At 43.4% G+C, this 117,500-nt stretch overlaps 8 protein-coding genes across 10 annotated transcripts in view; 6 read left to right on the top strand and 2 right to left on the bottom strand.

Moving 5' to 3' along the window:
• The window catches only part of wt1b (WT1 transcription factor b), a gene marked incomplete at its 3' end in the record, with an annotated part of 9,359 nt that extends 3,204 nt beyond the window's left edge, over positions 1-6,155 (bottom strand). The window contains exons 1-5 of the mRNA XM_084475891.1: positions 5,288-6,155; positions 3,569-3,691; positions 2,725-2,821; positions 504-563; positions 22-133 (exon numbers count right to left, since the gene is read on the bottom strand). Coding sequence (XP_084332017.1) covers positions 22-133; positions 504-563; positions 2,725-2,821; positions 3,569-3,691; positions 5,288-5,714 — 819 coding nt within the window. The 5' untranslated portion in view covers positions 5,715-6,155. The remainder of the gene's footprint in view (positions 1-21; positions 134-503; positions 564-2,724; positions 2,822-3,568; positions 3,692-5,287) is intronic.
• A 7,398-nt stretch (positions 6,156-13,553) lies between these two features.
• eif3m (eukaryotic translation initiation factor 3, subunit M) lies at positions 13,554-17,997 on the top strand. Its single transcript, XM_084476624.1, has 11 exons — positions 13,554-13,674; positions 14,047-14,182; positions 14,318-14,456; positions 14,565-14,688; positions 14,897-14,991; positions 15,098-15,181; positions 15,649-15,748; positions 16,246-16,327; positions 17,126-17,269; positions 17,492-17,552; positions 17,747-17,997. The coding sequence occupies exons 1-11, from the start codon at positions 13,633-13,635 to the stop codon at positions 17,868-17,870; spliced, it is 1,131 nt and encodes a 376-aa protein (XP_084332750.1). The 5' UTR covers positions 13,554-13,632; the 3' UTR covers positions 17,871-17,997.
• A 2,241-nt stretch (positions 17,998-20,238) lies between these two features.
• On the top strand, positions 20,239-23,116 carry prrg4 (proline rich Gla (G-carboxyglutamic acid) 4 (transmembrane)). Its single transcript, XM_084476628.1, has 6 exons — positions 20,239-20,740; positions 20,828-20,991; positions 21,091-21,118; positions 21,282-21,423; positions 21,547-21,738; positions 22,320-23,116. Exons 1-6 carry the CDS (start codon positions 20,626-20,628, stop codon positions 22,345-22,347), a joined length of 669 nt encoding a protein of 222 aa, XP_084332754.1. The 5' UTR covers positions 20,239-20,625; the 3' UTR covers positions 22,348-23,116.
• A 768-nt stretch (positions 23,117-23,884) lies between these two features.
• qser1 (glutamine and serine rich 1) lies at positions 23,885-37,259 on the top strand. Its single transcript, XM_084476223.1, has 13 exons — positions 23,885-24,199; positions 25,650-25,753; positions 25,972-26,118; positions 26,346-29,651; positions 30,033-30,343; positions 31,740-31,856; positions 32,459-32,592; positions 32,696-32,880; positions 33,151-33,288; positions 33,384-33,481; positions 34,206-34,352; positions 34,532-34,627; positions 35,711-37,259. Exons 1-13 carry the CDS (start codon positions 24,090-24,092, stop codon positions 35,849-35,851), a joined length of 5,034 nt encoding a protein of 1,677 aa, XP_084332349.1. The 5' UTR covers positions 23,885-24,089; the 3' UTR covers positions 35,852-37,259.
• Positions 37,260-40,825: 3,566 nt separating this feature from the next.
• Positions 40,826-49,378, top strand: depdc7a (DEP domain containing 7, paralog a). Its single transcript, XM_084476422.1, has 9 exons — positions 40,826-40,900; positions 43,373-43,841; positions 44,720-44,850; positions 45,313-45,505; positions 47,546-47,766; positions 48,092-48,234; positions 48,351-48,476; positions 48,837-48,918; positions 49,034-49,378. Exons 1-9 carry the CDS (start codon positions 40,885-40,887, stop codon positions 49,246-49,248), a joined length of 1,596 nt encoding a protein of 531 aa, XP_084332548.1. The 5' UTR covers positions 40,826-40,884; the 3' UTR covers positions 49,249-49,378.
• A 2,135-nt stretch (positions 49,379-51,513) lies between these two features.
• On the bottom strand, positions 51,514-63,141 carry cstf3 (cleavage stimulation factor, 3' pre-RNA, subunit 3). Its single transcript, XM_084476421.1, has 20 exons — positions 62,990-63,141; positions 61,970-62,074; positions 61,701-61,796; positions 58,437-58,469; positions 57,501-57,598; positions 57,325-57,391; positions 57,042-57,076; positions 56,792-56,918; positions 56,569-56,646; positions 56,277-56,439; positions 55,844-55,953; positions 55,526-55,642; positions 55,004-55,222; positions 54,733-54,835; positions 54,535-54,604; positions 54,229-54,424; positions 53,960-54,110; positions 53,286-53,380; positions 52,259-52,319; positions 51,514-52,137 (listed from the first exon to the last, which is right to left on the bottom strand). The coding sequence occupies exons 1-20, from the start codon at positions 63,014-63,016 to the stop codon at positions 51,932-51,934; spliced, it is 2,157 nt and encodes a 718-aa protein (XP_084332547.1). The 5' UTR covers positions 63,017-63,141; the 3' UTR covers positions 51,514-51,931.
• Positions 63,142-64,972: 1,831 nt separating this feature from the next.
• LOC311356631 (homeodomain-interacting protein kinase 3-like) lies at positions 64,973-102,339 on the top strand. Of its 3 annotated transcripts, XM_084476419.1 has the most exons (17): positions 64,973-65,315; positions 69,874-69,922; positions 70,138-71,443; positions 83,212-83,335; positions 88,586-88,705; positions 89,163-89,249; positions 89,617-89,801; positions 89,977-90,133; positions 91,096-91,219; positions 91,355-91,476; positions 91,738-91,865; positions 92,251-92,418; positions 92,731-93,027; positions 93,191-93,337; positions 94,779-95,038; positions 96,653-96,792; positions 97,326-102,339. In XM_084476419.1, the coding sequence occupies exons 3-17, from the start codon at positions 70,140-70,142 to the stop codon at positions 97,818-97,820; spliced, it is 3,858 nt and encodes a 1,285-aa protein (XP_084332545.1). In that variant the 5' UTR covers positions 64,973-65,315; positions 69,874-69,922; positions 70,138-70,139; the 3' UTR covers positions 97,821-102,339. The 3 variants fall into 3 exon arrangements, with proteins under 3 accessions (XP_084332545.1, XP_084332544.1, XP_084332546.1); XM_084476418.1 differs by lacking the exon at positions 69,874-69,922; XM_084476420.1 differs by lacking the exons at positions 69,874-69,922; positions 93,191-93,337.
• Positions 102,340-117,483: 15,144 nt separating this feature from the next.
• The window catches only part of LOC311356121 (UPF0606 protein KIAA1549L-like), a gene marked incomplete at both ends in the record, with an annotated part of 41,513 nt that continues 41,496 nt past the window's right edge, over positions 117,484-117,500 (top strand). Inside the window, one exon of the mRNA XM_084475892.1 lies at positions 117,484-117,500. This exon is cut by the window's right edge and continues 6 nt beyond it. Within this exon, the coding sequence (XP_084332018.1) occupies positions 117,484-117,500 (17 nt within the window).

Consider the following 117,500-nt stretch of genomic DNA (forward strand, 5'->3'; position numbering starts at 1 on the left):
GTCGGACTCGGAGGGTCCTACCTGCAGGCCCCGGAAGACCCCGTGCGTGTGTATGTGGTACTGGGCGCTGCAGCTCATGACCACGGGCGCAGGGGTGGGCGCGGGGGGGTCGTTCTCGTAGCTGGGTGCGTGGCTGGAGGCGGGGGGGGTGGGGGACAGGGGTGGGGAAGGGTGGAGGAGGGGTCATAGGGTGGAGCATAGACAAAGGTTTGTTAAACGTTAACAATAATCTGAAATGAGCTGCATTTTTTGATACGATTGGGAATTTTATCAATAACAATAAAAATACAAATTGAGTGTTGATTGCACATAATTGATTTTCATATCAATGATTGATGATCAATGATTTTCATATTGCAACATCAAAATATATATATTTACACATATACCTGTTGACGTTAAAATTTAACAAATGCACACCTAGAGACACATGCACACACACTTCATTTTAATTGTCTCTATGTCATCAGAAAAGCTTGAGCATATTACGGGACGAAAGCCACCTTTTCATGGTGGATGCCAGAGTGTTCATTGGGTTCCACGCCATTTGGTACAGGTTGTCACTAAGCAACACACACAGTAGATGGGGTCAGACTTCAGTGTCATGCTCAATCAACCAGCTTCTGTTTTTTTGCATACTAACAGAAAGAAAACATTGCTTTAACGACTGTATAAACATCTGTTTGTGTATTAAATGCTTACAAGCATAAAAAACCCAAAGTTAGTTCTGCCTCACAGGTCCGACAAATGAAAGGGTCAGGGGAGAGGTGATTGTTGGCATGTTTTAGTGTGTGTGTGTGTGTGGGGGTGTTTGTGAGTTTGTGTGTGTGTGTGTGTGTGTGTGTGTGTGTGTATGTGCGTGTGTGTGTGTGTGTGTGTGTGTGTGTGTGTGTGCGTGTGTGTGTGTATGTGAATGTGTGAGAGAGAGAAAGAGAGAGAGAGAGAGAGAGAGAGAGAGAGAGTGTAGTGCGGCTATTAAATCAGGGGAAGTCCAGATAGCCAGGTTATTAACACATCCTGTCCACACAATACTGAGTTACACACACACACACACACACACACACACACTAGCTGAGTGCGCCCGTGCCTAGTACACCGTGGAGCGGTGCATGACATCACTCCACCCACCAATCATTAAAGGAGGGAGAATAGTTGCAGGGGGAATTTTTGGAAGCCGTTCCTGAATGTGTCCTTGAGTGGAAGTATGGAGGAGCACTGACGGCTCCCTAATCAGCCCTGAGCCACGGTGAACTAGAGGCTCGCTGACGACTTGCATGCGCTGCTCGGTGTGTGTGTGTGTGTGTGTGTGTGTGTATGTGTGTGTGTATGTGTGTGTGTTGATGTGTGTGTTGGGATGTGTGTACGTGCATGTCTGGGTGTGTGTTGGGGTGTGGTTATGTGTTGGAGTGTGTGTATGTGTGTTGGGATGTGTGTATGCGTGTGGAGATGTGTGTGGAGATGTGTGTGTGTGTGTGTGTGTGTGTGTGTGTGTGTGTGTGTGTGTGTGTGTGTGTGTGTGTGTTTGGATGTGTGTATGTGTTTGTTGGGGTGTGTGTGTGTTGGGGTGTGTGTGTGCGTGTTGGTGTGTGTGTGTGTGTGTGTGTGTGTGTGTGTGTGTGTGTGTGTGTGTGTGTGTGTGTGTGTGTGTGTGTGTGTGAGTGTGTGTGTGTGTGTGTGGGGGTGTGTGTGGGGGTGTGTGTTTGAAGTTCTTTATTATGAGGCCTACAAACGGGGATCTTTCCCTCTCTTATCAAGTGTTGTTTCGCTGTTTGGGTTCCTCTTGTTCTCTGTGGTTAATAACAAATCAGGACAACATTCTAGGAATTTAACCTTTTTTTGCCCCATAACATGTTTTGCATCCAGTAAAGAAATCCCCCCAAAATAAACCTGTTTAAATCATGTCAACAATGACTGAAACTCTTCCCAGTCTTGAGTATATGGAGAATATTTCCCAGTAATCCCTCATTTGTTTTTATTTTCAACCAGCACTTACTTCAGTTTCATTGAACTTTGACCCGTCTCCATCCATCTATTTTATTTATTTTCTACTCAAGATGGATACAGGGCAGATCAACCCTCCCCCCCCCCCCCCCCCCCCCCCCCCCCCACCACTGTTTGTTTTTCGCCTGCTGAGCACCTGTGGGCAGCACTTAAAACAGCCAGCCCCACAAATTACCACAGAGCAGGCTGACATAGGGCTTAAGCCTGGCTCAGGGCAAAATTTACGCATGTGCCGAAATGACCAAAGGTGTAGCGAGTCAAAGCTCTGCAGGCGGTTTGTGTGACGTGTAAGTGCTTTGCGTTGATTCCTTACTTGGCAGACTGATAAGTTAAAGAGGACCTGTCCGCCCGAAATCAAACCACAGCGATAGCGCCTCCTTCAGTGAAACACTGGTTACTGCAAGTACTGTTTTTGTGAATAGTGATGGTCGTCACTCAGGTTTAGCATTTAGTTTACCGTGTCAAGGAATACACCACCCATCAAATCTCAGTATGGTAATGAACCACATTATAATCTGTGTAGCATTGACTCAACATTCATAGAATTCCACAAATCTCCTGTAAATTCAATGTAAATCCGAAAATTCTGACAATTCACAAACCATACCACAAATCAATATACCACACGACAAGCCTTTTTCATGACCTATATTATTCGACCTGGAAAGGCCGGTACAGTGAGGAGATGCAGACAGAAGCTGTACGTGACTAGAACCGTCGTACCTGTTGTAGTTCCTCAGCAGCAGCGGGTTGTTGGGACAGCTCTCGGCCGGGTTGTGACAGCCAAACATGGGAGGCGGTGTCGCGTACTGCTGCTCTGCTGAAGCACAACACCCGCCAAGGTCACGAAAATCCCTCATAATAATGCTGTTTTTGCCGCACACAATATACAGCACTCCTACAGAAGCCCTTAACACATTTCACATATATGACCATAAATAGGCCTATTGCTTTCCACACCACACAGATGTGTCCACTCCGTACGCACGTGTATGCAGGGCGGTGCAAAGTAGTGGTCCAACATGAACAGTGCGGCACAATGCTCCTTTCAGCTCCATAAAGTATATTGGACCCCGGAGAGGCTCTGACATCGCAAAGAGACACATCAAACTATTTCCTAAAGCCATTACTTCTGCAGCTAGCAGCAATGCACTCTGAGAGCAAGAGTTATTTTTGTGTGTGTGTGTGTGTGTGTGTGTGTGTGTGTGTGTGTGTGTGTGTGTGTGTGTGTGTGTGTGTGTGTGCGGGTGTGTGCACACACACCCACACACATACACACAAATAACAAGAGTTATTTGTGTGTACGTGCGTGCATGCTTGCATGCGCGCGCGCGCACGCGCGCGCGTGTGTGGGTGGGTGTGCATGCCTGCGTGTGTGTGTGTGTGTGTATGTGTTTGTGTTTGTGTTTTGATTTGCATACATCCCTGGGAGACAGAAATACAGAAAGCAAATACAAATACTCAACTATTAATAACATTTTAATATTCCTAAAAGTACTTTGACCCAATGAGGGCCTACCACAGCCTACCTGTCCCATAGCCAGTTAGGTGCGTTCTGAATAGTTACCCATGTTGCTCTGGGCGGGGAATGGGTCCTCGTGTTTGAAGGACAGGCCGGAGAACTGGGGACTGTGATGAGACGCAGTGTGGCCGTAACTAGAGGGTCCGTCCAGGCTCACCCCTCCATAACCTGTGGAGCAGTCAGGGGGGATATTTAGATTAACCTGGACTGAGAAAACGACCAATATTAGTAGTTTCTACTCTACGGAGATTTCTGGTCAGTGACTTGAATTCCAAGGTAGCTGCTCAATAGAGCTGCTCCTCCATTCCTCCATCCCTCCCTCCCTCCACGTTTCTTTTTTCAACATGATGATCGATGATGAATACTACTGTAACCATCCCTTTTGGATAATAATAATGCTGCTAATGGTGGTAACAATGACAATAATAAAGGAATAATAATTATTATAATAATAATACACATGAAAGACACATGCACTTAAATATTTCCGCTATCTATTTTTGTTTTATAATTGCTATCAATTATTTTATAAATTAATAAGAAGTATCTCATTTATTTTTCATTAAACGCTGAGCTCCTACTTCCTTACGGTACATAACAAAGCCAACACAATCAAAACTAGATATGATTCACAGCTTATTGCAGAGTGATCTTGTTTGGCAAACAACTCTAAAATTGTCCCGCTTTGTGTTGGGATTTACAGATCGAGCTGAATAAAGTTATGGACCTCATGCATATTTTTTATCTTTTTATTTTGCTGACGTCGCTGCATTCTTTACTCAGCTTTGCAACTGCGGTTCCAATCTGCATTGTAATGGAAATCTAATTTTTTAATCGCTAAGCTAGCATAGGGGTAAGTGTGTGGTCATCTTATTGACCTGGAAAGGTTATCTTACTTTTTTTATAAAATGTACTGCAGGCCACTGAAATAATCTACTTGTCTAATTTACTTGTCCCTTCTATTTAATTTAAATGAGCAATTAAATAGTTGTCTCAGAAGCAATTGATTAACAACATCTCCTATTATTTTTTTGCCTCATCATATTAGTTGTTTGCCTCATCATTTACAATCAACATCAAAAGTTCTTAAAAAAGCAATAACCCAAAACTAAAATAAACTTAAATGAATTCAAACTTTGATTGCTCATTTTACTATTTTAATTAGCCTAAATATTAACGTCCCTATAACACAGTAGTCAAAAACAACTCACAACTCCCATGCCTGTCTAACCCTAACCCTATTAAAATTAAATTTAGTAATCAAACAATATTTTAAGTTTCAACAAATATTCGTATTAATAATAACAATTGCTACCATCTGCAAACAATGCATTTATATATAAATACATACTTCCTTGAGTTTTCCTAGGAAAACAGAAGTGCACAGCTCTGATTTGGCTCTCTGCAAGACCTGTACCAGTAAATGGTGTCAGGATTCCTGACACAGGACACGTTGACCCAGTACGGTACCATTCCACTCAGACAGTCAGTCACAATACCTCATAGACCCCACACACAAAGTAAGACCTGATGCAAAACACACACTTTCTCCTATACGATGAAAATAGAGTCATAGCCAAATTCCTGTAGCGCAAACAGTGATAGGGATGTTAGTGGCAACGCTCACTTAAATTAAAATGCATGTTACACACATGATACTTTTGATATTAATTTATTTTTCCATTGAAATATTCCAGATCTACAGTGCCCAGTGATCTAATGTGTACAATGATCTAATGTGTCCAACGCAAGTCTCAGACTTACCCTGGTTCCTGGGAGCTGGGGGGTTGTCCAGACAGTTTGGCAGGTAGGCTCCGTTAGGAAACACTCTGGCTTGGCCCGTGGCGGGCTCCCCAAACGTCCCCACCCGACAGGGGCCCGCTCCGGTGAACTGTCCGGAGAAGTGCACCGTGAAGGCCCCCAGGCCGCAGTGGGGGTCCTCCAGGGGGTCCGGGCCGCCCCAGCCCGGCTCCTGCTTAATGAGGGAGTGGTGGGGGGGCAGGGAGCCGTACGGAGACCCCGGGTGGAGGTCCAGAAGCTGCGTCCACTGGCCACCCCCGACAGACACCCCGCAGCCTCCGGCGGCCCCCGGTATGGGCTGTATGGGTGGAGGGGGGCCCTGGGGCAAGAGGGCCAAGTCCCTGACGTCGGCCCCCATAGCACCCATGGCCCCGCACGGCTCAGTCAGCATGGTGGAAGACGTCTTACGCCGGTCCACAGAGAGAGGAAGTCCAATGATTGGTTTACTGGTCAAGGTGCATTCAACTCTGGTCGGAGCTTCTGTTCAAGTACAGAGCGAAGAGCAATGAACCCCCCAAAAAAACGTGGAATGGAATCCCCCAAAAAAGTGTGTCCGCTAAGATGACATCGTCTCCTCCTTGGTAGTGGTCTCCGTCTCAGCCTGGTGCTTATAGCGATGGGAGCTGTGGTGTGAACTGGTCAGAACCTGTATGACAAACCTAAAGACACGCGTGTGTGTGTGTGTGTGTGTGTGTGTGTGTGGAAGATCAGCTCATTTCTTGGTCCACAGTGGGCTGTTGCCTAGAGTGGGAGTGGCAGTGTGTGAGTGTGTATGGGTGTGTGTATGAGGGTGAAGGCGTCTTGTACGTCTATAGCTAATGTCTGGCTTTTCTTACTGGTCTAAAGAGCTCAAATACTGCCTAACTTACTGGGCAGTGGGAGGAGTGAAGTTATCTAGCATGACTCCATTTCTTCTCTCCCAGCAGACTAGCTTCTTCTCAGTATATTCTGACTAATGTCACATTTGTGCTTGTGGGTGTTAACAAAACTATTTTTTCAACATTTCGCAAGGTCATGTGTTGTGTGAAGTGTGCATGTGGGTGTGTGGGCGTTTGTGAGTATGTGTGTGTGTGTGTGTGTGTGTGTGTGTGTGTGTGTGTGTGTGTGTGTGTGTGTGTGTGTGTGTGTGTGTGTGTCATAATGAATGTATACTCAAACTCAAAAAAGCAAAAGCTCATGTCTTATGCTTATGAAAAGGAATTTAAACCTATCACTTTCTGAATACATCTATTTTTATATTCATAGTTCAATTAATCAACATATTTGACATAGCATTAACCATTTCACGTTCAAATGGACGAAAATTGTGTGGTCCTAATTGTATTTATCTGCGGTAACACACATTCTGTATGTATATTTAAATCAAAACCATAACAATTGAACACATTACAGACTGGAAGTACAAATAATGAAATACACAAATCAAACAAAATAATGAAAAAAAATATAATGTCAAACGAAATGAAGGAAAAGAGAAAAAAAAAGATATAAATGCTACTGAAGCTATAGTTTAACTGTCCTGGGTCGCTGGCCTGATTTACTCCCAGTTATTATTTAGGGTCCTTTCCCCTGCTCCCCTTTGTGTGTCACCTAGCGGCTGAGATGCAAATCTATGAGCGGAGTGGGGGTTAGTCTGTGTCCGTGCCCCATGTCCACCGACTCCTGTCACCACCATCTGGAATACTAGTCTGAGCTTCCAGTGAAAGTCACTGACCTCCCATTCAACTTTAACGTTGGGGGTGTGGGGGGGGGGCTGGAGAAGCCTGGGTGGGGGGGGAGCTCGGCGTAGATATAAAGATGAAGGAATGTAAAAGAAGGGAAAAGAAGACATATTGAAGTCAGACAGATTTTGCAAGCGATGGTGATGATGATGATGAAATCAGTGGGCTTGTTACTTGTTGCTGGGAAGGCCTTAAAACTAGCTGCTCCTTCCGTCTGGTTGCTCACTTATTGTGAAACATGTAAATATGGCTATTTAGGACACTGTACTATCCTTATTTCACCATCACAGCTACTGGAGAACACACTTTTATTTTGTATTTTTTTCTGACGTAATCCTACTTTAACACTTTCCCAAATCAAAAGCCATTGTATTCCCCTATGCCAAAAACTTCTTTACTGATCACAGTTTAATTTGCATATACGGAGCTTATACAGATCAATATAATATATCAAAACGAAATTAAAAGAGGGAGGTACCTAACGGTAAACTCCTTCAAAGGACTTTGGTCTACTAAGGAAGCCGCCTAGGCTATTATTGTTGCACGACAGCCCCTGTCCTTCGACTGATTCCCGTAAGCAGCACAACATGTTAAAGGCAAGACCGCAAACTCTCTGGGTGATTTTGTGTCATCTAAATGTGCTCTTTGACATTTTTCGGAACAAATAAATAGTGCAAAGGCAGCTCTCTGTCCCAGAGGAGCTCAGAGCCTTTCCAAAGACATTCAAGTAGCCCGTGTTTTTGGGGGAGGGAAAATAAAAGCGGTCCAAAAACAATGAGAAATTTGTCCGCCCGCTATAAAAAATAAACACCAACATATAAAGAAAAGAAAAATCGAAAATGATACAACGCTTGCATGGAAGATACTGGACAAATAAAATATATCCTTAAAAAACACAAGCAGAAATTGCTGACCCAAGGCAGTCTCTGACTGTGGGCCTTCCCCAGTGGGGTCTTTTAACTGGGATTCATCAGGGGTGACAGAGCTCAGGAGAAAACAACCCCTTTTCAGTGCCTATGACGGATGGGAGCCCCCAAATACTCTTTGGTTCCTCAGATCAATCTCCGGCTAACTCTGGGTTTAAAACAACATCACTGCAGGGAGGAGGAAGGGAAACAGCCAATATACTGGCTCTGGGTCTGACCCCTGAACAGAAAGCCTTACAGACCGGTGAGGGAGACTATAGCACTTTGAGGCGGGCAAGTCTGTGAGGAAGACCTTGTGGCCCGACTGAGCGTGACACGGTAGGTATAGGTATACTCAAGCCCGTTGATCGACGTTGGTGTAGGTGCCGCTGCTCTTTGCAAGTGTGATTATTTTTATTTTGGTTACCCGCGATTTACACATAATGAACTGTGGAATAAAAAAAAGCGTCCGTTAAATCATCGAGACTGTAAAAACATCAGACTGTAATTGTTTTAGTGCACAGAGGCACTAAAACCAGTGGATAACAAATCTCCAGAAACATGTCCTAATATTTCACCAGTTGCCTTCTTTTTTTCAGTCTGCGGCCTCTACAGAAAGAGCAGTCGTTGCAAAACGAATGGCTGCCATGAAAGAAGTGAGTCTCTAAGCCCTGTGGTGTCTTCTATCTATAATTCATTACTTTTGTGACAATTCAGCAAAAAAAAGTCTGTTGAATAGTGGAGGGGGGGGAGGTTTCTACTCACAGTTCAGACTACCTCTGCTCCCCCATTTTAATCACCACAGATGTATGCCTACATTTGGGGTTTTCATTTTCTTTCCTATCAACTGTGAAGACACTTCAAAGTGCAGGGTATCAGAACGAAGATAAGCAGCAACGGAAAGCGAGCAGGGGGTTCTATGGTGTGTGTGTGTGTGTGTGTGTGTGTGTGTGTGTGTGTGTGTGTGTGTGTGTGTGTGTGTGTGTGTGTGTGTGTGTGTGTGTGTGTGTGTGTGCATGCGTGCATGCGTGCATGCGTGTGTGTGTGTGTGTGTGTGTGTGTAAGACATCAGACTGGTTTATTGTCTATGCAGTGTCCAACAATGTTTCATACACATCCACTCCTTTATGTTGCCCTATTACACATCTCCCCTCTATCAATCCTTACATTTATCTTCCCATGCATGATCCTCTATCAATCCACACCCTCTACCAACCCTGATGTTATCCTCTATAACTCTTATGCGTATGTGTGTGTTTGGGTTTGTGTCTGTGTGTGCGTGTCTGCCCTTGGGGTTGTTTTTTTTCACTTGTGGTCGAAATTCCAATGAATGCATGTGTCATTTTCGTAAAAACATCATGAAAAAAACAGAAGTGGTATGATCATGTCTGCGATGCTCCATCCCACAGCCTCTAGTTCATCCCAGCAGGTGGCTGGTTAGTCATGAATGAGGCCACGTTTTATCAGACGCTTTACAGTAAACCTCAGCCTTTTCCTGGCCTGTCACACCCAGGCAGCTGTGGATAAGTAAGTCAGTCAACATCCTCGATATTGTGAGCGGTTGTTGCGTTTTGCCGCAACCTTGAAGGTCATCGTGCGTCTTTGTTAAACCGGATGACTCTGGCGACGTTGTAACTATCTATGGGAAACGCCAGGCCACAGCAGTGTACATTGTAAAAGTGAAACCATGGCGACAGATTGCAAGGAAAAACCAAGATTGAGTCTTAGTTTAATGGTAACATTTCTGCTTATTTTTTGTGTTTAAAACGTGCAAGACTTAATCACAAAGACGTTTTTTATTTATTGTAGGGTTGATGTAGAAAACACCTGATGTTTCCCAAGATAGTTTTACTGATAGTGTTTCCAGGGTTTTGAAACTTCCAATATAAATAAACACTTTTAACACCGACCAGCATAACTTTTCCTTAGAAGAATTATGCAACTTTATCTTGAAGTTAAACATGAGGTTTACTGTTACAAGTTGGATTGGACAGAAATGATTGCATCACAATAGTGTATCTGTGTTCACTGTATAAATCATCATCAATAGGGAAGCTGTATAAAGCAATCTTATCTGTATTTTCTACTGCTATCCAGGCTAACGCACATTTTCAAATCTCTTGCAGTCTATCTGCAACGTTAGATCCTTTATTTAAAGTGTTCACCTTTTATAAAAAAAAAAAATTGTACTCTGGATACTTTTGTCCTTGATATGACTGCACTGTTTACAATTCCTTTGGCTCTCTCCACGTCAGCTCAACGTGGATAACGCAAACGACGAGAGGCCCATCCGTCATGTATAAAGCCACAAGTCAACCAATCCAGACTGAAATATCCAGATTCCTGGAGAAAAAGAAAAAAAATGGAGCCTTTTCTCTTCTTCTCTTCCCATTAGGAGCAGCAACAAAGTGCACACATTCCAGATAGTGGAATTAATGACCTCAGATAGCTCACCAGCACTACTGTGAACCCCTCCGTGATGGATGGCGGCGCTCTGACGGCGTGATATGAAGACGGTGTGCTGTGCTCATTAAGTGATATGGATAGATAACGGCGGGGTTTTACATACCACAGCTTCTTTTCAAGTCTTACCAAATGTGCTTTCGCCACCCAGTGAACCGTTTTCTTGGAGGGGGTTGGAGGGGCGTTAATTAAACAGGGCCTGCAAACAAACACGAAGTTCAAATAAGCAATGTTTGATTTATTGTATGAAGAGGGGAGGATATTGGACTGTAGCTTTGTGGGAGTCTATCTCTGTGTTCCCTTTTTTGTGTGCATAACAGCAGAAAATAGTGTAGTGCAGTGATGACGGACCAGCGGTTTACAGTTGACAATACTAAGCTTGCTTACAGTATGACAATGCAGTCCTACTACGAAGATGAATACATGCGATGGAGGTCAACGCACTTATGCTGTCATCTGGGTGTACATTTAAGCATCGATGTTGTGGAAAATGTACCAAAACAATGTGTGTGTCCATGTTGAATGTGAACACGTCTCATTACATGTTTCACCCGAAGGGAACACAAAGCAAACAAAAGCAAACATCAGGAGTTGGGTCAGCATGTAAAATTGTTTAGCCATTGACTCCACCTAGGGAAGTTACTCAAGTGATGCATCCCGACAAGGTCACTGGCTGACGGATGAGCCAAACGAGGGGGATTTCTCAGAGGTTGCGAAGGTGAGAGGAACTGTGGGAACCAGACAATTAGTGGGTGAGAGGCAGGCAGCCATGTTGGAGGATAACCGTGAGATTGATTTACATGGATACTAACCATTTGCAAAACGAAAGATACAAAAGAAAAGAAACTTGGCTTGCTGACCTGAAAGAAAGAAACACCTGGGATTAGCTAACACACTTAACTCATAGCTGACACTCAACGTATAGCCATTCATCTTTCAGCATGCTAAGCAAGCAATTTTCCAGCAGCTAAAGAAGACCTCACAGTAATGATTTTCAGCAAAAAATTGCATTAATATGCGCTTAGCACACACGTGACTAACGGTAATTATAATTGCACCTGTACAAACAATCTCCAGAAGTATACATACATATATGTAAATACAATTATTGCCCTGTTTGCTACATTATTTTGCCTGAATTACTTACGATTTGTTAGATGAAATGGTATATGTTAGAATTATACATTGAAATCCAATTAGTTGGATAAAATCCTACACATACCTTCCATTTTCTACATGGAATCTTGGAATCCTTTCTACAAGAACTCACAAGTTTGACTTTATGCCTAATAGTAGAATGGTCAGCGCTCTTCCCCTGAAATCTGGACACATACACTACCCAGTTACATCCTATCAGAGGCTTACTATAAACACACTCTGCCGCCAACACATTCATGTGGCTAATGGGGAGACTACAGTGTCAGGGAAAGGCAGTTCTTTAAAATGATAGAAAACAGACTAGTAGCCAAATACATTACACTTGTGCCAGGTACAGTGTCATTGTAAGTGTACGCCTTATCTCTGTGTGAAGCTACAGTACGTGATCTTTTGAATTGTGAATATTGTATCACACCAACTTTAATCTCGGACGAAACTTTGGTTCACGTGCAACTGGAAGCATCAAAGTGCACCCCAAAAACGATGTTTTGGACTTGAAACTTACCAGGCACTTGACACCAGTTGTTAGTCAGCTAAACCTCAACATTGCACAAGCAGACATATGGAGAAGTAGACATAAATTCCTTGCAGTGACAGCTTACCAGGGCAGTGAGAGAGAGAGAGAGAGAGAGAGAGAGATAAAGAAAGAGCGGGGGGGGAGGGAGAGAGAAAGAGAAAGAGAAATCTTCTTGTACCAGGCATTTGCCTTCCGAACAGTATGACACATTCGGTGAATGTTATGGTAAAATGCTGCTCCAACCATTTTCATCCACAACACTCTTCTATGGGCTTTGTCGTGCTGAAAACGATACAACACGCTAAATGCTCCCCATGCAGTGGCAACTGCTTTGCGCAATTTTGGCACTTTATTATGATGATGCCAATATACCAACCCAGTATCATGCTAGTCAGTTTGTGCTTGCGGTCACGGAAAACGTATCTATTGAATCATGGGCATAAGGGTTGCAATGACAGCATAATAATTTGAGTGATTCATTTGTGTTTCATGGTCAGCTGGTCAGACATTAACAACTGCCAACATTGTTCTATAATAAACTGTCAATTAAAATGCTGTTGGAATTCACCCCAAAATTAATTGATTTGTGAATTTGAAGTATTGAGTTGTGTTAATCGTGTTAATCAGCTTTTATGTCTTGCTTTATTCAGTAAACACAAATAAAGGGCATTGTCCCCCCCCCCCCCCCCAGACGGCTGTAGACTACCACCTTCATGGCACAATGCACCACTGATGGAGGAGCCCAAACTCCACAATGGAGGACAGCCTGCTTGACACTTTAACTGTTGTTGGTAACCTGAGTGGAGGGTTTCAGGGTGAACCAGAGGTCCACTTACACTCTTAACCTTACCCACCTCAATCACCCTGTGGCCTGCCACAGTCACTATACACAGAATCTCTACTTGATAGATGGGTCGAGGAAGCCCCCATATCGGCATCTATCTAGTGAGTGGGAGTGTTGTTGTAGAAGTGTGTTCCCCTCTGATGCTTGTATTGTTCCAGTTGGTGAGCTTTCTGGAGTCTGCCATGGTGGTCCACGTAAATCCATTGTAATTCCATCTGATAAGCTTTCCTGAATGACACCTTCACCCCTGTAACTCTCGTCAAGCCCGTCAGAAGAAGATTGATACCTAGATAAGAGAAAGTCAATGATCGAGCCATTATGGTTGAGCAATTTTGGAACTTGTACAATTAAGGAGGTCAACTGATCCTATCAAAGAAAAAGAGATGTTACAGCAGTTTTCAGACCAAACTGGCCATAGGAAAACATATCCAAGCTATTTGGTTGGTCAAATTAGTCAACAACATGACATATGGCTCGTTTTAAGTAACAAGAAACGGTGGGGAAGAAGCAAGATAGGTTTTTTCTGTTGCTTGATTTTCATCAAGTACCACACTAATGCCCACAAGCAGTTGCTTAAAACAGTTCTGTCACTTTAAGAGATTCACCCGGAAGTCCAAATACTACGCCGGCAATCTTTCCTTTACCCTGGGTAAGCAGTGGTGAGAGCGTGGATTTAAGCTAAGATCGCAAAATCATCCACGATGAGCGTCCCAGCATTTATTGACATCACCGAGGAAGACCAGGTACGGCATTTGTGCATTGCAAACATAGTTCAATGTCTGCCTAAACTCTCAGACACGTTATATAGGCCTAAACAATAATTAGCATAATAGTTAGCTTAGCATGTTGTGCTGCTAGCAAGAATGTACCACAGCAAGCAGTGTAGCTAGCTACCAGATGCTACTCTTGTCTATTGTGGTATAGCAGCTTAATACACCAGTGAAAGTCCGACATGGCACACCATCGCTCATCTCTGCATCATGTCCTCTATTACCAACCCGTTCACCATGTAGACCTGCTGCCTTATAAACAAAAATGGAATAATAAGATCGTTGCCTGTTTTTATGTGTTCCCTACTCTGGTGTATACAATAATTCCGCACGTCTTGTTGACAGGCCTCGGAACTCAGAGCCTACTTGAAGTCCAAAGGAGCCGAGATCTCTGAGGAGAACTCCACTGAAGGCGGACTCCATGTGGATCTGGCCCAGATCATCGAGGCGTGTGACGTCTGCCTCAAGGATGACGACAAAGGTGTTGTGGCACAGACATTTAAATTAAACATCACTTAATTAAAGTGTGGCTTATTACACAATCCTAAATGTAAGTATATATATTTAGACCTCCATGTGTACTTATCCAAAAAGAATTTGTTCTCTATCTCTGCAGAGGTGGAGAGTGTGATGAATAGTATTGTGTCGCTATTGTTGATCCTCGAGACAGAGAAGCAGGAGGCACTCATTGAGAGTCTCTGTGAGAAGCTGGTGAAATTTCGCGAAGGAGAGAGACCCTCCCTCAGGATGCAGCTGTGAGTCCCATAACCATGTTACTACTACTACACTATGACATATTTGGTAAAATTCTGTTAAACAGAAGTACCTTCCATAATAATCATATTTTTGTCATTGTTTCTCAGGCTAAGTAACTTGTTCCATGGCATGGATGAGACTACCCCAGTGAGGTACTCTGTCTTCTGTGGTCTCATCAAGGTGGCGGCAACTTGTAATGCCATTGCCTTCATCCCAACTGACCTGGACCAGGTAAGAATCTGTTACCATGCCAACAGAGTGCTATGGCTACAGGGCAACCTAACTTTGTCTATTCAAAGACATTTTCTCTTTACTAGAAAGGTATTTGAGTCTAGTTTCAGTTTTTCTCAATTGCAATGGAGCTGGATTGAACCGATTTCAAAGGTCCTATGAATGGAAGATGACATGAAATGTTTTGGTGATGTGTGTGCGTGTTCAGGTTCGTAAGTGGATCATTGACTGGAACCTCAACACAGAGAAGAAGCACACACTCCTCAGGCTGGTGTATGAGGCATTGGTGGACTGTAAAAAAGGGTAAGTGTCGAATCATGTCTGCCTGGCCCTGTGTGTGCATGTGGTCAACAGGAGCCAGTGATTGGCACAGGTTTTCATGACTGGTCTGGTTTGTGTTGTGTGACAGTGAGGCGGCAGCCAAGGTGATGGTGGAGTTGCTGGGAAGTTACACAGAAGACAATGCTTCACAAGCTCGCGTTGATGCCCACAGGTAGGAGGAGAGCATTGCTTTTTTTCTCAATACTCATTGAGAGTAGGTATTGGCAATAAAACAATAAATTATTGTATCATGATAGACTTTTGATCAATATCAATATAAAACATGTTCAATATATATCAATAAGAGACTGGACCACCGAATCTAGCAGCTGGGTTTGTTACACAAACACGGTTCCATACTTATTTACAGAGTGTTTTTCATTGTTGTATTGACACTGGGTTATTTATCAATGAAGAACAGTGGAAGGTCATATTAAGTGTTAAACAGAAGTATTTAATCCAACATGGTAAATCCTAGTCTTTTTAGGTCATTAAAATTATCGATATCGATCAATATGATCGATTCCATATATCGTGAAATGTCTTTCAGCCATATCGCCCAGGCCTAATTGAGAGTCCTATGAATTACATGGTCATAAACGCACATCTACTTCTTCTCTCTATGACTATCCTTTTTAGATGTATTGTCCGTGCTCTGAAAGACCCCAACACTTTCCTGTTTGACCATCTGCTGGCCCTGAAACCAGTCCGCTTTCTGGAGGGCGAGCTTATCCACGATGTGAGTACCAACACGGTAGTACTAGTTCTGCAATAAATATTGCTGGTATTTGCTAGGTTTTTTTTCTTATTCGTCATGGGCATGGTCAGTTATGTATACGGTTATTTGTTATAATCACAAACCAACAATTTTTTGGGGGGTTTTGTATTACCCATTCTGTGGAGTTTATAAATTGGATAAAATAATGTGCTTAAAGTAGTAACTTTTGTAGCTGTAAAACGGAAAAAGTATGATAAATGTATTTTATTGTATTTTGTATTATTCTGTATTTTCTTCTGTTTCTGTTTTTAGATTGTATTGTTTTCAGGTCTTGTATTCAAAATGATTAGTTTACTCCTACAAAAAAAAAGTTGGGCTGCTTACCCTATTTATACATCCAATTATTAATTTAAGTCAAACTATAATTCAGAATGTATCCCTCTTTCGAAATTAATTAGTTGAATGGTGAGTCATTTGTCATACATTTTTGTGAAATCTCTTCCCATCCTCTTTCCTAGCTTTTAACCATCTTTGTGAGTGCAAAGCTTGCGGCATACGTTAAGTTTTATCAGAGCAACAAAGACTTCATTGACTCCCTTGGTGAGTAGCCTTGACATAAGATAACAGATGCATGAATTCCACATTCAAAGCCTGCGCCTTTTATGAGTCTTTAATGACAGATTGAGGCTACTTTGAAGTAATGGATTGCATGACCATTTGTATAGTTGCTAGTTCTGTATTCTTTTTGTCAATAACACAGGACAAATGTAACATTTGTGAACAGGTGCATTTCCACTAAATGTTTTTTTGTCTGCATGCCTGGCAGATACTGCTTTTTAAATCTGATTAGTGTAGGAATTCTACATATTGTGTTTTGAGCAGTCCGAAATGTATGTGTAACTGGGAACGTTTATACTAGGAGTGATTGAGATGGTTTATTAACTGCTGCTTGATGCTTTTTTTTTTAAGATTAGTTGGAAGCATTATTATTTTATTTTTTCTTCAGGAAACATGTTCCATGACTCAAACTATTACACCTGAATACTTTTGACTACATTTATTTTTGACCAATGGCACAACATAATGATATTACATAGGTCCACATGATAATAACCCCACCCTGAGACCATGAGATCCATCATGCACTGTTTACAGAGTAGGAATGCGTGTGTCAGCAGCAGTCTTGGTGTCCCAACGCTGTAAGCTGAGGGGTAATTACTAGTGTGTAGGGTGCCCACTAAAAACAGACGACGTGAGGTAGTGTTTATATTAATGAGTAGATTCCCTGACTGCGTGCTCCTGAATGGAGATCCAATTAACACAGGGGAAACTCCCAGAGTAAAGTGTAATTGAGCGTGTCTGTGTTGTGGTTAATGATCCTTGTGTGTTGCTTCACAGGCCTGTCCCACGAGCAGAACATGGCCAAGATGCGTCTGCTGACGTTCATGGGCATGGCGGTGGAATTCAAGGAGATCTCCTTCGACACCCTGCAGCAGGAGCTCCAGACGGACGCTGAGGATGTCGAGGCCTTCGTTATCGACGGTATTGGCAAACGCTACTCATACTCATTTTTATTTTGTGGTGCTATGCAACCGTAGAGCACAGACTATGTCAAGAAAAAGAAAAATTCTTAGTTGGTCATTCTTCCTGGCCTTCTTCACTATATATTGTATACTTTTCGGTTGATGCTTAATCGTTGGCTTGTCTGTTTGCCTAAATTCTTTAACCAAGCGCTTCTCCGTCCATTTGCTTTCGACTCTGCAGCTGTCCGGACCAAGATGGTGTACTGCAAAATTGATCAGACCCAGCGAAAAGTTGTCGTGAGGTAAACCGAAGTCCAAGATTGGTTGTTTAGTTTGATATTTTGGCTCAAGATTCAAAGCAACTGTAGTTCTTTCCAAAAATGCACCTGTGTACTATATTTCCTCATAAACGTGTGACATGGTTCTCAGTGGCTGCTTTGTTGTTCATTCAGAGTTATTTTCATCTGTATTCCCTCTCTGATTTCCACCTCATCAGCCACAGCACTCATCGTACCTTTGGCAAGCAGCAATGGCAGCAGCTTCACGACAACCTGACCTCCTGGAAGGCTAACCTAGCCACCGTAAAGACCAGCCTGCAGACTCTATCACCCTCCGCTTGATTCTCATCCCTTCACTCAACTGCCCAGGTTACCATCTCGGCCTGCTATTCCCATTTATTCCTGAACTCTCGGGCGAATCTGATCACCATTTGTTTTATATTGACCAAAAAATAAAAAATAATGGAGATCCCCTTTTGTTGCATTTCAATCATTTTATTCTTGAAGATGGTTGTGTATAGTTATAAAATAGTTATGTTTTTACATTAGTTATTTAGGTTGCATTAGTAATGAAATTATTCTATACGTGTCTGGATTTTCTGAATTAATATTAAAAATATATATTTGTAAAACTAGAACTGGAGTAGAAGTATAACTTTTTCTCAAATCTGGAATTATCTTTATGAAGTACTGTTGGCGATACTTCTGGAAAGTGTGAGTTGAGTGGCACTGGATAAGGTGAGACTAGGGTGAGAAAGAGGTGGCCAATGTTGTGGCATCACCAGAGATACACCCTTATGATGACTCCCCTGTGAACTGAAGTTGTAATTTAACTTACCATTCGCATCATCATCCAAGGCTTATTCAGTGTCTCTTGAATGTGGACACAGCAGAGTGGGTTGTGGTTGAGCTTCTCTTCCTGTGAATCACCATGACTCGATCTTGTGACCTCCTTTTCATGACTGGCCGTGGTTAATATTCTAAACTTTGTTTTAACCTGGAAGTGAAGTGTTCCCTTAAAGTCTCCCTTAAACCTGGCGCCTGTCCAGAGGGATATCTGGTGATATATATGAACAGCATTAAGTGCAAGAGGAGTCTGGGAAGGCCTCGCTGGGCCTGGAAGTAAATCAGCACGGACCGACATAGCACTCAAGCATCGTTTCAGCAGACGCATACAATAAAAAAGACCAAAAAATATGTGAGGGAATATTGCTAAAAGGATTAGTTTCACTTTATTCAGGAGTACCAATAGGCCATGAAGCTATACCTTCACATTTCTGCCATTTCCTTTTTGTGGGAGTCCCAATTAACCAGCACGGAAAAAAGGCTTCCCCCCCCCAGCCCCCCCACATTCAACAACTCCACTAGGCCATCTCCAGCCAGCCGATTTGTTTGGTGATGTCATTACTCACCCCCCCCCCCCCCCCCCGAGTCTGCAGAATCTCAATGCTCACTCTTGTGCAGTAGGTCCACGAGGGAGCAGCATCTTATCAGGAGGAATAAATCACACAACACGTTCACCGGAGCACCACCTCATCACCAGCACCCACCAGGTGGTGGAGCACCCGAAGGAGAAAACCGCCACGGCAAACACAAAGCCTCGCATTGAGAATGGCCTCAATGTGTTTGATTGTCTATTCTTCTTTCCAACCTTTTTTTTTGTGTGGGGGGGGGGGGTCTTCCTTTTTGGGTCACAGCAGCAGCAGGCTTGATGTGAGATCTGCCAGATGTGTCTGGTTTTATCTCCTCCTTATCGAAGTCGGATACAACTAGTTCCAAGTTGTTCTGAGGTGTAAAATAAAATGTGCAACATTCCAGGGGTGAGGCTAGATTTCCAAATGACCACTTTCGCACAAACAGCTCAGATGATCCCACATTGACTGATTATGTTCACAAATGAATATCCAATCTTAGTAGTTGGGGCTTTTTACTGCTGCAAAGATAATTTGACACAACATATCTTGCAGTGTACTCGGTGTAGTATTGTACATTCACTTTACCCTGCTTCTTTCCACCAACATTCTTCATGTTAAATCTGAGACTGACAATATCCAGATACTCAGCCACTGAGACAAGAGAGGGACCTCAGTGGCTATTAATGAACTCCATAGAGTAGTCTACTGATGCTTGAATGCATCATATCCCTCCTTTCCATAAACACTGGCCCCAAACTTAAAACAGATAAGTGTTTCAACATAGCCATCCAGCTTTTTCAGCTATTTTTTTACTTTCAATTGATGTTGCATTGATCCTGTTGGGTTATGAAATTAAGTGTGGATGTAAAATGGATGGTTGGTCTAACTATTAACAGTGACCAAACTTCAGGAATGTATAATATTGTCTGTTTACTCTATTCAGAGTATAGCCCAGGCTAAATTCATATTATAACAGTGGATGTTCTTAAATTGTAACTTATAAGAGACAATGTCCTTTTACCGTTTGATTATATAAATAATGGCAAAAATAAAAATGTCCCTTCGATGAAAAGGATATTATTCATGTAAGTTTATGGACATAGGAAACATTTTAAACCACCCCACCTCACCCCTTTCACGTCAACTCAGCTGTTTTAGTTTCGATGGTGTCAAGTGCCACCTAGTGTCCATTTGCTTGTCATACAAAATTATAAACAGCCAAGTGATACCTCGAAGCTCGATTGGTTTGGTCTGCACAGGTAGTTTTTGAGCAGGTGACGTCACAGTAATTTGGAGTAAACAGAAAGTTGTAGTGCGAAGGATCAGTAAGTAGTAAGGGTTTGCTTCTTTAGCACTGTATAGCTGAAGTACAGAAAATGTACAGCAATACACTTTTAAATATGAGGGTTTTTTCCAATAACACAGCTGTTTTGTTCGATCGCTGAATGTAGATACATTTTCTGATTCAATAAGCGTCGAAGTCAGGAGACCACTGAAGATCACTCGGAGTTGTGAAAAATAACAATACGACACGGGCTTCGACTCAGTGGGAAACAGATATTCTTTCAACGCTGCCATTTTTCCTTATATATTGAAAAAGTATAAAGTAGGGGAGTCTACTAGATAATAATTATCAGATTAATCCCCTCGCCTGGCCAGTACAGGTGGATACCTTTTTGGCAATGGCCGCTCTTCTCTTTCTATGTACACTTTTTACAATACTGGCCTTTGGAGACTTTGCTTGTACTAGAAATGTAATACCAATTGATGGAGGACCAGAGGACAAGTTGAAGGAAGGTAACTTATTTTCTTATTGGATGACAATTTGATCCTAATTTGCCTACATTGTGAGTGACACCGTTTTTCTCTGGTTTATTTAAATAGTTTTCGTAGAAGAGGAGCAGGCAAATAGATTCTTGGGACGCCATCTACTGTTCAACAGGTTTGACTTTGAGATCTTCACTCCGGGAAATTTGGAAAGAGAGTGTTATGAAGAAGTGTGTAACTACGAGGAGGCACGGGAGGTCTTCGAGAATGACATGGATACAGTTAAGTGATTAACGTGCACTGAGTTCAACATGATTCAAATAGCAGCAGAAGCTTTTAATCAAAGCCCATGTAACTGATTATAGTACTTTATTTTGTAGGCTGCTTTTTGGAGAAAGTATAAAGAAGGTAAGATACAAGTGCTGATGAGTATTTTTGATAATTTACTTCTTTCTTCCCTTGGAGTCAGATACTTTTGACAATGGTATCATGTTTATGCCTGTATACTGTATGAAGAATTCAAATAGTTACCATGCTGTTAATTTTACAATTTCTGTGTGTGGCTGTCCAGATGAAGCAACACGGCCAGGACGGCTAGATGTTACATCTCTCCTGGTGGGGTTGATATCTGCTGGGGTGTCTCTGGTTGTCATAGGCCTTCTCTCCTGGTACTTTTGTCATGGCAGATGTAAAGAAGGCCTCTCCCATACCAGGTACCTCAGTACTATTTAGATTCTTAGCTCAAAATCTGATGCCTCAATAAGCCATTCACTTTTAAAGGGGGATGACTACACCTGTTGGTGTGCAATAAAAATCAAAACACTTTCTGTTATTAGCTCAGTCAGGGTGCGTCGCCGGCGCAGTAACGCATCTGTGATCCTGCGGAGGCTGGAGGAGGTCTCCCTACAGCCCATGCCACCATTAGACAATCCACCCATAGAGGGCCTCCCCCTCCCGGACCTGCCCACCTATGAGCAGGCCATAGCAAAGGCCGGCCCTCACGATGCTCCACCACCTCCTTATCCTGGGTACTTGTATTTGCCTGCTTGTTGTTTATTCTTAAAGGCGCTGTAAGCGATGTGGCCTTTTTGGCTAGCTTCCTGACCGTTTTTTAAGTTAGCCCTCCCCTCCTATCTCCCCACCTCTTGCATGAGTCCTAGCTCTTTTTCCTGGCAGCTTTCTTTTCCTTTTTTTCTCCAGACCTTTTTTCCTTGCTTGGCCTTTTTGGTTGTGTAAGAGCACTGGAATTGGTACCTGAAATGGTACTGAATTTCTGCTGCCTGTCTGTCAAGGCGCCGCGAGGAAAGCCTCTTTGGGGAGTTCTCTCTCCTGATTTGATTTTTAAAAAAAAGGAATGGGATGCCATTAAAATAAAATATATTTACTGCAGATCAAAGGTACTAGGAGACCCATGTAACTGACCACACACTCACTATCCATCTAGCCAACACTATCACTGATGGCAATTGGAATATTAAGCTGTAACACTTATTCTATCACTCGATTACAGCGCCTTTAATCAAATACTATGTTAAGTTAACACATGATCCACAAAGTTGCCACAGACTGTATTCTGTCAATGATAATCTTTTCTTTTGTATCCTGTCAGCTCAAGACCTGGGAGTATTCGTCGATAATGTTTTGGAGGCAAAATACTTCACCTGACAACATTAAGCACAACTTTACAGTTTTCATTCATATTTATATGTGCCCCTGACACAGAACTACCTTTTATCAGACATCGTCAACAAGGCCAGTTGTGGTTTTGATTAATTTAGGATGTTTTGTGAATCATTTTATTTGCTTCTTATTACACTGGTCTGTTCAAGCACTGTTCATGTAGTTTAGTTATACAAATATAAGTAGTTATATAAATATAAGAAATTAAGTGAAGTAGACCTGAAGGCTGAGAAATGTAGAACTGAACTGCAATAATGATTATGATTGTTCTGTATTACAATACACGTATTACATTAAATGAAGGGATGGATGTAAGCTTGTGGGTGAACTCCAGAGAAGGAAAAGCATTGTATGAATGTAATTACATTCCTTAATATACCTTTTTAAATTGAGATGCTATGGTTACGGTAATGTTTTCTATTTTTTTATCTAATTGTCAAAAGGATTTCTTGGTGTGGGTTATATATGAAGCTGTTCTTGGGCATATTTTACCATTAGGTAACATTAATTCCACTGCAAACAAAAAACATGTGTAGGCCAAAGCACAAAAAACGACATGCTTTGAATAATTGGATGCTGCTGTTTTGGGGGATAGTATTGCTGTAATTTATAACAATGTCATTTTTAAATCATACCCATTACTTTGCTGTGAGAAAATGTCTGATGTTAGTTCTGATGGTTTTCAAATGTCGTTGGATCTTTTGCCTAATAAAAGTGAGAAATTTTTATTTTGATATATATCTAGTGCAAAGATGGAACATAGTACATTATTTAAGATTTTCCTGTTTAAAATGTGATCTCTGCAACTTGGGAAACCAAGGTTAACTGCATCACATCCCCAGAGAAAGCTAGATTTGTTATCCTCCAACCGAATGATTGAAAGTTAAATTACTTGACTTTTCAATACATTTTAATTTATATTGTTTGTTTGACAGAGAGAGAAACAAAAAATGCACATTGTGCAATAGTTGATATTGAGTCAGCAAGGAAACGCCTATTGAACTCTTAAGCGGTGCTTATCAAATGCTTTGTGTATATTGCAGGCAAGATAAGATAGATTTGTCTGTAAATGAAATGTTATGAAATGCCAATCAAACAAGAAGGCTGCAAATGCTCAATCATTTGTTGGTTTTTCTGTTAATTTACCATGTAGACTGAATGTACCTGGATGTGAAAGCTATTTTACACTGTGTCTGCTAATAGTACTTTAATAGTACCTTAATATTAATCCTGTCTGCCCTTTCTTAACTAAGCACAGCAATATTATAACAATTTTGTAAGGATACAAACCGGTTTTCATGAATGGAAATGTTGGATTTAATATTAATTTGTATGTTAGTGTAGTCTAATGGGATGTAATATTGTAATATTTGACACACTTAATTGCATAATGTTCAGGTGAGAGCAGAAGTAACTTTCAACCTATGCTTTCAACCAGCTTTCAACTAAGGTTTGCGGTGCATCTTGGGAAAATAACCAACATGGGGTCTTGAAACCATGCAGTGCCTCCACAGTTCTCGAAGGGACATGAACAATAACTAACAAATTAGCCGAGAACGACTGCTTTATCTGGGATATCGTAATTCAACACGGAGGTGTATGGGCTGTGCATCCCTACAATGTGACTGTCTGGTTTGTCTGCTACAATGTGTGCCTGCTGCTCTAAAAAGCTCCATCGGGGAAGGGAAGCTTTCACCGGATGATGGACAGGAATTATCCGACGTCAAGCTTTGTGGACCCGCTGGTTCCACCAGCACAGACCGTGGCTTCTTGGGCCTATGAACGCAGTACATCGAGTATCAAGTCAAGGTAAAAGATGAAGGAGAGGGCGCGTCACCTTCTAAAGAAAATGTCGGTGTTAGGCGGCCTGGCAACGAGCGAAGAAAGGGTTTCATTATTAGGACAATATTCGGCAGTTATTACGAATTTAAAGTTCAAATTAATTAACGAGTGGATGTGTCGGTCCTTTATAAAAACTGGACATATCGGTAATCACCTTTTTATGGCTACCTTTCCCAGACGTTAGCTCATGCGGCTAGCGTACTGCTAATACGCGTAAAGTTAGTAAAGCTAATATCAACGGAGACTAAACGTTCATTAACCACTTTGTAAACAAGTTGGGACCATACTTGGCAGTTGCCCGGGTAGAATATCGCCCCGGCCTTTTCGGTGCATCTTGTTAAATCTGTTTTGCTACCTGGTAGTAGTGGTAGTTTGGCAGATTGATGCAGTTCTGTTTATACTTCTCATGGACATATAGGCGTTTTGGTCAGCTATATTTAGACTTATTTTTAAAGTGTAGTTTTTTATTGCATACCAGTGTAGGCTGTTGGGTTACACTATTTTTACATTTCAACACACTTGAATGTTGCGAGTAACGGGAGCACACCAACTTTGTTTAACTGTGTGGCTCACCAGATCTTTTTTGTGGCCTAATGTTATTTTGGTTTTATTCCCGTAACCTGTTGTGGATATTCTGCTAAATTAAAATGGCCCACTGTTAATTATTTCCTTTAAGTCTGCCATACGAGATTCTTAACATCACTAGCAAAACAACAAATCTTAAATGGCAATTTGGGAGCCCACATGTCCATTTATATTTTTTGTTTTGTTATTTAATTGTGTGTGTGTGTGTGTGTGTGTGTGTTAGGGGTCGAATTTAATCTAGATAACTCAAGCATTTCGCATGCCTCCTGGCATGAAGGGCACACCGTATTATTTATTTGTTGCCCTCTGAAACCACATCTTGATGAATGCAGTACACATATTAGGAAGAAAATAGGCCATCAAGTACGTTTGTATACCTTGTTTCAAACTTGGACTCTTCTCCGTTACATTGTAGTTGTAATAAGCTACGTGTTGCACTATGACAGATGTTTACCGTCATGGGTACTGTAGCATCACATTAATTAATTAATCCAACATGCTTAATATTAGTCCTTAATATGTATCGATATTCTTTACCTAATAAGATGTACATTTTTCCATAAAAGGTAGACTTATCTCAGCCTAGGGCTGCTGGGGCTGATTCAATATTACTTTTTTTTGACAATGAACATTAAATGAAGATATTTGTAGTGTAATTTGTAGTAGTACAGTTTTGCTGATGCATCAAACATATTAAAAGATGTGCAGAAAAAGGAATTAGTGTTTGGAACATGTCAAGCAGCATCGAATCAGCAACTGTCTTTCTATCATAGAAGGAGAGATAAGCAGAACTGTAACTTCTTTTTATTCTTCCGTATGTTTCTATTTTCAGTTCCAGTTATGGGGCAGCACACCTTGACACAGATCTCCTCCAGAGACCAAGCTATGTCTCCTCCCACCAGCTCCCCACGTACACCACTTCTCCCCACCCCACAGGTGCAACATCTCCATCCTCTTCACAGTAGCAACAGTTTCTCCATCCTCTTCATAGTAGCAACCTTGTCTTCATCCTGTTTATAGTAGCAACATCTCCTCCATCTGGTTTTTAGTAGCAACAGCTCTTTGCTTAATTGGCAATATTTACATCAATGACTGTTGTGCCCATCACAGTAATGACATATCCGTGTTGATACATCTGATTATTTTTGCTTCAGGTCTCCCTGGAGTATTTGACTCAAGTGGTCATACCTCTGAAACTTCCATCATGAGCTTCCTGTCCGCCATGGAGTCCAGAAGCCTTCAGGCTGGTCCTGTTAGTGCCTCACTGCTCCCCCCCTTCAGGACACCTTCATGGCCCGCCGGTGAGCAAAAAAACCTGATGAATCAAATTAGTTTATGAATATCTGATAAAGTATCACACAAGGAATGTTGTATTGGTTGATCCCTATTTAAAACGGTGACCATCGTTTAATTTACACTTTTGGGAGTCTGCGACGTAAACCCTTGCAGAATAAAACCATTTGTTTCGCTTACTTGATAGTTGCACTTTCCAGGCCTCATCCAGTCTTTTTCCTTTTCTTTCATACAGGCACCAACTCTTCAACAACAGAACTGTACTTGACCGGTGCCCTGCCTTCACCTGCCACTTTCCCCTCACCGGCCACCCTCTCTTATCAGCACACTGGTGCCTTCCCTTCGAGGAGCTATGCTTCCACCCCGTCTCTGGCCCTCCAGGATCCGGCCTCCTTCAGCACTTCTACCAATGGCCTCTTCTCTCACCACGATCCCCTCCTCCACCTTAAATCCAGCCAGACCGTCCTCCCCACGGCCCTGGCCTTCAACCATCTCTCTGCTCCCACGCTAGGCACTGCTCTGCCCATTCAGTCCTCCACCTATCGTTCTGCCCAGGAATCCGCCCCCCATCTTCTACAGCCCCAGTTTAGCCTACTTTCCTCTCCCCTGCCGGTGTCCCACAGCACCTCTCAACCGTATGCGGCCCCAGTCTTCTCAGGCTCTATCGAGAGAGCACTTCAGCGAGAATGTAGTGTGATCAAACACCTCCAGAGGCCTTCCAGTAGCCACACGGTTGCAGACCAACTCACTAGCTCTCAGCACTCGTTAGAGGGGTATTTGGGCGCAGCCAGTGGAACGGAGATGTCCTACCAACAGGACCCCTCCCATCATACTCCAGTTTCCTGCAGCCCCCCCACAGTGGAAGCCTCTTCCCAGGGTGCCAGTAGTGCCCAGCAGAGCAAAGCGGAGTCAGGAACGCAAGCCTATTCAGCCTCTTTGGCAGCCAAGGCAAAAGACTGTTCTTCCAAGCTAACCTTGCATCCTCCTGCAGGCGGAGAGGGACATGGACACACCCAGAGCCTGCCAGGACGATCTCCCGAGAGCTATACCTCCCCTGGGCAAAAGCAGAACTCTGTCATAGCCAACCAACAGCCGGTGGATCTGCCCAGCCTCCTCTCCACCAGTCTCCCTCAATCCTATGTTGCATCCCGCAGCCAGCCCCAAACCGTCTCATCCAACTCAGACAAGCTGCCTTCCCTTTACACAACTCTGCCTACATTCTCCAGCCATTCTGCTTCTATTAATCAGACACTTCTCTACTCCTCCAGTCCTGGGCTCAGCCAGGAGCAAGTGGTTCAGTATGGAACCCACGTCCATGCCTTGTGTCAGGGCAATCTGTCAGAGAGCTACCCCTCCTCCCACGCCCAGGGTGCTAGCGTAACGTACTCGTCTCAGTCGCAGGGGCAAGTTCCCCTCCCTCAGTCACAGAGTTATGTCCCGGGACAGTCTTTGAACTCACCGTACCCGTCCACGGTTACCCACAGTCTGCCCACGTCTAATTCTACGCAGGGCTACACCCTGATGCAGTCACCAGTGGGAGGGAAAACTGATGACAATCAGCCTCAACCACAAACCCAGTCCCAGAAATACCTGATGTCTGCTCCGTTGGCCAGTTACCCTTCAGCTGCTCACTCACAGTCCTTACAGAACAATATCAGGCCTTCAGTACAGGAACTAAAGGTCATCTATGGCAAGCACAAATTGGAAGAGCTTCCCATACAGGACTTGCAGGTTTCCATGGAGACCAATTCTCACAGCAATATGTCAGCCCACAACAATGTTGTTTATGTTGTCTCAAAAATGGAGGATCGATACAAAACGCAGAGTGTCATCCGGAGCAATTCACGTGAGGATCATCTCATGGGACTGGAGCCTACCAACATGGTCCAGGTGAAGGAAGAACGGCTTGACTCTTACCACCAACAGCATATCCAGCTAGGCAGTAGCCAGGGATCAACGGACCCCAAAACGACACACTCGACTATTATCTCTTCACATTTGGCCCTAAACGCAGAGCAACTCAAACAACATTCTGTCCTCCTCAAATCCCCTGAAACACATCAGCAAAACCACCAGAACCAGAGTATGGACCAGGGCCAGAACCCTGAACCCCAGACCCAGTTCATCAGAGTTCCTAACTCTCAGGTTACCCTTGAACACAACCAGATGATTATGCTGCAGCAGCCTCTGGCCCACCACACTCAGAACCCCTCAAAGGTAGTTTCACCACACATGCAATCCACACAGGCATCAGGCTCCGTACAGTACCCCCACATGGACGGAGAAATGCTAAACTCTGGCATCAGTGATGCCCAGAGTCGGCAGGGTGCCGTGCTGTCTGAACAGGGCTCGGGGGGCACCGACTCCTCTAAACTCATCCAGCCATCGAAAGATCACTACAGCCAATCTGTGAATCACCAGTCGCACGATGCCAAAAACCAATTCACCCTGAACTCCATTTGCTTCCCTGACTCCATGCTGTTGGTGGACGACAGGAACATTCTGTCCAATGTTGATGACATTTTGGCAGCCACAGTGGTGGCCTGTGGTGTCACACCACAGGACTTTGTCAAAGCCACATCCGCCATGGAAAGGGAAATGGCAGTGATGGCAAACCCAATAGACTCCAAGGGTCACTTCCAGTCGCTGGATGTGAGGCATATGTCCCCTAGCTTCTCCACAGCACAACAGCCTATCATGGCCAACACTAACTCCCAGACCATGGCCATGACACTAAACGGAGGTCACTCGACCACAGACTGCCAGGGGCATTCTGTTCACACCAACAGCGGTTGTGACCTGAACCCCAACGTAGACCGAGGTATATCGGAGAGAGATTACCATCTGGCAAGCCAGGTCTTTGACCCCTCAGGTCTCCAAAACAGTGGCCCGGATAAAGGTATCAAAAGGGAAGACGGCCTGATTGAGTGTCAGGGCCCGGAGGGCTTGCCTAAAAAAAAGGCTCGCAGCAAGTCCATGGCCCTGGAGGAGGAGAATGGACCGTGCCGGTTGGTCAAGCGTGGTGGGCCCGCCAAGCGGCAGAACTCTCGCGGCAGCGATACCGGCTCCTCGACCTCCTCCACGCCGAGCGTGCCGTACGACGGCTATCAGCAGCAGGAACGCATCCGGCAGAAGATTCGGGAGGTGGAAGAGAAACAGCCCGAGGTCAAAACGGGCTTCATCGGCTCCTTCCTGGACTTCCTGAAATCGGGCCCCAAGCAGCAGTACTCGCCCAGCCCCACACGGACAATCAGTCGCCCCAGAAAGCCCTCCAGCTCTTCCAAGCCACCGGCCTGCCCTCTGCCCTCGCTGAACAGCAGGCCCCAGCTTCCCCCGGGGGGGCCCCTGATGTCCCCGGAGGGCCTCGGCGGCAGCGTGCATCACAAACGCCTGGACGAGGACCTCCACAAGAACCTGGAGACCCTGCCGTCGTTCAGCTCGGACGAGGAGGACAGCACGGGGAAGAACCAAGCCCTGCGGAACAGCATCAGCTCGGCTCTGTCGGCCCTGGACGAGGTGTCCGACCGGAGACCCAGGCCAGGTAATAAACACCGTGGCTAAACACTGGCTAATAATAATAACAAACAGAATGTTTGTTATTAAATTTTGTGTAACCTTAAGATCAGAACCCTGTTTAAAAGCTGATATGAATTTAAGGGTCAGACTCATCATTTAAATTAAGTTGTCATCATTTGAACAGATGAATTTACACAAACAGAACTTCTGTCACAGAAGGGCACTTTTTATCCATCTTGCGTCATATTTAGGCCTGCACGACATAAAGCTTCCTCAATCAATACGCTATGAGGCATTGAATCAAGGTGCAACTGCATTACTGTGCTACTATGTATGGATCTAACTGGTCATTCATTTGCCAGTAGACAGCAGAAACATTAACCAATCACGACTTGTCCTTCTCCAGACATCAGAGTCCCTTGTTCCATGATGAAACAAGACCAAGCTCCCAGCATGCCACAGGCCATCTCAGAGGCCCGTGTGGTGCAGGCGGCTGCTCCTCCCAAACCCGTCACGACCAACTCCTCATCAGGGGGGAAGCGCTCTCCGGTGTCGGACGGCTTGAAGGACTCCCTCCCGGGCCAGCTGGCCCTCCAGTTGTCCAGTGTGGCCATCGAGGGGCTGACGGACGAGGAGCTCTCCGACAGCGGGGGAGAGGGAATGTATCGGGAGAGGGACGAGTTTGTGGTCCGGAACGAGGATATAGAGAACCTGAAGGTATGACAAGGGAAATGTCGTTTTTTTAGTTACTTGCAAGGACACACAATGTGCAAATGCACAAGTAGGGATGTCACAATACCAGAAATTTAGTAGTCGATACCAATACCAGTGAAATTCCACGATTCTCGATACCCAATTCGATACCACGGTCAAAAACAAAACAATAAATCCCATGTACTTTATTTATTAAAAACATTCCAAAAAACAGTGGCACTGGCATGTAGCCTTCAAGTAATGAATAAAAATAAACCACTATTAACAATACAAAAAAAGAACAGTGGCATGTAGCGTTCAAGTAATAATAATTTAAAAATAATAATACGCGCTGAAAGCAGGCAGTCATGCAGCTATGCGGCTGGCGTTTACACTTGCGTGCATGGCGGGGTTTAAAACATAACTTCCAACCTAATATTAAGTAATATAACGCAGGTGCGCAAGGCAGCCACAGGAGACGCCAACATTGTTTTCAACTGCTCGGTACCGCGCCGTATTAATTACCAAGTTTTGATTGTTACTAATTTTGACAAATTTTGGATGCATGCATCGGCTTTGAGTTGGTTTGTTTACTTTGAAATTGCATACGCTCGCAACACACAAGCACACGCGCACACGCACGCACACATTCACCGCCGCACCTACTACAACCTGCCGATCAAAACAACATCAAGTAAGTGATGCCGAACGCAGTCGTACCATGCGTGTTTAGAAGCGCAACATTGAAACGGGTCCCGTCTGAAACAGTCGCGCGGCGCAGCGTTCCAAACGCAAAGTACTTCCAGACGCGACTCTTGTTATTCTTTTTATCGACGAGTTGAGGCGGAGCCGTCGCACTCGCTGCAGCTGCCGTCTTCCATGTTCCCGTGTAGGTGTATATGCTGCCCATGTGACGTCCAGAGGAATTGCATCCTCGGTACCTACGGTACTAAGAAAAACGAGTACCGTCACGTTTTTTGAATTTTGGTATCGACTTGGTACCGAAGTATCGGTTCTCGTGACATCCCTATGCACAAGTACAGTGCATTTCTTGATGACGGTACCATGATCACATAATCCTTTCTTAAGACTTATTTTGCAATAGCATTCATTCTACTTTCAGTATAGCGACTATCCATAAGGCAACATATTCTATCAGTAAGGGAATGACTATCCACAGGAGATGAGCTAGATCAATCACACAAGTGGATCATCATAGTTATAACTTTAATGTAAACAATTAAAGGGTTTGGTGCTTAATGCAAGCCTGATTCAATGGGAGGGTGAGGTGAACAAATAAAAATACCGGGAACTGAATTTTCAAGCTCCCTGAGGTAAAGCCATCTATGAGACGTGAGGCTACGTATATCCTGTGAATGCAGGTTGATGTGTGTGTGTGTTTGTGCCCTTGTGTATGCAGTTGACCATGAGAGCAGGTCGGGAGCCTCCATCCATCTGGAAGGTTCAGAAGGCGTTGCTGCAGAAGTTTGTACCGGAGTTGAGAGACCGGAAGCGGGTGTTCTCCGCCACCAACAGTGTAGGTTCAAACCCACGCATACATCTCCCTCTCTGCCCAGGTGAACATTACGCTCACAGTGGAGAGAAGGACTTTGTGGATTGAGAGTATTTTATACATTGGTTTTTTAATTTGCTTCCTTCATTTTATTGCATAAAATATATATTTAAAGCCAGGGTAGCCCTTTTGGAGCTACATTTTGAAAGTATCCCACCCTCCCCTCAGGTCTCCCTCTAAAACCACTCCCCAAACACTTGTCTAGCTTGCTAGCTTTAGCAATAGGTATACTCTGCCTAACCTAACCTTGTGAAAGGCCTTCTCGCGTGCTTCTCCTTGAAGAAGCACGGGAGAGAGCCTGTAGGCAGCTAGGCCATCCATTTAAATCTGGCCAAAGGAAATTACTGGAGAGGCTTGTTTCACGCCTATGTCAGCCACAAGTACCAGATTTGTTTTGTCAGAGCTTTTGATTTATTGGCCGCTGTCAGGTATGAAAAGAATTTCAACAAATCCAAAAACCAAAAAATGCTTCTAAAATAAATTGGCTACCTTGGATTTCAATGAAGATAGTTCAATTGAGTCATTATCAACCTCTAACTGTCTGTCGATCATTTCCTTGCTTGCAGTACCTTGGATATTTCGGTGACGCAAAGACCATGTACCAGCGGGTGTACGTGAAGTTCCTCGACACAGTCAACAAGCGGGAGTATGTGCGGGTGTGCAGCCGCAAGCCACGCTGCAAGCCCATGAGCTCGCTACGGTAACCTGCGCACAGAGTGCTACATTCCTGTATTCTAACCTCCGTCTTCCCCAAGGTATAAGACCCTAGAACTGGTCTCATCCTCTTCTGTTCTGTCACCCAGGGGAGCTCAGGTGAAGACCCTGCTGGGCTTGTCGATAGCGCCTTGCGCAGTGGCCCTGGGCCAGAAGCCCCGGGCCAAACAGCCCAAGCCCAGAGCGGAGCCCCCGCCCAAGAAGAGGAGGAAGTGGAAGGAGTTTTCCTCCACCCTTTCTGGCTCCTCTGCTGAAGACGGTGGGGACGACGACGGTGGGAAAGGCTTCAACTTCTTGGTTTTATTTTAGAAGCAATGTAAACATAGAGAGATGGATGGATGGATCCCCTTTGGTGGATGCTTTTTCCAAAACTTGTTATAAAACACCACTTTAATGTCAACTTTGTACATGATTTGGGCGTCGTACCCTAGTAAAGAGTGGGCAAACAACCATACATTCCACTTTGAGGCCATTTAAGATGAACTTGACTACTTATGACTCCTGCTTGGCATTATGATGACCCATTTCTCCCCCCCCCCCACAGAGTTCACGCCCCCGCTGCCCTTCTCCTCGAGGCTCCTCAACACGCGGACCATGAAGGAGACGTTCAGGAGCTTTGTGGAGCTGCTGGTCGGTGTGGCGATGGACGAAGACGTTCTGGCGGCCCTGGAGAGGGAGAACGGTCAGTCCACATGCAGTGGGTCCTAGCGGCGTCCACCCTGTGTCCGTTGTGTTTTTAGAAGGCAATGGGTGATGGTGACCGATGAATGCTTTCAGATGAGCTGCTTCTGCCCCACATGAAGAGGGTGGACGGGATGATCACGGACAACCGGAAGCACCTGCTTCACAAGCTGCACATTGGACAGCTGCTCAAGGTGACCGCCGCCGCTTCAGTCTACTGGTTTTGCTCGCATGACTTTCAGCGCCTCAATGTGCCGGCACATTCCGGGAAAGGTGCTTAAAGGTCTCATATTATACCACCAGGTGTGATTGACGGATAGAGGAGAAACCTTTGCTACAGTCCACTGGGTAGGGTGGTAGACTGATCTATCAAGCACACATCTAGGTGGACACGCCCACTTGTGATGTCAGAAGAGGCAGATTTTCAAAACGGCTTGTAATGGCTGATCACACTCACACATGGTGGTAATATGGGACCTTTAATGCTGGGGGGAGAAGGCAATAGGTGGAGAAATGCATTCCCATATTATTTTTGACTTAACAATCACAATGATCTAAATCAAATAAGAAGTTTAGGTGGCAAGTATAAGCAGTCCAATTCCTATTGAAAAGATGAGTGTAAATGGCTCGTCCGCATCTGTCCACCTAAACCCTTATTGAGAATGTATGCCACTTGGCCCTCCTCTTGCATAACAAATTCCTTGTGGAGCTCAATGTACTAGGGACCTCATAAACGGTGGTCCTACGTGCATGTTATCCATTATGTTTGTATTGAAAAAAGAAAGATTAACATGTGAAGAATCGTAATAATTCTATAATAGAGGCTCGGCTTCCATTGGCATTACTTGGTAACGAGACTGGATCATCCTGGTTCCTTAGCCTAGCACAGTCGTTAACTCCTGTGATGTGTTTCTACAGACGGCTCTGGACAGCTTCCCTGAGATCTCAGTGGTTACTGAGCTAAAGAAGGATGGGGAAACGCCAGCGTTCAAGGTGCGCCTCAGTGGGAAGGCCTACAACAGGAAGACCATGAAGCCCTATAAGATGCCCAACAAAGTACCCCTGGTGAGCCACAAAGGACTTTTATTTATTTATATATATATATATATATGGTTTTACATCGGTATTCATATTTCTATTGTTATTCATTGTTTGAAAAGTAAAAGGCGGTGATGTACATTCAATGCGTGTCCACTAGATGGCTCAACTGAGACCTTGTAACACCACGCTCTTGTTGTGTCTAGGAGTACACGGTGGACCAGCAGAAGACCCAGTGGTTCTCCCTCTACCACTCGTTGCAGCATTACAAGTACCACACTTACCTCATGTGTAAAGATGAGGTAAGAGGTTCATGCACTCTCCTATCCATGCTAATCTATTCATTCATCCATACTTTTCACTCGTTCAGCCATAGGCTTGATATTTCTATTGTTGATGTACCGTGATAACACCCTGCAGCTTAATGTGGAAAAAACAGAAACACTGGTTATTGCCCCTGATGATTCCATTCCAGGGATCAACCAGTACTTGGGTGACTTGGGCCAGTCTGTCAAACCGAGCCTAAGAAACCTGGGTGTTGTGTTTGACAAAGGCATGTCATTAGCGCAGCACTGTAAACAGTTGACCAAAAATTGCTTTTTTCAACTGAGGAAAATTTCGAAACTCGAAAATGGTGTCACAAAACGACTTGGAGCTGATCACTCATGCATTTGTGTCTTCGCGTTTAGACTATTGTAATAGTTTGTTTTCTTGTCTAAACAAAAAGGAGCTGTCTCGCCTGCAGTTAGTGCAAAACTCTGCAGCGAGAATTCTGACTCGCACCAATAGGAGGACTCATATAACCCCTATTCTTAAAGCTCTTCATTGGCTGCCAGTTTCGTCCAGGATCAATTTTAAAATTCTGGTTTTAACATTCAGAGCTTTGCATGGCCAGGCTCCGCCTTACATCAGCGATCTGATCCAGCCTTACACCCCAACTCGGGCTCTGAGGTCTGTGGATCAGAATCTGCTGATGGTGCCACGCACTCGTTTCCGGACCAGAGGAGACAGATCCTTCCAGGCTGTCGCTCCCAGGCTCTGGAACGATCTTCCGCTCTCTCTGCGTTCAATGGAGTCTGTTGACTCTTTTAAAAAGCAACTAAAGACCTATTTATTTGCTCATGCTTTTGCTTAACTGTCTTTGGGCTGCTATGATTGCCACCTAGTTGTCTTGGCCTTTTAAACTTAAATTTGTATGTACTTCTTGACTGTGTATTGTTACTGTTTTTTGTTTTAACTGTGAAGCGCTTTGTGACCCTGGTCTGTGAAAGGCGCTGTACAAATAAAGCTTACTTACTTACTTACTTACTTGATTGTACCGAGGTGCGTTTTTAAAGTGTTCTCCTTATTCATCTGGTGCACCCCTGTCTTTTGGCCCCCTGCAGATAGCAGCTCTGAGGATGCAAGCAGGCCAGATGGGCCAGGATGAGACAGTGCAGAAGTGTCTCCAGAACGGAGCCTGGCTGGAAGGGCTGTTCGAGCGCTTCGGGGAACTGCTCAACCAAGTGCAGCAGGTCTGCCGATAGCCCAGCGGAGAAGAAGTGTCAAGAAACGGATAAGTTCGGCCTCGCCCCCTATTCTAGGATGGATTCCCTCCCCCTCCCCCCCCCCCCCCCCCCCTCCCCGGCCAGTGTGTAATGCATGAAGGGTGGCTGGAGGCTGTGATCCAGCCCGCCGTTCAGGGGGTGGACTGCGGGCCTGTGTGCTCACATGGCTGGGTCATTACAGGTGTGTGAGCCTGTACGGCAGGGAAGCCAGGCGGTCGGCACCCCAGCCTGTGTCTGTCTGTTTTGGAAAGAAACTGGACCCTTGGAGGACAGGAAGTGTGTTTTTGCGTCTGTGTTGTTTTTCTGTAGTAGCAAGCCAACAGAGAAATGGACATTTTGATAGATTTACATGATATGTTTAGTATTTTTAAACGGTCAGTTTTTTGTAAAAAACGAAATATTAGAAAAATGTTGCTCGAATTTAACCAACAAGCATGCACTAGATGAATAGAGCAGTTACCCTAGGCCTAGGTAGGAGTGTTTTTTTTTCTTTTGGTAAAAAAAAATGTATGTATAATCATAGATTTATATATAAACTATGTAAAACAACCATTTTTGTAATGGTGTGCCAAACTCTATAAACTATATATTCTGTACATTTTGTAAAGAAAGAAAGGTGTGTTAGGAGTGGTTTGCATAGCAAATCTTTGAAGAAAGATTTGCTCAACTATAGTATAGAAAAAAAAACCTTTGTCTTTCAAAAAAACCTCTACTTGTAACACGATTTTTGATTCTGATGGAGTCAGTGCAATTCCAATTCTACTTTTTATGAACATTTTAGTAATGTTACTACCTTGTTTTATCTGTGGGCAAAAGGTAAAAAAACAAGATTATTCTTTATATAACTATCTTTACAGGTTTAGTCTACATTTTATCAAAAAAATAGAATTATTTTTCACAGAAGCACATATTGTTATACCAGTAGCTTGTTCATTACGTTTTGTAAGAGGCTTTTGCATTGTTATCCAGAGAGATCTTCCTACTTGGACTCTTCATAGTTTACATGAGTTGCAACTATGACGCCGTATCTAAAGCATTGTGTTCTGAAGATGCCGTTTGTAGGTTGCATGGAAGGTCTAGTCGATGCCAGGAAGGTTTCACCTCTCGTCCCTTACTTTGTTTCATAACGTTTATCAATGCACGCAATATGTTTTTATGGTGTTTGTATTCCAATACCATATCGTAAAGCTTCAGTCCGTCATGAAATGGGCGAAACTATTCAGTTTCGAGGAGGACGTCCGTCATTAATGTCATTGTAATGAACTTTTAGTGCCTACAAACTTACAAACTGCATCTTTACCACGTTAATCATGTAACTGCATTCAAAAAGTGATCTTCTTTTCAAGTGTAGTTACACTGCAGATATTTTCTGATGTGAAAATAAATTTCCTAATTAACATGAGTTGTAATATTTGTTTCGTATCCAGTGAATTATTACGTGTGCTGCTGACCAAATTTTTGTCCAGCAGGTATGTTATGAGAGGTGTGTTTAACCACCGGTTCATTGGGTCTGTGCCATGCCATTCCTAATTCCATGACTTCATTCCTGTAACTTTATATTTTATCAGTTTTCCTTCCTCTTTATCAGAGGTTTCATAAGGGGAAAATTAGATGCCTTCCTCTGATACTTTTACACTTGTATATCATTTATTGTAATTATCATGAAATGTGCTGATTTTTTCTCTCAGTGCATGATCTTAGCCACTGCTGAGAATCGGATCATGCTTTATTATTGATCTGGAAGAAGCGGGAGACAGAAACTGGAACTTTTGAGAAAATCATTTATGGGGTTTGCATTTAAGTGTAAACACAAAATTGATCGATGTTGAACGTTTATAAAGGGAAGCAACTGCTAGGAAGTTCACCTGACGGTTAAGATAAAGTTTCTGAGAAATAAACTAGTGGCCGTGTCAGCAGATAATATTCACACTACAGTAGAGGACATTCTCATTTCAATGACTACTAAAGGGAGAGAACAGCTACACTGGTAGTGTGATGTGGTGCATTCCCACCTGAAAACTAGACATGTCTGGTTGCATTTATCTAGCCCCTCCCCTGTGGTTAGTCATTTCCTTACTGATAGAATATATTTTCTTATGGATAGTCATACTGAAAGTATGTGTTTACTTTTGATCCTAATGATACACATTAGGATGAGCATGGTTTCACCATCACCTGCTCTTCGTTGATGTGCGAGTTTCTATAGTGTTGGATTTGGGGGGTGTTCGGGGGGGGGGGGGGGTTGTGTGTGGGGATTAAGTGGCGGGAAAAAACCTATCCATGCGCTCATGACCCAACTATTCCCTGGAAAAAACGGGTGGCCGCCAGTGTGTACCGAGTCAAGGGGTCCCTGGGCCCTGTTCGACGAGTCAATGAATAAAATATGATTGTGCGGCCACTCTTTCACAATGCCGTATTATTATGCACCACGCAAGACAAGCGTGGCAGTGTGCTCTGTCGGCCGCACTGTGAAGAGGGACCACTGTCCCACTGTCATTTAGTGGCGTTAGTGGCTCTACGGCGGGGGTGGCTCAGCCACACCAGACTCTGGGATTCCGACCCGGACCGCTGCCAGGGAAAGTTTTTGAGCGTCTGCTGTCTGGGGGGTGGGGTGGACGGGAGTGAAGGGGGAGGGGGGTTTATGAATTTTAATGTGTGCTGCATTGCTCTGCATGTGGGAGATAAACTGAGAGGGCAGTGTGAGCGGACAATCGGAACACAGTCCTTTCGATTGTTGTTTTGGAGAGTACAGACGGGACTACCGGACTCCAGCTGGGGAATGCTGCTTGGGATCATGGTTTGTTAACTCGGGGCTTGAACCCAAAAGTCTACAGTTTACCTGTAGCCAACCTTGAGCAAGACATCCTTACCCCCTACCTGCTCCTGATTGATTTGTAACTAGATTCACTGCAAGCCTCATTGGATGAAAGCATCTTGGACTTTAATCCAAAGCAACTTTTCCCTCTATTTATCTATAGTCTATTAGTCTATTAGTTTCAGTCAGAACTGGAGGATTGGAGACCAAGGGGTGATTGCATAAGTCTGGGAAGAGGGAAGAAGTAGAGGCGTACCACTGCTCATGGAGAGTGGGGCATCAGGGATGAACAGCACAACAGATGCTGCCCACAGTTTTGGTCTAGGATCCAACAACATCAAATTCATAACAAGGGATTCTGCTGCACTGTTTCTGTAGTTGAATCTAGAGGGACATTACAGTTTGAGTTCACTCACTTGAGTTGAGGCCCACAGTACTTTCAATAGTTATGGTTATATATGAGACCATCTTGAATAAAACAGAATGTACCGTAATGTCTGAAAGTGAGAGTCTGATATCAGTAAATAATTGGCAGGCTTTATAAAGGCTTTATTAACTTTGCTCTGACCTTGTTGGATGTTGACAAGTTTACTGATTACAACCAGAAGGTTCTCTCACTTCACCTCTCTCTCTCTCTCTCTCTCTCTCTCTCTCTCTCTCTCTCTCTCTCTCTCTCTCTCTGTCGCTCTCTCTCTCTCTCTCTCTCTCTCTCTCTCTCTCTCTCTCTCTCTCTCTCTCTCTCTCTCTCTCACTCTTTCTCACTCTATATCCACCTTCATGTCCCTCTCTTTCACACAAACACATTTGTATTTCCTCCATTCTTATATCATGTATGTTTGAATAGTGGACAAAACACCATCACAAGCCTATTCCCGTAGAGCAGTGGAACCTGTTTCCTGCTGTAGCTACAACATTCTCTTGATGCCTGTAGTTCACCTAAACCAAAACGTTTACGTCATTACATGACCTCTGCAAACTAACTATCTGTCTATGGTGAAAATGTTCACAATGTTATTAGTAAAGTCCAGGCTTCCTGGTGGGATTCTGAACGATGCAACAACTATAACGCTTAACTTATTATCATATAACAATTGGTTAACAGTAGCAGCAAATAACCTGCTACCCCCTGAATTTAAACCACAAACTTTTAGAGAAACTACTCAACTCAGGCTTAGTCATAGAATCGTGGGAAAGAAATCCTCAGCAGACTGTTTAAGGCTAGTGATCCAACCAGTTTGCCTAACACGTGTGTGTGTGTGTGTGTGTGTGTGTGTGTGTGTGTGTGTGTGTGTGTGTGTGTGTGTGTGTGTGTGTGTGTGTGTGTGTGTGTGTGTGTGTGTGTGTGTGTGTGTGTGTGTGTGTGTGTGTGTGTGTGTGTGGTGTGTGTGTGTGTTTGTGTGAGACACTGTTTCTGTTTCCTGGACCTTATTTCTGGCTCTCAGCATGTTCAGCGAGAGGCAGTGACACTGACACACGGAACACCTTGAGTTTAGAGTGTCATCTTACCCTCTTCCCTCGTCACATTACACCCAGAGGACACACACACACACACACACACACACACACACACACACACACACACACACACACACACACACACACACACACACACACACACACACACACACACAACATCCATTGCCCAATCTCTTCTGTCATTTTTGCCTATTTTTACACAGTAGGAAATACCTCTGAGACTTGTCTGACAACAAAAACCACAGACATATTTTCACTCAGCAAATGTTGCGTATGTTTTAAACTTGCTTCTAGTTCAACTTCATTTTTTGTCACTTTTCTATTCTCACGTTATTTATTTTTACTTTCTCAGACCAAAGAGACACACACACACACACAGACAGAGAGAGAGAGAGACAGAGAGAGAGAGAGAGAGAGAGAGAGAGAGAGAGAGAGAGAGAGAAGTAGATGAGAGAAAGAGAGAGAGAGAGAGAAAGAGAGGAGAGAGAGGGGGGAAAGAAGGCGAGAGAAAGAGAAAGACAGCCCTCATTAGCATATTAATGAGCATGTTCGAGGCGTTATTGGTATGAATGAATAATGAATTGCGATGGGAGGAGACGGTTTCGGTGTCGACGCTGTAGTGAGTGTGCGTCACGGTTCAGAGGACTGGACAGTGTGGAGATATGAGGACCCTGGGCAGTAATTGAATGGCCACGTTAAGGTGCTGGGAATCGAACCGGGAATGCACCGACCACCAGGTAATGTGACAGTTAATTCGTTGAAAGTATGTTACATTATAGATGATAGACAGTCGCCTATTAACAGAGCTACTTTTGAACTTTATCTTCCTGTTGTTAAGTAACGTTAGCCAATGGTTTTGAAGTCTTCCAATTATAATAGTGCATTGTAGTGTAGTTTGGGACTTGGAAATGCGAATTTATAATCGATAAGCTATCCGCTTATTCAATCGGGCTATCTTCAAATCATTAGGCTACAAATAATTCAATCCAAACTGTCGACAAATAAAAAAAAGCATCGTATGCCAATCTCTATGACATTTTGCTTAACTTAAGTTCAGAGTCGGTCTCCCCTGTTTCTGATCGAGGAAAATCAAACTCATTAGACCTCCACGATTTAAGTTAACACAATGGGTTTACTTTATTGATCCCGAGGGTTTGCAATGCAGCTGGTGAAGAAGCTCAAGCAGGCTTAATAGGTTATACACAGTTGTATTAATTAGTAGTTTGCATGTAAACGCATTGATGGGATCGTGTTCAGGCTATCTTTTTTTGGTATGCGACTTCAATAACATCCAAGCCGCCTCAAATGTAGCCCTGCAGACTAGTGTTGACGCGTGTTGTCATAACTGAAATCGTATTGTTAGACATTAAGACATTGGATACGGTTATTACGCGTCAAGAGCTGTTCCCTCTGCGATTATTTACGCCTGTTCTGTGTGTGTGTGTGTGTGTGTGTGTGTGTGTGTGTGTGTGTGTGTGTGTGTGTGTGTGTGTGTGTGTGTGTGTGTGTGTGTGTGTGTGTGTGTGTGTGTGTGTGTGCAAACATCGACTGTTGCCCTTGGCTAAGTAGTAAGTCAATTCCCCCTTGAATATCTGGCCGGTCCGCCGGGATAAAAACATACACGGCACGGAGTTAAGGAGGGGGAGATGACTGGAAACGACTATGCAAACAGTGCTCAAATCTCAGTCCACGCGGGAAACAGCGAGTGACAGAACATTCTAGTTCCCAGGAACCCCCGTCCCACCTAGAGCATGGGTGTAGTGACTGCGACTTGCGCGTTGTGTAACAATAGTTCCTGAATATGGATCAGATATACTGTAGTTTGTGATCCTGGACGCCAGACTTCCAGAGGGGACAGTGCGAAAAGCCCAAAGTTAGAGGGTTAATTCTGATAATGCACTTCCTTTCTGTGAAATAGACAATAAGTATTTCTTTAATGTCATTGTCATGGCAGGTCTTCCTAATATGTCGCGATAAATATAGTTACAGGTATATCTAGATAGCCTCCTATATTCAATAGGCTGCCTTCCAACTTTACAATGCCCACCTGATTAGATCTTGTGAATCTTAATAAGCTGGGTGGTGGGATGTGTTTGACAAATGTTTTCTGGGATGGTGAATGGGTCTTTGTGTAACTGGACCTGTGTGTGTGTGTGTGTGTGTGTGTGTGTGTGTGTGTGTGTGTGTGTGTGTGTGTGTACACGTGTGAAGGTATGTTGATATGGGGGCATTAATTATCCATGTGTTTTTCCTTAGAGTTTGCGTGTTATACACAGCCTGTATTTCACTGCATGATCAGAGAGACAATAGTTGTAGATATTGCTTTTGGGATCAGGATTGATAGAATTAGAATTGTTTCATAGAGCAGTGGTTAGTAATGGCAGTCTGTGAGATGTTCTGTCTGGGGGATTCAGCTACAATACATGGTTGTCACAGCAGTGTGTTTTTCATACTGTATTCCTTCAAAACAAAACTGTTGACTGTTGCCGGATGGCCAAATGGCCTTCCTCGAATAATATCATTTTGTTTTCCTGAATCACTTCCTATTTATGATAGCTTTTTCGCTTTTTTTACCCAAACATTCTGTTCTTCTTAGATGCTTCAATACATCTACAACACATACTCTTCAAGTGTAGGTTTTGTGGATCGTCCTTGTAATTTCGCATTCAGGTGTACACTCTGTCTCAGCTGATCGGGGTTGTATGAAAGGGTTAAGGACTAGCCTAAAATAAATGTTTACAATTAGTTTTAGCTTAACGACCCTGAAAGATCCAAAGTTGGCCCACTCAATGTCACTGTAACCATAAATAAGATAAGCCATTTGGTGGACTCACTAATATTAGTGTCTTACAATTCTGTGAGTGCATATATTCTTGGCATAAGTGGCCCTGGTAGGAATCCAACCCTCAACCCTGGCTAATGTTAATGCATAATGGCTAGTGTTAATGCCTTGCTCAACCAAAGGACTTTCTCTGTAGACAACAAACCATCAACGTTACGGCTCACTCAATGATATTCTGCGAAATGTTGCTCATTGTTTGTTTGGTTCTGTTTCTCTGCTTGTGTTTCCACCTTCAACATCTTCCTCTCTTCAACACTGGCCTCATCATCATCATCATCATCATCATCACCACCACCATCATCATCCGCATCGTCTTCATCACCACCACCACCACGACCATCCTCCTCCTCCTCCTCCTCCTCATCAGTGCCGGCAATGGCTGCCGGGAAGCCGTTCCGCGCCACCTTCATCTGGAGCAGCATCATCAACAACCTGCAGTCTCAGGTGGAGGTGAAGCGACGCCGCCACAACCTCAAGTCCTACCATGACTGCTTCCTGGGCTCGGAGGCCGTGGACGTGGTGCTGGCGCACGTCATCCAGAACCGCTACTGCGGCGACCAGGACGTGCCGCGCTTCAAGGCCGTGCGGCTGTGCCAGGCGCTCATGGACTCGCGCGTGTTCGAGGCGGTGGGAACCCGGGTGTTCGGCAAGGAGAAGCGGCGGGCCACTTTCGACGACAGCAGCTTCAGCTTGTACCGCTTCCTCTACCCGGAGTCCAGTGAGGCGGTGCTGACCAGCAGCACCTCCCTCTCCAGCAGCTCCCTGGAGGGCGGCGGCTACGACGCCTCGCCCGGGACGGGCAAAAGCAAGGACGGCTACAGCCCGCCCGATGACCGGTAATCCCATCGCCCCCCCTCCCCCCCCCCCCCCCCCCCCCCCGGCTCATTTCTAGCACATTAATGACTTTTGGATGGAATTGTTGAACCTAAATCCCACAAAGGCTTGGCTTTAGGGGCTTAAAAGTTTAGGCTAATGCATGTCTGATTCTTCCGATTACCAAGTTAGCGCTTGATAAATGCTGACATCAATAGCAGCATTGCCTCAAAGAATATTGTATTTTCTTTATTTTCAAGTGATAAAGGCTGGTTTAGTACAGAAGCAGAGAAAGAAGGTCAAAGTCTCAGCACTGTGGAATTTGAGGCTGAAACGTTAAACATCTAAATCCATTCTCTTTTTTTAATGTGATTAAATTAAAATGTACAAGAACACGCATCCAAGCAGGGCTGTTGTATAAGAGCTTGAGTGTGTGTGTGGAGGACCATGTGATGTTCTTCAGCCTCACTTTCTGCTCTTGCTCTGTCGTGAGAAGCAGGCCTGTCTGTTTCCTCTGATCTCCGTCTGGGAGATGAAAGATCAAGGGAGGGTAATTGATGTGAGGGCCAGAGATGGCAATTATCAATCTCCAGGTACATTAAGCGTGTTAGTCCCCATTCAGCCTTTAAGGAAGCGCCACCAAAATGTCCTGGGAAATAAGGGATCCTAAATATAGTTTCATGCCTTCCATAATATGAAATCCTGTTTGGTTTTAGACTGAGGTCTCTTTTAAGCCTCCATCGCCATGGTTGGGGATGGAGAAATGAATTGATCCAAAATGGTGCCATTATGATAACTCAGAAGTCTGCTGCATGATGTTGTTCAAGATAGATTTGTGGGAAAAAGTACCTTGTTTTTTTTTATTGTTTCCAATGATTGCGGTGATTATGTGATTCTTTAGGCAGAACCAGTCGCTGATCTACAACACACACCCAACCAAAACAGACAAATCTCTGGAGCAAATGCTTGGGAACCTCAACGTGAACTCCGCCCTCACCCCTCAAATGACCAATCTGGGTCTCTCCCAGGACCGTAAGTCTATTCTAACTAGACCAATCACACAATGTTAACATTAGCAAAGGTTTAATAGGTTTCTCACTATCATATATTATCAATCTTTTCTTTCAATCTATCAATCTTTCTTTTGGACACAAAAGCACATAGCACATAGTACAATAGTACATCGTAGAAAACATATTTATAAACATATAGAGTTCATTAGAGTTTATCAGAGAGAGCAAGGTGTCTTTAGAATGTGTGAGAGGATTATCATGTCTTTGAGTGTGTATACTATCTGCTTGCAGTGTGATGTGTGTATACATATATATATATATATTTGTGTGTGTGTCAGTGAGTGTGTGTTTGTGTGTGATTTTGAGACATAGACAAGCACTTTAGTGTTCATGTTCGTGGTCGTGCTGACCTGCTGCCTGCACTCCTACGCTGACCACATGACAACATGATGCATAACCACCGTGTCTCTGTGGTCCTCAGTGGTGGAGCAGGTGTGGCGCCAGCAGTCCGTGTTCAGGCTGCTGCAGCTGGTGGAGCTCCCCCTGCTGGAGAGTCTGCTGGAGGGCAAGGAGCTCCCCCGGCCCAACCTGCACAGCATGGACAGTGACCCGGACCTCCTGTACACCTCCAGCTACCTGGACAGAGAGGTCCTCAAGGCCTTCAGCGAAGCACAGTGAGTCTCACACCTTCATTCATTCATTCATTCACACCTTTTTCCCCACCATTTTGGGTCGAAAGGACTTTCGAGAGAACAATCTTTTAAATTGGTCCAGTATGGAGTGGTAAACTCTGGCGGTATGAAACAAGTTGTATTACTCTCTAGAGATCCTTTCCAATATGTGGTCAGACATTTATAATAATCAGATTCTGTCAGTGGCAACACAAGCACCTCGAGAGCATATACATTGACGGGGCCAATGCCACAAAGGATTATATTGCAACCTGTTTCCACGGATAACAGCATAAGTCCCTTTGACCCGAAATGATCGGAAAATAGGGTCACGGTTAAAAAGCACTCCTTTTTATTTCAAATGAATGGCCCTCATATGGAAATGTATAGTGAATGTTGAAATGTCTGAACATTTGTAGAGAATATAGGGGGATAGGGGTGGAGTAGTAGTGTTTTGCCCTTGTGACAGAATATGAGAGAAAAGACTCAACTGGACACGCCTTCCTTCCAGGAAAAGGTTCAGGGCACACGGACAGATAACAGAGAAAGGCAGTGTGTGCATGATTACACATACGTGCAACAAAACCAAATGCAAGCTGGGTGTACAGTCTGACCACCAGACTTACTATTTGTCCACCTCCAAACAGTGTCACACAATGGGAAGGGATGTGATACGTGTCTGGCCCATGGTCTTGGCAGGCTGGCTGGATAGATATGAGGTGGAGTAGAGTATTATGAGCAAACGGTAGTGCTTGCACAATGCTCATTCTGAGAGAAACACAATACCGACACCTGTAGTTTACCAAATTGAATTGGCTTCCTGCGTATCATGAAGGCCCTTAAGCCTAATGAAGGAAATATGTTATTTATGTCTATCCCTGACTGTCTATTTGAAAATGTCCAGCCCTTAAGCTCTATCCCTAACTGTTTATCACTAACTGTTTTTATTGTTACTGTTATCCCTAACCATCTATCCCTAACCGTCAATCCCTAACTGTTTATCACTAAGGGCCCTAGTTAGACGGTCTAAAACGCAGACGTCAAGGCGCAAAGTCAAAGTACTTTGTGGGCGGTTCTACGGTGCTGTTGCCATTATGACGGCGAGATAAATGAGCTTTGCGCCCGGTGCAAATCTAAAAAGGGTTGGGCTGAAACCTGTAGGTGAGTTTTGGGCGTAACGTGCAATAAACCAATGAGAGTTCCACCTGCCATCCCCTTTAAGACCCAGCACATTTGACTTAGCGAGTTGATATTTTGACAGCGCGTTTGCAGTCTCCGCTGAGACAAATGTATGACCACATGAATTTCAAACTTCAAATGGCTCAGTTTATGGCCAAATAATAGGCATAATTCACACATGGAATAGCGTTTTCTTCTCCAACTTCAGAAACACTGATTCGTCATGTAGACAGCCTGTTCTTTCCCAAATCATTTAACCAACCATTTACCCTAAAACAAGATTTTGTTTTGGAAGCCTGGAATATACTTTGCGCGAATGTATTATTGTTATTATTATTATTTTAACAAATGCCATAGCCTACTATACTTCATTCATGTTCATTCATGCAGCCCTATTGAAAAAAATGTTTCCACAATCCACACGCTATTTCTATGCAGTTTCACACGTATGAATAATCTTTGACATCATAATATTTTAATCAGGTTAATAGTTTGCATGTTTGTGCTGTGTATAGCCTACGTATGTGTAAGCGTAGGCGATGTTGTAGTTCCGACCTGCCATGGCACGTCAAAATAGCAACAACTGCATTATCCGCTATAGACCAGGTGGGAATGTGACTTTAAAAAAAGTAATTAGTTATAGTTACTCACTACTTGTTCCAAAAAGTAACGGAATTAGTAACTGAATTGGTACTAGTAACTGAACGGTATGTCAAAGAATTTGGATTTTTCTGAGCAGTTTTCACCAGTCAGTTGAAATGAGTAGAACAGACAGGTACTTGTACTCGTTGTGAGATGAGAGATGAGAAAACCTCTATCCCCGTCTGATTTTAATCATCACCTCTTCCTCTTCCCTCCCTGCAGGGCAGACGAGTGGCTGAGAGCAGCCATGGACTGTCTGGAGTTCCTGCCCGACAGCCTCGTGGTGGAGGTCAGCAGAGGGCTGGCCGGCTGCTCTGAGGACCAGCCCGAGTGCAAGAGGCTCCTCTACGGCCTGCTGGATAAACACTACGGCCAGACGCAGCATCCGCCCCTGCTCAGCAACCACATCTTCGACATCCACTCCGGCATCTCGGAACTCCTGGGTAAGAAGGGAGGGAGTGTGTGTATACTGGGCCCCAATGTCCACAGCTTCCCCTGTAGACACTTTGGATGCAAAATATCAGTCTTCATAATCTGGCTTTTAATTTAGAGTAATGCTATAGCCTTAGTTTTTAAGTTAGTAATCATTTTTTAACCATTTTTTTCATATTATTGTTTTGTTGTTGTGAAAAGTGCGTATTAAGGGTGCTATATAAATAAAGTTTTGAGTTCATGTCTTGACTATCTAATTGCTGTCTTTTAATTGCTTGTGTATTCATCCTAGTGTACTGTGTATGTGTGCCTGTGTGTGTGTGTGTGTCCGGTTAGTAAACGGAAAGAAGGAGCAAGCTGTGGAAGCGCTGCAGCTGTGTCTGAAGATGCAGGACTCGCGCAGCCGGGAGGAGCTACGCAGGCTACTGAGGTTTATGGCCATCGCATCCAAACCAGAGGAGGTCAAGCTCAGCAAAGAGGTGAGCCCCTATCACGATGATAGCAATGGTTGGCTGTGTTTGTGTGATGCATGCGTGCGTGTGTGTGTTTTGTTCGAATGTGCCTTTTGCTAACCTTTTTGTATGTCCCACAATAGGTGGAGAACAGAATGGCAGTGAAGAGGTCTTTTGCCGGGGCCATCATCTACAGCAGAAGACTGGCCAAAGGGAAGGTGGATCTGATGGTGCTGTTCATGGTGGAATATCACTGTGACCTCTTCAAGGTAAGGGCTTATTACTGTGGAAGGAACCAATCAATGAGTGTGGTAAATGCCATATTGTAAACCAAAAAACTGCCAGGGAAGTGAATTAGATAGATAAATAGATACAACTTTATTAATCCCCTGGAGGGGAGATTCCATTGTTACAGCACAGCACAGCAGCAGTGGAAGACACAGGATATACTGTAACACAATACAATACAAATACAAAGTAGTGCTAAGGAAAACAAAAATAGATGTAAATTCTAAAGTAAGGACAAACTGAACAAACAGGAATTGGAATAATGCTTGTTTGATCGTGGTGAAGCATGGGCCTTGAATCAGAGCAATATGTTAACTCTTTTGTGTTCTTTTGTCTACCAGATCCCCGTGTCGTTGCACAGGTTAGTTAGCGATCGGCTGTTGAATATCGTGAGGGGCAAAGATCCAGATGACGTCATTACAGGTTGGTGGATTTGTTTTCATCCATTTTTACATTGCTTCATGCAATAACACTAGATTGTTCAAAAAATGAATCCCCTTGATAGCTTATCCAAATCTTTTCTTCTTTCTCTTATCAGGCCCCACATATTGCAGAAGAGTAACACCGAAGGACTTTGCAGAATGCGCCCAGAAGACCACTCACAATGAACTGCGCTCCTTACTGAAGAGCATCCACGAGAACGCCAAGCTCTCAACCAAAGAGAAGAGGAGGCTGCTGGGACAGTTCTACAAGGGCCACCCCGAGATCTTCATCCAGTACTTTGGCGGCAGAATGACCACTGCAGACCTATGATCGTCTCACATCGAGGGGGCATTTATTTATTTATTTTTGTATATTAATGTATAGATGAAAAAACAAAACACAGCGCTAGAACAAAAATGTTTAATGTGAAGAGGATGTAAAGATCTGTTGTTCAGGATGATTTATTGAGGGTTTTTTAAAATGTTTTTACATACGTGAAGTGGATATATTTAAGAATAAGTCTTTAGTTGTAGAGGCTATTTTGACACACATTATTTGACTTTAGTTGACTGCACGAAAAAGGAATTTATGAAGGAATTTTAACAGGCAAAAAATGGAAGGTGTGCCTGTTGTTTGTGAGTGAATGTCATACGCATGGTTGCGAAACAGAAATTGTGTCAGAAATGTAGGTAGGGCCGTGCAACAACAATAGCATCAGGAATAAAAGAAAATGTATCATATACTTTATGTATGTTACATACGGTCTAACCATGCCTGAGCAAGCCCAGGTTTCTCAATCTATTATTCAAAGATCCAGTTCTCTGTTCCTGTTGTTTTCCACTTGTTAACAACACATTCATGTCTGTTAAGCTCTTTGACAAACATTTTCATATTGGTTTACATATATTCCTGTTGAGCATGACATTTCTTTTGCAAAGTAGGAATAACATTACCAATGCCTAGCCATTAAACAAATGTGTTGTTCATAGTGAGCAGAATAAAACCAATATTGTCTATAACGGACACAATATGTCGACATGTCCATTTCCCTGTCTTCACATCTTTACTGTCTGGAGTATTGAGTGAACATTTGTTCAGTGTACAATATTATCTAGGATCTGCTTTTTTTCAAAGCAATTTACAGTGAGTACAGGTCAGAGTTATAGGCATTCTACAGGTATTGCAGTCATTTGCCACTGAACTCTCCTGGAGGTGAGAATGTACTGAGAATGTTCATTATCCCATTTCGGTTTTTTGGATCCACAGTTACAGTGTTATTTTGCCACATAGTAACCAAGTGTATGCTTTCATTTAAAATCTAAGTATAAATGACAAAGAACCAATAGGAGGGCAAACAATGTGTTGGGTTGCTCAACAGTGATTGTACCAATCACCTGTGAATATCAACAGCTGGTTGGTTGGCACACACACACAGATCCAAAGTACTCACATTTCTTAGAATTGATTTTGTGAATTATACATGTGTAAAACCCAGAATCTAATTGTTTGAATTTAAATATGCATTTATTTAAAACTTGAAAGTGGTACCAATTGAAATCTGATTATTAAAGTTAACAGTACATTTATACTTCCACCTAATGCTGGGTCAGATACAGTATACAGTTCCTATACTATACTTACCTCTTCATCCATCCCTAGCTCCGGTGCTTGCCGAAAAATAACTCCACAATCATGAACTCTACAACAAGGGCTATACTTGTTAAATGGTACGAAACTAAAGATAAGATTGGTAAACACAGGAACTATGTGGAGGCGAATACTTGGTCAGAGTGAATACATCTAGAACCCAGCATGATTGGAAGGTTATATTTCTGCCTGAAATAAACAATGTTGGGATCATAGCACAAAATGTTATGAGGACCGTCGTCAAGTTTGGATGCCAATGAAGTGAAAAGAGCAAAACCATTTTTGTTGTGTTCCGTAATCAAATACAACCTTTACAACTATTATTACTATTCTTAGTCATTTTTGGTTTTAACCTGAAAAACGTAATTTTGAAATTGATGTTCTTTGGTGGAGCCTCGGTTTTCAAAGAATACTAATTAGTGTGTAGTGGGATGATCCATCTTGGTTTCTAATGGTCAGATCTTGACAGTAGATTAAATGGAGTGGAAGTTTGCCATTGAAATGTTTTGTATACTTTCGTGCCCTGTTCAATCGGCCAATATTATTGTCAGTAGTCCAGTCATTAAGATTGAACTGCCAACATTTGAAAGTGGAAGAGCCTTCAAATGAACACCCAATGAACATAAATCAGTATAATATTTCTATCAAAATGTAGACTACACTGTCCAACACAGAAAACGTTGACTTCATGGTTTATAGTTACAACACAAGGCGTTTCATGAAATAAAATGAACAATGTGGCGTTATCAGTTCATTAAATTATCTTGTTAAATTAGACTATGGGTTGCTTTACTTGACAAAGCTGAACTTGTCACATTTGTCTGTACCAATACTGCAACCTAGTGGTTACTCATAAATCACACATCTATATTGACCATCATGACACACAATCATGATATTGAGCAGGTGAAAATAAAGAAAGAACTTAGTTTGATTTTCCCCCTTTTTATTTGGAGAAAGTTTACCTTAAAAAAAAAAAAAGATTCCACTTAGTCTTCACTTGAACATCACGAGTCAGAAAACAGCAGTGTGCGAGAAACAAAAACTAAATAAACCCCATTGAATTAAAAGCTTTGTACAGTATATGGTCATGTTTTCAAAAATAAAAACTGTTAAAAACAACAACGCAACAAAAACACACAAGTCTGTGAGTGAGTGAGAGTGAGTTTTCATGGCTGTACAACAACGGAGTCCACAGACTGTAAAGTAGACCGTCACACGTATACGAAACATGTAGGACGTGGAAGTTTTGCCCTCTGAGAACACGAGTTGAGTGAAGGGCCGTTTTATTTTAACATTCGTGCCAGCGTTCACCGTCTGTAAAGTGTGGTGTTGTCGGCTTCCTCGGTTTAGCGTTGCGTTCAGTTTATCGGATCCTCTTCTGCTGGCGCGAGCGGTAGATGTCGTGCACGGGCGGCGCCACGGCTCCCTTGTCGTCCTCTTCGTCGGAGTCCGCGTTGGGCCTTTTCAGGGACTTGCCGCTGCCCGCGTGGTTCTCCATGGCGCCGTTGCCCTCGCCTCCCGCCGCGTCCGGCAGCCTGCCCGTGATTAGCTCCACCGCCGCGTCCACCGCTACAGGGAGGGGGGTGGTGAGGTTGCGTGAGCAAGCAGCGGTGAGAGACCATGATTTAAAACAACGATTAAAGTAAGAGGGGGGGAAAAAAAGAAAAAGAGCATAAAGATGATAACTTACTCTCAGGAAGTGTGCATCTCCTGAAGGTCTCCATGACTTCATCCACTTGGACGAAGGGACCCTTTGGTGAAACAAAGTCAAAATGAACTTAATCGTCAGACCGACCGTGCAACAAGTGACATAGAGGACCGAAATTGCATTTCCCTATACTCCAAATATGCTATTAATATAATTATCACACCAACAACTAGACTCAGACACCTTACAACTCGTGGTGACCCGATTCCATATCATCCAACCACCCTTAGAGGGAGCTTTAATGATCGTTGGGTGATTTTACAACCTGGATCCTATTTTCCCCCCCATCATTTTGGGTCCAAGTGAATTATGTGGACATCAATCTTTGCTGGGCCAGTATTGAACTAGGCGCTGCAGCCATAATCTGCAATAAAGGGATGTAACATAATACTTTGGGGCCATAGCGCCCTGTCAATGTAGGACCTCTAAAAGTGCTTGTTTTTGCCAATGATTGAATCAGATTCTATTCTATAAATTTGGGAAAACCTTTCGCTTGATTCAGTCTGTTTGTCAATGTGTCTAACCACTCAATGTGAATTCTCGCTAGGAAAGGTTCCTATGTCATTACAATCTCAACCCACCTTCAGCCAAATCTTTAAGGTAAACCCAAGGCACACATTCTGTCATCCAACACAAAAACCCTTTGCCTGCACACGTCTCTGACTAATGTTCCTTCCTGCAAACCCGACGAGAGAGATCAAGCGAAAGGGAAAGAAAAAAGCATTTCTGTTTCCACAATGTTGTCAGAATAATAACAACAAATGGAGCCCGTCAGTGGCCCTTTCAAATGTTGCACAATGACCTGGCGCTATTGCCTCAGAAGGATTGCGCTAAAGCTTTTCGCAGAATGCGGCTGCAGCCTTTTTACTGTAATACTGGCCCAGTTTCCAAACTGCTTGTCCGCATTGTCCGGACCTGCTTGTCCGGACCAAGATGATGGGGGGGTCCGGGTTGAATAATCCTTAAGTAGGGTTAGATACTTTAAGAGCGTGCACAGCGTCATACTCACAGAGAAGCAGCTAGGTGGGGGCAGGAGCTTCATGAGGAGCACAGCCGCCGGAGGAACAGGGAACACCCCTCCTGGGACAGGGTGCAGCCCCGGAGCTACAAAGAAGAAGAAAATCAGGAGGAGCTTTAAAAAAAAAAAATAATAATCAACCGCTTGAATGGACAGGAAATCAAGGTGGACTTTATGGAGTGACATTATAAGAAGGCAATTTGACACGCTCCGTAGTGTTGTGATTGAGCGTCATGCACTATGCTAACGAGGGGTTGGCTTAGCTCAGGAGGTACAGCGGGTTGGCTGGTAACCGGGGAAGTTGCTAGTTCGATCCCCGGCTCCTCCTAGCTGTGTGTCGAGGTGGCCCTGAGCGAGACACATAACCCTAAATGCTCCAGACGAGCTGGTTGTCGCCTTGCATGGTTCACACGGCCGTCTGTGTGTGAATGTGTGCAATAACCGTTGTAAGTGTCTGCTAAGTGCCCTAAATGTAAATGTCAATGTAATGACACGCTTACTGCCGACGAGCCACTGATTTCGCTCACCGATCAACAAGAACTGCAATAGGATTTACCCTGACATGCAGAAAACACTTGCACTGGGAGAATGTATTTCCCCTTTTCTACAGGTGAAGATAAGACCAAATGGTACGACCGAAGCCAAAGGCCAAAGGGGTTACGTACGAGTGAGGTGCCGGGGCTGGAAGGGGATCATCTGGTTGGTGTCTGGCTTGGGGTATTCAGGTTTGCGGTCCGCCTCATCCTTCTGTGCGGGCGTGGAGGGAGTCACCACCGCCTCCTGGAGCAGCGCTGCGTATTTCGCACGAGACACATCCTTGGGGAGGAAGCAAGCATTAAAAACACAAGGTTGTCGAAAAAGCCCACACCCACAGTTTAAGACGCAGGAGAACTTCTCCTGGATGTGTCGGTCGCAGGCTGGCTCTTTTGCACACCTTGTATCCCAGGGCTTTGAGTTCACTGCCAGAGCAAGGGTAGAGGTCCATGAACTTGTAGCGGTCGACCAGTAAGGCCGTCTCTTTGCCCTCGTACTCGTCCTTGAAGGCTGTGAAACGCCTGCGCTCCACCTTCAGGATACTGGCCAGGTCTCCGATGTTGCTCTCGAAGGCCAGGAAGCGAGCCCAGATCTCTCTGGAAGGGGGAGCGACGGACAACTAAGAGCGGATCATCACATGGTTTTCACACGGGATCATGGATTTACATTTCTTAGGAAATTGTTGTGGGAAAAAAAGAAATCGTACCCAGATTTCTCAGGTGACATGCTTCCAGAGGTGAGCACTCGTTCAAACAGAACCCGAGTGTTGTTATCCTCTAGAAGGGAAGGTCACACAGAATAACAAGTCATACACAAAAGGGACCCAAACTTGTGAGCCCTCAGTCTACAATGAGGGCTACAAGAAGTCATTAAGGGAAAGTGCTGCAATGGAAACAGAACCTACCATTGAGATGGGAGAGATAATCGATATACGCAAGAATGTACTCCGGGATGTCCCCGTATTTCTTCAGACCAAGTTCAAATATCTTGAAGGCCACAGATTTATCCTTTAATGGAAGACACAAAGTAAACACAGATAAACACAGAGTCACAGAGAATAGCTTAAAACGATTGAACCACTGCATGGCCGCATACGAGCGGGGACTTTTTGGGTTGCTTTGCGATGGGAAGTGCATTGCGACGCTTTCCCTCTGGACTTCCGGTCGTCTCTTCACCTTGCTACAGTAGTACTCCATGAGTGCCGCCGTCACGTAGACGTGGTGCCGCGTGCGGAGGTCCTCCCGGGCCTTCTTGAAGATGGTCCGGCCCATCTTGATGCCCTCCGCCCTCCTGGCGAACTTCATGTACTGGATGTACACCAGCGTGGGGTCGATGTCCTCGATGCCCAGCAGGCGGTTGTAGATGCTGTGGACCTTCTCGTGTTTCATGCGACTCTGACGGGCGAGAACACGCGATCAACGGGAGCGTATTGAGAGGGTGGTCTGTGTTTGTACTGAGGGCCCCACAGACAGTATCTTTTATAGGTTCTCCAGTTAACCATTTATTGATGATTGTTAATAAATTGATAATTAGTTTTATTACATTATTAGATTTAATGTCATTGATTTTTTTACTTGTCTGTAGCACTTTGAGATTCCTGAAATATAAGTGCAATACAAATAAAATGTATTATCATTTTTATTATTATTGTACGCGGTCTATGTGCTCTGCCCTCCCGGACCGTTGCAGACACCCACCTCCTCATAGTCGGCGAAGGAGAAGTACAGCAGCATGTTCTTCTTGAGCAGGGTGCCGATGGCGCGCTCGTAGATGTTGGCGGCCTCGTCGCTGAACAGCTTGGCGTTGTTCATGTCCTACCGAGTCAATCGCAGAGAGTCAAATCTCGGGGGGGCAAAAAACGGGCACATTTCTATTGTTCAAACACGTCCCATATTGGATAAAGGGTTGCGATTGGCCCGACCCCAGGCTAGGTCTGCTGGGAATCTGTCTGAGCAAGAGGAGGGGGGCCAGACCATCTACTGGAGCAAATACAAGCGTTGATTGTGGCCTCTCACCCCTTTCTCTGCGAGCAGTTTGCTGGACTGCTCCAGGTACTGTGCCGCCTCGTACCAGACGTCAGGGTGGTGGCCCAGGACCAGCAGGCACTGCTCATAGGCAAACATCACTGTATGGGAGGAACATCCATCAGCACTGACCATGGTAATACCCTCATGTTGGATAAGAACCTGGTGGCTTTTTATATAAACAAATTACAATATCTATCATCTCATCTATTCAGATGTAGCTACTGTTCCAATCTATTATTTGTATTTATTTACACACAATTACCCACCATTGAGCAGACTATGTTAAACAACGCAACCTCCTCTTTATAGACTGGACATTGGGGTTTGAACCCAGAGTATTTTGGTTGTCAATACACTAACCCTATGCAAAGACATCAACCAGAGGCTTTACAGCAGAAGGGGGAGGCAGCGGGCCAATCACCTCTCTTTGTGATGAGGGTCTGGTCTTCTGTGCGCAGAGGGTTGCTCTTCTCCCACTGGATGTACTTCTTCCACATCTCCACCTGCTGCGCTTCCTGAGGGGAGTTCTGGGGGGGCACCGAGGGAGCGTTCCGATCCAGCCCCTTCATCACAGTCTCGTATTCCTGGAGGACACACAGGCACAGACACATTGAGGTTACCACACTGAACTACGGCAGAGACGGTGCAGCGACAGCCGATGGGTTCTGTGACTGCATTTTGGATGCGTTGGGGGTCAAACCGCTCCACCTCACCTTCGCCACCCTCCTGGCGTTCATGTAGTCTCTGCTGCGATCCTCAATCATCTTCTTGGCCAGGTGTATATTTATACCCTGGGTATAAAGCACAAAAGGTCAGAGGTCATTTTGATTCAGCCCAATGCCCATAATCCATCTGAGGCTCTGGTAATATGTTTGGATATCGGTTCCGACCGAGCTGCGGGTCGGGAAAGCTTGTATGCGAGTGTGCGTCTCTCACCTCCTCATATTTGCTGTAATCCCTCCAGAGCTGCTCAATGTTTATCATGGGATTGACGCAGCCCCTCTGGTACACGCGCCGCACTGCTGTGATCCTCTGGTTTTCCGCATATGACCCCACCGCCTCGCTGTAAACACGTAAGCCATGGGTGGAATCAAAACGTACGGCCGGCTCAGTCGGTTTGCCGTCAACGCCATGTGAACATTCGAGAGATTACACAGAAAAAGGTGTTTTCTCTAAATGTACTTACACTCCTTTGAGAAAGTTGATATAGTCCACCCATATCTGTAAGAGGAGATCATTGTTTACCAGTTAGATTTTATTCAGCGACTGGCCATGAATTTTTTACGAGGCATGCCATGAATGAGCTGGTAGGGCTTCATCATCTTGCTCAAGGTTACCTACAGGTACTGTGGACATTGGGGTTAAAAGCCAGAACTTTTAGGCCGGGATTCAAACACCCTACCCCCTAGACTGATATTTCTTACACAATGTGCACCGTAAGGTCATGGTGCTTAGCAAAAAACACTTACTTGGTAGGACATGATTTCCATGCCAATCTTATCAAGGGCAAAGTCATATGCTTGGGCCATCTTCTCCCTAGAGCAAACCAAACAAAGTACCACGTTATATGATATAATATGATGGAATATCGTTTGATGGGCCCGTTTCCTACACCATGAAACGGAGCAGCGGGTGGGATGCTCACTTGTAGCTGGGTAGCTTTCCTTTGGTCTCCCGTACATAGGCCAGATAACACTTCCACAGATCGATGTGCAGGACTTTCATCAGACATCTCTGAAACAGCTGGAGAGCGGAGAAACAGAACACATACAAGAGACTTGCACCATGAAAAGAGATTGGTGTGTTTGTGTTTGATGACTTCATGTGACCGAATATATAATTCATCAACAGCATTATAATTCCTCCTTTGTCCAGGCCTTAACTAGAGAAACTGATACCATAAAGGAAAACACACCCCTTGATTCATCGGTTTTCCCCAATCCATTAATCAAGGTTTTTATATTGCAATTTTTTTTAATTTTTATAAATGGCTAGACATACGTGGGCTGTGATAGATTTCAGTCATTACAAAAATGAAATACATTTTCTACCTCTTTCCAAGTAAAATGATACAAACGTAATTAGAGCCATGGCTAAATTATGTTCATAATTTGGACACATTTGCATGACCAATTTTGAATTCCATTAATTAAGCAAATGTGCATTTTTAGCATCTTAGGTTATATTTTTCTGTGTATAGAAAAATGCCCACTTTTATATAAAACAAATCTATACAAATATTTACTATTTTGCCGTGCATGTCAGATAATGCAAATGATCCAAGATGAAAACCTTGATGACAAGTAAGCAATCAATCCTTAAGTTTCAGCACTAGTCAAAATACAGGATGTTTATTCTGATTCCAACACATGAAAAGAAAATAATCAACTCTAAAGTACAGTTTATTTAGACAGCTACTATTGAAACCAAAACAAACTTGAGTTTGGTTTAATAATTTGTGTACATGGTTGATTTACATAGGTCAATTTGATTAGATGGATGCAGTATCTGAAGACAAGGAAAGCAATCATTGAGACCGAGGTGTCATGGGATTTAAAATGACTTGTTGATTGACACTTACCTTTTCTACCTTGTCATAGTTTTTTGCCTTGATCTGCAAATAAGAGTGTAGATGTAATGTTAATTCAGCCAGCCTCCAGAAATCATGTATCATAATGTACACATGCATTCATGCAAGTCACCACTTATAACACAAACAAACCCTCTAAGATCAACAAAGTGAATTTCACACAAGAATGACAAGCTACAATTTCAAGTTCAGGGGTTTATTATATTTTGGTTGTTATTGCCAACATTGCCCACAAACATACCCGTAAACCCCAGCTTATGAAACAAAGATAAAATAAAAACACGGAATGAGGAAAGAAAATAAAGGATGTTATGCCACCTAAAGCATATACAAAGGCAATTTCAGCTCTTAACAGGCTAGTTCAGCGATAACTGCTAAGGTTGAACTCAACATGGAGGCCTTGAACTAGGATAATGAAATCTGGCCTCCTCCAGAATATAAAAATACTAAATGTCTTCTGCACAGTCACCTCAAAAATGGGTGTAGCCAGAACCATCAAGTTCTACCACAATGTGCCAAAAACTGCCAACAAGTCACCAAACAGCTAGTCAAACCAAAATGGCTCCAAATACATGTAAATGTCTGGTCAAATTACAAAAATGAGTTTGACGTGGAGGCAAACCAATATTACACGAATGTCAAGTTATGAACTTAGAAAGTTATCATTGAAGCTTTATGGTGGAAAGACCATAACAGCTAGCAGGACCAGCCTATCCACATTATGGGATGCCTGGTGGTGCATTAGAAATATGCCAGTTATATCTGAATATGACTGAAGGGATTTGACAGATCTTCAACTGTTTCATGAATCCATTCTAATGACAACCGCCTCGTCAGTGATCAGTGTGAAGACTCAAAAAGGCCACATTAAAAATGATAGCTGGAAAGCAAGGTTTCTAGAATGCTGTGTGTATAAAATTCACAGTAAGGACAAAGCCCCCGATATCATGGCATTTCAATGATCAAATCTCAATCACCAAATAAATCTATGAAAAAGTGGCAAAATGCATTGCAGCTGCTTTTGACTTGGTTGGGGATGATAGCTTTAACTTGGGAATGACAGAATCTGACCTAGTTTGTCATGTGCCTACACAGGGCCAGTCTATTTCACAGCAGCGCATCTAGGTGAAAGAACGGCAGCCAAGCAGAAGGGATAGACCAGGAGAGAAAACGTGTCAAATTAATGTGTGTCAAATCAATGAAACAGCCAATGTAGTTATACAACTTAATTTAAAAAAAGACAAAGATGCAATAACTCACAATGCACGTTTTCTATTGTCATTTTTCTTTTCATATTTTATTACATAGTATGTTCTTAAAATCATCCTCTTGACATGGTAGCACTAAACCGCCTTGCAGAAACAAGAGCCATAAGACGTGGCACTGAAAAACAAACTGGGTAAGAATAAAACCCCAAGCCACAACAGAAGGAAGACAGAAGAAAGTAGAGTCACCACCCACCCAACCCGAGACCGCAATTGCTTGAGGAAAAAATCTATCCATTACTAGTTTATTCAAATCAACTGTTAAGAGTGTTCTGCAATACTCTAAATGACCCTGCAAATAAAATTGGCTGCTTGAAAATGGCTAAAAATAGACTATCCCTCTCTCACTCTCTCCCGCATACAGCAGATTGGTTGCAAAAAAATACTGTAGTGTAAACTTTGGATGCTCTACCCAGATGAGAAAATGTTGGGAGTTCGCTGTAAGTAATGTCAAGTTCAACAACTCTTCCTTGTGGTATCGAACAAGGCATAACAAATTTGGATCATCGCCATTAGTGGTTGAGGAAGGATAGGGGAAGAAGTCAGTCTGAGAAAATATATCCCACGGGCCATTTAGAATACCCCATTAAGCCTCAATGAGTCCACTTCACCATGCATCTTAAATGCCAAGAATTGTTGAGAATTACTTTGCATGTTAACACACCCAAACCCTCATGAGGTGTAGGTGCAATTTTTTGCCCAATGCATGTTGTATTAACCCAAAGCAACAGATCAGAAACAGCCCACAAAGGAATGTGATAGATATAGCTCTAGAAGGGCACACTACAGATAAATCCTCTTTGGATTATCTAGCTTTAAAATTATCCAGCCTTTTAAAAATGAACCTCAAACAACATTTTATAATAAAGTTGAAATTACCAAAAAATAAAAAAGAGTGGACATGCCTTGCACTGTGCAGCAGTAGGATTATTTGAACAATTATACAGCGCCTAATTCAATGTGTGCGTTTCTCATAATTTAAGTTAAAAGGGGCATGACAATAATGTAGCCAGACATACTTACCAAAATGCAAGTTACCCTAGTGATATCAAGTCATGATATTGGTGCATATACAGGTTAACAATTCCTTCATTTTTTTTAATGTTGGTTTGGGTAACAATTTGCATAGCCTGGACCAGGGTTTGGCTACCAAGCAGTAGTACTTTAAATGAACCCATCCTACTCTTCAGGTGTTCTGGTCTCTTGAGCAAACTATTTGCAATTTGTGTTGCACCATTTAGAAAAAAAACCTGAAGGACTTTAAAAAAGGTTGTCTCTTCATGAGGGGACTTAAAATGTTTGTATTGAATCCAACAAATTCCAAAAACAATGAAGCTTGTCTTAAAGCGGCTGCTGCTACATGAAATAGAAAACTATTATAAATTAGGGAAAGATGTAGGGTGGTAATGAGTCATTCGTCAAAGGGGGGGATTACTCAAGGGGTGGAATAAACATGTTGGTCACACAACACCTGCCGTTTCATAATGTATTTGTTTAAAGCAAACAAAAATGACTCCAAAGAAATGACACAGGAGGCAATAAATTGACACGACAAGTGAATAAAAGGCTAATGCACTCCAATACCATTAAAATTATTTTAATACCGTTGCAGATCAAACATGCAACAAATGCATTTTACCCCATTTGAAAACGGCTCATAATGTATTACTATATTTGAATTCTGGAAACATAAGCAGTATTTTCTGAAAAAGAAAATGTTGGAGCCACCCTTCTTTATTTTTATAGCCACAATCCTTAAATTAATTGCAATGCTCATATTAGTCATACTCATCGTAGGAAGACATCACTGCAAGTAAGTTTACCAGTTAAGCAAAATAAATTACCTTATTCCATTAGTAAATTAAACGGCATATCAATTTAAGAATTGTGGCTTTAAATACCTTCTTATTTGCGTGTGAAAGTCACATTGTTGATCATGTCAGGATACCCAGCCATTCACACAAAGTTGTAAAAATAAAAGTGTATTAACCTCTGCTTCAATGAATAGCTTCCAGAATCTGCCAGAACTGGGGAACTGGGTGACAAGTCGCTCATATGTCTTCCTGGCTTTATCTATGGGTTGGTTCTACAGAAGGAAAATGTATTGACATTTGAACTAGGTTAAACTTACCCAATCACTCGGATGTGGAAAAGATGCAATGTTAAAACATTTCATCACCATGACAATTTATAACACCCTTCTTTTCCCTCCCACCCCAAATGAATTAAACCCGGGAGTGCAACCCTGTGTCACTAAACCTGTGCTTCTCGAATCAGAATGCTCCATGCGTCAAGGTCATATGGGTTTTCTTCCAACTTCTTCTCTGCCTTCTTCACCTTCTCCGGAACATAGTCACCTGCCCCCTGCAAGAGAAAATGGAAAGAGATTGTCTTTTATATTGGTACCAAACTAGGGCCAAGCACGCTCTGATTGGAGTGTTTGGTAACCCAGCTCCTTCTTCGTTAGAGCCATTTCGGTCTGTGGCCCAACTTGTCTTTAGACAAGGCTGCAAAAATAATCCTATAGTTATGCCAAGTACTACAATTACAGGGGAAGGCCCAATGACCGGACACTGTGGATTTCAGCTTGACAGCCATGTAAACCTCAACATGCTTCTTTGAGATAATAGGCTACCTCATCAAGGGACTGCAATCTGGCCAATCGTTAAATTAGTGCTACAACGAAGATGGTAAGATGAGTCTGCCTTATCAAGTTTTCCAACATTGCACTTTAAGCCATGCCCATGAAAGAATGAAAATGACCCGACATTAAAACTACAGATCAATGGTTAAATACGAAAAGGGCATAGGAACAAGGACGTCGAGTGGCTGTTAAATATGCTCACGTTACTTTTCTTGCTAAACATCCATCCTTGCAGAATCATTATTAGTTACATTGAGTTAAGGTGATGAGAAACAGTCCAGTTATTGGTTTACATTTCGACGGAAGGGTTCGACATATACAACCGGTTAGACCCAGTGAATAATTGTCATATCGCAAACATTGTGATAGTGTCGCAGACAGTTACATTAACTAATCATCGATGAGAAAAACAAGATTGAGATTGACAATTCGACTTTGAATGAAGGGGACAAATGATCCATCAAGTGTTTACTACCACCAGCACATATGAACAATGTGTGTTGTTTGCTTGTACGCTAGCAGCACGGAGGCCTCGTTGACTGCAGTGCAAGCGAGGCACTAGCACAGCTAAGCTAAGTCATGCTAGCGTTAGAGTTGATCAAGAGTATGGAACTGAACGTTTGTATACGACATACCTGATCAGCAGCTCCTTCGGCGGACATGGCTGAGTCTATGATCTAATCTAATGGCAACTGGATTCAAACACAATGTACAAGGCTTTACGAAATGTTTAAAACTGTAGCATAGCTCACAACGGGCACAAGTCAGTTGCCCGCAGAGCGCGCCTGGTTGTCCTCTCAAAATGGCGTGATCTGGATTCTACTTCCTTTTACCATGGACGTGTCCAAGTAATTTATTGTAAGAAAAAATAAATAACAAAAATGAAACATTTTTGTTATTTAATTATTATAAATTATTATTAACAAGCCAACTTGATTAATGTATAGGAGTAAATACTTAACACAGTCGGCTATTCGTAGTAAAATTATACAAATAAAAAGTGCAGTTCTGCGCAATTGTGATTCACATTTTGTTTATTGTCTGTTAAGGATTTAGCCACGGAGACTTTAAAACTGCGGAAATAGAAAGAGCATATTTATCTAGAATGATGCAATTAAAAGCGCAATGTATTGATTATTATAATATTATTATTGTTATAATCCCTTGGCACAAGGTATTATAACATCTGATCCTGTGTATTAATGAAATTATCATAGTCGTGCAGTCCATCAAACATAAATTACCTGATTTTTTGAATTTGTATTTAATTCTCATCACAGTTTACATAAATACTCATTTACTCTTATCTGTCAACAGAGGGAGACAAATATATATCATACCGTCATCCGCCGTGATTTGCGTTTGTGCTTCTGTTGTTAAGACTAAAGCAACAGACCATGAAGTAGGGAATTCGTCATACACCTAATACTGCTGTTAATGCTAATAGCAATACTAATAATACAACGAAAACGATTATTTATCCTAATAATGATGAGAAAATGTTAAAATGTTTTTTGCTAGGTAATGTTGTGCTCTCTGTATGAAATATTTGCAATTGGGATGATCTTGAAAGAGCCAACAACTGGCCTTTGGGGGACACCATAGGTGACAATTATATCATAAAATATTTAAATAAGACTTACTTACGCTAGTTTGGTGCTAATTTTGTGAGACACGTGGTGAAAGGCGGGTCTCCGGGGTGTCTTTGGACGTGGATCATAACCATGTCAGTAGGTCTATAAGTAAGGCATTTGTGACGTTGATCTTTGCCTTTTCTCAGACCCTAAATGCTGGCCAAGGTTACATGATGGTGCATAGGTTTGGCATTCCTAGCATTGATTTTGCTATAAATGGGTGGGTTCACGTGAATCCACCAGTTGCCTATGCAAGCTGACCAAAGCAAGTGGAACTCTGACGGTTGGCTAAGCAAATGTCAACAAACAGTTGTCTGCAGACAGATTAGGGTACTGCTGACCACTGTTGGTCTTCTCAGACACTGGAGGATTATGGGGGTCTTTTTGTGAGCTAGGTGTCAACAGATTTAGGCCTAGTCAAACATTTATTTTCCTACAGGCTACCATCTTTGTTGATGAGAAAATAACTATAGCCCAACGACAATAGCCCTTTGTCATTGTGCAGTGTCAATATCGCCCCTTTTGTTCTTAAATATATATACGTATACTTTGTTTTTGAATGGGTCTGTGTTTAACTTTAATTCTTATTGTATTTCTGTGGTGTTTGACAATGTTACAAATGCTAAGCCACAAAAGCAATTCAAACACGCATAGCCTACACTGCATTAATGAAAAATGCATTTCATTATAATATCCATTTAGCCTTTTAGAACGCTTTAAATTAACCCTCGTCACTCATAATGTAGCCACGATTTCCAATCTGTGACAATGTAGGATATATTGTTTTCACTCTATATAAATTAATCTGAATTACGTATTTTAATATTCAAAACTAAACTGTTATAATCAAAATGTAATCTGTCTTTTTTCAGCTATTTTATATAGAAATTGAGGCTTTGAAAGAACGATTACTCCTCCATTCGATTGCTCTGGTCTGCCCTATGCCGTCAAAGAATCACAAACACTTCGCACGCAGTCGCGAGAGAAAAGGGACATGTTGGAAACTGACAGACCCGCGTAACCGTTCGTTTGGGGGGTGCCGCACACCCTTTCAGAGATGGGCTACTTTGCCCTAAGACGCATGAAAATGAACTGAAGAGTGAAGCTAATATCTGGGCAATGTGTGGTTTGAATGGACATTCATATGTATGAGTTATTTGAAGTTTAAAATGTGGGCGATGGTGGTGTTATCGAGAGCCAGCTCTCCCTTCCCTTCGTCTAGGACAAGATGGCAGCAATGCAGGCACACTGTGCATGGTATGGCTTCATAAGTCCATAACATGTTCAGAAAAGACCTGGATTATACCCATTGTGACTCTATGCGAAGGTGAGTTTGAACCTAAAATGTTTTAAAGGATAAGGCTAATGATCAAGGTTTAATGGACGCCCTACTGTAAAGTTGTGACTAAGTTGGCTGAAAGGTTCTTGAATGCAAAACGTTAGCTTGATAAGATTACAATTGGACATTGCATTTCGGTTTGTGAGTTGCGATAACTTTGTTTCAAGGAACCACTTCCTCATCTTTCTGTCTGGAAGGTGTTTCTAAAAGAAAAAACAAATAAAAAACGTTGAACGATGTTAACGGTTGTATTCTGAACTGGTAGTTAGTTGTCTATCACCTGACTGAGTTATGTTATTACTTGTTATGAGAACAATAATAGAAGCACATTGTTATTAAGCTGTTATATCAGGACAATTCTTACAATATTAACGATAGATTACAATGTATTTTCTTCATTTTGATCCATGCATCCCAATTGAGCACATGAAAACGCTGGTATTTTAATTCAACTTCCTACCACATTTTATAGAGATACAATACAGTTTTGCGTTGTTGTACTTCTTGTACATTGACATATGCGTCATGTTACAAATAGGAAGATCTTTAGTCGGTGTTATGGAGAGGCGAATATAATCCTTGACTGTATGAATAATAAGTGAGCTGGGGCTCGTCTTCAACTTGACAATAACAGTAACTTACGTCTGCTGTCGTCACAGCTATTCCGTGAATTGATCCGCTTAACTTCCACATGTCTACTGTTCAGTGTTCACCCAAAGAGGCATTCTCTTAAACTATACTTTCCACGACAGTTCAAGTGGTTCTAGTTGTACTATCGTTTTAATGTAAAACGCGCCTCCCTATACTTATCTTACACTGTTGCTTAGAAAAAGTAACACAAAGTCCACAAAAACAGTTTGGCTTTGCCTTAAATACTCATTGTAAGGACTGCACCAATTCATCATGTACGAACGTACAAGTTGATAATGTGGTTGGGCTTTTGTTTCTTTTTGTCCTACCCAAATTAATACCTTGAGGATGGCGTTTGTTGGGTCTGTTTTCACATGAGCGATGTAATGGAACAGTGAGTCTATTTCTGAGGATTGTTTGAGTGAGGCCCTCTCCCATCTGTTCAACACGTGTCATATGATAAACCTCAACATCGCCACAAAAACGTCTTCATGTCTATGCTTGACAGATCAACCGCAGCCGAAACCAGAATAGATATAGTTTAGCAGAGCAACGTTCATTATTTTTTTCTTCTTACTCTTTTAGAATGCATGAAGTATATTTCAAATGTGTAATATACCAGTGTTTAGCTTTTTAGATTTAGTTTACGGACATATCTTACTATTTGATCGATGATTATTCAACAGTTAAGCAATTCAATACCGGTAGGATCATTTTCCACATGTAGCATCTTTTATTGAGGGTTCAGCAGAACTTTAGATATCCTAAAGCATATAACATATGGTTAGTACTTGGCCACTCGATATATCCTACCAGGCATGCCTTGCCGTGAGTGAAGCACCTCGAAATCAGAGATGTCATAAGTTCACTGAATACACGGAGTCACTCACATGTATAAAATCCTATATGCAATTATAGACACTGAAACAATGCAACGATTGCATGTTATAGCTAATGGCCGTGGATAAAAGTTAATGGAGAACAAATGTAATTCCGCATTGCTTCACTTACAAGACTGTTCGGGCAAACTGCGCAACATTACATTGTAATAACATTAGACACGCATTTAAGTGCTTATGGTTAAGGGAAGGAGACAATGTTTGAGATAAGAACCTTATTTCTCAAAAAATAAATTCTTTGAGTGAACTGAGAGTGAATTAGTGTGCATTTATTGGGAGTACACCGAAACACAAAACTCTCCCTACATCACAACGAAATGATTCGCTAAACTGGAGGCAAATTAATTTTACGTAACTGTGGAATAACTGTTAGTTCTGTAATTGGACTAGCCAACTATTGTATTGCATCTCCCTTACATTTTCTAAAGGGAAACAGAATTTCAAAAAAGATAACCCAAGCCCACTTTCATTTTGGCTTTTTATACGAATAGTCCACACCATTTTCCATCGTTTTGTTTGAAAAGAGTCTGCTGTTTGGTGTATCCTCAAGCATACTGAGCAGTTCATTTTTGTTCCTGTTATTCAATGATCCCATCATTCAGTGGTGATGAAATGGTGTGTCCTTAATTCCCTTGCCAACACAGTTGAGAGAAGCATAGTTTTATTTTCTTCTTTTTAATGACATAGCATTTCTTCATTTGTCAACAGGTGTCCCTTTTGTTTATTTTTCTCTCAGTTTAGTCGTGATGTGCTCAGGGTGAAAGGGCAACCACGTGCAATTACTTAGCAGCTCAAGGCTGTTGGGTAAAAAAAAAGGCCTTCAGCTTAGAAGGATGAAACATAATACCACAGGAGGAGCCTGAAGCCCCCCCTAGAGGAGTATCAAGCATCAGGTAGTAATAATGTCATGGTCTGACCGATAACAGCTGCCATTTGTTAGGCTTTTCATTAAGTAACAGGTTCTACACTCTGTAAATATATTGAATCTCCAAACCACCTTCTAAACAATGAAATAAATATATCTGCGCCTTTTAGGGTGTCTCTTAATCCACACATCATGCTCAGCACATGCTGTGCTGTTTGTTGGTCAACATTAACACTATCCCTTGTGCTAGTGGGAAAAACAATGAGAAAAAAACCAGGCCATCTAGGTGGGTGCTTATTTATTGTTAAAATAAATAAAATAGTTATCCAACTAACCATTAACCACCATAAAGAATTATTATCTGAGAATGATTTAATTGGTTTCACAATTCGGTATACATCCTTGTTTTATTTAACAAAAAAGTGCAAATTTCTAAACGTAAGACATATCCTCTTATACTATCTGAGTATAGTATACTTGTATATATCCTAAGTATAAGAAGGCACTACATTTGCCCCACTTTTGTCTCCAATAAACCAATAATTCCAACATTTAACAAATCGTAAAATCCAGACATTTGAACTTCTTGACAATGTTAGAACCAAGGTTGCAACTTGCAACTGTGGGTTGTGTTGATGACATCACTGATTGGTTATACCTAGCAGAGGTTTAGATGCAGTACTGTGAATCTACCTGACTGCTGCATTAAGTTTGCATAATCAAAGTGAGGCCCGGTAAATTCCCCTCTTGTGATGCATGAGGCTAACATGCAGAGAAAGGTCAGTGCTTGTGTGAAGACCATTCATGATCATTTATTCCATGCTATACTAATAAGTGGATTTAACTAGTGGAAGACCTACCCTTATCTACATCATTGAAGTCAACAGGTGCTAGTTATTGTTCATGGGCGTCGAGGGATATTGAAGGTTCTGAGTTGTTAATTAAATCAAGGAATTATAGTAATAAAGTCTGTACAATGGTATGCATTATTTGGAGCAACTCTCAAAGGTACACATAATTTCAGACATTATCTGAACTGTATGGCATAATTGGACTACATTATGCTACTACAAGCACATTTTCTTTCTATGCAACATGAAGATATAATGGGGCAGTTTGCAGCAGGCAAGTCAAGAAGCTCGCAGCCTGTGGTGTTTACTGTCCTGTAAGAAAAAACTGCCTTTTTTCACTGTGACCACATTAAATACAACAGCATAGCATCATACAATTTTTTTTTTTTTTTTATTCTTAGCCCAAGCTCAGTGTTTGACAAACTCAAAGGTAGTCAAGAGCTTGCATAATATGTATTTTGTTTCATAGCTTTTGTTCTTCTTTTAATCTATTGGCCTCCTTTTTAATAATATTTTGCAATGTAATTAGTGGTAGGTAGATATACTACGGATTTGCACAGCCACAAACCATCAATCATAGTCTTAAGTGTTCAAAATGAGAGATCCCTAGGAATCTCTTTGTGTTCTAGTTTGAGGCTTGCTTTGTTTCTAAATATAGTTATCTGGATGTAGTGTTGATTAAAGTGGTAAAGACCTTTGGGAGGAGCTGCTTTAATGTCATTGAATGTTTCCCAAATTAAAAAGAAGTAGGTTTTGGGCGCCCGGCTTCGGCAGGGTTGCTGACTACAGCCTGAAGCTTTCAAATCCAAAACCAAATGGCTTTCCTATCCTTTCATTTGGTTGTCTTTTTTCCCTGAAAGTGAATAGGCAGGTAATCATGATACAAAATGTTGTGATGCAGAGGGAACCCAGGGTTAGTCAGGGTAACCAGGTTGCGGTCGTAATTGCACAGTTGAGGAATTAGCATAGGCCTACTCCATTATCGCATTTCACATGGCTACAGGTAACCGGATTACAGAAGCAAGTTGGAGAAAGGACAGGCGGACTATGTTTTGGACAGATATTCAGGCTCTGTAATAAAGCATTCTCAGTTCCCGCTGTAGAACATTTATCTTTTTATTTTTCTTATTTTACAATGGATCAACAGTTGTTTACAAATTTTGTTGTGCTGATAAACAAACACAAACAATTGCATACAAAACCAGACTATTATTACTAGACTAGTTATTTCTTCGGACATATTGCCCATCTCTACATCATGTCTTTTTCTCTTTCTTGTGCTCCCTTTATTTTTTGTCTAGAGCTCTGGAGTGGGATGCATTGGAACATTGGAGGAAATAAACATAAAAGGTCAACTTACTGATTGTTTCAAAGTTCGTAGGAGTTGTTAAAAAAGTCGACTTAACCAGCACTAAATAGCACTAAACCAAAATGCTGAGCAGGAAATCCTAAAGAGATTAAAATGTGCGGTTAACATTTGTGAGGTACTCAAAGACAAATCTACCCTGTAGGTATAATCTTTAGACTCTACTAACTGTGTTGTTATATTCTCTTTCTCTTCACAGGTATGGCCTCACAAGTTTTGGTCTACCCACCACACATTTATCAAACCCAGACAAGTGCCTTTTGCAGCGTGAAGAAACTCAAAGTCGAGCCGAGCAGCTGTGTTTACCATGAGAGGGCCCACCCGTGGACTTATCTGAACGGCAGATCCATCGGCATCGCACAAGCAACCAAACAAGCCCGCTCATTCGTGAGCCGAGAGTCGGCGGTGAGCGCCAGAGTGCGTGGTGGACAACAGCACCCCGTGCAGACAGTGGTGGTACGCGGAGTAAAGAGGGAGCCGGCCGGTGAGGAAGCGGGGAAAGGCCCAGCTGCGGCTCAATTGCCCCAGGACGCAGACTTTGTCCCGTCGCAGGGTCAACGGACACAACAGACAGAAACAGGAAGGGTGGGCAGCAGTGGAGCAGCAGGGGCAGGAGGAGGAGGGGGAAGGGGAGAGGGCTGCCGAGAAGGCGGAGGCGGGGGGGACGTGGAGGAAGAAGGTGACGGGGAAGACGACGACGGTGGAGGTTTGAACACAGCGGACAGCTTCCAGCGATGTGGGTTGAAACGTAAAAGTGAGGAGCTAGAAAACCAAGGGAGCGCCATGCAGATAGTGGAGGAACTGTCTATGTTACCTGCCATGTTGCAAACAACGAATGTCGGGCATGCAGCCGGGCCTACGGTTGCAGCAGTTGGGGCAGGAGGGGGGGTGCCCACCAAGCAGGTTGCTGGGGCGGGCGGAGCTGGGGGAGCAAGTGGAGGGGATGGGGACTACCAGTTGGTAAAGCATGAAGTCCTGTGTTCCATGAAGAATACCTACGAGGTGCTGGATTTTCTGGGTCGGGGCACATTTGGCCAGGTGGTTAAGTGCTGGAAGAGGGGCACGGGGGAGGTGGTAGCCGTAAAAATCCTCAAGAACCACCCATCATACGCGCGGCAGGGCCAAATCGAGGTGGGAATTCTAGCCCGTCTCAGCGGGGAGAACGCAGACGAGCACAACCTGGTGCGAGCCTTTGAATGCTTCCAACACCGCAGCCACACCTGCTTGGTGTTTGAGATGCTGGAGCAGAACCTGTATGATTTCCTAAAGCAAAATAAGTTCAGCCCTCTGCCCCTGAAAGTGATCCGGCCCGTGCTACAGCAGGTTGCAACGGCCCTGAGAAAACTGAAGAGTATGGGTCTGATCCATGCGGACCTCAAGCCCGAGAACATAATGTTGGTGGACCCTGTGAGGCAGCCCTACAGGGTGAAAGTGATCGACTTTGGCTCAGCCAGCCATGTGTCCAAAGCGGTGTGCTCCACGTATCTCCAGTCCCGGTACTATAGGTGAGTCTGGGAAAACTTTGGATGTGGGGGGTTAAAGGTGTAGTTCATTTAAGGTTTTTCTCACTGTGTTGTGACTAATGAGTAAAGCAGAGTTGTATACGTCCTACCAAGGCAGAGCAAGGAAGTCCCATACTGCACAACATCCTGCCCCCCTGTAGGAGCCCAATACCATCTGTGGCTCCTAAAACATTGACCCCTGCAGTGTTTGCTGACAGGGAATACACTGTTTGTGTTCCTGCTGCTTGGGAACGGAAACCAATGGTCAAAAACATACTTTGACACAATGACTAAAGTCCATGACTTCTGGTAATGAATTAAACAAAGCACAGCCTTGAGAAATACCCATAGTTTTGTCCTTTGGCCATCCTAATTTGCAGTAGAATTAAATGATTCCATTACCAATGTACTAGATGTAATGCAGGACCAGGCAATCTTATTTTTACTTGACCGAATTTCTTGGATGAGGGTATGGAAAATCATGATTTATGATATGGAAAAACTGATCTAGTTTATAACAAAATAGGCCTGCAGAACTCTAAACTGTTATGCAAGAGGAAGAAGCGACCCAGTTCAGTCTCTGGTTTGTCTCTGCAGAGCAGGGCTGAATGTGAGGTGAGCAGGATGTGAAGCAGTCTTTACAGTCTAGTGCTCAAATGGTCTCCATAGATGACTTACAGTTACTGTTGTTCTGTAGCCATCCTCATTAAGAAGTAAATGACTTTAATACAGTCTGGAGTCATCATCAGGAGGAACATGCCTCTCTTAAGCACAGAGGGGTCATATATATTTTTGTTGTAAGATCATATAGTGAAATTCTAACGTGATTCATGTATCTGTTACTGGCTAGTCAACCAGGACCACTGTAAAAGTTGAGCAAAGACCCCCCTTGTCGGGTTGGGTCAAAGTAAATTAAACAATTGTTAATCGTTACAGTCTACCCCTTTTGGTGTTACTTTGGGCTGCAGAATATCACACATCACACAATTCATTCACATATGTCCAGGGTCCAATTGTAACACCTACCACCAGCCAATGAGAGATACATTTCCCCAATTTGCAGGAAAATAAAATACTGTGTCAAAATTACCGGCCATTATTGCTGACTGTTAGATTTTCCACTCTGGCAGGTAAAAGACAAAATTTTACAAAAACTTTTTTTTTGTACCATAACATAATGTCAATCATACTGAAGAATAAACTGAAAATCTTTGGACCTGGACTGGAATTTTTTACAGTTTGAAGTACATTATGTACTAAGCAATAAATAGCAATTTATATATATTTTTTTGATGCAGGCTCTTGTTGGCAATAGTACAAAATAATTTGTACCAGAATGTACTGTATACACAGCAGTGGCTGCATGTTCTCAGGTCCCCAGGCAGTCCCTGCAGTTGGAAAGGTTAGCTTTGGTCATGCTGAAGGCTTAATTTAATGTGCGTCATCCAATTCCAATCCTGTGCCCTATGTCATCAGTAGCGGATGGAGGAAACACAGTCACTCACTCACTCAATCACTCACACAAAGACACTTTGATTCATTTATTACTAACCTATTTTGGATATAAGGATTTGAATCTATATATTTATATTGCTGTTATTATCTTAAACCCGACTGTAGATGTACAGTTCAGTCTGTTGTTTCAGGTCATTTGCCTACATTTGAATCGGTCCTCATAGTGGACTAGTGAAGCCCTGTGCGGTGATGGAAACACAAATTGGCAGGTTGTATGCCGATCTGTTTGTTCAGAGACTGAGACTCTGAGACTTCCTGTTTTGACAGGTGAGGTTAGCATTCGGAAAAAAAATGCACACAAAACAATCCTGTTTTCTGTGTGTTTCAGGTACACTTTGGCTGCTATCTTTGGCTGCTTAGATTTTTACTCAAATGTGAGCTCAGACTTGAAGAGCATTGTACAACAGACCGTCTCTCTCCTGAATAACACGCACACATTCAGGACAAGCTAAACACCGTGGTCTGCATTCCTCTCGCTTCTGGTAAATGTACTATATTTCAGGAAGTAGCTCAAAATAGCTCTGTAGTCCTCTGCCGTACAGGAAGTGAGTGTGCAGCTGCCTTGACTCTCAGCTCTGTCTACTACTGCTGTGGAAAGGAGCTCATCAACTCAAATTTCTTGAAATCATTTACACACTTTGTCTTTCCCCCTTGAGCGTAGGAGCTGCCAAATGATAACACGGTCTGGCTACAATTCATTCTGATTCGGCACTGGATTTTGAATGTGGCCATCATTGCACTCCACGTTTCTTTTGACCCATATAACCACAATGAATGAAGCACGATGTAATAAAATGTTGTATCAGTTAAGTTTGAACAAAATTGTAAATTAATGTAGCCTATACAGAGAAGGGCATATATGACACCTTGAAATACAGTTATATACAAAATATTTGTGAGGCGCCCCGGTGGCTTACCGGGTAGAACACGTACCCTTAAGGCTCAGTCCTTATGGCAGCGACCCGGGTTTGATTCCGGGCCATGGTCATTTGCGGCATGTCCTCCCCTCTCTATCCCGTTCCCTTCCCATCCAACTCTCACCGTATCTGGCATGAATAAAACATAAAAATGCTGAATCTTAAAACCAAAGAATTGCATACATATGTGGAAACTAGAATTTACTTCAATTGATTATTTTTTGTTTGCATTGTTGTCTTTGTTTTTTGTCTTTGCATCTTTGGTTTTGTTTGTTGTTTTGACTCTGTCAACTACTAGCAATAAGATAGATGTTTGTCTAGAAGCACCCAAACAAACTGCGAGGGTGCAAGCACAGTGGGTGATGGGGTGCTTAAAATAGCTAATGGGAAGAGAGCCAATGTGGTTTGACTTCTATAGATGGTGAAGCGAACGGGCGTCCAGAATGAAATGAGTGAAATGCTAGAGAGCTCTCACTTACTGATTCAAGGTCAACCGGTTCTAGCGTCAGCTGTTTTGCTTGTTTTATTTTGTGTGGGGTGGACACTGTGTGCTGTGTACCCAACACATCAACTTAGACCTACTCTCCCTGTAGTTCCTCTGACATCCACTGATGTCCCGGAACTGTCTGGAGGCAGAAATCTATTGTTGTACACTAGACCGTCTTTGATGAAAACAGTGTCTTTGATCAATTCAGATGAGCTTGGTTTGAGGTTAATTGTAGACTATTTGTGTTTGACATGTGGCTTAAAATGGAGGGATTGTTTCGTTCATACCCAATAATGGGCAGGAATGATACAACTGTTAGGGTTCACACTTAACATTAGTCCACAGTTAAGTTAGTTAAATTGTGTTCACCAACCACCCTTTTCTTATTCAAGATGGTTAAATAATTGAATGTATTATATGCATTCTTGGTTTGTGTGCTGCTGATTCAGACACTATTATTTCCCAAAATAATGTCATATAAACTGGACCTGTTACATCCTTTTACAATTATTTTTTTTGCCTTATGTGGATTCCTCTGAAGGGCTATAGGCTCCAACTGATATGGAAGCCAAAAGCGCAGATATTTGTGTTACATTTAGAAGTAGAAACTCAATGAAATGTCTGGCCTGTGTATTCGCATGGCTTCTTTCCATATGTATCATTCCACTGAAGTGCCCATAAATTCAGAGCTAGGACGTCACTGTTGTGTTGAACCTTCTCTGTGCTCCAATGAATAATTCAGAATTGAATGAGGGTGCATAGAATTACAGTCCCTCAAAGACTTGTAGAAAGGCTCCATTCTTCCATTATGGAGCCAGCGGTTTTGTAATTTCATCTGTCATCAACTTAACTTCTGCACACTTTCTCGACTTAGATCACAGCATTGAATGTTAAATATAGAGATAATTTCTTTGTTTGTTGTATTCTTCATCTGTTTTAGCCATAGGGAAAATTATTCCTGGCTACCCTGATGTCGAACCAGTTAATATCACATTTTACCTGCACTTGACTGTGCAACTTTATATGCTTATCTCAGCAGTGCCAGTGGTTGGGACACAATTGAGATTTATGATATGTGATGCCACATTATTTAAGCTTTGGTGTTCCCATGGGTAACCTTAACTCTGTTCATGCTGACTTGTATTTGTATAACATAGAATTGATCCATGAAAGGCAATCGGCCATGAATACAAATTAGATTTTCATCAATATCACAAGACGTTTAAAAATGCACAGGACCCTATGGTATACTACCGTGATTTAGACTTTTCTGTTTGACGGTTTGTTAGGATATATAATCTTAGCAGCCTCGTTGATAAAAATCACTCTTCGTCTTAACTAGTAACCAAAGGCAAACCTATAATTGAGTTATTTCCAAATTCTTTTTTACATTGCAACTAAAGACCAAATGTGCATTTTATGGAGTCCCTCTGTTCTCGTACATTGGCCTTTTATAAGTCTAGATACCCAGGAGCTCCAATGAATTCATGTCTTAAATAGCTGAGAAGTGCAATCATAAACATGCACATCATTTCAAATGTTTGGCTAAATCTCCACTGTCAGGCCCAAATTAATGGTCAGTTAAAATAAATAAATTCCCTATCACAAAGAAAACACATTTTATCTTGTCGGAGATAGGAGATATCCCTGACCCTGCCTCCTGTGTGATGTCAGCACGGTGACAGACTGCTATTTTCCTTTAAGTTTGAAGGTTTCTTTAGTGGCCCCTACATCCCCTGGCTGTTTTGGTATCCAGCCATGCATTATGTTTGTGTTTGTTCTGTGGACATTTAGCAGCCTTCCTTCTTGGCCTCTGTCGGGATGAGAGAGCGATGAGCAGAGCAGGGAGGAAGGGAACCAGCTGTTGTGGAGTGAAGAAACAGGCTGTTGAACTCTGTGACTGGGGAAAGTCTTGATGCTATTGGGTAACGACAACCCACTAGGGAGTCGCAAAAATGTGCTGGAGGCTCTGAGGCCAAAACAATGATGCTTCCTCTTGGAATTTCAGGGGAACGGTATATCCATCTTGTGTTGCTGCTTAGTCTAGGCTTCATTTGTCATTTAATTACATTCTCAATGCTGGGTTGGCACTGGACACTACCTGTTACAATGCAATGGTCCCACACTGGACCTGGTGCAGTTGAGTACTCATGTTTGGTTCATCCCCAATGTTGTGTTTCCCAAAAAGTAACTAACAGGTTCAAGATTGAAGCTTAAAGATTGGATGCAATAATATTGGCTAAATGTAGTGTATACAAAATAGGTTATTCATTACTTGTGTTCATATTTTAGGTAACATCATCTGCTTGAGTTTGAAACATACAATTTGAATGTACAGGTAGCATGTTGAGCATAAGAATATTGCCAGACCACTTTGATGTTATTTATCGATATAGCACCACACTTAAAACTGACCACCTATTGCTAATCTAGATACCCTAGCCTGCGAGCCATGAAAGCTAGTTATTTTGTTCTCTATTTCATATTCTCTGAAGGTGTTTTCCTGATAGCCCTGGTGATATGGGATTTTCTGGTGCATGTAATTTCAATTCAACCATGGTTGGACTTCCCCCGTCAAGATGTGGCCAGTCTCTCATTTTGTACACATACACATTTATTTCTAACCATTGAACCGCACAATAGTATCACATTACAGACAAAATACCCCAATGCTAGACTGGTGACTAATAATGTCCTCATCTCTTATCGATTTCTGACTGTGTCAACAGGTTTTAATTTAAGTACTGGCAAAGGCTGGACAGCCATGGAAGTTTTTGTTTCACTATTGTTTTGGATTGTGTATTGTTGGTGTGCATTAGGCCTGCACGATATGAGGAAAATTTGCGATGTGCGATACCATTGTTCAATATTGCGATGACGATATGACTTGCGATAAATAAACTGGGCCCCTCCGATTAACCCATGAGACCCTCTGAAAGCCTCAAAAGCGAAATTTGAAGGGGGTCTCAAATTTCGTCCAAAAAAAAAAATATTGACATTATATAAACATTTATTCACGAATATGTTATATTTTTTGCCAAGCGGAGCCAGCCAGTCCTGTGCGCGTATGCAAATTAGCCATGTGCGCCAAACAGAAGAAGGGCCCTATCTTGCGCCCGGTGCAATTGACTTTCTACACCGACGCATGTGTCGTTGCTAGTTTGCACCCGGCGCAAAGCTGATTTCCCCCCGCAGCAACCAGGCACCACTACACTTGTGCGGCGAAAAGCAGGGGCGTGTTCCGGCGCAAATTATACTTGGTGCTATTTTAGTGATCTAAAAAATGCGCCAATGCAATTGCGCCACTGACCGAAAAATACCTGGTCTATAGCGGATAGCGCAGTTGTTGTTGCTATTTTGACGTGCCATGGCAGGTCGGAACTAGCCTACGCTTACACACACCCGTAGGCTATACACAGCACAAACATGCAAACTATTAACCTGATTTAAATATTATGATGTCAAAGATTATTCATATGTGTGAAACTGCATAGAAATGGCGTGTGGATTGTGGAAACATTTTTTTTCCATAGGGCTGCATGAATGAAGTACCTATAGTAGGCTATGCCATGCGTTAAAATAATAATAGCCTAATAACAATACTACATTCGAGCAAAGTAGACCTATATTCCAGGCTTCCAAAACAAAATCTAGTTTTAGGGTAAATGATTGGTTAAATTATTTGGGAAAGAACAGCTGATACAGCGGTAAGTTGTAGTAGGGCTACTTTTAAATCAATGCATCTGCAAACACCGTACAGCAAACACATATGTTCTTGACCCAGACATCGTGTACAAGCCCATTACTTTTAGGATTGATGAGTATTTGATCGTGAGAAAACAGTTTTACCGCGAGTGAGTGTTTAAAAGAATGAATGAATGCGGGTGATGCTTGGTGCGCGTGTGTGTGCGCGTCCATCTGTCTAAACACACGCAAATTAAACACGGAACGCATAATGCAGTCCATGATGTTTATTAACAGGAGGACACATGCATATTATGAACACAAGTCGATAACGATAATGTATACAATACTGGTAACAAACGATGTTTGTTAATGTATTGCCGCATATCATTAAATAGACGCACAGTTGCGGCCATCGAGGACCGCGTCCGCATATCATATGTTTTAAGTTGTCTTTGCCGCAATTTACATGACGAATCAGTGTTTCTGAAGTTGGAGAATAAAACGCTATTCCATGTGTTAATTATGTATATTATTTGGCCATAAACTGAGCCATTTGAAGTTTGAAATTCACGTGGTCATGCATCTGTCTCAGCGGAGAATGCAAACGCGCTGTCAAAATATCAACTCGCCAAGTCAAAATGCGCTGGCTCTTAAAGGGGATGGGAGATGCCACTCTCAAAAAGCTCATTTATCAAAGCTCAAAGCTCATTTATCTCTCCGTCATAATAGCAACAGCGCCATAGAACCGCGCTTGAGGCGGAACTTTTTCAGGATTCCGCCTACGAAAAACATAGTCGCGACCGGGGAACATAGGACCCGGGGAACATAGGTACGCTCCCGCCGACGGCTAGCTGGGGCTTCATCTGATTGGCCAAATGGTGTGAATGCATGGCGCATGTATCCAGGGCTCCATCTGATAGGTCAAATGTTCGCATGCTGAGTGTGAATGCATGGCGTGTGTAAATAAAATGATTTTTCTTATTCATCGCGTTTCAGGCATCTTTTGCGATGTGTTAACCGCGCATGTTCATATCGCGATGACGATGAAAATACGATTTATCGGTCAGCCCTAGTGTGCATATTGTTTTATCTGCCCTTTTAAAATCTAGGAACTTCCCAGTTGGCCAGTGTTTTGACTAGAAAGCGAATCCGTTTCGGATCATTATGTAACACTCTTCATACTCTTATGTACCCCCACACCCCCCCATAATACAAAATACTTTATTTCAATCCATTCATGGATTTGAATGGTTACATCTAATTAAGATGCCCATCTGTGTTGATGACCCATGACTCCAGAGGACATTCATCTACAGTACTAGACTTTTATAGAGCACGTTTGAACTAGTTTGCTCACTGTTATCATTCTTGGCTCATTGCTCATAATTGGCTCCTTGATCCTGTGCCTCATAGTTTAGTTTTTTTCAGATCTGACAGTGGTCCTGTATTGTTTTTAGATTCAGATTTTGGATCAAGTGGTAAACAGAAATCCATTAGTCTAATGTAATGGAAAATATGGAAGTACTGACGGTTTTAGTTTTTTAGTTGTGTGTGTGTGTGTGTGTGTGTGTGTGTGTGTGTGTGTGTGTGTGTGTGTGTGTGTGTGTGTGTGTGTGTGTGTGTGTGTGTGTGTGTGTGTGTGTGTGTGTGTGTGTGTGTCACTGAAGCCCAAAACACATGAGACAAGCATCACAAGGCGTCTTGCTGCTCCTTTCACTCTTCTTGAACCTCCCTCTGAGGTTGAACCTCCCTCTGCACAGCATATCAAAGAATATAAATTCAAATTTGTTTCCTGGAATACCAGTGAGGACATATGAGCTGGATTGATTATGGCATAACCATGGCTGCCTCCTTTGGTGATGAGTGTTTTCAAGTTGATTTAGATGGACTCCATTTCTTCTTCTGGCACATACATTTTGGTAAATTAATAGTAGTTTATCAATCTTTTAGCAGCACCGTTTGTTGTGGAAGTGGTAGCTTTCCAGGTAATTAAAACACCATTTCACAAGCGTATGTCACAACAAGCTGCTTTGGGTTACTTGTGATGTGCCTGTTTGTTTTTGGTGAGCAAACATTAGTCGGTATTGGTCACATTGGTTGGTTGCTCAGAAAAGCACAGCGCTATGTAATTGTAGTTATGCAATTTTTGCTGTGTATACACTATTACAGGGGCTCCTGCTCTGCTGCCATTTGTATCAGTAGGAGTAACAATTGCAAAATCTGGCCTGTAACATGCATTTAGATTCCTTGGATTTTGCATATGTAAATGACACATATGTAAATGAAAAAAGCATAATCTTTCGAATTCAGTGGATGCATAAGCTGTTTTGGTGCAGGTTGTCAAGTGTACCTCCATGGCATATTTATATAAACATCCAGATATGATTTGTGTGAAAGTCCAAGGTAAACATAATTATAAACCGAGTGCTTTGAGAGATTTAACGCTGCCTTGTGACAGCCACCGCTTCCTCCTGAGTTGTGAACCGTCAGCACCATCCAACGTATGATCCCAACTATGTTAAGATTGTTTTCTTTCTGATGTCCATGCCCAGTTCAGTTTTATCCACTGTAGTGGATCTTTTCTCCAACATGTGCATACTCACCATTGATAATCAAGCGCAGAACATTAGGCATTGTAACTAGCGATTGAACTTGATCATTACCCCACATTTTCCTGATTGCTTATAAGTAGTAAGTAGCTTATAAGTAGTTCAAAGTCTGCATTCTTTGCATTGAGCTGGCGAATAGGTTGTATTCCCATACTTAAGTGTTTTTGTGGCCCTTGCTTAGTCAACAAATTGCTGCGTCTACCTGGGAAACATAGACCTGGTTAATGGAGGTAATTGGTTCAATATATTGAGGAATGCATTTTCTACACTGTAGTATAAAATCATGTACACATGTATGTACACATACACTCATTTTCTCTTAATAAGGTATACATAATTGTTGCATGTCATGCACATGTTGTTTGTTAGGTCTGTGTTATTGACTTTCCTACCTTAGGCATGACTCAAACACTTTTTTGTACAGAATAAGACAAAAACACGATCAGCTAGTTCCTTTTGGCTCTTCACATCTTGGCCGCAGATGTAATAAGCTATGCAAATAAGATAAGCATTGTGTAAGTAGGTGTACATGCTCTGAATTTATATGATACAATTCAGGCCAGCAATTAACTATTGGATCACTTCCTTATGCTGACTACACGGTGGTTATTTATGTCAATGTAAAACATAAATTGTGACAGCTTGAGGGTCTGGAGGTGAAACTGCAGGCTCAGTCAATATTGAGTGCATCTTTTTAAAGCATTGTGATCATCATGGTTGCAAAACTTAAATGGTAAAGGGATGAGTGTAAGAATAACCAGGCAGTGTTGCATGGAATCAACTGCTGAGCCTAGCCCTGGCCGGAAATGTATGTACTTCTTAAATACGCCATAGTCTTTGAAGCTGAAATGGTTGGCATGCCTGCCTGGTGGGTTTTTGCAGCTATGCTACATACGGTACCAGCTGTGCCATGCATTTGCTTTTACCATGAGATTGAATGTCTGGAGCTTATTTTGGTAGTGCCTAGTTTGGCTGTTGCCAGCCATACGCATGTTCCATCGCCCACCACAGTGACCTAAGACTAAAGGATTTCACCGCCAGGCTGTCTACCTCTCAATCTAGACGGGCCCGGTATTAAAGCACCTGTCCTGCTTTGTATTTCTAACTTAGTCAGTCAAAAGGCCCATAGGGGCTGCAAGAGTTTTTGTGGTGTGTTTTATTGTTTTTTTGTTTGTCATTTTTATTGTAGTGAAGGAACATGGTCACACGCTTCTTTATGTACTGCAGCAACTTGGAATAGATTTAAAGACCCATAATTTACCAATCCAACCACAATAACATCTCTGGGTTAGGCACGCATGTCTGTCTTAAATTGGTGCCTAGGGGAAGGCACTTGGCTACCATGCAGAAGAGGATACGTGACACATTTTGGCACTCATTTAAACAGAAATGGGCGTAAACAAAGAAACTAAGCTTTCTCCAATGGTTGGGTTTTGATGTGTTAAACAAATACCTCAATACACCGCTTAAGAATTTACTTTTTTCCATTGCCTCTGTGTGTTAGTCATAAGTTTACATGAATTAGTTAATTACTGCATCATCATGATATTGAGCTATATGGAGACATGTAGCAGGACTTGTAGGAAATGGGCTGCGTTCAAAACATTGGCCAAGGGACAATTGTCAGGCGGTCTTACTCATATGGGTGCTGACAGGGCTGCGTCAGCAGCACCTACCCGGTGGACACACTATCACGGCGCTATTACGGTGTTACTTGCGGTTAGAGTAAGTAGCACTTAGCTTCAGGGCAGACTAGTGACTGCGCTCCTAATTCTCCCAGCGCTCAGTAGCAGACGACTCAGCCTCTCCTAAGTTCTAACCCCCCCCCCTGGCCATGCTGACCTGCTAACCCACTAGCTTATCCCCTTGACTTCCGGCTGGAGTGGACCCACAGAGATAGCTGGCTCACTCATTTGCTGTCACATTGTCAAGCAGCACACCTGCACACACCTGAGCTCCCGTCAACAGACGAGCCGCAGCATCTGCTTTAAGCATCTGTGTGGCTAATGGCATTGTTTAATGGAGAATACAATGAGAATAGCAAGTGTGTGTATACGCTGACTTGAATGTGACCTTTTGTGGAAGATAAATAGGCCTGTTATTTAAAGTGAACTCAACGTTTGTGCGTTTGCCTAGGAGATTTATAACTATTCCTTATTGCATATTTGTGTACCGTCCCATGGATCTCTTTATAGGCCTTTGTACTTATCATAATTAATCATCATTGTTCTGCTTACATTGCTACACTTCTCAATGGTGTTGTCGAGTTATCATCTCTGTGAAATTCTGCACTATTTCCTAGCTTTCCAAAACAGATGTTTTCAGTGTATTTTTTCTTCTCATGACTCTGTTTTCCTGTTACAGGTTCAAGTCAAATTCTGAATTGGGTAAAAATGTGCTAATGGTCGTCTAGGTCAGTGAGTCACGTCAGCTTGTTTTGCTGCTGCAGGTGCCACTGTCATGTATGGGCAGTCACTTGCAAGGTCTATAATGCTATGCATCAAATTTTGTTTTGACATCTCCTTGACAGTTGTGTATTTTGCTTAATCTTTGCAGGGCTCCAGAGATTATCCTGGGACTGCAGTTTTGTGAAGCCATAGATATGTGGTCGCTGGGCTGTGTGATAGCAGAGCTTTTCCTGGGATGGCCTCTGTACCCGGGCTCCCTGGAGTATGACCAGGTAAACAGCATCTAATTCCTCACTTAGCTGTAAGCCGTCCTTATGTTATTGGGGTTTTCTCCTCCTCCCACCTTTTGTATGTGTCATTTTCCTCTATTCCCCCTCCCACTTCCTGTCTCTGTGGTCATAAACGGAAGCTTTGTACCGCAACTCATGCCTGGTTTCTTTCTCTGACGCACTATCTCTTTATGAGCCTATTTTCAGTTTAGAAGGTCCAGCCTCTTGATTTCCTTGTGGATAACAGTGTTGACGGATAAAGGGAATTAATTTGCTACAACATGTTTGTCTTCATTCCTTCACCTAACTCCTCTTATCACTTTTTGTTCAAACAGCTGATCCTGCATCTCCAGTAACACAATGCTTGCCCTCTCTTATCTTAACTGCATTAGCCATATACTAGTCTTATCCTTCCCTCTTGTCCTCTGCTGGACCTGTCAGTTGGAAAGATGGATGGAAGTAGGCAGCCACAAGAGTATGGTGCTGGTCTCATGATGGTCAGGCTGTTGCTGAGTATGTGAGGACACTTCTCTCAAGCCAGTTGTCTTAAAAACAGGGATGGTCACCAGTCTGCAGAGTGAAGCCTATGTGGCTCCAAACTAGTATGTGTGATTCTCTCCTTAGTGTGATTCTCTCCTTGTGTACCAAGTAAGATAGAAAAAACATTTGGGGAGAACACTAGGCTTGTGAGAAGTTGCAGGGAAGAAACAAAGGCTAAGAAGCATGGGTTATCTGAGACAAGAGCGCGACCCCAGACTCTGGTGAGAGGCTGTAACAGGCCCAGAGAGTGGTGTTGTTTTCCATAGTTTGTAGAAATGAGGCCTCTTTGTGGTAGACTGAACCGTCTGGTGGGGGTGGGTGGGTGTTTGTGGGGTGCCCTACTCAGCCTTCTTGGGATGAGACAGATCCAGGCTTATGCAGAGCGGCTTCCACCCCAGGAGTCCAGCTAGCCTGATGCTCTCCAACAGCGAGCCATCAGGCTGCGCTTGGAGCATGTCTGCTGATCCAGGGACTGCCCCATGAGTTATACTGCATTACAGCACTCGGGGCCCCACTGCAGACCACGGCCCTGCCAACCTATTTTTATACTTGGCATAATTTTTCACACTCTCCCCAGGCCTATAACAGAAGGGCGAACTCAACACCTCCTAAAAGAGACCCGACCACCTCCTTGGTAGAGTTAGGCTAAATATATGAATCTGTTTTTGTATGGGCGGATCAGAGTGTCACCAAAGCTTCTTCAGACAGACGAGGTTCTTCAGCAGGATGCTCACTGGGAGGGGTGGGAAAGCCTCAGACCGACAGATGGACAGGGAAGCCTGAGGGGCGGGGAGGGAGGGGAGACCACATACTGGAAAGAAAAACTAGATTTTAGACCCAGATGAAGAGTCATAACCTCAAGAAAAAGAGTTGGAAAAAGCGCAAAGGGAGTTTGAACCAGCATCCTTTTCTTTTTTGGCAGATGGCCTGGGTTAAGGCACTGACCTTTGAACAAACAGAAACCCAGAGAACGCCACTGTGTTACTTTTAATAATGAACAATAAACCAATTTGGTTGTGTCTGAATCAGTCATTTATAGCAGCAGCCCAATTAAATGTACCCATCTTAAAATCTTACTGAATCTTTGATATTTAAAGTTTAATTTGGGGATTGTGCTGTTGCTGGCATTAGGGGGACTACTGACTAGTACATTGCTGAAGGTAATTTGTCTGAGACATTCCAGAGAGCTTAAGCCGAAGAGTTGTTTTGGATGACTAGATGCAACTGTGATCTCATGAACAGTTTGACTATCAATGGATCCTTAACCACAACTAACCGTACAACTCACAGTACTTCAGTAATGACCTGTTTAACGTGGACATTTTTGCTGCTCCCAATTTGCACCCCCGGAGATTCTCTCAATACGCCGATGGAAATAGGCTGCTTAGGCCATTTCCAATACTAATGGCCACTAAATGTTGACGACGGTATAAAATCATTGCATGTCATTCTGCACATAGGGCCGTGGCCGCAGGCTAATTGTGTCACAGGCTCTCTCCTGTTTCCCAGCATGCCTCTGGTGTGGGTTGCCACCGAGTCATCCTGCAAGGCTCGGCTGCTGGAGACCCCGGGGGGCTGCTGCTGCTGTCCCCCCCTCCTCACGCCCCCCCCCCCCCCCCTCTTATCTTTCTGCATGGGGTCTGGTTCCATCCCACGCAGCACAATGTATTTTTAACTCCCAACTCTTTTTCCCCCGCTCCCCCCATCCTCATACCCCCCTCCCCCCCATCGTCTTGTACCCACCCCCATCGCCTTACCTCACCAGTATTACCATTTCAGTAGTAGCGTGTGCCTAAGGAGGGCTGCAGCTTCCTCCCCCCACCGCACCCCCCTCCCCCCCATCGTCTCATACCCACCCCCTCGTACCCACCCCCATCGCCTTACCTCACCAGTATTACCATTTCAGTAGTAGCGTGTGCCGAAGGAGGACTACAGCCGCCCGGCTCTTCCTGTGTCACGTGACAGCCATGCTCAATACTTGGACGCCCCTTTCAGCCCCCCAGGCTATAGTTAGCCCTGCCACTCTTGATACCTGGGAATTCCTCCACCCCCTATCTCCCTCTCCCTGTGTGCTCCTCATCTTGTCTGGCTCTTCAATTGTGTTTATCTGGATCTCTGTCTCTCACCCTTGTATTGTGTTGTAGGCAGGAGACAGATTATGCTGTCGTCAGTGTTTGTTTTCATTAGGCTGGTGGGCTGGAGGGAGAGAAGATAGTGTGTGTGTGTGTGTGTGTGTGTGTGTGTGTGTGTGTGTGTGTGTGTGTGTGTGTAAAAGCCATATTTCATGTTATTGTATTCCTTTTTTTTTTTTTTGATGTTTGTTATTATGCTAATTCAACCCTCGTGATGCTTTGGTCCTCCGTGCCCCCAGAAAAGATGAAAGTTAATCGAGAAGACTATAAACAGCTAGTGCATGTGCAGTCCTAGGATGGAATAAGTATTGTTTTGCCTGGCGGACATCCACATTTATACATCCCAAAATTATGCCTTCTTCTACTGACAACTCCTTTCAAAAGGAACACTGTACTTTGTTTAAGCAAGGGGGTGATTCATGAATTCCAACATTACCAGACCTCAGGAGCAGCACATGGAATGCATGGTGGCCAGCTCTCTAAACTCATGGTGCATGAGGGACATCGTCGTTTCAATTAGGGGGACGGTGGAGTTTTGACACTAAGGTGTTATCGATTAGGCGTCCCGCATGGTTGGTCGTCGAAGTAAACAACTGCTGTTTGCATTGTCATTATGAATGCCTCTTTGAATAGAAGCGTGTTCTGCTTTGCCTGCCTACTGAGCCACAGCCTCCTATCTGTGGCTACAGGCCTGAGCTTGTTGCTAAGCTCTCTTTAAACCCCGTAGGTTTACGTCAGTGGGTTTGTCAGAAGGGCTGCTGTGGCACGCCTTTCACAAATAAAGTAAGGGTTTTTCTGCACTAGGAATTTCCCTGTCCACGCTCCATTTTCTTGTTGTGGTTCGCAACTGCCATTCCTGTAATGTGTCACCGCAGTGGCATTTCAAAGTGGCTTAAACCGCGACACGAAAGCATGTGAATATAAACGTAAGTTAACCAGTGCTTCTCCTGCTGTACCCCTAGTGTAGTCTGAGGGACAGAATGGACTAAACTGCGGGCCATTTTGAGTGACGATGTACCTTGCCGTACATGGCTAAATCAAATATGGTAGCGAGAGCTGCCAGTGACGGATGAATAAAGTGTCCCGCTCGTGCACACAGACCGTAACCAAGGAGCACACCCACGTTGTGTTTTATAAAGCTAGGTGATTTAGGTGTGCCTTTGGTGGGGTGCTCTATCATTGTGTCAAGGCCTAATAACAAACAGAAGAGGAGGTATGACATGACCACCTTACAGACCATCACCATCCAAGGGGAAGCAGTGTCTCATGGCTCAGGCCCAGGTACAATATAGCGATGGCATGGACGTGTTCCATTTATCAGTTACATGCAGTTACCTGTATTATTTACATGCAGGCAAAAAGTTTCGAGTTGTTTCAGTATGTCTATTGGGATTGCACTATCCTTGTATTAGATACCTTTTCCCTGAAAATCAGAAGTGTAAAGTTTCAGTTTTTAGCTTTTGAAAATCTACGCATACAGATGGAGCTATGCAGTGGGCTATCGGACCCAAACCCAAACCCTAAACGGTTTGTTAGTGTTCTTATTAGGATTTCAAGCAATGCAATGCTCTGTGTTTGCCTAGATATGGATGTTTGTGTTTTTACGCAGGGTGTGTGTGTGGCGAGAGGCTTTCGACACACGAAGGCTTGTTAATTCTGCGCTACCCAAACAACATTGCTACTATGCTACATTTGGCCACGTCTGACTCAATCTCCCTGGTCCTCGCCCCCTCTACCTGGCCGGTGTCCGTCCCCACCTCGCCCCCTAAGCAACACTTCATATCTAATGGAGCTGTTCGCCTCGCACCTCTGTGCGATTGACGTCAGCCGCGCCTCTCATTGGCCCTCTGAGTCAGAAGCTGGCGTGTGAACACTCTCGCTTCTGAAGGACACCGGCAGGCCTCCCCTCGTCAGCCAGGCACCCGACCGTGCAAGACGGGTTCCCGCTCGGACCGCCGGAACTTGGCCGTCGGTTTTTTAAAGGTGGTGGGGGGGGGGGGGGGGGGTGATGTTGGAGGGGGGGATGATGTTGGAGGGGGGGTGCTTGACCCTGAAGTTGCACACATGACACACGCATCACGTCAGTGCACGGGATGGGTGTGACCTGGCATTTCTCTGCGACGTGCTAACCTCAAGGTCTCTGCGCCATGCTTCACATCCCCCCCCCCCCCACCTTCCCCACATGCAGACCACCCCCAAGCCATCTCTGATGGCTTGTTGTCGATGCCTCTGATTGATGTGAAGGTAAAGGGCCTTGCACTCTGACCTGGATGTCCTTGTAGCGTATTACCACGGTGCAGAAGGCTGCTGTCAGTATCAATTAAGGCAGGTGCCTGGATCGGGGTTGTGATGTTGTACGTCACACAGCGGCAGTGACGGCAATCGGGTGAAGGAAAAAATAAAATTATTGGCAACCGTAACTCCCTGGCTGGTTGGGGTGTGAAGAAGGCGGGGGGGGGGGGGCGGGGTTGGGCAAATAAACCACCATAGCAACAAGTACACATAAATTGCCTTTTATCGTTTATTTTTTCTTCCAACCCTTCACATGCTCACCTGGCGTTGTGCCCCCTGTTTCTCCTAGATCCGCTACATCTCTCAGACACAAGGGTCCCCGGGAGAGCTTCTGCTGAACGCGGGCACCAAGACGGGCAGGTTCTTCTGCAGAGAGTCGGACTCGCCCTACGCACCATGGAGACTAAAGGTGGGGGTCCCAAGATCCAGCGAGCGCATGATGCGTTCAGAGGACAATTTTGGTGTTGCTGGTTTTACGGACCGTAATAAGAATTGAAAAGCAATAAAAATGGCCTCCTTTAGAATTATGACCTCCTTGAGCATTTAGGAGAAAAGGGGCTTATCAGAAATCCACACCCCTTTCAACTGACAAGCAGGGTAGGTTACTGCCTTGTGGGAGTTTTCGAATGATTGCACATGTTCCAACGTTGCAAAAAGAACTGGCACGTGAAAGGTATTTAAGGAGCGTACACTGGATAAATGCTCAAATGCCCAAACCTGTTTTTGTTTATCTAAAAATGATTTGTGTTGCCTGTTTATATGGAAATGACTTGGTATTAGAAGAACATAATTGACATGGGCATTGAGTCAAACTAAATGTTGCCATATTTTCTATTTGTTTGTTTCCTATTTCTTTCTCCCTGCAGTCGACGGACGAGCATGAGAAAGAGACAGGAATGAAGTCAAAGGAAGCCCGGAAGTACATTTTCAGCAGTTTGGATGACATAGTGCACGTACGTTGACACCACAGGAAGTCAAACTCCTACAGACAGGAAACGTCTAAAATGATCTAGATCTGGGGCAGGTCACCTCAAAACCACACACTAGATTTTCCGATCTTATGACTGTTCTGAAATTCCGGCTGCGCACACGAAATGAGTGCGTACACGTTCACTATTCCGAATAACCCAGTGCATAATTGATTTGATGTTCTGCACATCTGACTATCAAAGCATTTCCCAGGTTTCAATTGAAATGCACTCTTTCTTACATCTAATGATATGAGTATTGCGTGTATTCCGCAATTGATATGGCAGAATTTACATTGCCTACAAATCAAAGGCGCAAACACAGACTCCTCAACCACCCTCCTTGCGGCAGGTGAACTTGGTGATGAATCTGGAGGGGAGTGACCTGTTAGCTGAGAAGGCGGACCGCCGGGAGTTTGTGAGCCTGTTGAAGAAGATGTTGTGGATCGACGCGGAGAAGAGGATAGCCCCTGCCGAGGCCCTCAACCACCCCTTTGTCACCATGCAGCACCTGCCCGACTTCCCCCATAGCAACCAGTGAGTCCAGACCCTCCCCCGCGTCTGAGCCCTGCATCACCTATAACCGCCTCTGATCATCAACGGTTTATTGACCCACCTCCCTGTTTCTCTCAGTCTCTCTCTTGCTGTCTCGCTCATTGTCTGTCTGTCTCTCTTTCTCCTCCCCCCCCCCCTCTCTCACGCGTCACTTTAGTGTCAAGTCTTGTTTCCACATCATGGACGTGTGCCGGACGCGGCCCGGGCCGTACGACGCCATGAACAGAAACAAGGGTCAGTTTGTCCGACCCATGCCCTCCTCGAACGGCCCAGTCAACCACCCGTTCAGTAAAATGGCCGCTGTCCATACACAAGTAAGTGGCTCCGGTCGAATACGTTATCTGCATGCTTGACCCCTCGAAAGCCACACACCTTTTTTTCATTCCACACACTATCCAAAAGGATCTCTCGTGTGCCTCCTGCAAGACCGAAACATTGATGGTCCTTCGTCCCGTGGAAAAGGATTTGCTCTCTTGACGGCAGGCCAGGAAATGCAATATGCAGTTTATCCGATTTTTCCTCACTCAGACAAAGGCAATTACCTTGCCGGTTTTTCTGTGTATGCTGGTAGACGCGCTGTCGTGGCAACCAGGCAACGTCACGGTGGTGAGGTCATGGTAACCATGCAAATCGATCTTGTTGCTGAGGGAAGGAACGGGTATCTGATGTCATCCTGAAGCAGCTACATCCTCAACGTTATTTTTTTCTTCCATTCTTATGTAATTTAATTGAATGACATCATGAATGTACTGAGAGCAAGTCTAAGGAAGGGTTTCATATTCCAGAGGGGATGTTGTACACACCCAATATACTTCTGTGTGTGAGACTAGTTTATTGACTGTCTTTTGATGAAACCCATCCAATCCTTTTCAGATTGATGAAAGAAAATTCACAGTCACAAGATTTACAGCTTGCCTGCTCTTACAGGAAGTCGAACTGTCTCTGTCAGTCTCAGGCTCTGAATGACGGCTTTGTTCTACTTCCTAGCGTGAGAGTGCGGGGAGGACTATGGGGTGTGGAGCAGGCTATAACCCTATATGTCTGGCTGCCCTTATTCAGTAAATGTGATTATAACCACACACGAGAGCAGTGGGAGCAGTTAACCATGATCCGCAGGGAAAGGCACATGCTTCTCTGTTCTTTGTGTGGCTCTGGGCTTTGTTAAGAAGTGCAGAGGTTTTTTACCCAAAATGTCGCCCTCTGCTGGCTATCTGACTGTAAACCCCCTTCACTCTTTTTACCTTCTGACTTGAACCATGGGGTCTCTCTCTTGCAGGGGTTAGCCCCGTCAGCCACCTCGGTGATGCATCCTGGGATACCGATGCAGTCAGGGAGTATGCAGTTTGGCTGCAGCGATTCATTTCAGCAGGCACTCATTCTGTGCCCCCCCACCATCCAAGGTAAACGTGCCCCGCTTTCCCGCGTGTACTTTGACACCGCGCCTGCTTCATGTTGGGTCATTACCAGACGTATTTTGTATGTTGTGAGATCTAATGCCATGCCCCCCCCCCCCCCACCGTCCCATGTGTCCCCAGGAATCCCCACCAATGGAGCCAAGCCGTCAGGCTACTCTGTTCGAATGGACACTGCTGTGCCTCTGGTCACTCAGGCACCCCCCATCCAACCCCTCCAGATCAGACCTGGAGTCATAACACAGGTAAGCGGTGACAGCCATTATTATCACTACGACTACGGCAGAAGCATGTCATAGAATTTTCAGTTCTGCGTGCATCACGTTTTGCGAAGATCCACGCCGCGACTCAGAGACAGGACGCGGTTCTACGCAGAGTGGCATGCATTCCCCGGCCTCACTTCAGCCGAGACATGAGTCGAATATGGAGTCACATTGTCTCTGTGCTTGTGCTCCCCCTCCTCCCCCTCCCCCTCCTCCTCCTCCTCCTCCTCCTCCACACCACAGCAGGCCTGGTCCAACCGCGCTCAGCAGATCCTGGTCCCCGCCTGGAACCACATGACCTCGGTGGCCCCTCCACCAACCACACTGGCGTCTGACACTGTGGCGGGCCCACAGAGGCTGGCAGAGTGGGGGTGAGGCTTCGCCGTCTCCGTGGCAACAGAGTGACAGCATGGCATCTGTTGCCCTTGCATATCGAACGTGTTCGATTCATTATTCAATACGTGTCCCAGACGCAGTTGAGTCTTTTGTGTACCGCTGTTAGGGCCACGTCAATCGTCGTTCCGCATCATGGTTATTAGCGGAGAAATTTGAGTCTCTGTTTGTCTCTGTAGTTTGCATTGTTTTGTTTTTTTGGTGTTGCCAAGCACTCCACTGGGAATGACTGAACCCGATACAGTGTGCTGAATATTAATGATGGATGAGTCATACTTGCCCTCCCGGCTTAATGCGTTCACACCATCCTATTGCTAATGGCTCTAATTCACCTGCTCAATTCACACCATCTCCTCGTTGCAGGAAAGTGCGTTCCCACGGCAACCATTACAGCACCATGATTGCCCACCCTCAGACCCTCCTGTCCAACCAAATGACCCTGTCTGCCCAGCAGCCAATCAGCATAGGCATTGCCCATGTAGTATGGCCACAGCCTGCTGCCAACAAGAGGAACAAGCCCTGTGTCAACAGGTATGGTGAAAGGTTCTTCAACGCACACACACGCATGCATTCATACAAGTGCACACACACACACACACACACACACACACACACACACACACACACACACACACACACACACACACACACACACACACACACACACACACACACACACTTGCACTCACTCTAACACACACGACTCACAAACCCCATGCCCTCTGCTCTGTGCTCTCCTATATTGCATGACAACGTTTATATGTGAAGTACTTTGAGTCTGCCTTGTGTATGAAAAGTGCTGTATGAATAAAGTTGCCTTGCCTTGCCTTGCCTTGCCTATAGGGGTACGAACTTCTCCCACCACATAGACATCCAAAATTCAGCATGCCAGTCCCCAAAGATGGCCGACACAGCCAAGAATGTAGAAGAGGCCAGATGCCCCGAGGAGGTGCGGACAGCCGCCGCCGCGCCTGAGGCGGGCCGCCAAGAGGAGGTGGAGGAGAGCTGCTGCAAGGAGGAGCCGGCGTCGTCCCAGGAGCAGCGTCAGGCCATGGTGATCTCCGACCTGGCCAGCCCCGCCAGCGTCATCACCATCAGCAGTGATGAAGAGGAGGGCGCCCAGCCGCACACGCACGGCGAGTGAGTACCCCCCCCCCCCCCCCCCCCCCACGGCTCCTCCTCGCACACAGACACACACGTACACACACACACACACACACAGACACACTCTCCAGATGGACCTTCTGTGGCTGATGGGAGCATTGGGGTTGTGTCTGTGTCTGTCCTCGTGCCCGTGGCTCAGGTGTAAAGGCGGGGCGGCGTGCGAGGCGTGCGAGAGCACCGTGAGCATGGAGCGGGTGTGTTCCCTCAGCAGTCCAGACAGCACGCTCAGCACCAGCTCCTCCTCATCTGCCCAGTCCAGTGCCTCGCCACACAAACACTCCAACAGGTGCTCCTTCATATGCCCCCCCCCACCCCCCACCCCGGTTCCCGTCCTCGTAATGATGCCCCCACACCACCTTTATCCACCTGCACGCATACACGCACACTAGGGCTGGGACCGCTGTCATCGATGTCTTCAATACGGAAAATGCAATCGTTTTTTCCTTCTAAAATGGAAATGGTTCAGTTAAATTTGTTATGATGAATGTGTTACTATATCACTGCGCAATTGCTGCGATAAAGTCAGCCACTTTTGGCTCCTGTCAACACTTACACCTTTAAAAAAAAATTTTTAAAGCAGCAGAGTGGGCTAATAAAGGTGAAGGTTTTCTCAAATCGAAAGCTTAAAAGATTGAGCATATTTGAATGAGCAAACAAAACGGCTGTTTGTTCGCTGTGCAAAACGGCCATGATATTTCACAGCAGTACTACCAAATAAATAGCCTGGCATCATCAGACGAATTGCAAACTGCAATTAGTCTGAAACCTCTCATTTTAGATTCCCAACGGCGTCACCGACGGGCGCAGACCGAAATGCCTCTGGACGCAATTGGATAAGCCTACAACCAGTCTTAGCAAAGAAACGGGTGATGCAGCACTGAGCGACAAAAACATTGCATCTTCCATCTCAACAAAGCTTTAAGTGCCGTCGTCAGTTTCTTCTTTCAGTAAAAATATACCGTCCAGTTTGTTTAATACTGTCCCTTTACCAGAACAAACACTCCGGTCTACATCAGCGGCAGCCATCTCTGTTGCCTAGTCTAGAGCGAGCCTGCACCGTCATCATATTTATCCCGCCTTATGTTAGCTAAACGGTTGTGATTGGTCGGTCTATTTCGTATTTAAAAAACCTTGTACGGGAGAGAGACCAGGTGGTGTTTCTCCTGCATCATGTTTGAATATTTAAGATGATCATGGTCTTTTACTGGCAGTGGTAATTGTCTTGCAGTGTGTCTGGTCACTGTGTTTCTCTTGCAGTGTGTCTGATCATGGTGTCATGGTTTTTCTCTTGCAATGTGTCTGATCATGGTGTCTAGCAGTGTGTCTGATCATGGTGTCATGGTGTTTCTCTTGCAGTGTGTCTGGTCACAGTGTTTCTCTTGCTGTGTGTCTGATCATGGTGTCTAGCAGTGTGCCTGATCATGGTGACATGGTGTTTCTCTTGCAGTGTGTCTGATCATGGTGTCATGGTGTTTCTCTTGCAGTGTGTCTGGTCACAGTGTTTCTCTTGCAGTGTGTCTGATCATGGTGTCATGGTGTTTCTCTTGCAGTGTGTCTGGTCACAGTGTTTCTCTTGCTGTGTGTCTGATCATGGTGTCATGGTGTTTCTCTTGCAGTGTGTCTGATCACGATGTCATGGTGTTTCTGTTGCAGTGTGTCTGATCACGATGTCATGGTGTTTCTGTTGCAGTGTGTCTGATCACGGTGTCATGGTATTTCTGTTGCAGTATGTCAGATGACGAACCGGAGAGCGGCTGCGACACGGTGGACGGATCGCCGGCCTCTGACTGCTCCGCCCACAGCAGCAGCCCGTTCCAAGAGCGGCCACCGTACATCGCCGGCGGCAACCAGAACTGCCAGCCCCGCGTTGCGTGTGTCGCCCCGGAGACGGAGCCGGGGAAGCCCATCGTGCGCACCATGGTGGTGCCCCCGATGGTGGTGCACAACAACAACAACAACCCTGGCATGGCCGACACCGGCCACACAGGTACACACTGGCTTCACACTGGGGGCACAATGGGTACACACTTGGCACACTAGCTTCATACTGGACACACTGGGTACACACTGGGTACACTAGGTTCATACTGGGTGCACACTGGGTACACACTGGGTACAGACTGGGTACACACTTGGCAAACTAGGTTCCTACTTTGTGCACACTGTTGGATACTAGGCTCCCTTGGGATACACTGGGCTCCCTAGTAGGTATACACTGGGCACACAAGGTACACCAACAAAAATATATATGTACGTATATGGTATACACATTCAGCAATTGAAACGTGACCGCAGGAGGTATCGTACAATAATTGAAAAAAAGATGCATCAGCCACCGATATATCTGATCCAGTTCTGCCTATGGGGTGATGTAATGCTTGGGGAAGGGAGAGGGGGGGAGTGCGGGGGGGGGTGCACATCAACAGTGCAGTGCACATCAACATCTTGAGTGCACTCTGAAGAAGTCATGTGATCCAGCCAGAGACACACGGTCACCAGCCCTGCCGTCTGCTCCACAGGTCTTATAGTCTGGGATTACGTGACCATAGTAAGGTTCCCTGGTCCCCACAGGTGACTATGAGCAACCTGCCCTCACCTATCCACTTGAATGACGTTTGGAGTGGATCTTTTTGTTTGCTATCGACTGCCCCACCGTTCCTCCTCACGCCTCTGGATCTGTGTGGATGTGGATCTTTTTAACGCTACATAGGGCATGCATATAATCCCTGTTACTAGTGTCTGGCCACAAGCACACCACTTTGCACAGGTGGCGAGAGAGATCAATTGAAATAAACATTTGAACTGTGCAAAAGTTCAAAAGTTTTTTTTTTTTTAATTTGCGTTAACAGATGATTTTTGTAGTTTAATGTACTTTACTCTTAATCATTTTGAATCGGGGTTTATGCATGCAATATGCTTTATACCTTTAACAGCTGCGGCCAGCCGGAACTCTGGGCTTTTTGTTTCGCAGATGTTCCTTTTGATTCTTTGAAGTCGATAGCTGAAAATTATCACGGAAAATCACACTATGCAGTTAGCTGTAAACGATCACAGAGAGTCCCACTTTTCGGTTTCACCTTTCATATCCACAGCCCATCCGCTTTATCTTACCAGCTTTTAAGCCATCTCAACGAATGAAAGGCCACTGCTGTTCTATTCTGGTTTTGATGTTGGTATTTATAGCCAATGGTCTCACCCCACTATCGGCACTATGAACCCTGTGAACATGGCCTCGCCTCCGGCTCACCCCCCAATGCCCCAACATGTCTATTTATAAACCAGTAGATCATGTTCACAGGACAGATGCCAGTGTGTTTAACACGCTGTATTTGATAAGACACAGTTTAGCGCAGAGATATACATGCGGAAGACTTTCTATCTATCTAGAATTCTATAGATTTCTATCAGTCTAAATATAAAGAAAATCGATGTACATCTAAAACATATAAGGCTAATCTGCTATTGTGATTCAGTCGTAGGCCCCAGCTGTTCATTGTCTGCTACCTCTGCTCTAAATAAGAGATGCACCTGCTCCAACCTATAACGCGCTTAAAGGCTCACACTGCCTGTCTTTCTCTTTCCTTCAACGTAACTCTGGTAGTCTTGGACCCATCGTGTCAGTCCAGAGGGCGGGGCTTTACTGGCCGACACCCCCTCCACTCTGCGCCCCTCCTCAACAGGCCCCAAAAGATGCCTCCCGCATTCCAGCCCCAGCAACAGCAAGCCATGGGCTTTGGGCAGGTCAGTGTACACACATGCACGCATACGCACCAAACACAACAGCAAGGGGCAACACACGCTCCAACCGAGGACTCTCTGGAGCGTTGTATACGGTTTCCATAGAAACGAAGCTATGAGCAACAGCTCCATCCAGGCTCTAAATGGACACATAGTAGGAGTGTGAGGGCATGGATGCCACTGCTACTCGTTGGTAACACCTAGAAGTGTGGATCTTTCGGTATCTCACGATTTGATTTCTGATTCTTCGGGTCACCATTCGATGGTGATGCTGATTCAGTACATAGAGGTGCTACTTCAGTAGAAAGTGTATAATATTATGTTGTTTTTTTTATTTGAAAAAGTTAGATTGATTGCAATAAGGTTAACGCACAAAATCTAAAAAAAGAGTTGAGTCGATTCAGAAGCATAGAAGATAATCCTGATTCTTACATGAATTCATTTATTTCTTGCAGCCCTAATAAAAGCGAGGCTCCATCTTGACCCCCTGGCCCCATTCCAGCTGTGGCCTAACCCCTCTCCTCCCTGTTCCTCAGGTGCAGCATTACGGACCCTGCCACCAGGAATGGAACGGAAACTACTCCCACCGCCGGCCGCAGGCCTACATCCCCCCTACCATGCATGGCCACGCCTTCACCCTCTCCCACAGCAGCCCAAACCACAACACCGGCCCCCACTCCCACCCCCACCCCCACCCCCACATGGGGGGCCACCCCCACCCCCAGCCCACGCTGCTCTCCTACCCGCCGTCTGGCCCGTCGCTGGTCACGGCCGCGCCCGTGGCCCACCTCCTGGCCTCTCCCGGGGGCGGGCCCCGCCCGGTGCTGCAGCCCACCTACAGCATTACGCACCCGGGGGGCCTGGTGCACCAGGTCACCGTGGGCATCAACCCCCGCCTGCTGCCCTCGCCCACCCTGCACCACCAAGGCCCCTTCAAGCCCCTCTTCCCGCCGCACTCTTACATCGCCTCGCCCGCCTACGCCGGTTTCCCCCTCAGCCCCACCAAAATCAACCAGTACCCCTACATCTGAGGGTCCGCCGGCAGCCCCCGCGCCCTGCCCCCCTCCCGCACCACCTCCGCCCGGGGGCCGAGTGGGCGGGGTCGGTGCTCTCCAGGAACACACACAACACGGCGCTGGTGCCCAGGGCCGTGTTGGCACAACCACAGAGACAGCAAGTTATTTTTTGAATCATGTATACTTGGGTGTATTTGAACTTTGAAGCTTTAAAAAGAGAGAAGGTTCTGGTCATTTGGGGGGTAGGTTGGGGGGGGGGGTAGAATAAGAAAACAAAGGAATTGATGTATGAGTGACTGACTGAATGAATGACTGAACAAATACGTAGGTAAGAAACTCACACTCAATGTGTTTTGCACATTTGATATACCTTTGCATTGGATCTTCTATGAATACTCCTCAAAACAGGTAAATAATTGGGGTGGTGTTGAATAGTAAAACTTTGCACCCCTTGATCCCAGCTATTTTTATATATTGCCTTCTTACATGTGCAAGACACATTCATCTTTGTAAAGCCATCCTAGTCTCCAGCTCTCGGTTGACAGATGCACATGTCGTCCACAGTGCGCGCATGTGTGCGTGTGTGTGATTGTGTGTGTGTGGTTGTGCGTGCGTGTGTGTGTTTTAATGCGTTACAAGTATTTGTACTTTTCGGTGTCTTTTGGTGTTTGCAATGTCGAGTCAAGTAACTGATTTTAGATAAGTTTGTCCCCCACACTGCATGTGGTCTTGCATGAGCAGAAAAATGTAAAAGGAAAGATATGTAGACGTTGCTCTTAATGTTTGTGTCACAAGACCCGCTGCATCGTATAAATGTCCCCCCCCCCCCCTCCCCCCCGCCATAGTGCCTTACATATTTGAGGTTGTTAATGTTACTACTTATATATGACTATATACATGGATATTAATGTACTGGACTGCAGCACTTGAAATTCCAATCAGTCGATGCATCCTATGTGTGAGTATATATATATATGCACATGTGTGTATATGTCCATGCATAGCATGCATGGATGTGATGTATCGCGGAAAGCCGTGCTTTATTATAATTTTGGGGTTCAATGTGTACTTCAGTGTGTCGTGAGTTAACTTTCTGTTCTCTATAGAACAGCATGCTTTGCTGTTGCGAATGCCTGCCGTTATGATTTCAAGGTTTGTTTTTCGTTCTCTCACCCCGAATGAATTGGTGTATAATGTGCAAGTATTGAGTTATGGCATAATATTTGATAATCACTTTCTATTTAGTGAAACTCTTACTACTACTACTACTACTACTACTAACAGTATTTGTACTGTTTGAAACTGCAATACAATCTAATTAATCATAGGTCTTTTTGTTTTGTTTGTGTCTCCTGTAATTTGATTTGTTTTGTTTTTCACTTAGTTTCCTAGATGTGTGTGGGCATGGCTTTGGTTAGGTGAGGGCGAAAATGCTAAATTAATTCAGTATGAAATGTTGTACGCCCGTGCAAACCATGCAGTATTTGATATAAACACATATATATAGATATAGATATATATATGGACATATATTATAGCGCTAGGTTACTTAGTGCAGACGCTTAATAAGGTGTGAGTTAATTGTGTGCAATTCTCATTTATGCATGTGTGACGAAGTTAACTTTTACCCTTTTACATTGTACCATTTGTGTTTTGAGGCTTTTTGGTGTGTTGACTGCGTATTTTATACATTCCGTCAGGGAGAATATATATATATATATATTATATATTATATTATATAATATGTAATATATAAAATATATATAAAAAAAAAGTGTGTGTTTTCGGTTTATTTTACTAGTACATTTTCATCTTTTCTTTTATGAAATTGCTTATGCCGCACCAAAGACTGTAATTGGTTTTTTTTCTGAGCAAGGTAGCTATTCTGTTTGCATAGACCTCGAGTATACTGTAGTCGTAGAAAATGGGGTTATATATGACACAAAAAAAAAAGGTATTTAAAAATGGCTGAGGTTTTGCCTCGCTTTTGGGCAATTAATAAGTCGTCTCATTTTGCGTTTTGTGTTTTTTCTTTCTTGAATGTATCATAGATAAGCTGCTACATGATGATCGCCACTTCAATAGCTGTGAAATTAGGTGATATCGGAGTGTAAACCTAGCGTTCCTGTTTTCATATAGGTCCCTAATTATCTGAACTAGAAGTGGTTTTAATTTGAGTGTTTGTTTTGTTTTTGCTTTCCTGTTTGGAGTGTCATTGTAGTAACTACTGTACTGCTGATGGTAGACATGCGTTGCATTTGTTGTTTTTGGGGGTTTAGGGGGCCTTGGGGTTGGGGGGGGGGGCTGTTTTTTTTGCATCAGTATTTTATCCCTATTAACCTTTTCAGGCTCATCACTGCATAAGAATGATGTATTGATGTAACTTAATTTTTTGTACGTTTTCATATTGCTGTTTTGTAGACATTTAAAGCTGTAGCTTGCAAGATTGTTTTAACTCTCACCTGGGTAGTTATAGTTAGTGTAGGAGGGGAAGCGCTGTCGGGTGATTGGGGTGTGTGTGTGTGTGTGTGTGTGTGTGTTCAGAAGATGACAAACACACCACCTGGTATAGAGGATTAGACTATGCATCCAAAAATCACTTTTACCCAAGATATTTGTTCCAAAAAATATTTTTTTTGATTTACAATTTTTGCGCAAAATCTGAACCAATATTTATTGCTACCCTTTTGTCTGGTCAATGTAATATCTGAAGACAGTATCCGTTCCATGTTTTTGTAACTGCCCTCTGTTCGAATCGCTCTCCCCTTTACAAGTGTGTCATGTCAAAATGGGTGTCGTCCATCCTGAAACTGTGGCTGCCGTTCTTTGTTACATATTAATTTGAAGACAGTGTGAGCAGCACTGCGCTGGTGCCTTGAGATCCAGGAAGAGAGAAGGTCTTAGATCCATTTGAATTGCCACGGCTACAACAGTTTCAAATCCAATCTGTTACGGAGAGTCACCTAAAGTCCTGTAAACGCGTCCTCAAACGAGGGTTAGTTAATAAACACGTAAATGACTTCCCAAGAAGCTACGGTGGTATAATTTCTCCTGATATCGACAGAGAAGGAACTGCGCTCGCTGGTTTCCACAGAACCTTTTTTGACGACACACAACTGCACACTCACGCACTCACTTTAAATGTGGACACTTTGATAGTCACACTGTTAAAAAATAATATTAAAAAAGGCAAACGCAATACTTAACATCGTCTGGTCATTGCACCACCAAGTGTTCTTAGATAGTTCCATGCGTTTCATTCACTTGCATGTAAACCCAAGTTTCTTCAATCGACTGCTGAGGAGTCTGGCAGAATATATTTCTGGACTGGATTAATAGGACTTTGGACTAGATTTGTTTTGCTTGGGTTATCTCAATCTCTTCAAATCTATCGGTCTTACATTTAACTACCATGGCACATACACCAAATGGTTCCACAATTACAACAGGTCAGCAGCTAAAACCAGTCCAATACAAATATCATACATGTTCGAAACCAATTGAAAACTGTCTGGCTACACTGATCTGTATCAGGGATGCCATGGTTAAATTCTGACCCCCAGTGGACTTGGTGGATGTTAAACATGCATTATGGAAGCATATGGCTCTCTCGATGAGGGTGTAGTGACGTCACTCCAGAATCAGTCGTATGTGATTGAAATGCCTCATCACTGATGCTTGTTTAGGTCGTTTTTTTTTGCCTATATGCTTTCATTATGTCATACATTTTTTAATTTGGAAAGTAAGCATATAACAGGGCATGAACTTTGCAGTGCTTGACGTAGTTTTCCACAAATAAGCATGTGTAATGTAAAAATGTATGATTCCTGCAAAGGTGTTCACCAGCAATTTGCCTGCACAATACTCTCCCACGCCTACAGAGGTCAAAAAGATGGATGCAAGACGAGAGAAATCTTTAAACTGTTCATTTGTTTCCCACAATATCGACAGCTGGTAAAACACAGTGGTTTTTCAAAACGACACAAAAGTAATGACTTTTACTATACATCCTCTGCTGCGGTATTACACTTTTGAGACAATTCAGGGTTTGTATTCGTCCAACATGCTACTGTGTTTTACTATTCTGAAATGTTCCTGGTCATTGTATCCATTTCAAAGTTGATTCACACTGCAAGTTATGGAATTTATCTGTTTAGCTTGCTCATCAATTAGGCTCGATTGTGAAATCTGGAACTGTTACTCTTTAAATTCTTGTCGATTTCTGTGGCTTGTTTTCCTTTTTAAATTCATTGAGCTTTTTTTTCATTTTGTGCTACAATAGTTTGCCATGTAGCAATTGCACTGTGCAATATTTACATTATGAGGACTGGGAAAACTAACTCTGGATGTGATGTCTATTTACCGTTTGCGATAGTGTTTCCCCTAGTTCTCAGTGATTTAGGTGTGACCAAGCCTTCTCTACTTTGTCACATTAAGCGGGTTTTCCAGGTTACTCTTGGTGAGTGTCAAAATAAGACTTTATGGTGTATTATTGTTAAGATTCACTTTGAATTAAAAAAAATCTATTGCTGCAGTCCCTTTTTCAATTTGTGATCTTTAGAATTATATTTTTTGGGGAGTTACTACAAAGACCCTTTTGAAGTAGGCCTACAGGTTCAGTAAACATGATTAAATGTGGGGTACATTTTCCATATAGGCCTATTGCCTAAACATTCTGATCTGGTGAAGTTGGTAATTATAGAACGTCACTGCCACACATATTCGACACATATTTAAAGCTTTGAGCGACATCTTGTGGCGCGCCATTCAGTTACATTCTGCGGAGCGTAGTCATTTACAATCGATGTTAACTTTAAGCCACCAGAGGTCGCCAGGGTCTACCAAGTGGCTCCGTTCTACGGGCTTTTTCATAAATAATGAACAGAACACTTGAACAAGACTGACAGTTCAATAGCTTGCGAAGAGCGTTTAAAGTGTTGGCACGCTGGCCCACTCTTCAGAGTATGGGATGACTGACCGGACTGCTTGAATATTGTAATCTAGCTAGAGACTGACTTTTTTTTTCCCTGCAGAACCGAAAAGCCAAAGCTTGCTAAACTCCAATCCACTCAGCTGTAGCGCATGCAGCCCTGCGCCACGTAGAGATGGGTGGACCGAACTCACTAGAGCGATAGGGCACATTTCTTAATTTCCAACCATGTCGCTCTGCGAGTAGCCTTGGACAGCCATGACACGCCACCGCTCTGCTTCCCGCCCAGGCCAGGACTGATCGGATGTATTCTCCACGATCAAAACTTGCACAACTTATCCAATGGATACACGGCTGGCTCTCGGTTTGAGGAGTGCGTGCACATGCACAGGTCATCCCAGCAGATTAGACCGTGCGGATGGGCGCTCACTGCTAAGGACAGATGGTGCTGCTGCTGCTGCTGATGCTGAGGTGTGTTGTCTGAAGACCAAGTGGCGACCGGGAGCAGTGGGCATGTTTGCAAATTGTATGCTGTCTATGGGAATAATTTTTCTTCTAGTACAATGCGTCTTGGCAAATGAGGGTAAGCATAACGGATACATACCTTTTTAACCATCATGCCCTAATGTGCTGCAACGATGCACTGAAGTCATGCGTGTCTTAATTTGCCATCCCTCTATGTATTACCGTGACAATATGTCCATGCCATCCAACCATCCAATAGGCTATGTTATGTTTCACCCTATGCACCATATGCCTTACCGTTGGTGTGTCACATGCTTCCTATGCGATGCGACGGTGAACGCTTGCCCGAGGTTGCTCGGGTCTCAAGACAAAGTTAACTATCTGTGGACCGCTACATGCACAGCGTGTTGTGTCATTTAGTCCTTTATATAGATAGCGTCTCTCTGCAACACGCCACATTGTTTTGTCAAACCGGAGTGCAGGCAATGCATAGGGCTAACCCTATGCAAGTGCTCATCTCCAGCGCTGACCGCATCTCGTAAAGCTATGAACATGGGTCGTGTGGGGATTAGGAGGGGGAGACTGCGCAGGTCCTCTTTGTCCGTGTGCATGATGTGATATAACGAACTCAAAGCCACGGCTTTTCTACCTGAATCAATGGGGGGGATTTGTTCATGTGGTCGTTGTCTCTTCTTCCTTTTTCCTATATATATATATATATATTTTTTTTTTTTACAGCACAGCATTGTTTGCACCTGTCACTGCTGTTGGCTTTACAAAACATACTCATATAGGTATTTACGCAATCTAAGCATTGGACTGTTACACTGTGTAATTGCGTTATTCTCTTGAGCCAACCTAGCATTAAGCCTATGTTGTTATTATGTGTGTGTGTGTGTGTGTGTGTGTGTGTGTGTGTGTGTGTGTGTGTGTGTGTGTGTGTGTGTGTGTGTGTGTGTGTGACACCACATGACAGCTGCACCACCTCCAGCAGTGATAACTAATGGGCCATACCTCATACCTGTACTTTGTCCCCTTTCCATTTGGGCAGGTACCCTACTTGAGTGCTGATCAAGACAGTTGGTCAAGTCCAAGTCTTTGAAGAAACTATATTATTCCAATGGCATTTTCGGCTAATGCATATTAGCAAACATCTAACTATATAGTTCTGAACAACAAGGATATCTACACCATTGCAATATGCTGGGGAACCACAATAGCCCAGGAGTAAGCCTTGAAAGAGAGTAAAAACATGTCCTTATCTTCCGGGATATATGTTTCATGCCATGTAACTAATATGTAAACATTATGGATGACTTCTTAATAGTACGCAATGGGGGTCTCCGCTGAGACTGTTCCTTTGTAATCACACTGCCGGCTCCATAGTAAGAATCTCCATTCTTAAATCTGAGATCTATTGTACACTACTGCTGCACTCAAGCAGCTTGCCTTCATCGGGTTAAGGCAGTGGCAATGGATTAATCGACATACATATGTTTTAATTGGTCACGGTTTACTAAATGGATCCCCGATGAGGATCAGTGTCTTCAATTCTGCCTTTAGAGACGCCAGAGAATCACAACCAGTTTCACTGATGAGAGGGAGCACTTTCCCTCTGCACCCTTGTCAGAAAGTAGGTGAAGGAAGCCAAATCAACGAGAGATTAGGTTTTCCTATCAATGGCACATTATCAATGCTGTGCTTTGTGCCTTTTGGATTCACCAAACAGCCTCTGGAATGGGTAACAGTAGAGCTGCCACCATGGCATACAACACCCCAGTATAAGTCTCTGTTTGCTAGCCTCCCACTAAAACGTAATGAAGATCATTTGACATCAGCTGTTAATTTCCCCCCATACTGCAACCTTTTCCATGTGCCCATGGGTGCTGACTACAGGGCTTTGATCAAGGTTGGCTCACACACACACCTTGGTCTATGAAATGATATCCCCTCGGCCATTTTATTGGGTCTTTGATTATTATCGAGGAACGATTATAGAAGTCATTAACATCCTGTTCTTGAGAGGATTCTACGCCTGTAGCAGAACGCCCCATGTTAGCCATTACGCTAACATTGAAACCACAGCACCACTTTCTAATTGTTGTTTTTCTATTTGTTGATGTTTGTTTGTTCTGCCGTGCCACTTCGACTAGTGCCGGAGCTAATGTCAAAAGACACAAATGTCACTAAACAGGCATGTTCGATCATGTTTTAATACTCCTGCTGCTTCTACTTGGGCACTAGAGCTAGAGTTAGCCTCCAGGCACTAAACTGTTGAGAGATTGAGAGAGGGATGGAGAGAGAGAGAGATATGAGGGTTAAAAGCAAAGGAGTGATCTCCCCCCTAAAGGGATATAAAAAATAAATCTGATCTTATCAGTTGCTTAGGGATTTGCAGTTATTGTGTTCTGCTCGACCCTATAAAGTCACTCATGAATTATATAGAAAGCAAATCACTGGCTTTGAAACACTTTAGAGCACTTATGTCCTGGGGTCGATGTTGTTAGATCTTAAACACACACTTGAAGTAATCACTTTACGCAAGAATCAACAGCGTTCACCCATTAATTATGCTGCAGACTAAGATGATGGCTGTGTTTAGTGGCTGGGTCCCTGTGTGTGTATTGGTGAGTATGCCTTATTCTTTCAGTATATTTATGTATGTGCACCTGAGTACCTAATCGCTTTGATTATCTTGACTGGTCAGCCCCTTCCACTAGACTTGATTACATTTTCAAAAGGGATTAATCAGATTTACAGGAGGCTCAAAATGGAACGAATACACTACAACTTGAAAACACCAAGACACAATGAAGGCCTGTGAAATTAAGACTGAAATGATTATGTTATGTTGTGCATTAATTATCCTTGTGTTTTTCACTAATGCTCCGTTACTGTGCAGAGTGGGATGTGGCATAAATCCTGATTTCACCTGTGCTGTGACTAAGCAAGCGTACGTAGGTCAAAGGCAGCCCGCCATTGCTCTAGTGAATAGTGTTATGCAATCGTTCCGAATAAAAACTGCTTTAAAATATGCACCTGCCTCATCCCTGGTCGATATGGTTTGCTCGAGGAGGGATATATTATTGTTTGCCTTTAGAACTGTCATAGGTACTGCTGTCTTTTTGATGTACCTTTAAGGAAAGGCAATTGATAGATGTTTGGACAGCGAGAAGCAAACAGGGCGTCTAATTAGCATCATGTACCATCTGCCCAGTATTATGGCTTCCTTAACCATTCTGGGACTTCAGCTCGCTCTCTCTCTCTCTCTCTCTCTCTCTCTCTCTCTCTCTCTCTCTCTCTCTCTCTCTCTCTCTCTCTCTCTCTCTCTCTCTCTCTCTCTCTCTCTCTCTCTCTCTCTCTCTCTCTCTCTCTCTCTCTCTCTCTCTCTCTCTCTCTCTCTCTCTCTCTCTCTCTCTCTCTGTGCTTTCGGCATATGAACATGTGCTTCATTCCCTACCAATGTATTCCAGCCTCCTACTTTCCATCACTCTCCCTCTCTTCAGTATCCCTATGAGTGGTTTAAATGAGGGCTGGGTGCAGGCAGAGAAGCTGGGCTGCCAGAGTGCCTATGGGAAGCAGGGGAGCTTACCTAACCTACTGGGACAGAGTGCATAGCACTCTTCGCTGACTCAAGGCGTACCGTCCCACAGGTTCTGCAGCGCTGTCCACTGCAGCACCAGCACATGCTACGTACAGAAGCATACAGACTGTAGTAATGACACCTTGTCCCTGTCATGGTTAAGCTATGGGAGGTCTCTTCTTAATAGAGTATTTTTGTTGTCATTGGCGAGACATGGTTTAAATTCCCCTGTCTGGTAATTTATTAGGTTGGACATTTATAGACACCAAGAGGTAAACATATGAATCTTTGCTGGCTTCAAATGTGTGGTATAAAGCTGTTTTATTATCTGCTAATCAAATTTAGCGCTTAAAGATGACAACCATTAGCAGGTGTGTACACACACACACACACACACACAAACACACACACATGTTATGTGTGCGCACACACATACTACACACATCCTGCCAGTAGAAATAGGCTCTTTCATATGAAGACCAAATAACACAGAACAAACATAGATGTCTAACACTTGTGTTGTGGTAATGTGGTCTGACCATTTGAAACATTGCGCCCTGCCTCTATTCTGACTGTATAATTCACCTGACTAATCAATAAGCTCATCACCATTGCCGGTTTCCACACATGATTCATTCATAGCTCAACTTTAATATTCAGATATAAAGGCTGACTTTGGTGCGTTTGTGCGTGTGTGTGTGTGTGTGTGTGTGTGTGTGTGTTTCTGTATGCTTGCGTGCATGCATGTGCCTGCATGCTTGAATATAGAGATGTTTCCTGTTTAGGTTAATCCACATTTGTAGATGTAGAATTATGCTTTTAAAATGTATAATTGTAATTAACTTAATTTATTTATTTCCCCATTGTCTGGGATATGCTGAAAATATGTGGTTTAATCCAGATGTATTTTAAATACAGCTAGACAAAAATGATGTGGTCCACTGGCACGTCATGTTAGAATGAATCACACGTGCTGGGATGGCTGCTTGTGATTTGTATTATTATTAATATTTGTGTAGCACCCCAACCATTAATGAATCTCTGGGCCTAGGCTAAAGATAGTGGGCCCTTGCTTACTCGGTAGCTATTACAGTATTTGTCACTGTATTTTCCCTTAATTCTGTAATTCTATTATGAACTAAATTGTAATAATGGATATTTGTAAATGGGTTGTTTTCTATGTTTCCACTACGTTAAACATTGTATTATCTTTAAACTCTAATGAAACAATATTATAAACCTACATTCATTTTTAAATCAAATTAATTATCACTGACCCCACTGTTATTCTTTCACAGTTTTATTGGTCAGATATGAGTTATTCAACAAAGAAAATAGATTATTAAAAGTAAAATACAAAAAATTGTATTAAATACAATGTAGTTTAATCTAGCATATACTACAAAACCCTCTATACACCAGAGGGTATATCAAAAAATAACATTATTATCTATTTCGGTGCTGTATCTTCTAAACAAATAAGTTCCCAATAAACAGGTAATATAACTGGGCCCACATACACACAAACCCACGCACACCATCAGGTTGAAAAACAATACACGTTGCAGGCCGAAACGTGACTCAGCACGGCCTGCAGACAAACACCCCTTCACTCAACACAGCAATAGGTTTTAACGTGAGACCTACTCATAGTTTGTATGGGGTCACTCCAATGCAAAAAAAGGGAACCAGAAATGTGCAGGAATCCTCAATGTTTTCTTACAGTAATCAGAGGAACAAAGCTGCTTTTCCGATCACCAAGGGTTCTGTCTGACACCACGATCCATCCAGTGTTCAGGAAACGCTTGGCTTTCTTCATCAGAGAAACCCTAAGGCTCTTTGCGGTCCCCAAGGGTGCTATCTGACCTTGAATTCCTGGTTGAGGTGACTACACTTTCTTAAAAGTGCAGTGTGTAGAATCTAGAGGCATCTAGCGTAACAGACTTGGCAGAAATTTAATATAATATTCATAAGTATGTTTTAATTAGTGAGGGGGGGGGGGGATTCATTCATCCCCTGTAACTTTAACACACTGAAACACTTGATAAATCACTCCCTTCACTAACATAAATACTCAGGAGTTAAAGGAATTATACAGGTTAAAACACTTTGACATTGTTATAAAACGTCTATCGTTGATGTCCTATCCGTTCTTTTTCCGATGTGTATTATAGTTATTTGAAATTTGAATCAATGGCTGTTGGTCAAGCTTCCTGTGATCTGCTCCAGGTTGATCTTTTCCTACGTTACCCAGAATGCCTTTCGGTAGCCCCTCTCAACACCAGGAGGCAACCTTCTGTACATTTTTATTTTATAAATGTAATTATTATTAATTAATTAATCAAGTGTATTATAAAGATACATATATAACAGGCTGTGTTAAGCTTTTAAAAAAGCTAGTAAGACATTTGGCAGTATGCTGTGATACAATATGATACCATTTACCACATGCCTCAAGCCCACAAAGCATAAGTGCATTCTTGATTTACAAGGGCGCTGGCCCGGTAAAAATGTGTGTCCTCTTACTAAATGACTGATTTCTCACCACAGGAACATACAACTAAAATGTTGTGATATAACAACCTGAGTGGTTGTTATTGTCGTCATACTGAAATTAAACTAGTATCTGATAAATGGTTGGTGCTACACTGATTTAAAGACAGACTGTCCTCTTAAACCCCATTGCTACGTGAAATACTACATAAAAAGGTAGGACCTGGGGTGCATTGTACATCGTCCATAGACATATCTTAACAATGTCAACATGCTGTAGGCAGTTGTTTTACTTTAACTAACTATTTTGCTAGCATGAGCGGTGAGTGCTGATAATTAACATGGCACATAACACGGCCTGACAGAGCAATAATACATACATATACCTAATACGGGCAAACTTTCTGCCGAGATGGGAAATAAAAAATGCTTTTAAGGATATCAATTGGATATCCTAATTAAAGTTTTCAGATTAAACCACCAAATCTATTGTCTTATTAGTGTGGTTGCAAAGCAAGCCACACTATTGTCATTTTGTCTATAGGCACGTTCCGACTGAGGGACTTCTTGGAAAGCGGCTCAGTGTTTTGGCTACGCCCACTCACTTAGTTCCCCTCGGCGTCCGTTCCCATCCAGGAACCTTTGTAGCAGCTACCCAACGGAGTTCAAACACTTTTTGTCTTACACCATTATTTAGCTCGCGATTATTTATACTCGTTCTCGTTCGTCTGCTTGTCTCCGTCTGCTCTGCTTGTTTTGTAAAACATGCCACTGTTTATATGTTGTGGCTGTGTCGCGTTCTACTCGCATCATATCCCGCCTTAATCATACGTCATATCTCGCCTCAGCCGCTAAACGGTGAAGTTGGGCGTATCCTCTCTCCCAAGCCACACCCATAGCGGCTCACTTTTTTTCAAAGATATATAATTTTAGTATTTGCAACACGTGAACCTCCTTTTTTTTGATTGGTTCGCTATCTCGGGATATTGGGCAACATTCCATGATTGAGATCTCAAACTCGAGATATTGTTTTCATTGCGCGTGACGGCCGTCTCGTCACGCTAATAAAAACCAATAAACCGCTAATAAAAACAAATAAATCCTAGCAAAAAGTGTTATCTTGTTTATTTTTGGAGTGTTCACGTGTAGTATATACTAAAACAATTATTCACCTCAGGCTCCGTGAATAGTAATTCATTTCACTATTAATTTCGCCTTTGCCAAATAATTGTTAAATATAAGGGATATCTACAGGGATTTAGACTATGATTTTCATTAGGGCTACATTTGCCTACTTTTAAGCCATATTAACTCAAATCAGGGTCGACTTAGTGAGGAGGGTACAGCGGGTTGACTTGTGTCTGGAAGGTTGCTAGTTCGATCCCTGGCTTCTCTTAGCTGAGTGTCGAGGCGTCCCTGAGCAAGGCACCTAACCCTAACTGCTCCCGACGAGCTGGCTGTCGCCTTGCATGGTTGACTCCGCCGTCGGTGTGTGAATGTGTGTATGAACCCTTGTAGGTCACTTTGGATAAAAGCGTCTGCTAAACGACCTAAATGTAAATCAAACTCAACAATTACAGGAAGTCGAGAGATATTCACCCCCAGAAAAGCAGATGGTAAGTAATCACATACGGCAGGTTTTGCACCGCTATGTATTTTCCACTGTTGGCACAACGGAAGGATCGATGGTGGGTGTGAAACGTGTGACTGGCTGTGTTTTCAGCACTGTGTGGCATGGAGCCGTCCAGTGGACGACATGCAGCCCTTGACGTGCACCCACAACTCCTTCACTTGTCCTCTGCTTGTCCTCATAGGCACCGTCCCAGGAGATAAGAGTGAGAGTGCTCCAGTTTCATTCAGCGCTTCACTCTGTCTCTGTCACTGTACACCCCCCCCCACCCCCTCGATTTCACTTCTCACTTTCTCACTCTCTCTGTCTGTCTCTGTCTCTCACTCTCACTTCAGTCTCCGTCTTTCTCTGTCTGTCTCTGTCTCTCACTCTCACCTCAGTCTCCGTCTCTCTCTGTCTGCCTGTCTCTCAGTCTCTGTCTCTCTCTGTCTGTCTCTTTCCTCTCTCCTCAGTCTCCGTCTCTCTGTCTGTCTCTGTCTCCCTCTCTCCTCGGTCTCATACTGTATCGCTATGTGATTGTTTTCTATTAGCATAACGTAATATACACATAGTGTATATTACATCTGTAATTTCATCTTTTGTCTGTAATTGTATTTGTTCTGTATACATGTGTATTATAATTAATATAACTTCCTTCTGTCATAAGAATTTATATGCTTTCATATGCATAAAAGCTTATTCACTCTTTTCCACCAAACTGCATTAAACCATTTCTTTTCCCCCGAAAAGTTTAAGATAACTTGGCACAAATTGAATTGAAATTGGTTGCTTTGGAAAATGTGCTGCACTTATTTTTGGCAGAGCAAAGCACATTTTAAAGTTTGGAGTTTTTTTTTTGGACAACGCTGAATTGTGGGCTGCCAGTCTGCATTAAAGACGGAATAATGTTTTGAAGTAGGCCACAGGGTGAAGTAAGAAGTGTAGGAGGAGAATTTCAAGCGTGACACTCTTTTTTTTATTTGTGTTTCAATGGCAATATCCCTAAGAAGCCACTCCATAATAAGACCTAGATCCACATGCTTTTTAAATCTCCTTATTTCCCAGTGTCACAAATCACACCTTTTGAATGCATCTTAAGTCCAATTTGATGGCATGGCCACTCTTTATCTCGGACCAATCACGTTGCTTTGAGGGGGAGGGAGGGCGGGGGATCTGTGAGTCACAGCGAGTTCAAGGAGAGTCCCCACTGTAAACCAACCTGACCTGTGAGTCAGTCACATGACAATCTTAAAGAGGAATTCCGCAAACATGTCATGGTTGATAATCTACTGCCATGAAAGAAAATAAAGTGTGGGCCTACATGTTGTTATAGGCATCCCCTGGGGATTTAAAGCATTTATGAGAGCTATTAGATTAGACATATCTTATATGATTTCGGTATACATTTTTATTCAATGGGACTCAATGGGCAGTGAGTGCATGTACATATTAAAGTCAAAGCCCTGAAACACTAGACAGTCCTGACACATTTAAAGGAGGGGCTGTTGCATTCCTAGTGTATGACCGCTATGGTAGTCTCTTACCCTAGATTATCCACCAGCTACTCTTTGCTAAATGGGTTACAACTTGGCCCATATAGCTGTGTGTCTTATTCATTAAGACATTTGGGCTATATACGCATATTAGACATGTTCACACCAATGTGTTGGTGGCTCTTGATCTTGAAGTCTTACTATGGGAGGTCAAGTACGTGGTCATGCTAATAATAGTAATGATAGCTTTTAAGTATACTCACTAGTTGAAGGTGCTTTCCCACAACTCCAATTGAACGTACACACTATAAAACTGTCCCAGAGAGACAAAGATGACTAAAAGTTGCTGTTAAGTCTACTATAGGTAAACCACTTCTATATAGGCTATTTAAGGACTTGATCATAGATTTACTTTCATTTATGTGTCGATGTTTCAGTTTTCATATCTAGGGTATATTTTACTAAATATGTGTAATAACTATTTTCAGTGGTTTCAACTTTCTGCTTGTTCTACTTTGTGCTTCTTATAGTTTAAGTAAGGTACTAGGCTATGTGTCCCATTGAAGTACTTCAGGAAAGCACTTTATGACCTTATTTAGCTTTTCTGGCGATGAGTAGAGAAACCTACTTTACGTAGTCTCAAAGAGAGCATTTAAAAGGGATTGCTAAGGCTTTTACAGCCAATGCAGAGACATTGGTATCTTAAATAACCACTGCCTAATTTGGCATAGAAAGCTGTAGGGAATTTCAATTTGTTGGCATTTGTTCATTCGTTCCATCATCTCTCTAAGGATTGCCAACAAAGTAGTGATATCATTTCATGGTGATTTAATTATGTTGGTTATTCTGCTTACTTCTTATATATTGTTAAATAGGTAACACTAAAATACATGCTACGATTGTCTTTGAAGTATAGCGCAATTTTACTTCAAATCAAAATTAAATGAAAGGAAGACCATTTTAGTCTCAGCCAGACAAAAAGTTGAAAACATCAATATTAGTTAATAAATTAGACGGTAGGCCTTGATTTTAATATTTGTTTCCAATGTCACTTTTCGAAAATATAAGCCTCTTAGCAATACATTTGGGCTGCTGTTCCTCTCTTTCTCCAGTGATTCACCAACCTAGCTGAGAGTGTTTCCTGTGTGTGTGATGCTGTAAAATCAATTGCCCTCTGCCGTGGCGAGTTCTGTGAAGTCCAACTTGGCCTGGATTCTTTCGGTTTAGGATAGAGGACATCGCGTCTCCCATCGCTTCCCACTGCGCTCCTCAAAGTGTTGTCTCCACAGCATGGGCCCGACACCAACCAAAAGTAAACTCTGATCACTTTCTAATACATTATGAAAGACCCAACCAGCACTCTGTGGGCTTTGCCTCTACAAACACTAGGTCCCCTGCCCCCCACCCCCTCTGTTTCTGATGTAATTTGAACCCTATGTGATTAAGAATTAATCACATAGAGGGGGGCGTGTTATCCCCATGGTCATGACCCTAACCATGACCCACGATACTCTTTTAGTTGTTATGTTGACGATTATATAAGACAATTGACCACGTTTAAAACCCCCAAAAAGTGTGTTTGGGTTCACTGGCTCTTTAAGGAGAGTTCAATGCGTCTGCACACCGCGGTTTTCCCATTTGCGCTGTTGATGCAGATCACAGCCGTCTCCCATCGGAACCCACTGAGCTGACTTTGCACCTCCAGCCCGACAGGAAGCTGGGGGTGTGTGACATCCTCTCGGCCCAGCAGCCCTTGTCACACCTCTCCAGGCCGACCTGGAAGTCCAACCTTCCTATGCTGACCTCCATGAACAATCAAAACTATTAGTGCCACTTTAGTTGACTTTAGTCAATCCGGTGTCCACCAGTCTGTTCACAAGCTTCACACTGTTTCAATTCAATGGTAAAATATATTGAATCGTACAAAAAAACAACTCAGATAATACAAAAAAACAACTACAGTATATCGAAGAGTACAAAAAAACAACAACAACAGATAGATTCAGATAGGTAGCTATCCAAATGTCTTCCACTCCACCATGTCTGCTCCCCTTCCCCTCCGTTCTCTACTATTTTACACTAGCTTTCCATACGGTCAACACCCTTTCTTTATACACTTCCCACAACAGCAGCAGTTACAAAAACAGCTCCGAGCAATAGAGAGACAGAGAGCAGGGAATAATAGGATAGCAGCATCTGGAGAGACTGGTGTGGTGGTGGTGGTGGTGGTGGTGGTGATGGTGGATTTTCCCTGCTGGCTGAGAGATAGTAGGGCTACAAAGGACGACACAGCGAAGGGGAAACAAGCGCTTTGATTTGTGAAAGGCCGGCTGTAGAAGCTGTTTGAAAGCGCGCGGCTCTCACGGCTTCTGTCTCTGAACCCCGTGCTGAAGACAGGACATTTAAACACATCTCGAAGACTCGCCTGGTCTCATTGTTCGGAGAGGACGTGATGAGGCCATTGTTGCTTTTGAATGAATTGATTTTCTTGCCTTCCTTTCCGACTCTTCCTCATAATCTCTCCGGTCTGTGGTCTACTACTTCCATCAGTTTTTTTGTAGAATCGTCACTTGCGTGTGCAGCTTTGTTCAAACTCGGGTATGTCGAGCTGTATTGGAGCAGGTGGCGAACCGCAGGTGTACTGCACACCTTTTAGTTGGAATCACCACCTGCGTGTTTCCTGTCTAAGTGACTTTGTGGAGCCAGCAACATATTCACTGTAGTCTGTGCACCACATGCAATCATACAGGCATACATGTTTCACGAGTGGAATGGTGGTAGTGGAATTCAGAATCACAAATGTGTGTTCTTTATCTATCTTTGTTGAGAAATTCATTAAACTGTAATAAGTTTCATAAATAATGCAAAATCCTGCAAAATCCTTGCAGTGAATATGGTCTTCATATGGTTTTAATTAGTGCTGTCAGTTAAACAGCGTTGACACAAACCCATTTTAACGGCATCAATTATTTTAACGCGAGAACGTGTTTGGACGTGTTACCCTTTTATTGATGGACAGTGTTACATTGTCTGATAGATTATTCAATCCAAGTGTGAATGACTGCTCCAAGTGAGAATGTTAGTGTGAAATTGAACACTACAGTATGTTGTTTTCAATAAAAAAACATTTGCACAAAGCAAGCCGATCCACTTTTCCATGTTGATCAAGAGCATTAAAATGAGAAAAAAATAATGGATTTGTGATTAATTGCGATTAATCACAATTAATCACATAGTTTTAATGCAAAATTAATTTTATATGTAGCCTACGTATGTAGCCTACCGTACAACTTCAATACCATGAATTATATTATCCAATGACTAAAATTAGTTATTCTTCCATATATTCTTCTATTATTTATCTATTCTATGCTACATCTCGTCAGGTAGGTGATGGGACGTGCTGAGAATAGAGACCGAAGTCAAAGGCAGTTCAAACAATGCGCTGTCCTGTCGGCCATCTTGTTACTAGTGGCTTCCTTGCAACACGTTAAACCCTTCTTTGACTCCCCCCAGCCTCTTGTTTTGTATTTTCTCTTTCATCTCCCACTGCTCTTACATCTCTCTGTTTTCACCGTGGAAGCTCGTCTTGGCTCTAACGGGAGTTGGGGTTGGTGCCTCGGGCAATGTTAGTCTTTGTGTATCCATACTGCTATCTGTAGGTGCTGCTATCTGCACTGTTGTCACGCATCACAGGCATTATGTTTGTGGCACTTTGGACAATGTAAAAGACTTTCTATTGTCCCCTCCTGTAAGAGTACACATTTATGGAGAGGTACTGGAGAGACACTATGTGACACGTTTTGTTGCATAGTGGCGTTTAATGAAAATAATAACCAGTTCCGTTTTGGGGGTTCACATTAAAAAGCCACTAACAACCAAACCCAAAGCTGACTTACTTATCCAAAGTGACATGCAACCATTAATACATATAAACGGCGATGTCAACCATGCAAGTATTACATACACGTATAGAAACATATAGCGGCATCAAGCACACCCCGACAATCAGCTAGGAGGAGGCAGAGATCAAACTAGTCGATCCGCTCTACCTCCTGAGCTAAGACGACCTAACGTACCGACTCTTAGCTATCTTCAAAAGTAATCTCAAGGCTCATCTCTATAAGAACATCTTGTACTTTTGTACTTTGTTATCGCACTATTAACACCATAAGTTACTTTGATAGTTAGTTACCTTGTGACCATGTTTTCTCGCATATTGGCATCATTATCGTCTGTCGTCATCATTATCATTATCGTCTGTCGTCTAATAAGAATTCTTCTTATTAGACGACAGACGATAATGATTAGATTGAGTTTACAGCACCTGAATGTTGAGACTATCAATGAGAAGAATCCATTATGTTATATTGACGACTTACCTATTCTCTGAATAGATTAGAGAGAAAACAATCAGAACGATTTTACCATTCTGTTACTCTACGAATATTTGATGCCATGTGGCTCTAATAATCACCATAGTACATAGTGGTGTACAGTCTATTGAATAGGAGTCTGTATTGATTAACCCTTGATGTTGTAGACTTCCATTGTCGTCCAGAAACTGAATCAAACTAGATCCGCCGCAGCCTTCCCTGTTGCTTTGGAGTGCACAATACATCTGTCAGCAGCATCCATTCAACCAAACATCATAGCTTTCTCAAAAACACCTTTGTTGCTGTTTCCTAAAACATTTATGTCTGAAACTCATTTAACATTTTTTTTCATACAGACGGTAAAAGATGGTAAAACACATTGATGGATGCTGCGACCAAAGAAATATGAAAGCTTTTTGTTTGTTTCACTGTGTAAAAGTGTGAGTTACCTGGATGGTGGAATGACCTACCTAGATCCATAGTGTTTGTGAATTTCTTGCAGGGCCTTTAGCAGATGCTTAATGCCCTAAAGCGCCTGACAACCAAAAACATTGCAGACTTACTTAACCAAAGTGACTAAATTTTTCATACAGCACAGTCAACCATGCAAGTATTACATACATATATAGACACACTAATAAAGCAGAGTCAATCATGCAAGTAATACACACACTTATAACGGCAGAGTCAACCATTACACACTGACACACATATATATAGGAGTCAACCATGCAAGACAGCCTTAA

Source organism: Micromesistius poutassou (genome assembly GCF_964030765.1).
Source record: "Micromesistius poutassou genome assembly, chromosome: 12".
Taxonomy (NCBI): domain Eukaryota; kingdom Metazoa; phylum Chordata; class Actinopteri; order Gadiformes; family Gadidae; genus Micromesistius; species Micromesistius poutassou.

Coding starts and splice junctions, on each gene's coding strand:
- eif3m (XM_084476624.1), top strand. CDS start 13,633: ATGAGCGTCCCAGCATTTATTGACATCACCGAGGAAGACCAG. Junction 14,457..14,564: donor CCCTCCCTCAGGATGCAGCT/GTGAGTCCCATA, acceptor ATTGTTTCTCAG/GCTAAGTAACTTGTTCCATG. Junction 17,270..17,491: donor CGAGGCCTTCGTTATCGACG/GTATTGGCAAAC, acceptor TCGACTCTGCAG/CTGTCCGGACCAAGATGGTG.
- prrg4 (XM_084476628.1), top strand. CDS start 20,626: ATGGCCGCTCTTCTCTTTCTATGTACACTTTTTACAATACTGGCCTTT. Junction 21,119..21,281: donor TTGGAGAAAGTATAAAGAAG/GTAAGATACAAG, acceptor GTGGCTGTCCAG/ATGAAGCAACACGGCCAGGA. Junction 21,739..22,319: donor CCACCACCTCCTTATCCTGG/GTACTTGTATTT, acceptor GTATCCTGTCAG/CTCAAGACCTGGGAGTATTC.
- qser1 (XM_084476223.1), top strand. CDS start 24,090: ATGATGGACAGGAATTATCCGACGTCAAGCTTTGTGGACCCGCTGGTT. Junction 29,652..30,032: donor CGACCGGAGACCCAGGCCAG/GTAATAAACACC, acceptor GTCCTTCTCCAG/ACATCAGAGTCCCTTGTTCC. Junction 32,881..33,150: donor AGACGGTGGGGACGACGACG/GTGGGAAAGGCT, acceptor CCCCCCCCACAG/AGTTCACGCCCCCGCTGCCC.
- depdc7a (XM_084476422.1), top strand. Junction 43,842..44,719: donor TACAGCCCGCCCGATGACCG/GTAATCCCATCG, acceptor GTGATTCTTTAG/GCAGAACCAGTCGCTGATCT. Junction 47,767..48,091: donor CGGCATCTCGGAACTCCTGG/GTAAGAAGGGAG, acceptor GTGTCCGGTTAG/TAAACGGAAAGAAGGAGCAA.
- cstf3 (XM_084476421.1), bottom strand. CDS start 63,016: ATGTCCGCCGAAGGAGCTGCTGATCAG. Junction 55,643..55,843: donor AACTGCTCGCAGAGAAAGGG/GTGAGAGGCCAC, acceptor TTGACTCGGTAG/GACATGAACAACGCCAAGCT. Junction 54,605..54,732: donor TTATCTCTCCCATCTCAATG/GTAGGTTCTGTT, acceptor CTTCCCTTCTAG/AGGATAACAACACTCGGGTT.
- LOC311356631 (XM_084476418.1), top strand. CDS start 65,243: ATGGTATGGCTTCATAAGTCCATAACATGTTCAGAAAAGACCTGGATT. Junction 71,444..83,211: donor CTCCAGTCCCGGTACTATAG/GTGAGTCTGGGA, acceptor TAATCTTTGCAG/GGCTCCAGAGATTATCCTGG. Junction 95,039..96,652: donor GGCCGACACCGGCCACACAG/GTACACACTGGC, acceptor TAACTCTGGTAG/TCTTGGACCCATCGTGTCAG.